Genomic DNA, 103,314 nt, shown 5'->3' with positions numbered 1-103,314 from the left:
GCAGAACCCTACTGAGACAACTCTGTAATTTTCTTGATCCGTGCTATTCAATTTGTGCAGTTAGAAAAATTAAAAAAAAAAAAGTTGTTTAATTGCAAAGCAGATTCAAACTTGTGACTTTGATATTATTTCATCTTTTAAGGAGTTATCTGTCAAACTACTGAAGCAGCCAGCTGCTTTTAAAAAAAAATCCTCTGGCTCATGTTTGAAAACTCTTCAGGCAAGAGGAATACTGGATGATAAGCCAAAACACACACCACAGTCACTTCTAAGCCTTTGAGCTCAGCCAGTTGTTTTCTAAGAAAGTTCTCTCCCCTTCCCCAGCCAATTTTAAAAGGCTCCCCTTTTCCCACCTTTACAGTTAAGATTTTAGGCCACAGACAAGGAGTACTACCCAATTTTGTCTAGGGGAAAAAAAGAAACCCTAAAACGTATTACTGGAATTACAGTGGTACTATCAATTAAAGTTTCAGTTCATTATTTTTAAATACTTTAACTCTACAAATTTATTATTTTAGAGGTGCCTGTCAGAAAAAGGTACCAACTGTAGCCCATTTTAAATTGTGTACAAATATATCCAAAAGAAAAATCAAAAAACAGATGTCACATTAACTTGGTGACTATCAGATGTTTAAATTGTTCAATTGCATACTACTTTTTTCTTCCCTGTAAACATAATTCTTGAATTACCACCTATTTTGTGACAAAACACTAACACTGATGAAAGTTTACATCATAGGACAGAGAAATGACACTCAGTCTCACTGGACAGATACAGATGGAATGAATTTTTTAAGATAATAAAAAAAAATTATTTCCTTTGGCTTTAATTTACAAATAGCATTTGTCAGTAGATCTTTATGAAACACATCAACTACAGATAGAACCTAACAAACCACATGAGTAAATAAAATGGAAACTAGCTGTGGAATTATTAAGTTATCCCTAAAAGTTTTGGCATCACTTAAATGTTTCCTTTACCTTGATGTTCATTTACCATATGCATTCAAAGATCCCAACTTAATTTCTAGCCAATACACCTCAAACTTGTCTTTGTAAAGATTAAAGAAAGGTCCTGTAAAAGGCAACCATCATTATCTGATCAATTTACTAGTGATAGATAAAAGAGGCCAACAGTACAAGGTATAATTCTTGCCTCTTCTGGCCAACACCAGGAAAAACCCCAGGTTGTCGTATAGTTGGTATACTTTAGAAACAGTGTATATGAGCATGGAAAAAGTCTAGTACTGCTCTGTATTAAAGAAGTCCTCCTTAGATACGATTTTTAACGAGGTGTTGCAAGTTGTATTTATTCCAATATAAGCTCAAAATATATATACAACACGGAAGAATGTCCTAAAAAGCTGCCATGTATTTCATACCAAAGATGACATCAAACCCAAGATGTTAGTCTGGTGATATTTAGACAAGATACAAGTATAATCAGTTTACTTACCTAAGTCCCCTGGCCATTATGTACCAGCAGCTCTACTAACACAAGATGGCTTTTGTTTGCTTCTAACAACATCTCTTCGTTCATTTCTACAGTTTTCAAATACCATCCTTACCCTTACTTAGAACTCTCCTGTCTCCATATTTATATTTTTATCTAGACAAACTTCTCTCATTATATCCGCTTTTCACTGTCCAGTGTTTCTTCCACATACATACACACACATGGATGTGCACATTCATTTACTTTTAACCTTTGAAACTATTTTGCTCGAAAAACACTTCCCACTCTGCTACACAGACTCTTCACCTTGCCACTCCCTCTTGGCTAAGAATCCACAAAGTACAGCTCATTTCCTGACAGCAATAGAGAGACATTGATGCTGCATGGTGGTTGGTTGGTTTGTTTGTTCATTTGTTCATTTTTTTCAAATTGGTTGCTGCAACTCCTGTGTCCATGACTACTAAAAAGACAAGGTGACTTCTTCTCACTGTTCTCATATGTTAGGCCTCAAAACAAAGAGAAAGTTGCTAAGACTTTGGAGCTTTTCCCATTACAGAAAACTTTGAGACACTACATATTTATTTTCATGCAACAGTATTACTTGTTTCCCACATGCTCATTACAGAAACCTGTTTCATATATTTTACAGAGGTTTTGCCTAGCAGAGGAGTTTGAGGAAAAACCTTAAGGTTAAGCAGCTTAGTCATATTACCACACCACAGCCTGATGCACAAAGAAACTATCAGTAATTGTTTCTATGAACACCATCAATTTTATTTACCCCTACAAGGAATAAAAAGAAATGGTAGATAAACTCATCAGTTTTGTGAGCATGAGAAGTAGCAGATCCTATGCTGCCCAAACTAGAAATCACTAACCCATTTTACATACTTTTTGCCATGACTGCACTCGTGGTCTCACTTGGGTGGTTTGTGTGTAAAAATCAGTTAGTTACTGCCTTCCGCAGCATGTTCACTCTCCACACAAAAGTGTCTGAAATAAGTGTGATTACAATGGGTATTACTCTGGTCGAGAGATACAACAATTTATTACCACCGCTGAAAAAGAAAAGCGAACAGCAAGATGAATAAAATCTCAAAGTAAGTATCAAATTAAATTAAAAGCTTGGCACAACAGCCTCTGTCCCTTCTTAGCCATTATTAGAAGGTGGATGGATAGCTGCAACACTCAGAAGAACCACTAATCCCCATCACCTTTAAAAAAAATAAACGCAACAAGAACGGACTCAAAAAGCCAAACCATACACCAGCCACTATCAAAGTGCTTTTCTGAATGGACAGTCAGCTGCCCTAAAATTAGGGCAGTTCTCTTGCGGAAAGGATGCAGCGGAAAGAGCAAGAAGGAACCAAAACATGTTCGCAGGGCGGTTTGACCTTGCGTGCCAGCCCACAAGGTGGTTACGCGTTTTCTCCGCATCTCCCTCCACGGACCCGCACCCGGCGGCCCGGGGGAAAGGCCGGGCTCTCTGGGGCCAGGAGCCAGGAGGGGCCGCGGAGCGAGGAAATGACACCAGCGGCCGAGCGGGGCCCCCGGCCCGGCGGGCGGCCGACGCCGGCGGGAGGAGAGACGGGACCCGCCCCCCGCCCCGCCCCGCCCCGCCCCGCCGTGCCCCCGGCCCAGGAGCCCCCACCGCGCCCGGGGCCGCCCGCCCCCGCCCCGCCGGGCCTGACCTCAGGAGCGCCAGGAAGGCGGCGGGCTCCACGTCGGGCAGCTCGATCTCGGCCGAGGTGGTGGCCATGCCGCCGTTAAACATCGCGTCGAAGACGGCGCTGCCGGCCGCCAGGACGAAGCGGTGGGCGGGGATGCGCTGCTGGCCAGGCCCGGGGGGCGCCCCCCCGCCCCCGCCGCGGGGGCCGCCCTTGCCCACCACGAAGTGCACGTCGCTCAGGAGCTCGTTGGAGAAGAGGAAGGCGAAGCGCTCCCGCAGCGAGCCCTTGGTGGCCTGCCAGTTGTACAGCGGCTCCCGCTGCAGCACCGCGCCGGCCTCGGCGGCGGCGGCGGCAGTGGCGGCGGCGGGCGTCTCCGCGGACGGACCCGAGCCGCCGCCGGCGGCCGCCATCGCCGCCCTGAGGGGCCGGGCCGCGCCGCTCCGTCCGCCGGCGGCACGCGAATCCCCGCCGTGCGCCCCGACGTCAGCCGCTCGCCACCCCCGCGCCGCGCATGCGCCTCTGCCTCGCGCAGGCTCGCGGGCGAAGCCGTTGCTGCCCGCGTGCCCGGCCCCAACGGCGGCGGGGGCGGCTGAGAGGGAGCGCGGCGGCCGGGCCCCGGCCGGGCTCTGCAGGCCGCGCCTGGGGCCTCTGGCGCTTGCGAGTTTTGTAAGGGCGTCCGGTGCCCGCCTGAGCAGCCGGCTGCGCCTGCAGAGCCGCGGACAGGTGAACACCAGGCGAGCAAAGCAGAGAGCGCTGCGGCAGGCGCCGACGTTTGTATCCTTACGTGTGAGAACGAATAAATCTTGCAGCTATTCTGTGTAGGCACGGGAAATGCAAGTCATTTTGGTGATACCTGATTCCTTACGATAACGGGCAAAACAAGGAGTGATCACCTATTTTAACTGTTTCTGAAATAACATTTTTGATTGTGGGCACGTGTACCTTACCATTCTTAAAAGATCCATTTACAATCTCTCGACGTTTCACGTTTTAAACTTCTGAGGAGAAAAAAACAAAGCAAAACTGGCAATAGTCAGTGTAGCAAAGAGGCGGTGCGGTTTTTGTGCCTAAATCAGCAGCCATCAAATTTAACGTCGTCGGACCAGGGAATGTGGGGTAATGAGTTAATTTGGCAAATTCTGACAAGCAAAACGGGATCATTTTTAGTGTACTGTCTTGGTGGCTTTTGGGAAAGAAAGGGGAAAGAAAAAAAACGTGTGTTTGCGTTTTCACAGTCCTGTCAAACCAGACGCTGGCAGTTGAAAAATAAGGTGGATCATTTTGCCATCTACTGGAGTTTTGCTGTAAATACAGCAACAATTTAAATTACGGAGCTGAAAGCTATTTATCATAGCTCCTGACTTGTCAGCGTTTATGGAAGCGTGTGGCTAAAAGAGGAATAGAGTATGTCACCACTCTGCATTTAGATTTATAATTAGGACAAAACTGAGACCAAATGTGGTCCGTATTGCAGAACAAGTTTTAGAGAACCTTCAGCAGGGTAAACTATAGTGGGAAAGGGCACAAGAAGGCATAGTATAACTACCAGAAAGCAGCAAGTAGCTTTGCACAGAGGCTATGTTTAAAAATAAAGTCCTACTGCTGACTTAGAAAAATGAAAGTACCACCTTTGGGCTTTTCTTGTCCCAAGGTGGGCAAAGAAGGGAAAGCAGGAGAAGCTCAGATTCCCTCTGATAGCTTAGGGATGGGAATGGAAAAAATCATGAGGGAAATGGTGACACCATGGACACAAAGAGTTTTCTGAGGATATTTTTTTCAGTCATGGGATGCTCTGGGTATTAATGAGCGTTTCCATCATTGAAGTCTTTCTGCTTTTACCTTTCTGTGCTCACTCACAGGTTAAGTCTGTCAGCTGAGTGCCAGCAGCCATGACTGCTCTGCTTATAGAGAACCGTGTTTGTAAAAAGTGAACCTATTGTCCATAACACACTAGGTGACGTTAACAAGGATGGAAGAGGGTTAAGGAAAAAAGAGGGAAAGGTATGCCAAAGAACTAAAAAGGAGGGTGGCTGGGGCAGACAGTATGTAAGATAGCTTCAGGGATGAGAAAACAATCATAAGAAGACAAAGCTGTGCAAGACAGAAAAAATGGGAAAGACCTATGAGATGGGCTGAGAGGAAAGCTGAGAGAGAAAATGAGGGAAAAGAAACAGGAAAAAAAAAATGAAAGAAACCAGAAGTAAAAAAAAAAGAACAGGAAAGGACACCAAAGAAGGGAGGCAAAGAAAAGGAGAAATGCGACTTGGATGCCCATCAGATCTGAAGCCAGATGCACTAATTTAAACAGTTTTGGAAGTGAGAGCTAAGAAAATATAAAGTAACAGGCTTCCTTTTGAAACTGGGCTTTTCTGCATGTAGACAATGAGCCTCAGACATTTGTTTCACCTTGTAATCTTCGTGCCAGCTTCCTTCTTTAAAAAAATCAGCCAGTTTTTCTTTGGCATTATCAGTAGGTGGATCATAGCCATTTTTAAATGTGATGTCATGGGATTGTATTCACCAGTCCTGATCAGAAATAACACACAATGCTTTGCCCAAAAGGGGCTGCACATGAATGTCACTAAAATGCCGTCCGGTTGTTTGCTTTCTTAGCATGTTCAGTTTTTGTCTAGGAAACATAGCAGAAATTAATACAGAGAAAAATATTTATATACCTAAGCAGTGCAGATTGGCCCAAGAAGAACTTTTTGTTTGATCTCATGTAACAGAATGGCTACAAATCAAGGGCTGCAGACAAAAGTTCAACAGTATTATATCATATAGCTGTGAAGGTTGTCCTGATCACTAGCCAGCAAAACAGAAGGTCAGGGAGTGTCTACACTTGAGCAACTCATTTTCAAGGTCTACATAATGGCCTGAGCAAGCTCATGCTGACCTGGTGCCTTTTTTCTGTGGAAATTCATGAAGGAAATACTCTCCGAGCTTTGAGGTTCCTTCAGCTGTCACAGGGAGAGAGAGGACACAGTGGGTTTATATGTACTGAAGAAGAACCGGAGAATGTCCTGATCAAGCTGCAGGGATTTCTGAGATATGTGTGATGCCAGGGATGTCCCAGAGACAGGAATGCCTGCCCAGCGGCCCTGGCCTTCCCTGCCAGTCAAACTGGGACAGTTCTGTGAGAGCCATCAAAAGGGTTTGAGTTACAAAACATATTGTTTTCAATCATTTGTTCCTGAAATTATTTAAATTCTCCTCCCTTTCCTTCTTTTCCCCACATGAACTCAGCTTTGTGTATGTTCTAAGGAGCTGTTTGTTATGATCAGAGTTTTTGAGCTGGCACATACTTTTACAGTGATTAGCGATTGTTCTCATAAGTGGGTAGCATCCTTTCTCTGCTTCAGGAGGGAAGAGAATAATTCAGAGTAAATCACAGATTTGTTTCTGATTAAACTTCCTGGTTGGGACCATTTGATGACATGTTTTCCTTTCCATGCTCAGATTCTTAAAATCCCCTAACATCTGATCCATGCCATTGCTGTCAATGACAGACATGCATATTACCATTGCTATGACTGAATTCCTAGTAGCATTAAAGTTCTTAAAATGTGTAAATTTGTAATAAAAATGCTTTCAAATATTAATTATAATAATAAAGTTATCTCCTTGGGCTTTTTATTGTGATTGTTACTGTTACTGTTCTCTCTGGTTTGCATTAATCTGTACTGTTGTGATACGGGGTCTGCAGGTAACGTAACCTTGCAGTTTTTGCAGCACTGGATCCGTGTGTGCACAGAAAACAAATTCGGAGTCTTAGATCTGAGGAACACTGAATGGCAGGGATTATGGATTTTTCTTACCTCTTGCAAAGTGCCCATATAATGTTGATTAAAAAGGCCAAAATAAGAGCAACTGGTATTTTTTCTGTTATAAGTTCAACTGTAATCTAAAACTGACCATAATAAGTATGCAACTTTCTCCAAATTTTTCAATTCATAATAATTTCTATAATTTCTACAAGTAATTCTTGTATGTGAGCACGTTATTGCACATTTTCAGCTGTGCTGGTTAGTTGTCCTGGAGAATTAAGGTTGTTATGTCTCTTGTGCCCTCAATTATATTGATATACTCTTCTGATTTTTAGTGCTAATACTCATAATTTCTACATTACTTTCTGTTAATATAGTGTTAATTATTGCTTACAGTACACTGTTGCCATAAACATTTTGATGCTAATCAAAGTATTTCTGTGAAAATTTTCAGAATCCTAATTTAGAGATGTGTACAACTGATAAAATATCACATGGAAATTTTTCATCGCTCCAGTTGGGGAGGTAGCTCTTTCATTTTTCATTCTGCACATTTATATATTTCAAAAATATACAACAAATGGCAACAGCAACATTCTTTACATCTTTTATCTGAAAGTAATTACAATCCAAAATCCATTAATTAATTAAGCCTTAGAAGAGTCTACTCACCACATACCTATTTTACATATAATTTCAAATACTGACACGGCTGGCTCTCTGAAAAATCTTATACTTTGACATATTTTTCAAAGACTGTTCTGTTACTGCATAGCTGGAGATGCAAAGGAGGGGAAGTTCTTTTATCATTACTAGCATATCTTTATGATTGAGCAGTGACTACTTTGTGAAGCTATTTACTTTTCAATCCCTGCTAAATGTGTTGAGGCACAGCAGCGTTCCAGACAGCGCACGTTTCCTCCATTTCTATCAGGGTATTGAGCTGGCAGTTCAATTTCCACACGATTAATAAGATTCTTACTGAGAAGCCATGCTCTTGCCATTTACAGTTTAAGTCAAATAGCACAATCGACAGACTTCCTTTTACTATAATGCCTATTAATTTTACTCTGACATGTCTCTTTCCCTCTTAAGATTATTCATTGGTGAATAGACAGGCTGTAGCACAAAAAGCAGCTCCATTTTTGAGGTACTGATATTAAATTTTGTAAGTGGAATGGACACTAATCACTAATTCCCCTTTGCACGCTTCTTTGGTGCTGCAATTGCTGCTGGAGAATCCCCCGAATCCTCAGCGGATCATTAGCGCACGGCCTCCTGACCCGCTGTGCATACTGTATGAACTACATTATATTGCCTCTGGTGCACCTTGCAGTCTGTGATTGACAATGCAGCATCATTTATTAGGTCTTATGCCCTCAACTAACAAGAAATTTAGAAATAGAATAGGTTGGATTCAAAGCTGTTGGAGGGTTGCAGTCATGTGTGGTCTAAGCTGCTCCCTCAGCAAATTAACAAATTAACAAAAGTCCCAAACGTGAAGCTTTTAATTCATCTTTTAATTCACCTTTTTAATCCACCTTTATCTGGACTATTGGTTACTGACTTCTCTCGCCTTAAAAACTCACTTGCAAATACAGGAAGCACACTCTCAAGAATGTATCAGCTTAGTTCAATAAAAATTGAATGACACGAGTTGTTTTGTACCAGGATGGTATTTTGTAGCTGTCATCATAATGCAATGAAAGCTTGCTGCTTGGCAGAGCCATATGCGAACACATGAGCAATGCTTCCATGAGCTATAAATAGCGTCTCTTAATCCTTGCATTGATCTTCACGTGCTTGCTTAAGGTTCACCTACCTATATTTGTATAGATTAGTGCCATTTCTCTGATTTAAAATAAAATCAGCTATGTCTCAGTATAATGTTAAGCCCTACAATTTGTTAGGCTTTAACAGGCAGTTACTAAAGATAAGAGCTGTTTCCCAGACTAAAAGTGGACACAAAGGCCTAATGGCCAGTTAGTCTCCTACTTTGAAGCCGACCATTAATAAATAAGCATTTTTATGTCCTCTACAGTATCCTTTTGCTGGCACACTTACAAATGCCTTCTTAGTCCTGACATCAAGACTGATCTGCTGCCATTTAGAAGAGAGAATGAAGAGAAACATCTGCCGTATTATAAATACTGATTATTGATCCAGTAATGGTCTAATCAAGAAGCTGGCAAACGTCATCCCAGGCGTAGTGCTTGTGAGTTAAGTATTGCCAGCCAAGGGGCCACACAAGCGTTTCTGGTTTGTTGCTGAGATCAGGATCCCCAGTGAGGAATCTGTCACTTGGCATAAGGCTGATACTTGTGATTTGAGAGAGAATTGGGCTACCTATTTAAAAAATTACCATTTAGACAGAAAGCGTCTAGTTTCTGACACAGGAATGTTACAGTGTGGTGAAGGACCATTGGTTTTGACACCGTGGTCCTGAAGGGGCTGTCTTTCAGATGAAATGTAAGATCAGAACTCTAGGAATCTCATGTTGTCAATAAATACGATTCTCTGACAATTTCTGCATGGGAAGGAGTCTTAATTTTTGTGTTTTCATTACTCCATTTTGCTTTCCTAAGCTTCACTGCAGTTTATGTAGGATATACGTGGTTTTTCTATCTTATCCTGACATCTAATATTGCTAAATAGTTAAATAGTTGTATGATTTTCTACAAGTGATGGCATCCATGTGCCTCATGATGATGTTACCATTTATAAAATTCAGGAAAAAGAAAGAAAAACTGCGTTTGCAACATCAGGAAATGAATGTAATTGAGTATGTGACAGGAAGCTGAGAGATTACCCTTATTCTAGTGACAGCAGCTTATCAACACCACTTTCATGTAACACTTTGATTAGCAATTATGTTGTTAAAGACACCCTATTCCTACCTTCATTTTTATATTGCCGTTCTGGTACATGTGACTAGAGGGTGGTGTTACGTACAGTTGAAGTCAAAGTTCTTTGCCCTTCCTCCCCCACAAGAACACTTAAAGCTTTCAAGAAATGTGTTAGTTTTTGAGGACTCCAGCTTTTAAACTGAGGGTGTTTGTTCAGTAAGGTAGTTTGCTGTTTGACTTAATCTCTGATTTAAAGCCCAGTTTTGAACTATTTGCTGTTGGGGAAGTTGATCAGTGGTTTTGGGCTGCATTAACTGAGCAAGTTTTCCTTTTTTCTCTAGAATTGGTGTCAACTAAATAAATAAGGCCAGCAAGAATGCTGGGGGTGTTATTTTCTTTATAAAGGCTGACATACAAGCCAGGATATTTTGGCACAGAAGGGAAGTTGGAATCAGAAGGATGCGTAGCTACTAGAACGGTAGGTTTCTGATATGGAAAGCGTGGAATACCAGAATCCACATGTTCAACACTATCATGGGTGGACTTGGGGTCTCCTCTGTCAGGAAGTGGAAAGGAACGATGGAGCTGGAAGGCTTGCTAGTGCTTCTTTCACAGGGTGAGAGATTGAAATAAAAAAGATGCCCTTTTGAACAAACACTTCAAACACCCCGTTTCAGGGGTCTTTTCTGCTACCAGGTGATTGTCATTATTTTTTTAATTAGAAGTTGATAAATCTCAACACAATAGACTCAAACAATACACCCCATACAAGTGAGTTGTTATGTGCCTACCACATGATGTGCCCTGACAGCGTCTACTCACAAGTTGAAATAGGACTTGATTAACAAGCCCGGTGCAAATCAGTGCTGCAATACGCTGGTGGAGTGGTAAGGAAGAAGTTTCCCATATAGCATTTGACTTTACGGACACAGGAACTAAGAAGCAAAGCTTGAGACATGAATCTTGAGACTGCGCTGCGGCAGCTGCATACAAATAAGCAGCCTATACATTTGGAAGCTTGAGAAGTAAACCGGCTGTGCATTGAAAGGTAGGCATTTGGAGGTGGTAAATTTAGCCCTGACTCATCCAATGGCAATTTTGACACTTGGGTGGACTAAATTACTTTTAGGAGTTGCATCATGTTTTTACCAGATAGTTTGATTGAGCATGGTTTAACCCATTCGTACACCTATGGCCAGATTCTAGACCTTCCTCACTTGAAATAACTATGCAAGAATTTGTTTGTATATAATTTGTATATAAGTTGTATATAATATATAGGACATTCTGGGTCATCAAGTTCCTTTCTTGCAATTGTATCGATTAGTCTATTGCTTAAACTTATCAAATAACATCTTAAAACTGGACTCTTTTTTTTTTTTTAAATTCACTGCTCTTACTGTAAAAGACTTAGAAGTCCCTTTACTGCTTATAGCTAAAAATCTGCTTCCAGAAACTACTGAAAGTTTCTTCACAGCTTTGTCCTTCAAACTGAAGAGTTCTTTCGTCTCCCTGGTGTTAACTCCTCAGGTATTTCTGGAGAGCACTCGTATGCCAAACTCTTCAGCCCCTTCCTACGGACAGGTGCCCCGTTTCCTCAGCCACCTTAGCAGTCCTCCTCTGTATCGTTTCAACACGAGGGCATCGGAATTGTGCACATTATTGCAGATGGGTGTGTTTACAGTGGCATTACTTCCTGGTCTCTACCAGAAAGACCTTGCCTGGCACGCTAGAAATGCAGTGGCTGTTTTTCCCCCAGCAACACAGGATGACCATTCTCTCTCGCAAATGTCCTGGACTGAAATGCTCAGCAACTTCTAGGCACGGCAGTTTTCATTTCTGTTTGCCTTGCACACAAGACGCGTTCTGCTTTTGTTTGCACGCTGACAGTTTAGCGTTGATACTCATGTATAAACAGAGTTTGAAAACAGAAAAAAAAATGCTGATGGATAAATTAAAACATATGCCTAATGTTTGTTATTTTTTTGACATTTAAAGGGAGAAGGTAAGTTCACCATTAAAACATTTTTAAAGTAAGAATGTCCTTGTTCTGAGCAACCCAGCTAAATTCTGATGCAAAAAGAGATGCATACATTTTTCTTACGGGGGTCTCAGAGAGAGCCCTGCGCTGGTCAGGTCAAGGGAACCTCTCTTCCACCTACCACCCTCCGCGGGTCGCTTCCGAGAGGGCACGGCGCCCGCCGCTGCACCCCCGTGCCGTTCGTTCGCGATGACCTCTGAAGCCTCCCTCACCACCCTCCGCCCGCCGCAGCATCCCCTCGGACGGCGGCGGCTGCCGGCGGAGCCCCCTTCCCCGCCGCCGCGGCGCGACGCCCCGCGGCCCCGCTCCCCCGCCGGCGGCCTGGCCCCCGGCACCGCGGCCGGGCGCCGCCTCGCCTTTCGGGCAGCGCCCCGCCCGAGGGGCGCCGGGCCGAGGGGCAGCGGGGCGAGGCGCAGCGGGGCCGGCGGAGCGCCCGGGGCCCTCCCCGAGCCGCGGGAGGCGCGGCGGGCGGCGCCGCTGCCTGAGGCGATCGGGCCTTGCCCGCGCGGGGCGGGAGGGGGCGGCCCGCCGCGGGGCGCGCGCCGGCGATGGGGCGGGCGGCGTGGCGGCGGGCAGGGGCCGGCGGGCAGAGGGCGGCGGGCAGGGGCCGGCGGGCGGGCGCCCCTCCGCGGGGCGTGAAGGGCTGAGGCGAGGCGGCGCCTCGGGCAAGGCGCGGCGCTCGCCTCGGAGCGCAGAGGGCGGCTGCCGCCTCCCGCCGCGGGGATGAGCGCCTCGGCGGCCACCGGCGTCTTCGTCCTCTCCCTCACCGCCATCCCCGTCACGTACCTCTTCAACTGCCTGGCGGCCAGCGGCAGGTGAGGCGGGCGAGGCCGGGCGGCTCCCGCCCTGCGGGGAGGGGAGCGGAGCGGAGCGGAGCGGAGCGGGCGGCCGGCGGGGCCCGGCGGGTATTTTTAGCGGCGGCGCAGGGAGAGGGCGGCTGCGGCCGCGGGGCTGAGCGGGACGGGGCGGGAGGCGGAGCGGGGCAGCGGAGGGCGCGGGTCGGGCCTCGCCGGGCGCCGGCGGGGAGCGGCTCGGGCGGGAGCGCGGCGGCCGGCGGGGAAGGAGCCCCGGGTCCTGCCCGCGTCCTCCCACGGAGCCGTGCCGGGATGCAGCCGGGGAGACACGAGGGGGGCTCCTGGCTCGGGAGCCCAGCCTGGCCGCTCACCCCAGGACCCTCAAAGCTGCCGGTTTCGCATCACCTGAAGCGTGTCCCGGTGTCCCCGGAGCTCGGGTCACCGCCCGTCCCGCCTCCGGCTCCCCGCCGGGGCCGGCTGGGCAAAGCAGCCCGGAAGGCACCGCCTGGCCCCGCAGGAGCTGCGCCCGCACCCTGCCTGCAACCCCGGCGCTCTGCGGCCTCCCTCCCGCTCCCCTTGAGAGGGGAGCATTCGCAAACAAAATCTAATTCTATTTAAAAACGAATGGAAGAGCTCAGCAGCCTCAGAAAGCTCCCGAGCCGCACGCTGCAGGCACCCCATAAGATGCGCGAGTTTGAAAATGTCCATATGCCCTCGCTCTGGCAAAACCCAGGATCTAGACTGCAGCTCTGGAAAAGAAAGGTCTTTTCTCATGGTAAACCCAACACACTTGAAGGTCCGTGTGGTATTTTGTGATCTCACGGCCTGGGGTGTTTTGCAACTTTACTGCGCAAGTATTTGGTGCGTGTTTCTAAGGCTTTGCTACATCTGTTCCTTCCTCGTTTTCCTCCTTCTGGCTGATAACTTAATTTTTTTGTTTCTTGCTGCTAGAGAAATGCTGAATAACACATGCTGACTTACTTGATTCATTGCCAATATTTATTTCAAATTGATAGACCGCAGTGAAAAGTCACTGCAATATTAACAGCTGTAATGGCATGAAGAAATTAATCACTGGGAACAGACTAGCAGAAGATTCAAACCATAAAATAAATCAACAAGATAGTACTGCTCATCCTGACTCAGAAAGTATGTGTGTATATATTCTGAAATACTTGATCTTGCAAATGTTTTGCAATACTTTTAAGTCAAGTTTCACTAAGGCTGAAATTGTCATAGTGTTATTTGTTTGTACACAATTTGTTTTCTTGACACACAGACTGGTATTACGTATAAAATCATGTACCAAATATTTTTAGCTTAGGCTCCTGGACTTCACCTAACTTTCCCCTCCTTTTTCTCCCGTACACAAGCACAAAAGTAAGACTGAGAAGGAGAGTCTGTCTTAAAGAGAACTAAATGCAATTTACACACCTAGAGCTGTAAGGAAATCAGTCTGAAATTGATTTAACTTAAGTTTTTTTGGGGAAAATTTGCTTTGTGCCAAAGATTTTTATGCTTTTCTCCACCACCACTTTACACGTGCTATCATTATAGCCCTGTCTTCAGAGAAAAGGTCTTCTCTGCTGAGCCCGCCTGTGTTGACTACTGAACGCCCCCCCCAAGCGATCCTGCCTTATAGGGCCAAGGAGACCTTTGGTAGCGCTTCCAAAACTGGAAATTAAACCTAGATCCATCATAGGGCTGCTCCACACTGCTACTCCTAGTCCATGGTTCTGATGTGTTTTATTTGTGAATATGTAATTTCCTGAGCAGGTAATTTATTGCTGAGGTTAGACTAACTGTCCCTAATGATCCTTTTTGGCCTTGAAATCTGTGTTTGTGACTTTCACCTCTCGTTGGCCTTTAAGTTTTCCATCATTTTTGTTTATTTTTGCAGATAGCAGCATGAAAACTGATTTTAGTCATTCAAATCAAGACTCCTGGATATGTTGTTTATCTAGCTATTTTCGTATTTTCTTTTTTTAGATGATCGCATGTGAAAAGACAGGCACATAAATTCTGCAAAACTATAAAATGAATACTATGACAGACTATGCGATGGACTTTAAACCAGCCTTTTAAAGTATTAAAAGTTACTTTAAGAGTATGTGCATTTGAGGATAGCTGGTAAGAAAAGCTGAAGAAGCAAAATTCTGTCTCTTTCTCTGTCTTACTTCTAAATTTTTTTCCTTTTTAATACTGTTACAGTTCCTGGGCAATCGTTGCAGCTGGATTGCTGGTTCTGGTTTTTATTGCTCTGTTGGCTCGTATTCTTGTCAAAAGAAAACCACCAAAAGACCCGCTGTTTTATGGTATGTCTTGGTAACAATGAAGCTAAAAGAAAGTGTTAATTTACATGAATGATGCTGTATGACAGTTATTTCAGATTGAACATTTAAGGCATGGCTTCACAACCCAGTCTGGTGAGGTGCTAAGGAGCCAAGACAGACAGACAGACTGGGGCAAAAGGAGGAGAAATAATGCTTCTTTTGAACCTTTTTTTAATTCTCAAATAGGAGATCCAGCTTAGGGACAAGCCAGACCTCCTATTTGGAAAGAACACTTGAGTTGGGCTCCAGAACTTGACCTGTGGAAGTGTTTGAAATAGTCCTACCTGCTCTGTTAAGATCCTCGTTGTAGCAGGACTTAGGCACCACAGTAGACTTCTCACACATATCTCATCCTGAGTGGACTCATTTGGGATTTTTTGATCTTTTGGATCAATGGGCTCCATGGCTTGGTTCTTCCTATGATCGAATTCCTTAATTCTCTAATTTTTAGTAGGCTTTTGTGTTAACTCACCTTCGTGATATACAAGAAAGTTCAAACCACCCCAACTCCTGGCTCAGACTGTCTGCAGACTCTGGCAAACATTTCTATAGTGATTCTTTGGCATAAAAGAGTAGAGATACCGATTACCTTTTAAAAGGAAACCTTAGATCTAGATTACCTTATAGCAAAAATCTAGAAGAAAAAACCCTGCTGGTTTTTTAAATTTTACAAGATGGGGCCATAGGCAAAGCAGGGTACGAACCACCTGTACTTGCCCTCCGTCTTCCTCCTCATTACAACTTGTAGGCGTCCGTCCGCAGTGTCCTGCAGGAGACCGGTAACTCTCAGTTCATACTGAAGTCGAAGGAAATAAATAACATAAACCTACTGCAAATAAATTTCCTGTCTCAAAGGAGTGACTCACTAACTTGCCAGAGAGGTCTCCTACGGACTGCTGTGGCTAATGCAGGTTGCCTTGCTCACCTCCAAAAATGGCAAGTCACATTTCCATCTCCACCTCCTTTTTGTTGTCCTTTCTCCTTTCCAAGAAATGACTACAGTCAAGGTTGTATACTTTGTGTGACCAAGATTTTTGAAAGGCTGCATGGTTCTTTCTGCGGACGCTGACTTTCCATGGAGGCTGTGCCTACAGCTCTACAGAATTTCACATTCCTAAGAAAAGTTTCCTAAGAACTTTGTTGACTGACCACTAATTAAAAAATACTAAGCTATGTGGGAAAGTCATATTGTATGTTAAACATCTGTGACCTCAAAGTAGATGCATCTAGTTCAATAGATCTCTGCCTGACTGAATTTATCGGACTGTGAAGCAACTCTGTGAATCCAAATCTTTACTAATTTATTTCTTTATCTTATTACAGTTTATGCTGTATTTGCCTTTACCAGTGTAGTGAATCTAATAATTGGACTGGAACAGGATGGAATTATTGATGGATTCATGACTCATTACTTGAGAGAGGTAAACAATTGTTTGGCTTACAAATGTAAATAAAATCTTGGCTATAAGTAACTTGGTATAGTATTTGTCACAGAAAAATAGCCACTTACACATTCAAAAGGGCCTTCTTGAATTTGGTCATTGACCTGTTTCATTATTGTTATGGACAAAACCTTCACTGATGTGAAATCACTGACTCATTTGGGAAAAATAGCATACCTTTCAAGCTCCAATGTTATTTCACTTAGTTTAAGTAGTACTGTTCTGTATTAACTTCTGTGGGAATTGAATAGACTGTACATGTTTGCAGAAAGCCATAGATACTCATCACTCAGGAGTGGATGAGTACTGCAGTACCTAAATTTGTTACCAAGAAGGAAGCGAAATTGCCCCTTTATTTTTGCCTAATCACTTTACTAAAATGAATTAAAGTAGAGTTGAAAAATGATGATGCCAGATACCTAGTCAGCAGAATCTGTTGGCTGCTGAATATCAACATCCACCAAAAATAGCTCAGTAAGAGCTTGATATGAAAGTCACTGAAGTAATTGAAAAGATTCCATGAACTTCAGCGTGAAATGAGTTAGACCTTACAAGGTTATACCTTGTCATCAATATATTCAATGCTGTTGTAGATCTCTAGGTTGCTAAATATATCTTTATTTGTTCCATGTTCAATGTATCTTTATTTTATAGCTTTTATCACTAAAATATGGAAAAGTAATATTTCCATAATGCAGCAGAACAATGCTGACAGTCATACATAGGAGTTTTCCCTTCCATCTTGCACCCTATTTTGCAACTATAGAACTGATTTAATTATACCTGATCCTACCTAAACCAGGTTTGTGCTTGGAAATGTGTATTGTCAGTGAAAAACTGTACCTCTGGATTGAAAGAACATCAGCTACTGTTCTGAAATTGTTTCCTCCTGTTCTTTATTAATTATTTGTTATCCTCCTTCTAATCACTGTATCTTTTTAAACATAAATGTACCCCAGGGTGAACCATACCTGAACACTGCATATGGCCATGTGATCTGCTATTGGGATGGCTCCGTTCATTATCTGATGTATCTGTTGATGGTGGCAGCTATTGCATGGGAGTAAGTCATTTTGATTTGTGTACTGTTTACTTTACTTGCATTCTTATATAACCTACACAGGGCTTTCTTTTCTATGCAGTATTTAGATTTTTCTTTCAGGACTGTTTCATGTCTTAGGCCAAAGCAACGCTATTGAAATTTCATTACTTTCAGGAATTGCACCCTCACAAAGTTACGCTTTCTCTCAGCTGAATAAGCCCAGCAAATGCACTGAGTTGTAGTCTGTCTTCTTCACTCTGCTGCGGAGAGCATAGCCCATCTGCATGCTTTCTGTTAGTTAAAAGGAAAGCTTAAAGATGATGCATGTTAAAACCATGTCTGAAAACCAATTTTTTTTTCATATAACGTATTTATGATATTGCTTAGCATGACCTCTCATCCATGTTAGAGAGTATCATGCGGTTTAAGAGAAAATTATTATTTCTGGAGATTTTTATGTTTCTTGCTGTTGAATAAAGAGTTTGAGAAAGTAAGTACTTAAATTCCAGAGGCTAATGTACCTGCTGGTAATAGAAGCATTAACAGAATGAAATTATTAATTCTTTTATAGTCTTGTACAACCTGCAGTCAGCCTTCAGATGAGTGAAACATAACAGTAAATAACTGAGTATGCACAAATCCTGTACTGTTCACGTGATAACCCTCTCACACAGGAATGTAGGATTTCTCCATATCCCCCTCTCAGAGGCAAGAATCCACTGTTGACTTGTGGTACAGATTTTAAACCCTTTACTTACTAAGATACAACCATGGCAATTAGTATAATATTTGAGAGTGATTTGGGGTAGGGAATTTATAGGGATGGTGCAATAATTATGTCTTGTTTTCTTTTTTAAACAGACAAAGCTATAGAACCATTGGCCTCTACTGGCTAGGTTCCATTATCATGAGCATCATTGTCTTTATGCCTGGAAACATTGTGGGTAAGGATGTAATTTATATGACTAACTTTTTCCTGTAAAACATTTTCTAAATTCAGCATTAGGTTATCTATATTTTACTGCAGTATTGGTTCCTTGCTGTAATAATATGAAAGAGGAACTTCAGGAATGTCAGTAAAGAGATGCAAGGTATTTTGAAATTTAAATATGAGGAAGGGAAGATGGACACCAGGATTAAAAAAAAACCCTTTCCATTTACATTGCTCTTAAGGAAAAAGAAAATGTATTGTATTTTGTTATACCCATAAGGCTTTCATCCAAACTAGGTTTAATTTAAGCAATGAGACAATAACTGTCTCTTAGTATCATAAAAATATAAATCTTATTTTGCATAAAATTTCCAATTTACTTAATAGTCTGACTTTGAAGCAGCTTACAAGAAGCATCCAAATCACCTTTAAAAGTGAAATCTGGAAATTACTCTATTTTCAAAATAAATTTAACATTCCTAGATTTCTAACATAAATCAGTGCATAGATGTGCTGCTAGAGGTTGAGAATTGTAATAAAAAATGTATATCATTATTACTGGCAGGTGGTCCTTTAAGAGTACCACCCCCCTCAACTGAAGATTTCCTTTTTAGCAAAACTTAAATTGATGCAAAGTTGACAAATGTTCAACAGAGAAAAATGTTCATGTGTCCAAATCCTGTGGTCAGCTTCACTATGGCCCCACTTTTTGTGACAGAGGAAGAATATTCATGGTGCAGCCTGGGGCCAGTCCAGTTCTCTCCTTTGTAGATACAGACACACCACAGACAAAACAGCCGATTTAATGTGACAATATCTCTTCCGCTTTCCTCTAGGGAAGAACAAGAAGCTTGTTTCTCAAGAGCGTGCCTTCTGCCTTCCTTTCTGACATAGAGAGTAGCCAGTGTAAAAGACAACAGTTTTTCCTGATTTACCTGGGCTGAGGATAGCTCTCTGAATTTATGTTTTGTCCTCAAATATTAGTACAGACCTGTAGGAGATCAGGACTTTGGAAGACAAATGCAATATCAGATCTTAAAAAATTGATACATTCCTTTTTTCCATTTTTTTGAAGAATGATGTCTCTATTTGAAGCAGTTTCCATTAAGATATTTCAAAGCTGTCCCATCCTGCAGGATTATCTAGTGCAGAGTGAGGAAGGTCGTTTCCTCTCCCCTCAAAAACCCCCTAATTTCCAAAATGGCTGATAGGCTCTGTGTCACCTGTGACTCTACCACTACTGAGCACAGGATTTTCAACAAGATTCATGTGTTGCTTTAACAGCTATTTCTAGTGTTTTATGTTTACATTACCATAGCTGGTTCAGGTTTGATAGTACATAGGATATTTTTTAACTCTTCTGCAACATAGCTTACAAATTCTCATACATCTTCTAATTGTTTTTTAACAGGCAAATATGGAACAAAAGTGTGTCCTGCTTTTTTCTTAAGTGTACCATATATTTGCCTTCCTATATGGGCTGGGTTCCGAATTTATAACCAACCTTCAGTGACTCATGACACTCCAGTCAAGGTAATATTATTGTGTTTAAGTGTTGGCTACTGTTAGGAAAACTGAAAAATGCTTGCTGTTTCTACTGAGTTTTATAGGTCCCTTGGTGAGTGTGGAATGCACTGTAACTGTTCACTGTTATGACAATTGCTGCCGGGCTGTGTAGACACTGTAAAAATATCTATACTGCAGGACCATTTCATTATGGTGGGATAAATAAAAAGCCAAAGAATCTCATGTTTAGAGTAAAGAACTCATTTTTAGGTGTAATTGTGTTACTGCCCTCTATCTATGCAGTTTCTGACTGGTTCAATTTCTTAGCTGATGAAAATATTGACATATACCAGCTTCATAAAGCACCACAAGATCCTTATAGAAGCTCTGCAGGAAAGTATTCTTCTGCAGATGATTTAGAGATTTGAAGTAATTTAATAATTTTTTGTATGTGCATTCTGCAATATTAGATTTTAGAGGTAAGACCTTGTACAATAATTGATATGAAAATTATTTACATACTTTTTACTTATAAACAAAAATCTGTAAAAATAATGTTTACTTAAAACTCCTTAGACCTTTGCCTTTGAATTTAATAGTTGGGCTGTAATAAGATTAACTGAGCAATCAAAAAATGCAGTAATATTTTATGCACTGTTTTATAAAAAAAAAAATCCCTGCAGTACAAAGCACAGAACAGATCTTTAACTCTGTTGCTATAAGCAAGCCAGTTTATTGCCACAGCGTACCATATCAGTTGTAAGTAATATAACCAATTAATATTTTTGCACCACAAGAGCTCCTGAGTCTTAGTCAGGTCCATTCTGTAACTGAAAACATAGACACAGATGAAGGAGTTAGTTCCTATTCCACAGCTAGTAGGCAGTCGGTGTGCAAGGAGCGTAGCCTATGGCATAGATTAACAGCAGATCATGCACTGACAGATTTTCCCAGAAATGTATGAAAGATAACATTCAGCCATCCATCCATGATTCTTCAGCAGGAAAGAGGGGTATAGACAGATGTTCATATCTCCTGAAGTTTGAAGAACCACTGCAGAATCACCACTTTTAGGGCAAATCCCTATGAAAGGCAAATTAGGGGAGACTTCAGGTGCCAAACCCTCTTCTACCCTCCTGCATAGGCTCATAGGAAACTACATGTCCCATCCCAAAGCAATTTGAGCTGATTTACTTAAAGGCATCACTAATTCTGGCCAGAAATACATTCTTTAGAGTCATCAGGGTAGAGAAGTTAAGTGTAGTTGAAGGTAGCAATGGTGATTTTTGCCATATATATTAGTGAGACCATCCTTTGCATGGTGGATGGATGAAGGTTTCAGTTTGTTTTCTTAGTACTGAGAACACCACAGAAATTGCTATTACAGAAACTATGTGATGGACTGCTTATTTGCTGAAATATAGCCGTGTCTCCTATGCTTATCAGGAGCTAAACTGCTTACCTAGGTTTGATATTTTACTTTGGTATATATTGCAGAGAAACTTAGTTTTTAAATTCTATTTTAAAAAGAGAGTGCATAAAAAGCTGGTGATCTGAAAATTTAACATTGCACTTCTTAGTGAATCCTTTCTTGTAAACCTAAACTTCCTTGCTCTGAAGGTCATAGAAAAAGCCCTGATTCCTTTCACTGGGGCCTCCTACCCTTCCTAAGTAATTTCTGTTTTAGAAGTTGTATTTTATCTTCACAGCTAATTTATGCTCCATATCTGAGCATAAATACTTGGGTTCAGTAACTGTATACCTTAAATGCTTTTAAACCTTAACATGACTACTCATGAATTTTTCCTATTTGTTATACAACTCTCTCAGTCCTAAATTAAGTATTGTTTCCAGGAAATAATTGTGTGTAATGCTACTAATCAGTTAGCTAATCATTGTAAGTCCTGAAAATATTTCATTTTCTTTCAATAGCTCATTTGCAATTAGCTGTAAAATTGAACTCTTTTTAGCTATCATTATTCAAGAGTTGGTATTAAAAGATTTAGGAAGAAAATATAATAATGCGTTTAAACATGATAGTGCAAGTATATAGAAAAATACCTACATGAAAGCAATGGGAGCAAGGTATATTCTGTTGGACAAGGTATTCATTGCTATAATATTATTATAAACCAGTTAGTTAAAAAAAAAAAAAATCAGTGTGGGGACAGAGAAGAGGTAATCAAGTATTGGGTTTTTTCTAATAGAGGTGGATGCGCGGGAGAGGAATGGAGTTATGCCCTCATTTAGAATCAAACCAAGCTGTGCTGCAGTATTTACAAAGCCCAGCAGATCTATCTACAAGTATTTCAGCTCAGAAAAGTTTAATGTAATTTAAAATTCATTAACAGAATTAATACACAGAAATTCAGATTTGCACATGAAGTCTGAAGGGACTGACTTCTATGGACAGCACACAAGATTATTCCGATTCCTTAAAACTGATCATGTAAGGAGACTCTCAGAAGTTATGGAAAATAGCTTTTTCCTGCAAGTGCCAGAAATTGCAAAGCATGCCTACACACTCCCTTGCTACACAAAAGAAACAGCAGGGTTGGTGAGATCTGTGCAGAGTTCAATGTTGTTTGCAATAAATGGGAAACCTGTGGCACGGCATCTCTACTCGGCCAGTGTACTTAACAAGTAATTAATTTTAGCATGTATTGGTGTGACTTTGCCGTGTAAAAGAAGGGTAAGGCAAAATTACTGTGTAGCTGAGGTCTGTCAGCAACGTGCATACTGTCTTTCAAATTCTTGCTTCTGGTTTTTTTTAAGCTTTGCATTTTCATTTTGTTTGCATAAATGTATGCATAGAGAAAAAAGGTGCGGGTTTTCTGTACCTTGGCAATTTCACAAACTCGTACTGCACCAAAGGTTGTTTCCGCTAGTACTGGCTTTGTCTCTAAAACCTCTAACTACAAAGTTCTATTGTGGCTTTGTGATCACAGTAAATATGCACATTCATTTAATATACCTTTTGAAAGGAGGAGTGATACTTACATATATAAGCTTCACACTTAGACAAAAGTGGAAAGAAAATATATCAACCCTCAAACTTTCCATTATCCTTAGGTAGTCTACATCTGAAAATGACTTGCAACTAAGCAGCTGTGGGAGGCCTTTGTCTTTCATAGGAATAAATATTAGAATATAGACATTATTTGCAGGTAATATTATAAACATTCCTACACTAGTACTTTAAATACTGTGAAGTGACACTATACTGCCAAAACAGACCTGTTATTTGTGTTTGAAAAACAAAGGTGTCACTTTTTTTTTTCTGAAAAAGATCCTTTAAAAGAAAAAAAAATAGATTTATGAAGGGGATGGCCTATGTGTTTAAAATAGCCTTATTTTTGTTAAACTACAATTCAGATCTTGCAGTTCTTACTCAGGAATCATGCTTGCAAGATCGGTTCTCTTGTTTCAGTAACTTTATCGTGAGTATCTTGATCCCAAGTGCTTTTAACTGTGCCTCTACATCCTAATTATTGTTTTGTGCTTTGGAGACAATTCCACAAGTGTATAACAGGAAGGAAATCAGGTTTTTCTTTTGCTGTCTGCATGCCAACACATGGCTAATAAAAAGGAAGAGGAAATGAGTAACACATATAAATGGGGAAGTTTTCTCTCTGAACTACAGAAAGATATTCTGATGTGCTTACAATTGTGTCTGTGACTACACAGCGCTGAAAGTGTACCTCAAATTATTTCCATGGGTCTTGTAAGCTTTACCGTGTAGGCAAAGAGATGACTTTGGTTCCTCCAAGCCATCTTCCATGTTAGATATCTCCATGGCCTTTGCCACTGTAGAGTGTGAACCCCTCACATCTGCCCATGCAGTGCAGTGGGGGGATTGCTGTTCTGAGGCTGAGGAAAGGAGGCACAGAACACATCAGATCCAGACACTGAGAAGTGCTTCAGCGCCCGTCAGAGGAATCCATAGCATACGGCAATAAAAGAATGAAAGGAGGATTTTCCACACGCTCCATACGCGCACACAAACATTTCATTCTCTATTTCTGCATTACATATTAAAATATGTTATTTGCTTACTGAACTCAGCAGAGAACTCAGCTGGCCATGGAAAAGCTTTTATGTTATGCCAGTGATACTGCATTTCAGTAGTGTCGCAGGCTGCTGAAAACCAGCATTCACTGTCAATAATGAGATGGACCCTCATTTTGCTGTACCCCAAAGAGTCCTTTTACAAAGTGTATTAGATTCAACTTCAAACGTTTGAGACAAACCTACATTTCCAAAGCTTTTCTACATAGGGACATTCAGGAAAATGAATTCATTCCAATTAACAAAAGATGCAACTTTGAAGAACTTAGTTACGCTGCTTAAAGCCTTATGTGATTGCAGAATTAGTGTTCATTTGATTTAGGTTGCTTTAGAAGTAAACTAATCTGTATTGAAACGGCTTTAGTTGGATCCATCCATTTCTAGAATTTATTCAGAATAACTTTCCTCACTGCATCCTATAAAGCCTGAAGTCACCTTTTTAGATATGGAAATCTTTGCTCTGAAATCAGTGGATAAAGAGGGTAATGTAACTAACTGCATCTATCGTAACGTTTCACCACTTCACTCTTCTTGTAGTGACTGATCCGGAGTTAAATACATGTCATGTGGAATCAGGATGTACTTACTGAACATGCTCTGTGTTGCAGGTGGTTCAGGAAGTCCAGAAGAAAGGACTTTTAAGACGACCAATAGATTTAATGTTAGCTGCATACCTCATTCTAGCAACGGGGTTTTGCATATTTAGGGGCATGGTAAGTTGAAGATGTTTTAATATTCTAGCCTCTAATTTTCAGTCAAATTTTAAATTTGAAATCATTGTGTCTGTGTGAAAAAGTTTTGGTTAAGGGAAATCCTGTGACTTTCAGGGTTGGAATAGGCATTAGAGATATAAAGGACAGTTGGATTATTTATGATAATTAGTGGTGCTTTGCTTCTCCATTTTGCCCTGTGTAAAGTATGTTTTTCAAAAGAAAGCAGGTGCACAATCACAAGAGTAAATAGCATCCCAAGTGTGACTCAACATGACCTAAAACTGTTTTCATTGGTCTGGTGTTACATTTATGTCCAAGAACATGGAGACAAACCAACTAAATTAAATCTATATTCATGTTTCTCATGTTTTTCTAAACAGAGATGCAGAGTTAAAATTGTATAGGAAGCCAAGTTAATTTACACTGCATGAGATAGAGGAGAACATTTCCACTGGGGGGGGTGGGGGGGGGGGAAGATTTATTCATGTTACCTGAACAACACATGTTGTTTCTACTTACCAAGAGCTGATTTTTTTAAAAATGTTTGCTTTTAAAGCATAGTTGATGGAATTAAAATTTCTGAGGGAATAAATGAGTACTGAAAATGCTTGAAGTAGATAAATCCAGTAGTAGGTAAATCTAGTCCTTTGTCAGCTCTAAAACATTTTCCGTCTTAAGCAGAAGGGAAGTTGTGTTATTGTTCAGTGAACAGAGCTCAAACGTTTAGGTGTCTTAGACAACTGCCTTCTTGCTTGATTTGTAGATCTGATCCTGTCTAGAATAATTGAAGTAAGAGGTGATAAGTACCCAAGCAACATTTTCATTTACCTAGCACAGATTGTCCTTTTGTAGTTCTGCTGCTCACATTACAGTCATCTTCTGCTGTTTCTCTGAAAACTTGCCTCTCAAAAGTATTTTTTTCTTCTAACTTGTCACAGACTGCTTCATTTCTTATAGATCATGCTACTTCAGAGCACCACTGATGCAGGTCAATCAGCTGTTTTACCTGTAATTTTGCTGTGGGAAATGTTAATCTCATGCTCCAGCATCTAACTTGGGTCTCCAATCCCACTTCTTCATTTCTCAGAGGAATTTTTTGTTGATCTTGAGAGTATGGTCATTTCCTTATGTATTTCCTTTACCAAACAGGAACTGCTTACTGGCCTTACTTATACATACAAAGATCAACTGAGCATCTCTGTTTAAGCTGTAGCAACCACGATTTTGTGAAAAAGCTTGTAAAACATAACCCATTAGAGCCCACCCAGACGTCCCTCTTGGATGCCCATGCTGGAAAAGAACAGGGAGGAATATCCACTGTTTGTAAATCTTTGCATTTCCCCCTCAAAGCCACACAACAAATACACATGAAATTGTTGTGCAAAACTTACTGTTTAGTCCTGTAACTTAGGCATTAACAATGCCTTGCCATAAAACACAGTGGCAGCTGTTGACGTGGATTGCTAACTCATTTTAGAGTAGTATTTTTTGTAGTAGTTTTAAGGGCTACTATGAAAAGGAACTACTTTTGCAGTTGGGTCTCTCTTCATGTTTATTGGGAACTTTGTTCTTTCTAAGGAATGTAAAATCCAGTAATCTCTTCTTTGCTACTCTCTTTTAAAAATTATTATTATTTTTTTAAGTAACACCTGCCTCTCTGCATTGCTCTCCACTGCTACCTTGCCACAATGCAACTCTTTTCTTGGACTACATCTATAGCTTGCTATCCTAAAATTGGGTGCTTAACCTGGAAGTTTCCACTGTTTGAGCAATTTTCCATTGGGAAGTTCATTTGCTGGCATCAAAGTCTGTTTATCAGAGCAAATCAATAGCAATTATACTTTTACTACAGCATAGCCAACTGACTGAATTCTCTTCCAGTCAAAAATCTTTAAAGCAGGCTGTCAGCATTTCCTCACAAACCCTCTGAGCAGAAGCTGAGAGGAGGCTGCATTTCAGCTTTTTAATTGGTGATCAAATGGATCACCTTTGCAATAGATTTTGAGCAAGCCTCCAGGGTAGCAGTGCTGCAGATCACTAGTGAATCTTTAGGGCTGGTAACAGGTATCAGGTTAGCTCATTTGAGAATAAATTCTTTGTTCATGGCAAGTTTTAAAAATTCTTCTTAGATTGCTCTGGATTGCCCTGCTGAACTCTGCCGGCTATATATTCAACTTCACGAGCCTTATATAAAAGATCCTGCCGCCTACCCTAAGCTTCAGGTAAAACATTGACTGTGGAGCATAGAGTGTTAAGAAGTGATTTGTTAACTGGCACAAAGATGAAGCCATGGGTTGCACAGATGACAAGATCAATAAGGGAAGTATTTGTTCATGGCAAGTTAAATGGTGTTTTGTATTTTCTACTACAGCCATTACAGGGTACTAACTCTTAGTTGTGATAAACTTAACTTAGATTCAGATCAGTTACCTAGAGTTACACATCCTAATTACTCAGGCTTCTTTCTGTCCATGAAACAGATCTGCATGCTTTTTATGATCATTCTCCTTCCTTACAAGGGCAAAATAGACTTTCAGTCTGGAATAACAGAACAAAAAGGGGTATAGTAGGACACACTCCTTGAAACATGACACTTTTTACAATTCCTATTTGCACAAGCATTGCAGAGGAGGGAATGTTTTGCTTTAGTTTTGTAGTATTTGCAAGGTTGCCATTCTTTTGCAACCCTGGCTGTTGCATAGGGGCAGGGCCTGAAGTGGTAAGAGGATTCACGAGTGAAGCAATGAGCAGAAACCAAAAATCTCTGCTGCACCTGTTCCTTCTGGGAAAGGGGTGGCTTGGGTAGATCTCACACCTTCCAGCTGAAAGTACAGTGGAGTTTGAGAAATGGGACACCCATGTTGTGTTGGGCACTGAGTTAGGTCAAGCCACGCCTATTGGCATGGTCTCAAGATGGCAGCGGGTAGGAAAACATGTCCTGAGATGAAGAGGATTTGTATGGGCCAAAGAGACAACAGCCATCAACATTAGTGGAGGCCTTAGGGTAGGTGGATCCAGTCAACAGCATCCAGGTGTGAAAGTCTTTTCTCAAATGAGTTATAGCTGCAAAAAGGCCTGGGAATCATTGCTGAAAGGAGCATGGTTTTGAATAGTCTCAACTCCACAGTCAGCAGCTGGCTAATTTTTAAATGCATCTCCCTCACACTGCAAAGCAACTAATATTTCTGTTTAAAATGCAGATGCTGGCATACATGTTCTACTCTGTGCCATACTATGTGATTGCTCTGTATGGCCTACTGGTGCCTGGTTGTTCCTGGATGCCCGATTTAACCCTTATACATGCTGGAGGACTAGCTCAGGTATTTCCTTGTAAAATGTTCACTCTTGAATTACAAATTAATAAGTAGAGAACTGTAGAATAAATAAGGGGCCCAGGGCTTGATCTTCCCATGTGGGTTTTATGCCACTGTAACTCAGATCCCCTTTTATATCTGTAAAAAACTAATTCAAGGGAGTGGAGAATCAAATCTATTATATGTCTCTAGTGATTGCATTCTTGCTTTAGTAGACTTCTCTCCTGCTGCAGAATCTTTTTATTTGGCTCATTTAGACCTTATTAAGCACCATCCACTCTTTAACTGAGACCACGAGGGAAGCCTATATTAAAGTTGCAACAGTTGACCATGTAAAAAAAAAAAAAACCCAAACACAACAAAACAGTAAAATACATTGTTTCCATAATATGTTTTGGCCAACTAGGTAGTCTGAAAAGGATAAATGGAAAAAAGTATCTACTAGTCACACAAAATGAACAATGTCAGTTGATGATGTTGATATAACACTGGGAACCTCCTGGGCCACAAACCACAGTAACACTAAGACACGCTCGTGTTGCCAAAGATAGACCAATGATTGTACTTTCTTAATTCATTCTGTTCTGATTCTCTTAAATACACAACTGTAGTTAATTGCTAGATGGTGCTGATGGTTATGAGAAGACTGGCCAGAACAAAAAAATTCAAAAGCCACTAGTAAATGACTTCTCATGACATACAGATGACAGTTTAACAGTTGAGACAGTGACAATTGGTTTGTACAGTATGTAGGAAATGTGCTCTGAGCATCCAGACAATGCAGAAAATATGCACATAATCCTGCAGCAGTAATGAGAACATAGGCACATGGCAATAAGTGTAATTCAGGTACCACTATTAGACAAACACAGACCAACACTTTGTTCCCCAGGACAGAGACAACAGTCATGGATACGAACTCAATCCAGCTTAACTGCCCAGTAAGGATGGGGGGGCGGTGTGACAGTTTCTTTTCTGTTTGTGAGCAACTATCACAGACAATAATTACTTTTTTTTTTAAAAAAAAAAAAGACAAAAACCACCAGTTTATAGAAAGTTTTGAAACACCAAATTATATCAAAACAGAATCTGGGGAACAAAAAAATGAGGAGGTTTAAATGCTCAAAAGGTATCATAAATATCATACAACCATGTTTGGCCCAAATCTAATCTAAAAAAAGCACAAGCTAGCTAAAGTAGGCAAGCCAGTGTCAGGAACCTCTCTCTACTGGCAGATTACTCAGGTTTCATGAATTCCCCAGGCAGTCAGGAAAGAAACCACTCCTTCAAACAGTATTTAGCACAAGGAAAAGTAAACCAGAAGTCAGAGTGTGCTGACTATCACAATCTTGCAAACTTACCAAAAAGCTCAGCCTCCCAGATTGGAGATGATTTTTGGTTGGTTGGTTTGGTTTTGGTTTGTTGGGGTTTGTTTATGTTTGGTGGGTTTGTTTGTTTTTTTTTTTCCCTTTTAAATGTTTCCCATAACACCTTCTTTTAATGGCACTTTGTACCTTTTAGCTCTATGATTAATACATGCAACATTTTGTTGCTGAAGTCTAAAACCCCTCTGTTGTCCCTTGTGGTTTGGCTTCAGGATAATGCTGATTTACACATTAGACAAGGAGAAGAAAAGCTACTGGTAACCCAATGTGAACACTCACAATTTCCCATTTTACTCTTGAAAGCTTCTCCTAAGCACAAACAAAAAACACAGAACTGAGTAAGAGAATGTATGTTGCTGCACGCTCCCCATATTTTATCCTGATTCAAAAAGCATTTCTTTATGTTTGGGAGGGGTTTTTTTTTTTTTTGGTAGTTTTTACTTTAAAGCACTGCAGAATGAACTTCAGTCATTTCACAACTGACCAGGATTTAACTGATTTGACTTGGTGAACTGTGAGCAACCTGGGATGAAAAATACGCGTGACAATCAGTTGAGGACTCCTTCTGTGTTATTTTTGGTTTTGATCATTTTGAGGCACAAAACACATTTCCAGGATTGTCTACTGTTTTCTCAAGTTAAACCATTGTAATTGATAAAAACATATATAGTTACTGAAACACATTTTTCTTTCTATTATGCATAAAGGTCAAAAAAAGGTAAATACCTAACAATGGAAACAGTGGGCATTGCCCCAGGAATGAACAATGCCCCTACGGATGGGGAATGTGGAGATTTTAATTTTTTTCTATCATTACAAAGTATGTACTTTTTACAGAAAGAAGTCTCAAAATACCATGTGATGCATCTAAACTAAGAACCTCTAGAAGTGCCTAGCCTTTCACACACAAAGAGAATTTCAGAATTCTGGCAGCTTGAATTAGTCTGTTACTAACATTCAGACTCCAAAACCAGGTTGTGACCCTTATTGGACTTTCTGAAGTTTCAGGAGGAGCTCTTTAAATGTCACACAACTGAAGTACCAGGAGCTTTGATTATACAAAAGGGTTGGAATAGCCTCTGTGTACTTGATAAATTGGTATTTCCCTATGCAAGTGAGCCACGAGAAGTGATGAAGAGCCATAGCCCTGCTACGCAAAACCATTCTGTCTCACCAGATCTCCATAGCCCACTTCCCTGCTCTCTCAGATGCATAAAGTTTTTCTCTACTCCTTCTCCATCTAAGTGTTTTCCTTAATCCTGCAATTTTTGGTGGCTAGTTTCTGCAGTGCCTCTTGTCTACAAGAGAACCTGAACCCAAGGAACATATTTTTCTAGGTTACTCTCCCCCCACTCTATTTGGTGGCTTTCCTTAGGCTCACAAGACCTGGTCCAAACCCCTCCAAAATCAGTTACAGTCTTTGTCTGATTTTAGTCAGTTTTAGAGAGAAGGCACAGAGTGAAGAAGGACTCCTAGCCTTTTTCCAGGCCCTTCTCTGTCCCTAGCTGGAGGCTTTCTTGACTGCAGCATAAGAAATATTCCAAATATTGCCTGTGATTAGGCTACAGGCAAAAAAAAACCCTCTAAAAAAACCCAAACCCAAACTATTTCATACAGAGAAGAAGCTTGATGAGTAGCAGGCATATGCAAATTGCAGTTGTCAAGTTGAGCAGTGCCATGTCCAGCACCAGGCAGCTTCCAATTGCTGTGGGATGGCCTGATCAGCAGACTGGCTGAGGCTTTGAGGTTAAAAAAGGCTGTATGTTAAACAGATAAGGCTACCTTAAAAGTTTATCTGCAGCATCTCATTTGGTTGATTTCTCAGCCAAGGTTTACAGGTTTGATCCTCAAAACTCCCCACTTAGAGAAGATTCAGTAACAGAAAGCACCAAGGAATGGCTTATTCTCTGAGCGGACCTGATCATGGCGAGGTAGCACAACAGACTCAATTTGCTCTCACTTACCACAATGCCAGCCTATTGCACAACAGGCCACAGGGCTGTGCAGTAATGAACAGCTCTTGTCTTACTGCCTAAAATGATGTATTTGGTGCAAGTCGGTCTGGTACTTGAAAGAAGAACAGGACTGGGCTGCTGGCAAGTGAGAGGTCTGCTTTTAAGAAACACCCCTTGCCCCAAGCGGGGGAAGAGGAAAACAAAAAAGCAGAAGCAGAGTACAGTCATAGAAAGGAAACACATGAGATTAAAGACATAACACAATTTCCACAGAAGCAGATCAAATTTAAAAAAAAAAAAAAAAAAAAGTGACTTTAACAGACCTAAATATCCTCCCTGGTAATGAAAGGAAAAAGCAATGTGTTATATTGAAAAAAGAAGTCTAATAAACAATAACTTCATTATATGGTGCATCATTAGCTAGTAAAAATCTTCATGGGCTACAAATAGAACAAAATGTTTCTGCTTTTTCTTTTCATAACGCTCAAGGCTCGCTTATATGCCACAACTCTTGTAAGAGACAAGACCACACAATAAGGCTTAGCTCTTCAGAGGCATCTAGGAGGCTGTGGGAGTCTGTCTCTCAGAAGCAGTCCCTTGCAGCTCTTTCTGACAGGCTTACTATGAACTTAGGAATTTACTATCAACTTACTATGATGCACAGCTGGCCAGTCTTGGAGACAGGCAGGCCTTGTAGTCCTCCACAGAGAAGTACACAGCTTAGCGTCTTGGTCACCCTGGAAGAGGCTCCAAAATACTACCAGGAGGCTGTTGGTGCCTAGGTAAACATCAGACAGCCCCAGGCCTCCTACCTGAAGCAGCCCAATGGCAGCTGGCTCCCTGCTTGGGAAATGGGGGCCTCGTGTAACGAGGTCTTTGCTGCACACCAGCGCCCCGGCTGCCTGGGCTGAGCTGGCTCTCGAGGCGAGGAAAGGCAGCAGGGACCTGAGCAAGAGCACCCAGGTGCCAAAGGCAGTTCCTGCCTGAGACAGGTGAGAACAAACGGGCTGCAAGAGACAGACTGAATTATGAGGCTGGTAGAAAAAGGCTGCCCATAGCGTGCCCCTGAACATCTGCTTACTGTGTAATAGCTATTTACAGAAACATGCTAAGTGGCACTCTGCTGAAGTGTGTTTGTATTTGATTTCTTTGATTACTCCATTTCCTGACTCAGGTTTGCTAGATCAGCTCTCCCTGTTAAGTGGAGGTGGCTAGAATCACCTGAAAACTGATTTCCTTTCCTGTTTTGATGTATGGTTTCAGCCTAACCTTTTGCGAGAGGGGTGTGTGTTAAAACACCCGCACCATCTTTCATTTTCTACTTCGCTAACCATGAACTGTATTCTTTGAGTCCAAAATAACTCCTGCTGAAGCCAGAACAGAGGACGTGATTTGGCCATAGTGTACTCCTCTGTGTTACGAAAATCCTGGTGTCCCTTTCTCCTGCTCTGCTTAAGATCAAACTGATGTTTACCTTCTCAGATCTCCTCCACTGCTAACTAAATAATAAAAAAAAAAAATTGGACACACAATAGTTAATGTGAATGAGCTGTGGCTTGAAATAGCAGGTAACAGATGGAGACAAAAGACAGCGACTATCCTGACGCTTCTATCTTTAAATGTTTGTTTATGCTAAAAATATGCTTCAGCCCGGCAAGCTTGTCTTTGCATATAACCTTCACTGTAAACTTAACCTGTACTTCAGAACCGCCCCCAGCCCAAAAGCCAAATACTGCAGACATCTTCTGAAATCATCAGGAGTTCTGGGATCAGAATCTGGAAGACTGGGCTTAAGATTTAAAAAAAAAACAAAACCCAACAAAACCCAAAACCAGAACTAACATAGCTTCCAAGATTTTGTTTTCTAACTTTATCCAGAGTGAGTGTCTGTCTGCTTCCCCTCGATGCCAAACGCAACGTTCCCAGGTAGGTGGGCGCGAGTCCCACCCCCGCTGCTGGGCTGAGGCTTAGGGGTGCAGATCTCTGCGGTGATGCACGCTTCAGTGGCCATTTGCCTGGGGCAGGATCATGGACTCTGTTGCATGAATCATCGCCCATAAGCCAAGGGCGAAATCCTACACCTGATGTAAAGATCGGTGCCACCATGTGCATAAAACAAACCTCCTACCGTGGTACTGACAGTTCCTCTTACGCCTCATACAGAGATATTAGTGACCTTAGTTTACACTTATTTTTATACCGCTGTGCAAAAGTATGATGGATAATTCTGGAATAAAAGGGCTGGCTTGGAAAATGTCACTGGAGATGCACACTTGCATGCAGATTATGCTGTCTTTCCAAAATATACATCAACTTTACCTTTTTTTAATATATACGTTATATACACACCACAGGCTCAATTTTCCCATATTGGTGCTTCTCTTCATGCTCGAACTCCTTACATCTACAGAGTCCCTGAAGAAGCAAAACAGTTTTTTCTGATATTGAACATAATGTATGGGATTCTTCCCCAGCTGTTGGCTTACAGGTGTGTCAACAAGCCAGAGTTTTTCATGAAAACAAAACAAGAAGAAAAAACGGAATAGCACAACTGTTTTCAGCTCCTCTTTTTGGCTATGTATATAATTGGGTTGGGAAGTAATTGAGCTGCTCAAATGGAACCCGAATGAAGCGTGTAAGATGTGTAAAATTGCACAACTGTGTAAAGTTGCACGGTCTGTTTTGTTTATCCTACTCAAAAAGGGAAAATAAAGACGGCTGCCTTCAGTACCACTTCTCAACATTTTGACTTTGCGCTGCAGTGGAGTTGCTGGTTCACATAGCTATTTTTAAGTAAGCTGCTTTGACAGTTTTAGAAATACTGCATGAAGTTAAATAATAATAATGATGTCAGTGTTTAGCCTCCACACACTGAAGAATATCAGTGGTAGCAATCCCTACACAGAGCTACTGTAGAACGTGAAGGTCAACATTTTGAAGTGTGAAAAAGTAACATACATAACTCTGTCACATGCACATGTTTTATTTGTCAAAAAGTATGTCTCGTGGGTCAGCCTTGTTAAAAATCCCAAGAAATCTTTTAAGAAGCAATCAACTCTTACGGTAAGACTCCATATATGATAAGCAAATCATATAGTTTCGTTAATTCTTTTAAGGATTCCCTTCTGCAAGGACTGCTCATCTGCTCGCAGTAAGCAGGTGCTTACTAGCCCTTCTGAGCTGGGCACGGAGGGCTCGTTACCTTGAACAGTCGGGCCTCGCACCGCAGCACGCGTTTTCAGAGAGGAGGGGGTTTGGGCTGTGTTCTTCTCTGCGGCTACTTTTGCTAATGCTGTTGGGTCATAAACAAGTCGTAGTAAATACAGCGACCGTGGCTTGTGTAGTTGATGCTTCTGTTTGCAATGACAACTATTTCTAGGACTTCTACCTGTATTTATACTAAAAGCAGTATATTTAGTGCCTTTCTCACAGATGAAATTAGCTGATACATTTTAACTGGAAACACTTTCTTTTGGGATGTTGGCTTTTGGCTGTTTTGATTTAGAGAATTTTAATTTTCTTTTTAAACCTAATCAGTAATGAGAAAGCACCAGCTCATGCGCATGCGTGTTGCACCCTGCACGAGGGGACTTTCAGAGCAGCAAGAAATTCGTGCTTTGACACTCTCCCGTTGAACACTGCGGTGTAGTTCGCAGCAGTGCTCAGGAGAGAGAACCCATGGTTTTATACCTCCAGCCAAAGGGGCAGGCCCAAAAGAGCCACAACACATCTCAGGCAATGCTTCTTGGCAAAAAGGAACTTAGCAATCATCTCCTCCAGCACCCAGCCTCCCTGGTGCGGGCTCCTTCCACGTACGCTAGCATTCGGGATAGCTCCATCCCAGTACGTCCTCCCAGGAAAATGGCCCCAGAGCTGTGGGGCTGCAAGAGGACATGCTGGCTCACAAACAGGCGTCTGAGCCTCCGATGTTACTGCTAATGTTTTTAAAGAAACTTTGAATACGTTCAAGGTGAATTTAATAACCTCCTGTTATCCAGAAAAGGCAAAGTACAGAAAAAATAAAGGTCTCACCTGCACTTGTATCTATTATGGTCAACTCATGTTAACAGAATGTTTTGCTTTAATACTTGACTTACATTAATACCTCACATTATTACACGTATGAAGCCAAATATGACGCTAACTTAGTTGCTTACAACCTCAAACCTTACTCCCAATACACATTCCAATAAATTTATTCTGTAAAAACAATACATTTTTTTGTTTTCTTTTTGTTTTGTTTTTTGTTTTTTTGTTGTGGTTTTTTTTTAGTTTTTTACAGTAAACTCGTCAACTACAAACCTTGAATACGCAAAAGATGTTCCAAGGACAAGCATAACAAGGATTGATAAAACCAGACTAAATATGTTTTCACAATAAAAGCTGGCATAAAAATAAATAAAAATCTCTATTATCACAATAGCAACAATAATGTACACAGAATAATGGATTTGGAATGCTTACTTACTAGTCTAGTTCTATTTCCAAAAGGAAAAAAAAGCCAGAATGACAGCATCCTTTTTTAAGCCTTTCATTATTTAAAATTGATGTTTTCTTTTGGTTTCCCATAGGGTTCTATATCACAGTAAGCTTAAAAATGGAAAGCATCCAAATGAATGATTTCAAATTGTGTTGGCATTGGAAAAAATCCTTGTATTAATCTAAAGAAACACAAAAAGACTTTCACTAACTCCACATATAGGAACTAAGTCAGATAGTGTACATTACATCATGATTTTGAGAAGTATTAAGAGTATAACTAGCTAGGTACTTCTAATAAGGAAAGGTATTTTATTACATTATTGAACTTGGCGGTGATCTCAACTGAAGAAGAATTTTTCTTTTATGTTGTAAACTGATCAAAAATCAAAGTATGGATATAGGGAAATTTAAAATTATGTTTGTACGTGGAAGATACTGTAGTATTGTATGGAGGGGACTCATTTCTAAGACTTACTTGGTTTTAAAAAAATGCTGATTTAGAATGATTTGGAGTTAACGCCTTTTCTATCTAGAAAAGGAATCTAAAACATGTTCAAGTACGCAGTATCTTCATAAACCTCAGCCACTGGTAAAGGGCAACTTCATGCAACCAAATAATAGGAAAATCAAAAGTAACCCTTAGAAAAAAGGGTAAAATGTCATTTCTGCAAACACAACAGATAGGAATGTGAATAATGTGCATACAAACTGGGATGCTGTTGATGATACTAATGAACAGATGTGGTGACTCATATCAAATCCAAGAATATTAGACAACCAAACATGTAACCTCCTTGTGTTTTCCCTTAATATTCAGCAGTCATTATGTTGGTTAAGTCTGAAAGAGAAAAAAAAAAAAAAAATCACATTTAATGTAAGAAAGACCATGCTGCAACACCCTTGATATAATTTATGCCGTATTCTCACGCTTCAAAGTCACAGGTACAAGTAACCACCTGGTCTGTTCAAACAGAAATTTTTTTCTAGAGAAAACTGCTTACATTGCATCAACTAGACATACCACTACAAAATATTAAAGAATACAGTTTAAAAGCAAACATTTAGGGCTTTATTCAAATAAGCAGCTTGAGTCATGTATGTGGGTTGTTTTTCATTTTCCCCAATTATTTAATTACGAATCTTGTAGTATACTTCACACACAACCAAATTTTGCATTTTTCCCCTAAACTAAATCACTATACGCTTCATGCAAACCTCAGACACTGCTGTATTCCTGAACGCCTTCCGATGAGAACACCCTTCTGTTCAAACAAAGGAACGCTTAGCAAGGATGAAGAAAGATAAAGAGTTTTCATAGATAACATCTCTGAGTGTTGCTTCTGAAAAGGAAACAGTTTGGCTTGGGGTTCACTGTAAGGAGATGACAGAAAAGGAAGAAACTCCCACTTCATGCCTGAGTCAAGGTCAGCTCTTGCTTCCACTGACATTAGTGGGAACAGGATCAGGCTGTCCTCACGTGATCACGGCAAGCGTCTCCAAGTCTCGGTTTCTTCATATTAAAACAGAGATAGCAAACCTCACCTACAGGCACAGGGACGAACTACTTTTGTCCATCAAGATGAAGACGTGCGACGCTACGTGACTACCTAACCCTGAGCAAGATGGCCCTTCTCCTTTGTAAAGAATTCAGAGCGTGAATGCTTGTCTACCCAACACCCTGATGGATGGAAAGAAACACAACACACAAGCAGGATGAAAGAATTAGTACCGTATTTGGTGTGATCATCCAAGAAAAAAATCAACATCGCAGAATAAGCGGGAGGGTACAGGTTAAACCCACTGGGGATGATGGAAGGATTTTTTACGCATGATCCGGAGGAGAATATGAAAAGAAGACATTTCAACATCCCTGCACTAGCAGTTTGCTGCCTAAGCTCTCTGGCCCATCATACCTGCTGGGTGGGATGCCACGGCTAGAGCAGACTGTGCTTCTCTATCCCAGAGGATAAGAGCCTGCAAGCGCCCACTTAGCAGCCTGGGATTCCAATCTGCTTGCTGCACCTCTGAACTAAGGGCTGTGTTTGTTCAGCGTGGCTCTTCTCTCCTACGACAAGGGGTTTGCAAACAGTAAGTAATGGAAACCTGCGCTTTCCGTGTGGGAGGTCCTGGTACGTCCTGACTAACGACACATGATAAGGGGTTATTATAAAATGCTCATGCATGTAATGACGCCTTACGGGAACTGCCGGAGCCCTGCCTCCCCCCCCCCAAAAGGTGCGACAATGCGCTGCTCATGCAGAGCACCGCACTTCCACTGACCTCTCTCCAGTTTAAGAGTCAAGGAGATTATACTTAGAGATGCTTTGGAGACGTAGCTTGGAGGGGTTGGCTGCCATTTCTTTCCCTTCAGAGGGAGTGCAGGAACCCATTAAAACAACTCCAAATGATCAGTCAATCAAACCGTGCCTTCTGCTGAAGTTCTTAACGACAGCTGCTACCCAGCACTGATAGGCGGGATGGGTGGTGAACCAGTCAGTCCCTACAGTATCGCTCTCAGATCCAGTAAGGAAAGCTGTCCTTTTGGAGTATGAAACCTTTGCGCTTATTAACAACAATTCCCCTCTGGGCTAAGGCCAGAAGATTGGGCAGGCACACTCCTCAGGTGGGGCACCGGGAATATTAATACTCGCGCTCCCCACTGTCTCACAGGCCCGCTGGGCCACAGTGTGGCACAGGAGGGACAACAAAGAGCCAGGTATGCAAATCATCCGCTAGGATTTTCACAGTTTCCAGTGCCATCTTCCAGCATGACACACATTTTGTCTCCCAGGCGCGCCCCCAGCTGCCCCAGAAGTCGGCAGTTCTCCTCTCTTCCCATGCCGGCAGCCCCCGGGGCCAGCGGGGCTGCACAGGGACTTCGGCTCCTTCCCCTAGCCAGGCAGCGCGTGCTGCCGGGCTCCCGCCGCAGCCGCTGAACAAGGATGTGGCAGAGCTGAGCGGTTTCCATGGTCTCCATGGTTTCATGCCTCTTCAGAAACAGATCAACTCGCATCATCTTTGTTTGAACAAGTCTCTCAGCTTTACTGTGAGATATGGTACAGCGTGTGCCACACTGACCAACGGTACTGCACGCAAAAGAAACAGCACAGCATCTTGACCGATTCTAGTGAAAAATCTCAGTCATCAATAAAATTGAAGGACAGAGAACACAGAGAGCAGGGAATAAAACTGAATCCACAAATTGCCTTATTTTTTCTGGCATTGAAAATTCCTTCCTCAACAGTATCTGGCAACTGACTCAGCCATCCTGTGCTTTAAAAGCTCTTGCTGGATGGGCAGGATAATTATTTACTTGCTCTGTACGATCACTGTTATTACGTGTTGGTTTGAGGTTGAAATGGTTAGAGGATTCAATGTACACAGAGATGCAGAGTATATTTCATCTGTACCGGCTGCTTTAATCTCAACTTGCATTCAGACATTTATGTTTCTCCTGAGTTATGCCCCATTGCCTTATTTAGCAGTGCTGTTCTCCTGAGCTATATGAAAACACACCTCTTTACACCAGAGAGTATGCCACTATTTGATTTTTACATAGAAATTTTTGCCGTGCAGTAGTTAAACATGTTTTTACAAATGTTATCTTTTTGGAGGAGTAGATTTTAACTTACCTCAAATTGCTGAAAAAAATTCAGACAGAAATACATACTCTGTTTTCATTTTCTGGAAAAATGCCCACATAAATGCTTTTATATTGAATAGAGCCCTAAATGCTACAGTTTTAATGTTGATAAAACCCCAAACCTGTATGCAGCGTAACCAATGTTATTCTTGAGAAGTAAAGAAGGAAGAGCAAAGGAACCAAACATCTCAAAACCACATCAGAAGGACACAATGAACCTGTGTTTCTCTGGCCAGTTTGGCCATAACACTTGTCTTTCACAGCAGTAACTGGAATTGTTGCTAGCCCACAAGAACATCACAACAAAAAATATGTCCTGGACACAGGCTGTTTTAAATATGTTCTCCCAATTGCAATAGTATCAGATGGCAGTAATTTTGGACCAGATTTTGATCCCCTTATTCATGCTGGCAAGCAGTCGCCTCCACAAATAGATCCACTGACTCCCATGTTAGTAACTGATTGTCAGTGTGAGTAAAAAGATCACAGTCCTTTACCCCACTTTAATATTCAGGCTGCACCAGCAGCAAAAAAAAAAATGTATTTCATTTCCAACAAAACTATTATTTTTCAAAGACTCAGTAAAATCATTCACATCCTGAAAGGCAACCACATGCATCTGTACACAAAGAGAACGCCTCATTTACCAACACAATGTCCGGACTGTAAAATAATGAATACCAAAGGAAAAACTTGCCACATACCCTGAGCGCTGACCTTAACATTCAAATACTCTCTAATAGGGCAGGGACTACAGCCAGCTTTCGAACGTCATTATACGGGTATCCAGAGAGTAGAAGTAAAAAGCCACTTAGGTGTTCAGTTATAAAGATTCAGAGTTGTGCCAGCCAAGAACCAAACACACACGTCACCGGAGATTTAAATGCGGAATATAAGTCTGCTGCCATGAATTCACTGATTTATGAGCTAATTTTGTACCATATAAAGTAAACAACACAGAGCCATGAACACCTTTCCACTGGAATATTCAGTTTATGTGGTATTTTGAGAAAGCCAAAATGATTTAGTATTTAACAGTAGAGGACTGTCATGGGGGGGGGGGGGGGGGGGGTGTCTGTGACTCTTGACTTGAGCAAACTCTGGGATGGACTGTCTTAGCTAATATATTATTAGTTAATTAATATTAGATAATAAAACCCCGAGGTTCAGGCTTTGCATCTTTCTGGGGAAGGAATCAGCCAAACAACAGCAGTGAGGGAAAGAGCTTGAGAAACAGGTAGTGGCAGGACACAATTATAAACTGTGGCTGAGTCTGAGTAAGCTAATGTCTCTTCTGTTGAGAGTGCCTGTAGTCCTCAAGAAGAGCTGAGAAACTAAGGGATGATGCTAAGAAAAGAAAGCAGCTTTGTCAACCCCAGGTATTAAAAAAAAAAAATAAATCACAAGTTGAGCCCTTGAAAAGTATGAAATTGGCTGAAAAAATATCGCCTTGGAAGTACTTTTATTTGCTCTGGGTTTTGAGCCTTTAGGAAGCCATCACTTCACATTTTCAAGCTTTCCTCTACCACCTGGAGGTTAGAAATTTCATTAAAAAAATACAGGTGAAGACGCTCCTGCAATCATTTGACTTCAGCTGTTAACCCTTCAAGAAGATCCCCATAATGCTGAGGGTAAGAATGTGGTTAAAAGGCAAGGTTCCCTCTGGTCTGAAGAGGGGAGAGGTGTTTCCAGCCTGTGCTCCAGGCACTGTCAAACACAACCACTACATCATCAGTATTAGTATTATTAAGAGAAAAGCTGCTTGTGTCCTTTAGGCAACTCTAGCATGGTCAGAGCCTGGGAGGTGCAGAGCGCAGGAGCCAAAGGCTCTCCGGGATGCACCCCGTGGGGAGCACTACAAGTGGGGCAGCTGAGCCCGCAGCCTTCTGCCCACCTGCCTTCCGCAGCCCTTCCCAGCCTCCACTACCGGGCACCTTTTCAGCAGCCGGTCACGGTGGCAAAAACAGGGGAACGAAACATGCTGATCCTCGAGATCAGGGCTCTGATTCTCTTGTTTTTCTTGTCTCTTTGCCTTCATGGTACCTTTCTACAAGTTATTTTGAAACAAAATCTTTTCTGGTGTGTCTCACGCAGCCCCCAGCACCCTACCTTCGGGGGAGGGAGCAGGTTTGCACCCAGTGTTCATTTTGGTATGCTCCTGGCGCCATCTCATGGCCACCCAGCCGTCCGGAGCTCGGCTGGCCTCACAGGAGGGTGAAGCGGTGGGTACGCAGCTCCTGTGCTGCACGCTCGGGGGGAGGATGCCCATCTTCTTCAGACTGCCTGTCGTTGCTGCAATGCTCTTCTCGCAAGCTACATGATTTTAGAGAGACCATAATCTCATCTATGATGGTGTCTTTTAGCAGACCTAGACGTTCTTCTGAATTCATGCGTGTGAACAAGACGACCATATCCCAACTCTGCAGGCACGTGTTGGTCTTTTTCGACCATCCTTTCTATAGAAGAAGTCCAAGTGCATGGGCTGGAGGAGCTCAATGCCTTCCAGCAGACTCCCAGTCTGGATGTCCAGCAGAATGCGGCTGCAGGACAGCCAGCCCTGTGCCCCAGGGAGGTCAATCCAGACACACGCTGTGTGACTGGCCATTTAACACCAACTGAAAAAAAAGTCTGATTACTCTTTCCCTGAGTGCCTTGTGTCTGATGAAGGCATACCATCTAAAAAGACATTTGCTCTGGCTATGAGGATGCAAGGAGATGGAGTGTCCCCTCCTGGTCCTAAAAGAGAATTGCACTACTGACAAAGTCACAAAAGAAATGTTGAAGAGGATTTACATGTGAAATGCTGATCCTGCAGCAGAAGTGCCCAAAGTAAAATATCTGGATCAGGACATGAATTTCTCCAAACTTGTCAGTGCTTTTATCTCAAGCTGCCCTTAAAACCATCCCTCCATCTCTCTTTAGTACATCCTCCTAAAACTCCACCTTTCCCATAATGTTAAAAGCATCCAAAGATGTAAAGACTGCTCATTCAAGCGTGAGGTCAAGTCCCAGTGCTGGAGTTGCAGAAGTCAGAGCAGAGCCAACTCCTCACATGGGTATGACAGTGTTGACGGTGAGTATTTCTGTGGAGTTGGTGCTGGCAGGAAGGACACAGAGACTGTCGATGGTATTTCAGCACAGGGGCTGAAATATCTGCAATCCTGAAAATGCTGCAGAGCACCATGACGTTCTAGCATGCTGGACTCTACCTCCCAGCGATTACAAGCATGTCACATACAGAAGGAAGAGCTATATGAACGTCACCAGCCACAAAGCCAACATCCTATGTGACTTTTTAGCCACTTAATCTATGACTGCCCTAACTCAGTAAGCATTTGGTCCTTATGTGGAGAACATGCCTGAAGTTCACAGATTCTATGATTCTATGATTCTATGACATATCCCCTGTCACTGCCCTCCTGAACCTCTTGCCACCTTGGATGGACCTTATGGCCAGTTTTCTCACTCAAATACCTATTTGAAGATATGAAAGTGTCACAGGGTTCATTAGCCAGAACGTGGGCAACACATGCACTATGCACTCACCACACTCATCAGCCCCAGGCTGAAATTACGTGGATGAGGCGCTGGGAAGGCGTGTCTCCTTGTGTGTCTCCGGCTGAAGCCAGCTGCGTGTTCAGAGTGAATGGGAGGAGGTCAGTGCATATCATCTTCCTGACCCCACGAGCCACATATCAAAGTCTTTATAAGGCCAAGAGCCACAAAACACATACACTGTACTACAGACAGACAAGGGGAAAAGAAGCTCTGGGAGAAGTCTTTAAGCGGGAGACGACAGCAGCTCCCCAGAGGTTGTGTTTTGTGAGAAAGGGTTGAGGCTGAGCAGCTGGGCACTAAGGCACCTCGGCAATGTCAGATGAGAGCCTGTGCTGGCTGGCTTCCTCTCACACCTGGGGATTCGTGTCACTCAGCAACTCCTGTGACAGCCCAGCCCCGCTGCTGGCCACGTGGCAGAGCCTTGGCATGGGAACTGCACTAGAACTGGTTCTGAGCCGGAGCTCTAAGTGCTGGAGCAGGGAGGCTTGTGCTGCTCCACAGGCTCAGAAATAGTAGCAGTTGTTAAAGGTGGCTGACAACTAACCAATTCCCATGCCAAATCCCCTGCTCAGCAGCCTTCCTTTCTGTTGTTGTGGTCACAACAAAATAATATCGATATGAACACACAACTGACACAAACATATAAGGAGACCGCATAAACATGCTCTGGAGCAGACTGTATATCCCCTCCTTGGAAGGTCATATCCCAAGCAGGATTTGCCCTAAAATCCTCACTATCCGGAGTCTGTAAAGTGCACATGAACCCTCATGAACTCCAAAGAAGTCAGTGGGACTGCACAAATTTTAAACGACTGTGAAAGGATAAGCAGGCTTCCACTGTTTAGTGAGCCAAAATGCATTACGCAGTCTGATTCTGCTCCCACATCAATTTTGCATCCTTCCAGCTCATGGTTTTCAGTAGCTCCTCTCAGCTGACATCCATGCAAGTGTTGGAACAAAAATAATGCTTATAGTATCTTTTCTCATTCAGTTGTTTCTCTAGAGCAAAATTTGTACCGGTGCAGGGCCCAGGCCCATGTTTCTGTTCTAGACACATTCTGAGCACTGAAATGCAATGTAAAAAGATTGCACGTGGTATGCACAGGTCACTGCAATGCAATGCCTTTCACCCCTAGCTCCAAAGCCCCCCAGTAGCAAACTGCATGGGAAGTGAATTATATTAACAGAAGATTACCCCTTCACTGGTTTTCTGCAAATCTGAAGAAGTGTTTCTTGTGTCATTGCCTGCGTCCCCAGCATCGGAGCTGCTCTTATTTTCTTCCTCTTTGCAGTCCTTATCATCTTCATCTCCAGGAGATTTCCGTGACTGCTTGGAGGATTTCTAAAATGATCAAAAACAAAGTTAAAAAGTAAAAACTGAGCTTCAGTCATAGAAAGATACTTTTGAAATGTATGCGGAATGCTGTCTGATCATGTGGTTCGCTGTTCAAGGTGAATATTGGGGAGGATATGTGGGGTGAAAAGAGTTTTTCAGGTGAAGTAGTGGGAGTTACTGCCATCAATGAAGCAAAAGGAGAAATTCTGTGTTCAACACAGGTTGGCAGCACAATTGACTGTAAGACAGACACAGTAATAGGAGATGGGTATTAGTGTTGGGTCACCTGTAGGTTTTGCTAGTTAATGAAACAGATGGTGCCAGCTTGACAAAAGTTTTGATTAAACACAGAGATGTAAAATGAGAATAACATTAGCAGAGCTGCTTTCCATACTTTTTTTAGCGCTGTCAGCTTTAATATATTAACATTGAAGCCATGTGGAACCAATACATCTTTTCTGCTCCCTTTACGTTATGCAACTCTACAGTACAAAAGGATAAATTGTGGCATTAAGCCACCATTTTCTTAATCCTCTCTTTGCCCAGAGTCTTCTGGAAAGAAGATGGTAGACCAGACCTGAATTTCTAATGTAAAACACACAAAGGGGGTGAAATTATTTAATACATTTTGTTCAGTGGATGAACCACAAACTCCCGCTGTCTCCCAAATTAAGCCCGGATCAGATTGTTTGCTTGCTTCTTTTCATTTCATTTAGTTTTCACTTTCAGAGAGGAATAACATGAATGTGAATTAACATGACTTTGCCACACTTTCCACAATTTTTTAAGCAAAGTACAGACCTGGAGGCACACACAGAACTGGAGGAAGTGACTGTAATGTTGCTCCCTTTCACCCAGGTGACAAGTGGAAAAGCGTATCTGAATCCAAAAGTTGTCACTACACAGGTGATTACATTCACCAGCCATTAATGAGGCAGTCTGAGACACATTACTCTTAGCTTCCTCATCTACGCCATTACTTAGATATTAACAGGCCAGGTAGGTACTACAATGCAGGTCTTTTATATACAAATTGAGTGCCCTACTCCCTGCTTAATGAATTAGTTCCTCCTCCCTCCCATTCTGTATCCTGTACTGAGGTATTTTACACTCAGCTATAACAGGAGCAGCTGAGCACATCTGACCCTACCATATCTTTTAGCATGGCATCTGGGGCACTCACACTGGAGACAGGAGAGGGAAGCTTGAATTCTACCAGACAGGAACCAAACCTGAACTCATGTCTTGCAGGAGGCACAATCCTAAGGCTTTTTTTTGCTCTTCATGGGGAAATACCTTCTAAGATGATCAAACCTATCAATCCATCTTTGCATGGGTTTTCTTTCCAGTCCTTCTGAACTCCTTCCCATACTTTCACCTCCTTCTCAAAGTGTGGATACTAGAACAGGGCAGAGTATTTCAGCTGCTCTCTCACCAAGGCTGTCTACAAAAGCAAGAGCACTTCCCTTTGCCTGTTTGAACACCACCATTATGGTTCTGGTTTCAAAACTCTGGAGAAGGAACAACAGATTGCCATGAAGTCAACAGTATTCTAGTTATAAATGCACATGGGTAACAATGGAAGAACTCAGACGATAACCTTTGAAGTGTAGGATTTTTTCCGTTTTGAGCCTGCTTTTTCATTCTTTCTTTTTCCTTTTCCATCCTCTTCTACCCGATCACCTTCCTCCTCACTGCTGGCATCTGCTGTATTTCCTCCTTCTCCTTCAGTTTCTGACGAGCTCTGTTGCTGAATTGCCTTTAAAATAACAATAACAACATAAACAACAAAAATATCACTAAAATCTATTACTTAATTTTTGTTCTGTATTGAAGACAGAAATACTGGTAACAGAGAGCTTAGGCTTTAATTGTGTCAGGAAGAGCTCAGGTTATTCTTGCAATTATCAAGAAAAAGGGCTGCAAAGGCAATTTTCTCAGTCACCACTTGAAAACAGTTATCAGATGCAGAATCTGGGATAGCATGTTCTGAAGGGTTTACACAGAAACAGAAGATCCAATAACAAAAATGTATTTGCCGGAGCACTAAGGGTTGCTCAGTGGAGAGACCTGGCATGTTCCACTTTGGGCAAAACTATGGAAACTTTTAGACTTTGGCTGCAATAGGAGAGACTTATTCAGGAGAGAAGATGGCTGTTACCAAATGCCCCAAAGGGCAAGATCTCTGTGTTAGGAAAACAAACACTGACCAGAAGGCTGAGAGCTCTTCGACAGTCTATCTCCCACAGACTATTCACTATATTTTTTTAAATCCCCAGGCGTATGCAAAACATCTGTAGGGCTGAAAATATGAAACAGGAACTGAGAGGGGCAGCAGCTTGTCTGCAGGTGGTCCATATCTCTGGTTTGTAAGGTTTTGTGCTAATAATGTAATAGGTGTTTGCCTTCTTTTGGAGGTGATTTCTGCCTTCAAAGGACCACATTTTTTTAATGAGAAAAGTTCTTTGGTTTTATACAGCCCACCAACTACTCTTCTCCCCCTCCAGCTTCACTGACTTTTTTGCTCTGGACATCCAACAGGGAGAGCTGTTGTACAGCAGCTACTATCTTGTAACAGCAACTTAAACCTCCACTTTCTCACCCCTCACAACTTTGGCAGTGGTGTCCTACGTGTTATACATTACCAATGTAAAAATCAAAAGTGCAGTGACCTTAAGGTCGGTGTAAAATACACTGAACCTGATATAAAAATAAACAACAGAAAGAAGAAGTCAGAAATTATTCATGTTTATACTGGAGTAAATAAAACCTTCCATTTTTAATTCAACTAAATCTGCTGCAGAATTTTCCACTTCACCACCCCAGAATATCACAGAAAGCAAAGGGCTCTGCAGTATGAATGAAGTTCAATTTGTTGCAGAGTGCAAGACCACAGTTGTCTTTACATGACGCAATTACAAAAGCTGTGAATCTTCCTAGCTCCGCCAAAACGAGGACCTTCCACATCATTCATACAATGTTTACATTGACAAAAAGTCTTCAAAGAAGAAAACAAGAAAGATAAGGAGGAATAGAAGTGAAAGTCATTTACCTGATATCCAGTAAACTTTACTCCAGGGTTGTTTTCTATTTCCCACAGGCCTTCATTAAATCCTTTTCGCTTGTTTGACTTCCCAAACTTATCTTTATATTCTTTATATGGGAAAAGGTCTTTGGGCCCCAGGAACGCACTGCATTTTAACACAGGTAACATTCAAAAAAGGACTTAAATTCCTCCTCTTCAAAAAAACCCCAACATTAACAGTGCAAACGTTTTCCATATTATTCTGCTTATTCCATCATTTCTTTTTCAGTTTTGTTTGTTTGTTTATTTAACACACTGGCTTTGAGTTACTGCTGTGAGTCTGATTTAATGGATTGTCTCACCATTCTGATGTTTGATGTTGCAAAATCATGCTGGGTCTCTCTAGAAACAACTAAAACGAGTCTCATTTATTATATTAACTACTGCTGGGAACTGGCACTTGAACAGTTTATGAAAGGGATTATATGACGTAATTGCCTGCGATAGCAAGGGACCAAAACTTCCAATCCTATGTGTTACGAATCCAGAAAGTCCTAAAAATACCATATGAAAAGTTAAAGCATGTAAGTAGATCTCCCTGGGGGAAGATCTGGTTGGGCTCTTTGGAGATGCACCTAGGGTCTTGGCCATGGCTCTGGTTTGGGGTTTTGTTGCTGAGGATGAGGTGTGTAGGGGTCTCAGTCTCCAACAGTGGCCATGGGAGCGTGGGGGTTTACCAACAGTGGAGCTGTGGCAGAGAAGGACAGGAGGAGCCCACCAAGAAGCCAGGCATCAGCCACCTCCTTTAGAGCAAACTGAAACCATCTCTGTTGATCTCGTTGAAGGTGTCCCTGCTCATTGCAGGGAGGTTGGACTAGATGACCTTTAAAGGTCCCTTCCAACCCAAACCATTCTATGATGACTCTAATGATGAGTGCCTAGAACCCATGAGCCAAAACTTATCTCTTGTACTACTGGACAGAAAAAGCAGTGGCATTTATTATTATCTATACTGCCAGTAAGCCTGGGAGCTTCTTTCTTGGAATAAGCCCCCCACATGCTAGACTCTGTGCAAACACAATAACAATGTTCTCTTTCCCAAAAATCTTATAATTTCATATAAGACAAGAAACAATGGGTGAATATAGGCAGATGAGTAATACAAGGAAACAATGAGACACACAGGGTGCTTGTGGCCAAATTGTTTTTTAGACAGCACAGCAAAGGAGGGATTTTGTGCTCTGCTGCTTCGTAAGTCAGCTACGCGCTGGGCCAACTAATTTCAGGCACAGGCAACACAATGCAGGGAAAAATAATAATAATAAAAAAAAGAAGAGTGGTGATTTATCCTGCTTTTTCTACATACTTTACAGCAAAATTCTAACTTCCTATATAAAACTGAAGAAAGCATAATTTGCTTTCCATTGGGTATCTATATCCAGTGTGTTTACTGTGCTCTGTATCATGGTACTGGGATGGCTAATCGTAAGTTAAATTAAGAACAGTGAAAGCACAAAAAAGTACTTCATTCCCACATGGAAGATTCTATGTCACCAATGACTGGAGCTGAGCAAGTCACAGTGTCCTTCACTATAATGACTGTCCTACTTTCCTGATGATCTTTGCAATTAACGTTAACTCTATGGTCTCCATTACCACGGGATCTTGGAGCTCCACCATTTACAACACATTTATTCTTGTAACATCGCCACGAGGCTGGGAAGTCGGCCTTTTTTGCAGACAGGTTTCTGAGGCACAGAGATTTGTCCAAGGTCAAACTCAAACTAATAGCAGAGGACAGAGGAAAACCCAACTGTCTTCAGTCTCAGTCTAATACCTTAATCAGAGGATCATACTTCTTCCTTGCTGTAAATATTATTTCAGATTAATACCTCATTTATGCCCTGATTCCTTCCAGCATTTATGAATGTGCAAAGTTTCATTCACTTAAATCATCCCACTGGCCAAGAAGTTTGCCAGTACAGAGCCAACTGCTGGCTAAAGGCATCAGATGCCAAGTCTCTGGGGAAAGGGCTTCCTTTTAACTACACAGGAGACAGAATGGTATCCACACTCAGTTGTCTCACTGAGAAATATCTCAATTATATAATTACAAAGCCAAGAATGCATTTCTACCTGAAAGCCAAACACTGATTTCCAAACTGACAGATGTCTCGTTAATATTAAAGGCTACAACAGAGCAAGAGATCTAAACAAGTTATTTTATCTCTGCTTTTGCTAGTACTAGGACATGTCTCCTTGTTGCCAAAAATACATACAAACTGTTCTAACACAAATAACAAAGCAAAATTGTATGAAACCTACCATGAGCTACCTTAATTTAGCTCAACAGTAATGTATGGAAATGTTTCTACAGCCTTTTATGTATAGTAAACACAGAAAAACGGTCTACATCTTTGTTTGAAATATGTTCATTGCCACTGGGAGAGTATAACAGTTTCCACTGCTCTGCTATAAAACTAAGAAGCTGCAATCTACAGTTCATTTTTAACAGTCATGCTTTTTAAATTATTGAGATAGTAACTACAAACTGTTTTCCTGTTTCAGATGTTGCAGTCAGATCATGGGCTAACAAAATCGAAAACAAAAGAGATTAGCAGTTTGGGATTCATTCATTTCAGAATAAAAGTAGTCAGATTTTTTTTCTCAAAATGTTTCTCAAGAAAAATGTTTCCATTAAAAAAAAAATGTTGGTTTCTGATTTTAAAGCATCCTAAGTATATTTGAATTTTAGTCTTTTTAGATTATTTTGCGACAGTAGTAGTAGATCACAATATATCAAAATATCAGGTTGTTTCAATACAGCAATAGGAAGAAATATTTTAACTAAACAGAGACTATTTTGATCTTTATTAAGCAGAAACTGCCTTTAAAGATTTTTAAAATAAAATGTGATGTATGAGCTATGGGGCTTATTATGTTCTGGAATAATGTTAGAATTCAAAAATAAACAATAATTTTTTAATAAAGCTTCAAACCTCCAAAATTGAATTTAAAATGTCATCAGATTTTCATTTTTTCATTTTTCCATTTATTAAGGAATTCTAGAAAACATGTTCCCTGCAAGTGGGGAAGGAAAAGTTTTAAAATGTAAACATTTCATGCAAAATGGAAACCACAATTTATTTTTTTTTAACTATCTCAGACATAGTTTAAAAGAGAGACATGTACATTATAAATTTGAAACTCTGTACTTTGTAGCAATTACTACAAGGCCTAAGTTACCCTTTCTGTTCCGATTCCTTTCTTTCCCTATGAGCTCAGCCAGCTCAGTTCTTTTGTAAGTTCTGAGAGCTCCACAATATCCCCAGCACAAATCTCAAAGGAATGCATATATTTTAAAGCTATGTGAGGACTGCGTGAGACGCTGGGGTCTGCTTCCTTTCATTTTACAAACTACCAAGCGAGTTCTCACACAGGACATGAACCCAAACGTGTCTAAATACAACAGCCTGATCTCTGCTATCATGTACATCCAAGTAAAAAATTTTTGCCCCTGCATCTGAGTTTAGATGACCTATTCATTTATGCCATCACTTTTGCTTTACGGGAAACACAGGCACTGGTTATTATTTGTGCTTAGGCCATGGTATACCATCTACACAGCAGCATTCCCACCTACTTTCAAGTTTCACTTCCACGTGTTAATACAAATGAGTTGGGCTCGTAGGGCCTATCTCTAGGCTCCCAATGGCTTCAGTCAGGATTTGTTCCAATAAAATCAGTGGAGATGACATTAGCTGCAGTGGAAGACGACATTTTCAAAGGAAAAGATCATGTTCATTCACTTACGTTTCATGAGTCCCGAAAAAGAAGATGGGGTATTTATTTGCTGGAGGCTTCACAGCTCCTTCAGGGAGTTCATCAATCTGTGAGACAGAAATGGAAAAAGGATTATTCCCAAATGTGATGTCCCTCATCCAAGAATCCCTACCAAGCCATGGAGGTGCTAGTGCAGGTATCCCACACCCCTGGGAGGTCCCACTGTGCGCTGGGGTGCAGAAGGGAAGACGGCTGCTGATTTTTCAGGCAGGCAGGCCATACAAAGTCAGCATATGACAGAAACACTACAGGGAGACGACAAGACCAAGGAGCAGGCAAAAAGTTTTAATGATTTCATGGGTATTATAATACATAAAGGCAATAAAATCAAGTCTGCTTAATTTAAGTGTTAACTTCAGATGCTGCCTCATCAAAGACACTGAAGCCCAGAGGGTAATCCCGTCTGTCTCACACAGCCACCTAAATAACTTCTACAACAAATGGGGAACAGATGGTATCTCTGAGACTCTGCAGCCGGAAAACCGGACAATCTCCCATCGGTGCTTCCTGGTGGTGATGGTGGTACCCGGTGTAAAATGCATAATGCATGCCAGGGAGGAGGGCCTGGGACTCTCCTTCCCCTGCAGCATCCTAATAACTGGTTTTGGTCACCGCTCCCCTCTGTACTCCATCTCTTCTTTCACATTTTATCCCTGGCCTCGTATTTCTCAAGATACAGCTGCAGAGCAGCTAAGGGAGGGATGGTGAGGGTGCTCTCCTGAGCTATAGCTGGGACTGGGACAAATCCCTCACACTGAGCAGTGCCTAGACCCCAACTTCCAATGTCTGAGTGAGAGCGTCGGCCACAAGGCAGGAGGTTAGGCACGTGCCATAGCCTTGTCCATATCCAATTTTTCAGTCCTCTCCAACAGAAGTAACAGAGTCCAGGTGCCTACCCACATAAACCAGAAACACAGCATAGCTTTAAATAAGATCTAAGTGCCTGCCTTCCCAGAAATGGCACTTTTGAGCATATGTGGGTGTCTAAAATTAAGTGTCCAGAGAACTCTCCAGCTAAGAGGGAGCCTAATGAATCTAGATACCTATAGGGCAACACCAGAGAGCAGGTGAATGGCTTGCTGCCTGGGTCCTAGGCAACTCAATCTCAACTTAAGCATACTGAATCCTGCCAAATGTCACGGGAACTGAGAGCAAAGTGCTGACATACCAATGCTATATGAAATCTGCTCCTCAGCAGAGCACGGGGATGGAACCTGCATGTTTTCACTCAGGAGGCCAGGCCCACATGTGCTTTCCTTCTCTTTTCCTGCTGAAGGACACCAAACACTGAATTCTTGTTGATTAATAAACACCAGATTGTTTTCAAAGGATGTTCTCTTTCACTGTAAAGCATCTGCTGGCTACGTAGCTCTCAAAGGAGTACAAGCTTTTATAAGAATTCAACTCCTTTTGGTCTTTCTGCAAGGACACCCATTGGGGAGAGAGAAACCAGAGCCACATGCAAAACTGTAACATCACAGGACTCCTTTCTGCAAAAGAAATGGGTGCCTATCTTTTAGGTCTAAGTGGAGCATTCTCTGAAGCTACGCAAAAATCAGGGGATATAAGAGCACTTGCAAGCCATTCCCTGTCTCTCTTCTGCAGCATGACTCAGGGATGTGGATGGTGGGGCTCTGGCACGCTGGGCCACGTTGTCAACGTGCACTCGCTGCCCAGCACGGTCTGCAGGAGACAATCCGTGATGGTCAGAGGTGTCACACGCCTTGTGGGCACAGCAATTACCCAACTTCTTTTACTTAACAAAGCTAATGAATTGACAAGTAAAAGGAGAATCTATTATTTAAATGCACACAGAAGGAAGACATACACTGGTGGAAGATGGAAGTGTGCATTCACTTTTAGCTCAGCTGTGTGTAAGAAGAACTGAAAGGACATGACAGGCTGTTCAGTGTCCTCATCATCAGGAATACACAGACGAAAGATGCCAAAGATTTTTTTCTAGAACTCATTATTTTCTGACACTATTTGTTTTTAAGTAAGTGCCCATAACGTGGCTATTTGCTCACTAATTAACGATTTAAATATAGGTATTAGACTATAACAGTGATAAAAAGACCGCGGGGAAAACCACCACAACTCACTTTACAAAACCGATAGCAAGTCAGGGAGATAGCATGTCCCACGCTGCACCATGTTTCATGCCTCCTTAAAGACGGAAGTATCTACGCGTCAGACCAAAAAAGGCTGTGCTGGCATTTTACCAAGTACAGGGGTAATACACCTCAACTGTCTGGATGCCATAGCTATCTTCCTCTTCATTACGACAAGTAAGACGTCCAGAGAGAGACTAGACCCCAGAAAAATGTGGACTCCCACGACTGAGACGAACTATGTCTGCTGGGACTTGAGTGTGCATCTCATCTGGCCGCTTGAAACGCGGCACCAGCTCTGGGCTGCATTACAGAACAGTGCAGTCCAGTTACTGTCTCAGCCCTTTAAGAATTTCTCATGAAATAAAGCGAACAGCTGTAAATGATCAGTAAAGTGGAGGAATGAAGACATGCTTAGTAGGGAATGCTGATCAGAAGGGAATGGGGATCTTACATCACACAACGTGCTATGCTCCAAAGCAGCGAGGATCTTCTAAGCAACATCCCAAGTGGAGTTAAGCCTCGTGTTGTATTCCCAGCACTTCATACCTTTAGCTAAGGAGCAGCACCAAATTGACAAAGGACAGCGCACACATCTGTCACGCAGCTCACCTGCTCCCCATTTCGTGGCATATTTCTTTACTCATCCGAGCATCCCCTCTGACTATGTATCATGACAGGAAACCATAAAAAAGCTTTTCATAGCTTTTGAAAGTTGGCATGCACATACAAACACATGCAGTATAAATCTGCACTAACCAGCTCAAGGATAGACTGTTAATGCTCCCACTCTAACATTTCACTGTGCAGCTGAGGTCAAGACTTTTCCTGCCTTCACTGATTTTGCTGTGAGCTCCCCAGCTCTCAGGCTTATGTCGCTAGTACTGTAAAGAGGTTGAATATGAAGTGACAGTGCTATCTTACGGCCATTTAACTCCGCGGCAAAAACTCCAGGGAATTCAGCGGAGGATGAGATCCTCTCTGCCATTAGGAAAAATCTCTTCCCTTTTTACCTGTTTCACATGAATCCCTGCATTAGAGACCGCAAGAGGAGAGCTTTGCACAAACCACCTTAGCCCTCTGTGAATGCTGAGCCCCTAAGAGCTTATTTAGCTGCAGAACAACCCCAGCGCTGCTCGACGATTGCTGCCGTTTTGTAGTAACAGAAAGCAAGCAGTGCAAGCAACCATACTGCAGCCCCCTGCTGCTGCACTCAGTCACAATTTATTCCCATCCTACGAGATGTTTTGGTTAAATATGCTGAAGATTTGGATCTGATATTTTTCCCCATATCAGCAAGATCAAAGACAGAGAGGGAGGGAGGGAGGGAGAGAAAGAGAGCGAGCGCGTGAGCACAAGAGCGAGAAAAGCATCACTGCTTCGAACCAGGAACAAAAGAGATAAGTGCACCCATACTAGGACACAGTGTTGTAGTCACAGAAACCTCACTAATGACTAAAGCATCTGTCTATCAGAGAGCCAGACCGCGATTGCATTTTGCTCCTGGAAGGAAACAAACAGATTCTAAAGTGCCCGTTATAACCTGCAATCAAACAGGAGATTCATCCCCTCCTGAACCAGAGCAGACAGTGAGCTGGAGCTTGCTGCCACAGAAATCAGTGAGAGCAGTGCATGGCGTGCAAATCTGATACATGCATCAGCAACATCATGGGCAGCCGCTTCAATTATGGCTGAAATTAAAGCAGGTGGTTTCAGATTTCGAGTTTTATCCCCTTTGCTCCCGTTGCTGTCATCTGCTTAATGAATAACAATTGCTTTCTTTTTGCACAACCTCAGCAGAGCTGCACTTCCCAGCATTTGTTTGCCAACCAAGCAGCAGAGCTTTAAAGACGTAACTGTGCTTTTTTTCAGTAAACAAATGCCAGGCTTCTAGGGTCAGGAACACTGAACAGAAAATTCAGCCTGGACCTCTCAAACCAGAGCAGGGCTTTATCAAATGGTGTTGCTAGGGACTACCGATGTGCAAGCAAGAAATCTGCCTCCTTGCATTGTAGTTTGCAGGCTGGGATGTATATGCAGCCCAAATATTTTGCTCTCTGGTGCTGAGTAATTGCTGACTTCTCAGGTAGCATTTCCAACTGGTTCTCACAGGCTGGGTCTGGCAGTACCCACACTGCAACACCTTCTTCCCAGTTGCCATGAGGTTAGGGACCCTGGGGAGGGAGGCACTGGCTGGGTGGCTTGGACTGGAGCTGCAGAGCCGTAGCCCTGTGATGAGCACAGTGCAGAGCTGCCCTCTGAGAACAGTGGCTCCCAGAAGCACAAATCATCCCTGTGCCTGCCTGTGGGATAACGTGGCATATTCCAGACAGGCGGAGGAGCTCCCTGGGAGGGCTGGTGCAGAACCAGAGGAAGCTGCACCCCCTCCTGGGTGTTCTGCTCCGCAGAGCTCTACATTCCCTGCAAAATGGGAAACATGTCTCTCTCACACAGAGAGAAAACGGCAAGCTTTGTCTCTCTGCTTGTCTGTGTAAAGCAGCTTTCTGTGGATGTTTACGTTATTGCAGCAGTCAAAAAAGGGGCAGTTCTGCCCATCAAGGCGGAAGGGCATCCCAGATGCGCCTTCTTCCACTTAGAGGGACAGCAGGTGTCATGTTGTATGGCTATCACAAAATCTCTGTGCTGTGGACAAGCTGCTGTTCAGAAGCAGGAATTCCAGGCTGCCGCGGTGGCTTTTGGACCAGACCCTGTTCCGTTACGTTCCAACAGAATTTTACACTGCAAAAAAAAAGGCATTGTGCAAAAATACCTATCAGGTCCACATGTACAGACAAGAAAGCTTTACTTCAGCATACAGAGATGCTTACGTGGGCACTGAAACCACAAGAACAAGTCCTTTTATTTTGCAAAAAGAGGGAATTAAAACTGCAGAGCAGTAATCACTGATTGTTTTGACATACTGTAAATGCCTTTGATTGGCAAAAGCACACAGAAGCATTGCAGAGATCAGTATCTCCCACTGAAATCCCTGGAGTCACTGCACAGCAGTCGAGCAAAGGCCTATAGTATTTTTGCTGGAAAGTGGTTCAAGTTGCTTATTATTGCCCAACACATGCAAGCAGCTTGATCTTTTGCAGTTAGCTTATTAGCAAAACTCTAGATGGATAAAAGCAATACTCTTCAAAATCCATTATTAAAATAGAATATTTTGCTTTTCTACAATGTTTTTATTCAGATGGATTTAAAATGTTTTTTAATAGCTAACGCTACTGGGAGTCAGCCGTACAGCATATCTTTTCTAAACCATTATTTAAAATACTGTTCTGTAAAACGTAAAATATTTTTTTCCCCCCAGAGGATCCTAAAATGGAGGGGGAAAAAAAAAAAATTCCAACCTCCTCCAAGCTAAAAACTGTGGCTCAAATTTTGTAGTACTTAAACTGAACAGCAATCCAACTAAAGCTGATTGGAGACTGCAGAATTTTCCTCTCATTTATCAGGACTATATGATATTTGAAGCAGAGCACAGCTCCTTCCCCAATGTACATCACATACTAGAACTCCTAGTGTGGAATGCTGGCATATGCACTTTTTCACCCATTAAAAAAGATAACCCTGTGAAGGGTGAGACTAGAAGCAGAATCCAACGTAAGAAGGTAGAATTGCAAAGCTACAAAAGTAAAAATTAAAAAAGTCTCTGGGCATGGAGGAGTGCCACCAGCAAAAACAAAAAGCAAAACAAGATTAAAAACAGCAGAGCATACTTCTGAGCACTGCTGAAAATGGCTGAAGGGTATCCTGCAGACAGCCAGAAATGACAATATAAAGACATCAATCCTCCTTTTTTTTCTGTGCATGCTCAGGACCTCGACAAGATAGAAGACAATGAAGGGTTAGTTGGAGTCCAAACAATGCTGGCAGGCAATGTCTTACTAGGAAAGATCAGCAGTCTTGCAGCTGAGTTCAGCCCCTTTACATCCCTAATTAGCAGCATATTTTTAAGACAGAAAGTTGAAATACACTTTCTGCAGAGCAGCTTTAATCTTCAGTATGAAAATGGGGCCAAAGCTGTGTGACTGGTATCTCTATGCATGGCTTTGTAGATAACAGATCTATTAATGTGACTGAAGTCCTCCGTGAGCGTTCATGGCTGGTGGACAGAAGACTGTCAGAGGAGGAGACTCGGGGGATACAAAGACTAGTCCTATCTCTGCCACTGGCCTCTGGGATGACCTTGGCCACATCACTGCCTCTCCTTCGGTCTCACTTTTACAAATGGGGCCTATGGTACTGTTCTCCGTATAAAGCACTTGAGGTCCACTGCTAAAATGCTAGGTATTACTAATAACAAATATTTCCAGCTCTGTCAGAGGAGGATTTCAGGTTACCAAACTGTGATCCTCCCAGTGAGCTCACCCCAAAGTTAGACTGCTGCAAAAATGCTCCATTTTCTCCAAATGAAGTGTTTCCCTGCCACTGTGAATGAAGCAATGGTGCTACCCCTAGGATTTCTTTTTCCCAGTCTGCTCCCTAAGGAAAGGAAAGGATGTGATCACACTATTTCCAGTCCGACTCTTACCTGCAATAATTCAGGGACACATCAGACAATTTTGCCAAACCAGACGAAAGGAGAAAGGCCACAGAGGTATTAAGTTTCCCCATGTTTTGTGATAAATAGGCTGTCCATCAGAAGATGGACAGAAAAATGGTCCATATGCTGAGAGACAGCTTGCAATGCAGGCTCAACCAAAACATCAGACAACAGGGAATCCACATAAAGGCAAGCCAGAGAAAAATAAACTTCTTAAGTTTCACTGCTCACAAAATTACTTTTTATCTGTGGATAGGTGGGGAGAGGTTGTTCATTTTCAACAAATATTGCCAGCTGAGGCATTTTGTGTTTACTTTTCTTCCCTTTAAGCATAGTGAAGCTTGATTCTCCTTTGTCCAAATTATTCCTCAGATATCAAAATATTGTGTAATGTACATCCACCTGAGCAAACCATAGTGAGCCCACTGACACCAAATGAAAGCAGGTTCCGATGACAAAATCCTACTTTGTCATCTTACTACAAATATTTTTGTCTTGAAATACAGAAGTGTACAAGAAATGCAGGTACAAAAATGTGTTTGGAAGACATACAGCAAATAAAAACTACTTAATCAGTCAAGACATCAACAAACAAGGGACTGCACATTCACAAACACCGTACTTCTCTCCTGCCACTCTCTTCCCATAAGCCAAAGGGACATGAAAAGTCATACCATCTTCCTCCCCAAAGTGCTCAGGCAAACACCTTCCATATCACATCTGCTAGAAAGAATGGATGAATAAGAACTCACTAGACTGAGGAATATTTTTTGGCCTTCCAGTATTTACACTAGAATTTTACTATTTCATTGATTTTGTTTGGTTTTAAGGAAAAATGTTATATTCATGAGAGAGGATTTTTTGGCCAGTCAACTTGATCAAAACCTTTTCAATCAGATGCAGCCTGCCTAGAGCATTGACATTTGGTCAAATATACACAACCAAATTCCATACTCGAGGCTCATCTGTTCCACATATCCAAAGCTGCATATTCCACTGTTCAAGTTATTAAAAGAAGTGTTGCTAGTCCTTATACTCATATTGGTACACTTAAAGCCAAAAGGTAAGCAAATTTCTGGAAAATTGCAGTCTCCTAGACTTGGCTGGCTTAATTTACTATTTCTTTTCCAATGTAATTTACTTCCCCAAAAAGTCAGTTAAAAAAATTGGATTGGCACAACATTTCCAGGCTGAAGAATCCCGAGCGTCCCTGTGCAATATTTGGTCCAGCTTCCCACAAAGTACACAAAACCCTGTTGACACTACAGCTTGCAGCTAAAATTGTTTTGAGTAAGGAAATGTGATCGATGGAGACTGCAGGTCCCAGAATACGAGCCTCCAGTCTGCGTCGGGGTGAGCACAAACATGCTAGAGACAAAGAAGGGAACAATCTGCTTCACTTGCTGCAGCCCGCAGGCTTCTGCTAGGGAGGATTGAAGCTTGACACTCTGGAGGTTGCAACTATCATCTGGGCCTTTGGGTACAGAAAACCTTCCTGTTTGTCTCCTCCGTGACCTGCTTTGTTACCGTCAGCTGCAGCTAAGTTGTATAGTAACAGGGGACTGAAACACTCCTTGTCACTGAACTGTGCCTGCATAAAAAAAATGCTTACTGTTACATGGGAAAAGAACACAAAATCTTTGTCCCTTAAAAGCACAGAACATTTTTAGTGTCCTGCAACCCTCTGAGGTTTGGGTGCAGCAGTAGAGATGAGATTACATGAGTGTCCTGACCAGTCTTCAGAGGGAATGGAGACACAGCTAAGCATCTATTTGTCTTCATTACGTTGCGCTCTGTGGACCCACAGACCATAAAGGCTTAAATACCTGAGTATTAGTGTTCACACCAGAATATCTATCTGCAGGATTTAAGCAACTGCTTCAAAACATAAACTTCTGTTTCACAGTACCTTAAACTAATTTGCCTATCACCTACCCACCTTTTTGCAGGCACAGGCAGCCTGCACCAGCTGAGCTGCATACACAGAGCAGAAGCCGCACGAACAGGTACCGTCTGCAGGCAGTGGCTGCGGTGGAGGTCCCTGAACAGACACTACACCCTGGCGCTGAGGGCTGCAGAAGCACAGGCAGGCTCAGAGCACCAAATCATGGCACTTACGGTGCTCACGTGAAGATGGTGGGCTGGGAGTCTTTGGCAGGGGTGAGGCCTCAGTATTGATTTTGGGGCTGTGGCATAAGTACAATCACCAAGCATCACCGGCACACAGGCCAACTATTTTGTTGTGATGCAAATAACATGTACAACAACACGTATGTGATCTGGGGGGAATGAGAAACAATGGAATCTAATCGCAAAGCCCATGAAATTGAGTGATTTGCAATAATTTTTCATTCACAGGCAGGTTTTCCTGTTTACTCTGCTGACAAACTGCAAACTCATACCTGCAGAAGAGCTCAGTGTCTGTAGAAAGCCTAGGGTCGCTATAAACCTAACAACTGTCTGTAAAGAATTGTTTCCATTACTCCCGCAGCCTTAGCCACCACCTATGGTACAAAACAACCAGTTAAACTGGCAGACTGTTTTGCTAAGATGGAACTTTTGCCTGTGTCGACTGGGTCACTAAAACTATGGAATGAAAAGAGATTCATGGAGTCACAGTGGTCTCTGTGCAGCACTCAGAACCAACTTTGGTATTTTTACTGGGTTTGCTTTCCATCTCTGCTCACATTTCCAGGAGCTGTCATTACAGTGTCAAATACCTTCTTTGCATAGTCCCTCAGTCTAGGCTAAACTCTTAGGAATTTTAATCTGTCTGCCTAAAGAGAGTCAGGAACGAGTTTTTCCAAGCCAAGTCATGCTCCTCCCCACCTGCCTGTTTTTCTGTTTCCAAAACCTCAGAATGAGTTTTCATTTAGTTTTGACCAAAAATGTAATGTTGCTTAAATTTACTAGATAGTTCCTAAAAGATTAACAAGCTTATTTATCAAAATGAACATTTTCCTAAAAAAAAACCCCAAACCAAAACCAAAACAAACCCTCAAGCAGCAGCTTACAGGAATGAAACTACATGAAAACATTCAAAGCACTGCATTATGTACACGCAGATCTATGAATTTAAATCCTAATAAGCCATGTTAGAAAAAAATTACTCGAAATAAAAAAACCATGAAAGACAAAAAGATGTATTTTTAGAGCTGCAAGTGGCATTAATGTCAGAGACAAGTTGAATACATCAATATGGTAGTGACCAGACTTGTAGTGTGGCATGCCCGTTATTCTAAAAAAGATAGTCTACATCACAAACACTGATTATGAGTTTTAAGCATATGAGTACTCTCTTTTAATTTACATGGATTAATCATGGGCTTGAAGTTGCCTACATGTTTATATACTTGTAGGATTAAGAGTGAGTTACTTTATAACATCCTTTCTTTCTATCCAGTAAGTTAACTTGAATTTGTGTATGAGGTACGTGTAAGCATTTTGTGTTGCTTTCAAATAACCTCTTAACTTCTGAGTACATGTTTCCATGAACACGAGTTATCTACAAAACCTAGTGACTCAGCTGCAGTTACATTACCAAAGTCACAAAGTTTACTCCACAATCTGCTTTCTTCCAAAAGTCTCTGATTTTCTCTAACTTTCCTTCTCCAAACAACAGCAAGGGCTTCTGGCCATCGCTCGCTCTCATTTCTATATCGGACTTGCAGGGGTAATCAGAAGATTAATTTTAAAGGAATTATGATTTTAAAAGGATACAGGCTGTCAAGGGACAAATTATACATGTAGAACTGTAATAGCTGTTTTCCCGCATACATTAATATTAAATTTTTAAAACACTCTTTACCTCTGAATCAGGAATGGTATCCATACTAAGCATGGGAGCTTAGCACTCTCCCTTGGTAGCTCAGTAAAAAAATATGTTCTAAATTAGGCTACCATTTTGTTTTAAAAAGCAGCTGTAAAGAAACAGCATATTATTCTGACTTGTATTGTGCAAATAACTGGGAAAAGGTAATTACACATAGAAGAGAGCTTGGTTAGTGAGACACAAATCTGGAACTAGGAAGGACATTAGGGAACGCTGCACACACAAATTTATCCTGGGATCCAGATACAGTTTACATACACCTCATACAAATCACAAAATCCAACCAAAAGCCTTTCAGTCAGTATTAAAAATTTTAATTCTAAGTGTCACTTGCCTTTATTTTTTAACACACCTGTGATGACACATGATGTGTCCAAACCATGCACCACAGTCAAAGAGTTTTAGCTCACACTGCTTTTAATCCTCAAGATCCCCAATTCAGTCTCACATGTAGCATTCATGATGGCAGTCCTTTTCAATAAATCTGCCTTGGAGACAACCCTGACACCCCTGTTATTATACCAGGTCAACTGTATTGCTGACATTTGACAAACAAGTAAATTAACACCTTCATCTAGCAGCAAATGTTTCAGAAAAAGTATAAGCTTCTCATTAAAAAATTGTTCCCCTTGCTCTCACATCTGCTAAAGAAGCTGGTGTTTCTTCTTAACATATTGCCACTAAAATCTTTATTATTATGGGCTTCTAGAAACTTAACAGCTAGAGGCTTGATCCTGCAAGCACAGCTGGGCATACAGTTTGGCAGCCATTGTCTTTGTAAGATCAGATCCCATCCAGCACAATAACATGGCAATTATATACGCAGGTGAATCTATTCATTTGTAAGGCAGGAGATGGCATAAAACATCTTCCAAAAGATAAGGAGAAAACATTCACAGCATTTTAATGCTGAAGAGCCCTGTCTGACAAACGTGTCTTCTCTAATCTGTTTTCATCTTCTAACAAGGAATTCTTGTCATTTTACCAGAAGTACCAATTAAAAAACCTGCTTAGAAAACTGACCCACTCCCTTAACAACAATAAAACCCTCCAAAGCAGAGTCTCTCAAATAAATGCAAAGAAAACAAAATAGAATAAGCTTATTACTGGTAATATATCTTTGCAGAAATTAAAATTCTAATCACAAGGCTTAATAAATTTATGCTACCTTCTTCTAAAAGCTGTGATAGAAATACTGTGACAAAGAAAAATAAAGTTTGCACAAGAGGAAGATTTTGAAAAAGAACTCCTGATAAAAAGCAGCAAAAAGGGGTACCTGAAAATGTGAACATATGTGAGTCGTCACCTGATACAGACACCATACGAAAAGAATTATCTGTTGAGTTTGCTGCACCACTAATATCTTTCAAAAGCCCTGGTATTTGGAGAGGCACTGCAGTAAGGAATGTCATCTTTTATTTTTTTTCTTTTTTAAGATGAACGTCTGCCTCCTCCCTTAGGCTGTGGTCCTACTTTATGTTTCTACAGGCACGGCAGCACACATGTAAGTCGTTTTATTGAAATCAAGGAATCTTTCCGCAGTCAAAACTCGTTCGCTGCCTTTGGGACATGGTCTTTAGAGAGCAAACTAATGGGCCAGGTATCATCTTCCTTCTGCTACTCTGTAACAATCAGGACAGCAAGCCTCCAGCCCTGCAGTGGATGTGCGCAGGGCTACTCCTAGAACACACGACATGCCTGAGTCCGCGCCTGCGGGACGATAATGAAACACACTGGTAATCGTACGCTTGTGCTAAGAACGCAGGAACCTCAATTCTGCAAACACTTCCACATGTGATTAATCCTGAATGAACGCTACCTAGTTGGATTCCAGATAATAGTGTCTGAAGAAATCCTTGCAGAAATACAAATTTACACTGGCTCAGATGGAAACAGTGACATCGGGGCTGAAAACCAACTAGCAACTAAATAGTTTAAGAAAAAGATGACAAAGGATGACACTTCAGTAGGGCAGAGTGCCCGGCATGAGATGCCTTGCTTAGGTGTATTCCTTGCCAGGATCTCCCTCAATTAACACCTTCTTCCGTGTTCTGGAAGAGGCATCTGAGACAGTAAGCTGGGAACCGTTGCAAATATTAAGACAAAGACAGTCTCTTATGCTCGTATGTACGTATGTATAAACATGTAGTCACTCCACTACACCCAGTGGCGGTAAAACCAATACGACAGCTGACTCACAGAGTCCTGGGTCTGTGAGAAATACGAGCTGCAAGTAACCCAAAATTTAGTTTGCAAAAGGAAAAAGCTAACACATCTGGGAAAAAGGATTGGCAATGTAATAGAGAGAAAGCTGGAAGCAGCAATACTACAGGAAGCCAATAGTGGACCACAAGTTACATTTGAACAACCAATGCGCTGCAAAGGTCAAAGCAATATGCAGAAATCCCCATATGCAAACACACATCCTGCCAGAGAGCTGGCAGACAACCCTCACGTGGTGTGACCGCACCCAGGAAAATCATTTCAGCCCTGTGCAGGACATCACTGTACAGGCTGGTAACAAGTTGAAGGAAGCTACAGAAAAATACACATATATATATTTATGCCAACGCACACACCAAAAAGCAATCAATGGGGCCGGAGGGACTGATTTACATACAGTGATGAATAACAAATTACATCCCAAGGAAGGAAGGCCACGCATGGATGGCCTCACTTCCCCTATGGGGTGCAAATCATGCCCCTCCGTGCCTGCTGGCTCTGGAGCCCCCCTCAGCGGTTGCGCTTGGGTGGTCTCCGCAAGAGCAGCAGGAAAGAGAAAGGCAAAACTCGAGAGAGGGAAGGACACAAACCTCCTTTTGAGGCACAGTCCTCTGCTTTCTGGCATCATCTTATGCTGTTTTGTCAGGATGGCCAACCTATGGCACATGCTAGTCTAAACGCCACTCAACCAGGGCTCTCCTCCCTTCCCCCTCACCCCACAGCTGCTGCAACGGGACAACTACATGCCACAGAAAAGGTGAACCGTAAGTGCCCTGCATGTAAAGTTTTCCCAAAGGATATGTGGAGGAGGAGCTGGAGGAACTGCCTCCTAGTTACCAAACAATAGGTTAGGGACTAGGGTAACAGCCAGGAACAGAAAGCTAGATCCTTGTTTTCCTCAAATGGAGGAGTCTCCAGCTGAGGAAGATACCCCGTCCTCCAGGAATTAAAAGAAGGGGTTCACAGTATCCCCGTCATGGAGGCTTGAACACTGTGAAACGTAAGATTTGTGGAGCTGAAGAAAAACTAGCAAAAAAGAGCTGCTTGCATCCAATGACCTTCTACGCAAAACACATAAACATACCAAGGGAAGGACAGTAACTCCAGAATTGTTCTTTGAACTATAGCATTTGCTCCTCTATCTGTACTTTCCTGCTTCTCCCACCTGGATTGCATCTCCAGACTGATGCTACAGCTCTCTGTAAGGTCACTCCCTATGTTGTTATTAAGTTTCAATATGTACTTATATTTAGTACATTTAGCAATCCAGTCTGATATGGGATTGATTCCCAGAAATGGTTTGCATTATTGTGCAATTGTGTCTCGAGCTCTCCCAGACTTAAAGTTTCTTCTATTCATTGCCTCAGCGTGGTTTTACTTTTGTGTTACAAGTAGCTTCACAGGTAGGTGCTTTCCAAGCCCAAGGAGTACGAAGTTACTGACTTTAAAGGCTGACACACTGTTTCCTAGTTGACATCGGTGACACCACAGTGATACCTTTCAGGTCCCTACAGTTTGGAATTCTTTCCTTCCTCCCCAGCCCTCCTTTGCTGTATGTAGGACAATTTATTAACTGATGGGCTTAAAGAAATTCTTTGGTCTATGATATTCCTTGCCCTGTTTTTCTTCTTTTGTTACATGATGTCTTCTATTCAAGAAGCCAAACTAGAGCTGGCAAACAGCCTCTCTCTAGGTTTTTTACACGTTGCTGCAAGGCAAAATAAACAGTTGTTTCCAGTTTGCATTTTCAGGGCTACAGATGTATGCTAATTATCCTTTCAGTCTGCTAATGGAAAACTGAAAGAGATTTAAATGTACTTTTCTAAGGCAGAGACCAAAGTCTATGGACACCTGTCCCTTCTAACTTTGGGCTACCCAGAGCACAGTACAATGTCATCCCCTCCCTTTACGTTGACTCTGAAGGTATTTTCAGATTTCAGCAGGGCTTTACAAAAGGCCAGGAGACAGAGATTAAATACTTCTGAAATTCAAGAACGTTATGTGGTTTTTTGGAGCAGCAGTGATGCCAAGGATAATATTTGGGTTGACCTGAGACCGTTTGAAGGATGGGGAACTTCGGAACAGGACAATAGAAACTACATTATAACATGGAAAGTTCATTGTTTTGTTAAGATGCTGTAGTATTTACTCAAATTTCTTACCTTCCTTCTGTTTTCTAGGACAAAAAATTAATATAAAACAACAACAACAAAAAACCCCACCAAAGCCAGGTCTCATATGTCCTTTAGGTAGAAGTAAGTATTATCAAGACTGTCGTGTCAAATAGTCTGAGTAGAAGAAAGGAAAACTGGAAATGAATCTGCAGTTTATTTCCAATTTCTGTATCAAGTTTAGAACTGGCTGTTACACAAATGAATGAAACGATCTCAGATGTGCAAAGCCAGTAACGCAGAAACCTTCCCAAGAGGAGGAAGCAAAGATCTGTTTCCTTCTTTAAGTCTTAGAAGCTTTACCTCATGATACTCACTTGTTTGCCAAATACATCTTGGAATCTTTCAAATAACTGTTTATTCTAGTTGCTCCTACTGTGCTTCAGCCAAACTACTGGGCCCTTCTCTGTTGATGCTGCCTCTGCTGGAGTCCAGAGTCAAGTGATGTGCTACCATGGCAATGTGCTACACCTATGTTTTAACCATCTATCTTTTCTACTGGGGTGTGTATATCTATGCACAGAATAGGTATGTGTATACGCACACGTGTCCATGGTATGTAGAGATCAGAGATACAGAGGACACAGGGGGAAGACTTGAAAAGTACAAAGGTACCTAAAGATACAGTGAAGTACTGATGTTCAGCTAATTCCTAACACCTTTAAAAAGCTGGCTCCACAACTTCTTCCTGCCTGCTCCACACAGGCTACTTTCCAGTGTTTGTTGCTATATTTATCACACGAATTACAGTATTACTAAGAGGCCTCAGGCAGACTCATTCTCCCTTATGCCTCTCAAGCATACAGTGGAAAAGGTCTTTACTGCTCAAACAACACCATTTCAAATGGTTAAAATGTCCAAGCTCTCTACGTTGTCATCACTTTTCCAGCATTATCAGGAAATCCTTTCATCTATCCACAAATGACAATTGTATATACTTACTGTCAGCAATCACTTGCTTACAAGTTTTTTATTACCCTAAATGCAGGAAGACTTGTTAATGCATTATTATGATGGGGAAATCAGGAAATGAGGAGTTAAGACTGAAAACTCAGCCTTCGTTTTGCTGTCTGTGCTTACAAAAAATTCATTCCAGTTGGGGGTCCTAAAAGGATCTTTACACAACAATAAAAAGTAGAGATCTGTCAATTAACGTATTGGAAACTAACATTTCTCATATCTTTTTGCAGTAAGAACATACAGATTGACTTGACAGGCTACAGACTTCACTGAAAGGGGCACCCTTCCTTCAGACAAAACATATATCCAATGATTTTCATGAGATTAGTTGATGAAAATTATTCAGCGGCTTCAAAATGACAAGGAAAAATATGTAAGAAAAAGCCTGTACAGTATGGGTATGAAAAACTTTAATTGCTTATTGCCTCAAAACTTCTGAGACAACTGTCTTCATTCTGGGTTAGCTTCATTTGGACTTAAAATCACGACACTGCAGGAGAAAATGTATTCATCTATTGTCATTTACACAAAAAGATCAGACTTGCACATTTGGGGCTAGTTATTTAAACTAATTAAAAGAGAGAGAGATTTAAAGAACTAAATTTTAAAGCCGTTTTCCCAGATATCCCTGTCTGTGCTAGCAACAAACATAGAAAATATCTTGGCCCCAATATGATTCGTTTGCCAAACAAGAGCAACTGGAAAGGTTTTACTGCATGGTTCAGCTTTATGTATAAAAATTACTCTGTTTGATGCTCCAATCCTCAGATGAAATCTGTTTTTAAGTCACACTTAAAGCAGAATGCAGGAGCATGGAGAAAGACCATCAGCTGCTGAGGTTCCCCACCTTCCAAACACTACGAGAATTCACACTTCACTCCTTGTTATTTTTGTTTTAGGAAATGAAGGAAACTACTCAATGAGCTGATGAAGTCACTGAAAAGGCACTCACACCTACTCTAAATATGACCAGATATCTGCAAATAAAAGTTTAAATGCTATCTAAGCAACATGTGTCAACCTGGTGCAGAAGGTTTAGGAAGTAAAAAACAGTTCCATAAAGGACTCACTGCCTTAAATACGCTCTTTTCAGATGCACTAGAGCAGAAGTCATGGAAGTGCCACCTGAAGAAGCCATGACTTCACCATTAGATCCTTGGTTAAGACAGACCTTTGCTGTGATCAGCAAATCATGTCTCATCTCAGAAAGGAACAAACAGAGACCCGCCATGAAAAATTGCTTGCAGATCTCCAAGGAGTGATGTATGAGTGAGGTACATAATTAAAGAGGGAGAGAGACAGAAGAAGCTCTGAGTTGGTAAAGGAGAAGTCACAGGAGACTCATATTTAGTAACACAGCAAAAGTGAGGTCATAAAACAGAGCAACCAAAAGGGAAAAAAGGAGAAAAGCACATGGTGAAGGACTGGACAGGTCCCAAATGGCCAAGGAGAAAAGCTCAAAAGACTGCAGACTGGGTTTTGGCAGAAAAACACAGAGAAAGATCTGTTGTCTATTTCTGATGGACCCTTTGAAGTTTTCTGGATCTAATCTGATTTTTGTCTGTCATTCTTTGCCAGAAAAGATAAACCCTGCCAGGGAAAACCTACCTTCCCTTATCCTTATACTAATAACAAAACAAATGGTCTGTTTTAAATATCAAACACTTAAAATGTAGAATCTTTCTTCTATGATGTGTTTGAGAATTTGATTCTTCCAAGCTGTCACACTTGCAATTATAACTGACCAAAGTTGTTCCTGGTTAAGTAGCTTGTATTTCACCAAACTATCTCAGAACATGGGCCTTGGTCCTACACCGAGAGCTTCACCGCAGTCAACCCACTAGTTCCATCCATACTTCACTGGACTGGAAGAGAGAGGTTTACTTAGTAAAATGCCTGCATATGGGTGTCCAAGCTATGTATTTTTTATTTTTTTTTACTGATAGTGAAAGTCTTCTGGAATTCTGTCATTCTGTAGTAGTAATTCCTTTTAATAGTCTCTAACATTATATTACACTATAATATTATAGTGTTATTAGCCTTATCTTTTTAGGTTCTAGCCCAACAAAGTCTTTAAGCATAAGCTTACCTTTAAGCCCTTCCCTTGGATTACTTTAGTTCATACTTTAAGGTGCCTTACTTTCATGCCTTGCTGGATGGGGGACATAGTCAACAATACTGAAAAAACGCACTCAGCTAAAAATTATCATGTAATCCTTACATTTATGATGCTCAGCCTGCCACAGACACTAGTTCCCATTAAAATGACAGCATTTACTATGTATTACTCTAAGAAATATACTGAAAATTTCACACCCATTTGCAACTCTAATACATTAAAGTGCCCCAAATACCATTTTGCCATTGCAGATGCTTTTTAATAGTGACATTCACATATGAGGATTGTCAGCTAACTAGCAAATCTGGAGTTCAAGTAGGTGTTAATTCAGAGTAGCAACAAAGGACCTGGACAAGACAAACAGGAGTCCAGAAAATAGGAAATTCACCTTCACAAGACAATAAATACACCTTTGTAATAGTTAGTGTGACACTGTCACTTTGAAGGGTGCATTCTCCTCCCAGCACAAAATGTTCTAAACAGCTCTAAACATCCATGTGTTTTACACTAAAATACACTGTCTTACCTGCTTGGATCTCTTTTGTATTGTCCCAAATCAACTTTACCATCCCTCCACAAGCTGCTTGTATTTACTCAAATAAGGTCTTGTCTCCCCAGCTGTATGATCCTAGATTTCTGTTCAATAATGGCATCAGCCATTTACTTGGGCACGGTCTTATTTTATTGAGGTCATTCCAGACTTTTTCCTCAGCTCTCTACAGTTGCATTAACAGCTTCCTTCCTATTTTTAAATCAGCAGCTAATTTCAGCAACAAAGTGCTTATTGTTTCTTCAGGGTCACTCATAAAACAAACACCATTATTGATCTTTCTGAATCTACCACTAGTTTTTCCGTTTTATCTCATCTGAGTGACTATTCAAGGGGCAATTTCTCAATAAACCAGGACATCTATCCTAGATAAACTAGGGTATCTGAAGAAAGAGATTTTTCTGTCTGTGTGTGCTAATACAGCTCCTATCACGGCAGTACCCAAGCAACTCATAAATGTTAGTGATTTTGTCTCCAGAACACCTTTTTAAAGGGAAAAGTGTTGTCAACTGTCTTTTACAAACAGGGAACTAAGACACAGTGCTTCAAAGGCAAAGACCACTCATGAAATGTAGAATGAATTGAAACCTTATTTCCTATATTTTAACCACTACAGCATCTTCCCTCTATTTTTGCATGCACCCTGGATACACAATTGCTTATTTGTTGGATTACAGCAACTGATGACCTGGCCAGTTGGTATTTATTCTGCATTTTTGATGAGCATCTCAAGACAACTGACATCACAGGCTAACATACAGTGTTAAACCAAACTCCTGCCAGTATTTTACCTACTGTTATTAATTAAGTTTCAATACAATTCTTGGGGCCTAAACCCTAAACTTATTCACTGTCCTCCAGTTAAGCTAAAGGAAATTTTGGCTTTGCCCAAGAAAACGCAATACCAAAATGCAAAGCAGCCCTTCCAGGTAGTAAGACCTAAGTGATGTCTTTCAGACACCAAGTATCTAAAAGCATCTTTTGAAGAGAGTGGTTTCATTCACCAATTCTATTTTAACAGGGTATGTAAAGATAAGATTTACTGGTCCTTGCCATTTTGGCTAAGTGTGGCAAGTTTGGTCCTTTTCAAATTGATTCTACACCAATCCACAAAGAAACTTTAAAAGCAGTTTGACTGCTATAAGGCACCATCAGTTAGTTATTAGACAAAATTTTTCAATGGTCCCTGGGCGAAACATCACTATCTGGCCACTTTCTTCAACGTTTCTCTCTTTACTCACAGTGATGAAAGTCAGGCTTGCCAGTCTTGTTCTTGCTGATCGCTAGATCAACATACCTCCAAAGAGAGGGGGTAGAAAGCTAATGATCTAGGACTAGAGATTGCTGCCTACGCTGGCTATGTCTGCAGTGTTGTGCCACATGGAGCTGGCTGAGCCCACAAGCATTACACCTAATGAGAGACAAGAGTAATGGAGCTAGGTACAGATCTGCACTACAGCAGCTGGACTGCTTCTGGGATCCGAGTTTGATTTTATGTACGACACTACCCATGCACACAAAAATACACGGTTGCTTCTGAGCCAGGTGAGTTACATCCGGGCGTTTGACTAAAGGGTAGGCAGAATCCCTCTGTCCTGCTTTAACACTTCTCAGGTTTATTAAACACAGTTTAAGAAGTTTGTCCCTAGACAAGAAATTCATGCCAAAGGTCTCAGAGATGCAGAACACATTTGGTAGGGGCAATAACACTGCCAGTTAAATGTATTGTTACTCATATTATTCAGCTAGTATATTAGCATGAAATACGTAAGATTTTCCATGAGAATACAAAGATCAAACACGCTAATTGCATAATGAATAAAGAAGTAGGTAGCAAACACTCAAGGATCTGGAAACAAGTGAATCCCCTGGATAAAAGGCATTCAGCTAACCAGAGTACCTGAGCTGCATCAACTCAAATACTTCTTTTCTTCTTATTTGTATATAATAATGTTTTCTGGGAAACAAAATAAAGACTAGTGTCCTCCTTAGGTTTTTCCTTCGCTTAAGGAAGTGTGCATCAGGCAAAACTTTTCAACCAAGATGAAGAAAAGCCCTAGTAAAGATGATATGAACTGTACTTTTCACGAGCAATACGTTAGGTTCAGGCAGACATCAGCCTGATCTAACACAAATTTGTATGTAACTGCATCACGTCTTACAGGAGCACGCTCTGTGCCTCTTGACACTCAGGTGAACTAAAGCCCAGCACTAATGCTCCCCTAGCCTGACTCCTCTCTTCCTACCCGATGGTAGACTCTGGGCTCTCTACAGTTTCTACCCCCGCTTGCTAAGTCACGTTAAAACCAGAGACTGCTTTGTCTGCACTTGAACTTTACATCCTGTTAGTTTGCACAAAGGAAGTAAGTTATGTTAACAGCACACCTATTTTTTCCTAGCAAAGATGTACTCTGTTGGATATTATTGCCATTCAGATACCTATTTAGACACCCAGTCAAAGGCTATGACCAGCTGCATAGCATATAATGATTTTTTTAAAGGGAGGAAAACGCCATTAAAACAAAAGGCCCTGTTCTGCTTCTGGGTAAACAAATGGAGTTTTACAAAGGCTCAAAAAGGAAAGGGATTAACATGCTTCAATGTGGTAGTGGTCTCCACTGTTCACATTAAAATTTTCACAGTAAATTAAACCATGACAGAGGTAGGAAAGAAGTCAATTTTCAGCAGATCATGCTGTTCTGCTGACATAAATTGCCATTTTTTAGGTAGTATATCCACCAACCTGTATAATGATAGAACAACAAAACCGCAACCCAGTGTTGATTAAGTTCAGCCTTTTGCATGCTACTTTTAGCCTGGTCTGCCAAAATAATTGAATGCACCACCTTATTTACATGCTTCTAGATATTTAGCACCCTCTCACTATTCTTCCTTCACCAGCCTCTGCTTAAGCCTCTGGTGTTGGCTTTTTCTCCTTGTACGGTGTCTGCTGTTCAACAGCACTTCTCCTGCCTCCTCAGTTCTACTCGGGACACCTTTTGATTCACTTTCCACCACTGACACCCATCCTTTTCCTGGGCTCTCTTGTCAAGGGTAATGCCAAATGTCAGTGCATCTTTATCCTGCCCATCTATGTTTTCCTGCACGTTGCATACAGCACTTGGTTATCTTCAGGCTCTTTACAAAGACCAGCAACTTCCCTTGACTAGAAAATGATGGCATGAAGTGCTACCCAATCGTCCTAGTAAGGCTGGAGAAGACAAGGAAATACAGACTCACTGGTTGATGCCCGCCAATGAGTTCACACAACACGCGTTACACAGTGGGTTTACACAACAGTGACCAAAAGGCAGGGAAGGGACAGGCTGTGTAAGCGTGCCACGGTACCAGACCTCCCCCGGAGAAAGCTCTGCTCTGCGTTACTGTAGAGGCATCAAAAATGGATGTTGAAATACAATGGGGCGCTTATCTAACTGCCAAATGCCCACGATGCCTTTCCACCTCAGTTATATCACGGCGGCGTAAAACAAAAAAATGACAAAGGACTATGAAAGAAAGTCAACACGGTGAAAGACAAAATAGAGCGGGAGGCCCGACACCCAAAACGCCCGCGCACGGAGGGGTGGCAGCCGAGCGGCAGGGATGCCAGCACCCCGCACGGACACCGCCACACCTCCGAGCCAGGCCCTGCCTCACCTCACCCAACCTCCCCGCGCCCAGGCACGGCTCCCGCTCCCACCGGCGCCCTCCCCGCCGGGCTCCCCGGGCACCCGCCGCCCCGGGGACAGCCGCAGCCCGGCGCCTCGGCCCCGGCCCCCTGCGGCCACCAGGCCTCGCCCCAGCCCCGCACGCCGCCTCCAGGCCCGGCCCTGCCCCAGGCCGTGCCCCTTCCCCACACGCATCCCCAGGCCCGGCCCGAGGCCTTGTCCCCCGCCCGGGCCCTGGGCCGCGGCGGGCCCGGGGGAGGCGGCCGCCCTGCGCTGCCCCAGGCGCCGGCCGCGGCGGAGGTGGGGGCCGCTCTGCCCCGCGGGGCAGCCGGGGGGCCGGGGCGAGGGAGGGCGTGTAACAAACAGCACCGTTGTCATGCGGGCAGGGCTGCCGGCTCCCCGCGCCTCCTCCCCGCGATAACAACCCAGGTACAGCCCGCGCTCGCCCCCCTCCCTCCCTCCTCCTCCTCCTCCTCCTCCTCCTCCTCCTCCCGGGGGGCCGGGGAGAAATCTGCGGATCAAAGAAAAGATGCACAATAATAACGGGGTGGGCGCGCACCGCGGCCCCCCGTCCGGCGGGGCCGGGGCCGGGGCCTCCGGCGGAGGCTCGCCGCGGCCCGGCGTGGAGGGCGAGGGGGGCGGCGGCGCGGGGCCGGGGCCGGGCGCCCCCGCCGCGGTACTCACCCGGGCCGGCCAGTGCGGGTACCCCTTCATTTTGGCGAACACCAGGTCTCCAGCCTTGTATTCTCGGGGCCGCGGACGAGCCATCGGGAGCCGCCGCGGGAGCTGCCGTGTGTCCCCCCGCCCTCCCACACCCCCCGCCCCGCACACGCCGCCCCGGGGGCAGCCGGGCGAGCCCCCGCGGGGTGCGATGCGCCCGGGCGCGGGGCGCAGCCGGGAGCGGGGCCGGGCCGCGGGCAATCCCCGATCTCTCTGGCGGCGGCGGCGGCGGCAGGAGGCGGTGGGGTGTGTGTGTGAGTGTGTGTGTGTGTGTCTGGGTGTGTGTGAGTGTGTACGCGGGGGAGGGGGAGGCCTTGGACACAACCCCAGCAGCCCCCGGTACCAGGGAGCCGGCTGGCGGCGGGGCGCCTGGCCGGGCGGGGGCGGCCGGGGAGCCCTCACCCCGCGGCGGCGGGCGGGCGCGGCGCTGCCCGCGGCCCCCCCGTGCGAGCTGGCTACGCCGCCCGCGCCGCCCGCTCCATCCCCGCCGCAGCCGCCGCGGCCCCGGGAATATGGAGCCGTCTCCTCCGAATTACTCCTCGGGCAGCGACCGAAAACAGGATCTTCTTATCCCCCCCGCCCGCGCCTCCCCCCGCGCTTTCCCGTCCTGTTATTTTCTAGGTACACAGATCGGTTTCTATGAAAATAGGAGAGCAGAGAGCGGCTCCAGTCCCTCCCGGCCCTTCCTTCCCAGCTGAAGCATGACATGGTTCTTTATGCGCGCCCGACATGGAGGCTGGGCGACGAGGAGCCGGCTCAGCCCGGCTGAATTTTGCAGCAGGGTCCCCGAGTTCCCCTGGCCGGAGGCTCCCAGCCCTTGGGCCTGGAGGGTGCCCTGTCCTGTCCCCCCCCCCCTTGTCAGGGAGGCCCAGGCCCCTGCGTGGATCAGCTCCCTGAGGTGCCTCGGCCCCCCCAGTGCCAGCGGCACCCACCCTGTCATCAGGCCTGCTCTGCACCAGGGCTGCCCCGGCCCTCCCCGTGTGGCCAACACCCAGCCCCAAGCAGGCCTCAGGCTGAAGGCCTGGCTCCAAGGCGCAGGGTTTTCCCAAATTCTGTACCCAGCCTCTTCCCCACCGCCAACCCCTCCACCTTCCCTCTCAGCCTAAAACTCAAAAAACCCCCACAGCCACAAAGATCTGGACCTGGCATCTGCCTAAATGCGCAACAAGGGCTTCCCCTCAGAGGGCGTTCGGGACCCAGCTCTTGCCAGGTGATGCCGGTTTTTACAGACATGCTCCTCTGTGGAAGGGAAGCACTGGGAGCTCACAAATCCACACCCCAGATATTGCTTGTTTCACCATATTGTTGCCACTTAAGTTGTAATGTTCAGAAACCAATTATTATTGACATTTCTTATACCAGAGTATTGTCTACAGGAGCAAAACTAGGAAGGCACCTGCAAGCTGGGCTACAAGCACAAAAGTTTAGAAAAGATTTTTTTGCAGGTTTGGCTGAGACTGTACCAGTGGGCTCCCCGACCATTCCCACATGCAAGACGGCAACTATCCCCTTTGGGTTTTGGGAGACAGCTCCGGCTGTGTGCTTCTCTGAGTCCCAAGGAAAGCACCTGGCTGCAGGCAGTTCCTGCTGGCGCAGAAGGAAATAGATGGCTGAAGGCCGAAGGGTCACATTTCTGGGAGTAGGTGGACCATAGAGAGCGCTACCAGTCTGTAAGGGCCCGTAACGGCAGAGAAAGAGGAGAAAGATGCCTCTTCTAGCACCTGTTCCTGGGCTGGAACAGGACCAAGAAGACTTACTGTTTATGGTGTCCCCAGATGTGGCTGTCGTACCCAAACGCTGCTGTTGGGAGTACATGAGTCAATAAAGTTTGTCACTCTGTGTCATAAAATAGGATAAGGACTTCTCTGCTGGGGGAAGCACTGCTGTAAAATCATTAGCTCAGGTATCAGTAGCAGACTAACAATGGGGAAAAAAAAAAAAACACAAACCAAGAAGCTGGATAAACATTCAGATGATCAGCCTGCACTGTCCTCAATGCTGTTTTCTGTTCCTGAAGTACCGAGATCAGTGATAGGGTTGCCAACGCAGCCACCTTCAGTATAGACATGTGGCTAAACAGCTCACTTTCACTTTCACATCAGAGAGGATTTTGCATCCTTTTAAATTGATACCTCATTTCAGTTTAAATTCCTTTCAGAAAAATGTAATATAAAATCTCTGAGTACAGGAGCTGTGGACTCTGATCCGAGTCTGTCCAAAATAATCCTGTGTGTTGTGTCTTACCTCCCATACCTCTATTATCTCCCCAAACCAGCCTTATCTCCAGAATACTTACTAGAGAGGTGGAGCTGCTTTTTTTTTTAAATGCATTATTTGCTTTTCATCTCAGATATTAGTAGCTCTTTCTAGTAATTGATTTAGCGACCTTAAATCAGAAGGGAGCAGGATGTACACCAATTTCTTCCAAAAGGAAACTGTACACATAATATACGCATCCGTGTAACAATGTATTGCTAATGTCAGAATAGCAAAATTCAAAGTGACTAGATACTGAACTGAAACATCTCTTTGGAATGTCCAGTTTTTTACTTCCTTTTGTCCCAGCATTGGTGTCTGCAGAGGATGCAGTGAATGAATAATGTTTCTAGTCTGCAGTGAAGATAATCACATACTAGAGCTCCACAGAAAACTCATCCCATGGACATGCAAGGATGCAGCTCTCTTTTTCTCTTGTGTATAGGCTGCAAAGAATAAATGAGTTGCCAAGGTAAGAACTCCGCTCAGATTTGACCAGCTGCAAACTCTTAAATACACTTTGCAGACAGTTCCTCCATCAAGCGTGGTTAAGATGCTGGGAAAGGATGGGGAAGAAAAAGCAAACTTCTCTGCTGATAAATGAAAAACCAAATCAAATGTTCCACACATTAACAGCACAGAAAACCACCTCAGCACAAACAGCAAAGGAGTTTCTTAGTGTGTATAACCCCGTCAGCCACTCATCACAGCATACAAAGGCTGAGATCTTCTGCTATGTCACCTGTATTCTGTTCCTTTCTCTTCAGTTACAAAGGGGAGTTCATCTACCCCTTCTACACAGAAGTGGGAAAGAGGAGTGAAGAGAGTTTCTTCCAAACACTTCAAGAGCAGTTTCAGATCATAAGCGTGAATGGAGGGGTGCGGGAGCTTGTGAATATATATGCTATATGTATATAGGCTAGGTCCTAAGTCTACAGAAGTCAACAGCCGAGTCTGCTCTGGGCACAACAGCAGCACATCACAGAGGCAGCAACACCATGTCTTTACTGAGCAAGGGAGACCTACGGCAGGGATGGCGCTCTCCTTCCCCCTAAACTCCCCAAAATGACAAGACCGAGTTCCCTCTCACTTCTCATCCTGCCAGAGCAGAGCAGTATATACAAATACGAGCAGGGGAAGGGAATAAAGGCAGTGGCCCAGCAGGACCATGCAGAGAGGTGGCAGGGCCAGGAGCGTGGTCAGTAGTGAACCCATGAGTCACCCAGGACAGATGGTGTCTGAGGTAACACTTTCGAAGCCACTACCACACTACTGAATTTTGCTTTCCCAGGAATTCCCAGGAAACGTTGTTCTTAAGCTATTGAGAAGCTTTAAGCCTGCCTTGATCATTTCTCCCTTATTCATATGAGGAGAAAAATAGCTACATTCCTAGTTGAAAATTTTCATAGAGAATTCCATTGATTCAAAAGCGCGGATCGATCTTTAAGAAAAGAGCATGTGGACATACAAGGCCTAATTTCAAAAGCACCCTCCCAAGTCATGAATAAATTTTTAAACATATGTAAGTTTTGCATGAAGTACTCATGATCATAGTTTTGCACACATATATTGGACATTTGTATGCGAACTGTCTTGTATATGGACCCCGTTCACGCTGCTACCTTGCACTTGCCGTTTTGGGAGATGCTGCCTATATTGTGCCTGTAGAAGCCACACAGATATTTGCCTCTGAAATTCTGTCCCTGGCCACCTTACAATTTTTGCTTTCCCTGCTCAAATCCCTTCTGACATCAGACTATAAATGCTCTGCAGCATAGCCACTTGTATAACCAAGTTTACTGTAAGATACTGAAATAACGTTACTTCTTTTTACTTAATCTATCCATAGCTGATATAATTTTATTTCCTTCTGCATTTCCTTTTCCTGTATGTAAAAATGTGTCAGCCATGTTTACGATGATTAGTGTTTTGCTTATGTCCACAGTAAGCTAGTGCTTTTCTGTTAAGTATTTTAATGGGAAATTCTTCTGAGTCACAACTGAGCCACTCCCCTGTGCAAGACGTGTCTGAGCGCACTGTCTGCAATACAGAGCTACTTCATGTGAGGCAGAAAGAGGCCATGATGTTATATGTCCATCCCAACATGCACAGAAAGGCACTTACCATGCCCATTAGGATATTCTTAATTACTGGAGATAAGAAGCTCACCAGGGGATCTCAAGCCTTCTCTGTAATAAGCTTAGAAGGGAGAAGGGTGTGTATCAGCTGGAGCATGTTATCTATACTCAGGTGCATGAATCTTCTTATGTTACTGGAGCAATCTCCTAATTATATTAAATTAGACAATCTTTAAGGTGGTTGCTTTGCATGTTGCAGAGGTGTGAACGCGTATCCTAGAGGCAGAGAAGATCGGAGCACTGCAGTTAAAATTAACTTCCTCTCTGGTTGGGAGCCTTCCCCTATTAGCTGGAAAGGTTTGTATGGGGTGGAAATGTTATTAGCAAGTATGCATTGCTGCCATTCCTTGTTCTCTACAGGCGTTTCAACTAAAGCTACAGCAGACAAAAGATGCCTACAGTTAATGCTGCTTAACAATTTCCAATTCAAATCTTTGTTTTCAGTTTCTTGTATATTTTTCATAATTTAACCATTAGAATTTAAATTTTCCATGATGATTGTGTGGCTAAAAATCAGAACTCTTCCGACAATGACAGTAGAAGAAATAACTGTAAAATTACCAAACTGCCAGGTAACTTCTGTTTTCCTAAGAATATCCATAAAAATGTAGCCAAGTTGCAAGACTCTGAAGAGCATTCATAGGCGCTCAATAGAGGTTGGTAAACAAGTCTCAGATGTTCTGTCTGGACTAAACATACTCTAGGCTAAAGTGAATGTGATTCAGCTCATGACTGGAGATGACTGTGGAAGCAAAGCTCATGAGAGGAAAACATGGCTGTCTCCCTACAAGTACCTAGGTGGTATACCAGAGTGGAGTGACTAGACCCGCATGCAGAGAGGACTGGGAAAAGCTGGAAGGGGAACAGGAGGTACAGCCTGGGAAAGGCATGAGAAAAGTCGAAAGGGATTAGGATACAGAGGTGAAAGCAGCCACGAGTATAAGAACACAAAGATTTCAGAATATCTTAGAATACATCAAGAAAATCCACATTATCTAACAAAATTCTGTGGCCCAGTACATCTCATTCTCTGCTGGTAACTTCTCCATGCAAAGACTAATGATCTGTTACTGTGCCGCAAGTTAACTCATCAGCTTATGTGGAAATCTTCACATTGCACTCAAAGGTATTGGACTCTGTGACCTACTAGAGCCTCTAAGAGGTAACCAGCCTGAGATTTTCTATGAGGGGAAAAAGCCAAACCAATCAACCCAGAAACAGATTATTAAAGATTGTATCACAAACCTCTCACGAAGACAGCAGAATTACAGTTGCACTGCAACCTGAGCCCAAGTATTTCCCAACATTTGACTACCTGACTTTGCAACTTCACTGCTCTTTGAATTTTCTCTTGTGGCATGTGAGATGCTTTAGCAGCCATTTGTTGGGAAAAACTGATCAAAATCTAGTACTTCCATTAATATGCAGTAAACATTATCCATGATATGAAGATTATCTTGTTGGACAGAAGTTGCACAGTCTACTTTGCTGTTCCCATAATTTTAAGTGTTTGGTGGAGATGTAATTCATTACAATGAAACTAATGACTTCTCATCTCCATTTGATATACTAATCTATAAAAAGCCTCTTGAAGTGGCCAGGTGAGAAACTCCATCTCTAAAGCTATAAAGCCATAATACCTAGGAAAGAAAACCTGCAACAGACATTTCTCCTCTGGAGAAATATTTTAAATGTGTCATCTAAAGCCTGAGAAATTTATTGGGTGAGAAATATGTTGAGAGTTGACAGGAACAATAAATTTAGTGCCAGATTCATGACACTTACCCCATTGTAGTTTCCCCTCATAAATACTGGACAAAAGGCTTTCTCTCACATGTCCTCTGGTACATTCACCAAAGCGCCTTCTGGAATGTGACTTAATGAATAATTACGTCCTGACATGGACAACAGAACATATTTATTTAAGGAGCTTTGTAACTTCACTTTTGTGTCACCTGAATGACAGTGCCAGAAGCCGTGGAACAGAAAGAAATAATGTGGCTAGCATGCAACCTCTTGAGATTGTGACTATTTTGTACCATAAAACCCCTCTCAGGGGCAGTGGTTTGATGTTGGGATGTACCTATGGCTCTAGAATTCACAGCTCCAGAATGCAAGCTCTGAATCTCATCTGTTGTAATGCAGTGTGATGCATAGGTGTTATCACAGGAAAAACACGGAATTAATTAATAATTTGCTCAGGAGTTTCTTCCTGGATAGCTTGGCATCAACAAGAGTTTAACAGAATCCAAACTGAATGACTGGAATGTCATCCCAACTCTGTTGAAATCAGTAGAAAAACTCTCAGCATTTTTCCCATGATGTCACCTCTCAAGCTTTCTTCAGATCATCCTCCTCTATTCCCATGGTCAACATCACCAAGCTCTCAGTGACTCAAAACTATAAAATGGGTCTTATCTCCTCTTTTACCTAGGCCACATCCAAATGTTACTATCTTTCTTTTTCCATGAGGGTTTTTCTTCTCTGTGAAGGCACTTTTCTCCAGATATCACCACTACACATTCTTTCTTGCCCTCTCCCATCCACATACCCTCTTTCTCCAGTCCATGTGAAGCTGTGCCTTTGAGGATATGGCAATTCTTTATAATCACTTTGCTTTTCTCAAGAGTCACTTGGAAACTTCTGCTTCCTGCCATACCTATGTTATACACATTGGCTTCACTGGACTGAGCATCCTGCTGCTTCTTGGCTGTGGGTTAACCCCAGTAGGCAGCTAAGTCCCACACAGCCACTTGCTCCCCCGCCACAGTGGGATGGGAAAGAGAATCGTAAGCGTAAAAGTGAAAATTTGTGGGTTGAGATACAGACAGTTTAATAAGTAAAGCAAAAGCTGTGTGTGCAAGAAAAGTAAAATAAGGAACTCATTCACCACTTCCCATCAGCAGGCGGATGTTTAGCCATCTCCAGGACAGGAGGGCTCCATCATCATAGTGATTACTTGGGAAAACACATGCCATAACTCCAAACCTTCCCCCTTCCTTCTTCTTCCCCCAGTTTTATATGCTGAGCATGACATCATATGGTACGGGATATCCCTTTGGTCAGCTGGGGGTCAGCTGTCCCAGCTGTGTCGCCTCCCAGCTTCTTGCGCACCCCCAGCCTACTCGCTAGCAGGGCAGTGTGAGAAACAGAAAAGACCTCGATGCTGCATAAGCACTGTTCAGCAATAATGAAAATATCCCTGTGTTATCAACAGTCTTTTGGTCACAAATCCAAAACATAGCACCATATGAGCTACTATGAAGAAAATTAACTCTATCCCAGCCCAAACCAGTACACTTTTGCTCACCTTCCCACCCTCATCCTGCCCAGACCTGCTGCCTCACCCCTCCTGGCTCCTGGATGATGCTAGTGCTCAAAGGGACTTGGGGGTAAGGACTGAGATATTACTGGGGTAGAAGGCATTGAGGAGAGTCATCAGAGGCTGTATGGCCATGGTGATGCTGAGGGTGATGACCATGATGGGTGCCAGGGTGAAAATGGGCATGAGGAAGTGCTTGGGGAAGTGGATATAGATGATACTGTGCCTGATGGTTGCAGGGGAAGTAAGTCATCACTGGCCAGGCAGAAAATGTGGCAAGTTGTTTTTTCTCCCTCCCTCATTCCCAACAAAGAAGAACCCAGCTCTCTGGGCAGCCACTCCTTTCCTCTCCCAGGAGTGAAGGCAAGCTGGAAGGGAGGGACTGAAGCTGCCGAATGCACCACCACCACACTTGGTCTGAAATGCTATCACTTAAGCCTTCTGGTGTACTCTGAAAGACCAGCACACCACCCTGTGCAATGCAAGAACTGGTTCCAGCTGGCTCCCGTGAGAACTTCTTAAAAGCACATTTCTTCACACATTCCACATACCCACTACCTCCAGATCATGTTTCTTGCGATTGCCTGCAAGACTGCCCCTTCCTACTTACGTCTTGTCATGTGGCAGCCACATGTCGATTGTTTCCCCATGCCGAACCTAATACCCTGCTCACCTATTTGTCTCTCAGAGATCTCCAGCCTGTACTCCCTGCTCGTGACTTGTCCTTCATATCCTGCTTCTCAAGAATCACAACGTCATTTCTTTTGAATTCCTTCCCCAAAACTCCATCCCTCCCAGACACCCAGGACAGCTGATTAGGTCTACCACATCTCTAATGAGCAAGGGTTAGCATAGGAATGTAAAAAGCCTGGAGTTCAAGTGGTATATAGGATGAGCAGAAAAGCTCACGAGTAGGATCTGGAGGAAAGGAAGTTAGCATGCTTAATAACAATTAAGATTATAACTTGTAATTAACATTACCTTGCCCGGCACTTCAGTGATCCCTTTGTCGTATAATGTATCCCTTTCCCCATAGTCTGACTTTGTTTTCCTCAACACTGCCCTCTTCAAAGGCGGCATGGTTTTCTTCTTCTGAGTTTGGAAAGTTATATGTTTATAAATAATAAATATAATAATAATAAATCAGGGCTACTGCACTTGCTAGCAAACACCCAATATGCACTAGGTCTCTTAGAAGTCAAAGGGTCTGTTTCTGCCACTGTTTATGCCACTTCATCTGCTTTAGATACAGTGAAGTTGCTCCTGATTCATCTCACTGAGAAACTAAGTTGCTAAAATGTAAAATCTCAATAAGATACAAAGACAACAGAAGTATTACAAAATAATACACATCCTAACAGATTTGTGGAGAAATTATTATAAGCCAGGAAATGTACATATTTCTAGAGAAGTGACAACATTAGTGTTTAATTAGAACATAGTGGCTTGGTAAGGAAATGGCTTGCTTCTGACCCCTTGTTTATTTTCTTCTTTAGCTGTCACTTATGTTTAAGGGAATGCTATCTTATCAAATATCAATACTAGTTCAAACCTTCCCACTGTAGTTCAGAGAACTACAATGTTTCAGAATAAACAGAAAAATTATACCTATCTTCACTGAGTAGCAGCAAGGGGCTTAGTATATTGCTGGAAGACAAGCATAAAATATTTAGGCTGGTTAGTATTAAGAAAGTCAAAGAGACTATTATGAGATGAAGCAGCCAAACAGAATTGGCAATGATAGTCTTATAATGGACAGGTATTTATAGACTGTTACTCCCACTGGACATGATGGTCCTGTCTTACTCAGGCAAATCTCCCACTGAAACTTTCAAAAGGCACGTTTAGAGATGAGCAGGGACTTTGGGACCGAAAGCAACATCCAAATCTTCTGTCCATTCATGTAATGCCTGTATTAATTGCTTGTATTGCTTCCTCCCTCCGCAATTTCATGGGGTCTGAGAGCTTGCCGTACGGGGCAGATGCTGGCCCTATGAAGATCAAAGACAGTCTTTGTTGCCATGTGGCCCATGGTGCCCAAAGAGGAGAAATAGTTTGAACACTCACAGCTGCTTTTTGTCATCCAGTGATCAACAGTGAATTTCTGGAGCATGGCTAGCAGCGGAGCAGTAGAAAGGCAAAAACTGGTACATCTGGGTAGGCACCACAGACCTTTAGTTAAATTGTGCTGCTCTGCAAGCCTCAGTTTAAGCAGAGAGCTTAAACTGAGGTCTAGCTCTGGACCTGCGTGTCATTTTGGACCCTGCCAACAGGAAAAGGTCCACTTGTCCATACATCTGTGTGAAGGACAAGTCTCAGGCAGCAATGGCATGAAATCGAAATGACCTGCAGTTTGCTTTCCCGTGCAGTGTCCTCCTCTGCCCACTGCCTGTCTTCCAGGACAGTTTTTACCTTACAATGGTAGCTCAGGGAACTCATAGCATGTAGACTTCAGCATCCAATATAGAAGGATTCAAACCAATATAAACTATTTACCTGCATATCAGTAACATCCACATAACATAAAATTAACATTGTTAACAAGGGATATGAACAATCGAGATTCAGGGCAGTAATATAAACCAGTAATATAAACCAGTAACAGCAGGCTATTCTATAACTGAAAACCATAAGCTGTTTTACATCTAGTACTGGCCTTTATATAGACTTCGTGCAATTTGTCTGTTTGTTTCAGCAATGGGACTTTAAATGAACAGGCAAAAGATGGTTCCATTTTGTGTCCATTTCCCAAAGTTAATAAAGTGACAACAGGTATACAAATTAAAGTGAGGAATTAATGTCTCAGCAAATATGTAGTTCACAATAATTGTAATTGTAACAAAGGTCAATAGGCCAAATGCTCTTGGCACAGCTTTGCTGACACCAGTACAAGGAATAATTTGACCAGTGTGTACCCAGTGTACCCAGTCCTCTGCTGCACAACGCAATGAAAGGAAGCACACTCACGCAAGCCTGCCGAGTGTAAAATTCCCATTAATTCTGACCGCCCACTTCCACGACCAGCAAGATTCTGCATTTGAGTACTCCAGACAGAATTTCAGTCTTATAAATACTTCGTAGTTCTGCACACTTACAGACTACTAATGAAAAACTGGAAGATTAAATTTATACTAAACGTTACTTAAACTGTATGCATATATCACGTAAAATTGTATTCAGTGAAGTATACACACACAAAGCTGATGTAAACCTTCAGACATCAGGAATGTTATATACACATTCCTTTATTTCATTGAATACGAACTCGTTCTTTCTCTCACACGCACGTTCTCATACACACACACACTATAACGAACCTGCTGGTTCTTACTGACCCTGAGAATCCCTGAAGGGCTGGGCGGAGGTCCAAACAGCCGTCTCATAGTAGATCACTCTGCCATATGTTTGCCTTTCTACACAAACATTTGCCAGGAAATCTATCACCGTCAATGCAGCACCATCATGTGACATGATAATAAAAATGTTTATGTGCAGTCTCTCTCAGCATTTTGCAGAGGGAAGTATCAGTAGGAATGAGGATACTGGTGCACCCTCTCTTTTAACTACCACATTTTTTTTTGGTGACACCTTTGATCCTCTCAGTGTCCTTTTTCTGTCAGTAACCACTCTGGTTTAGATTAAGGATGAATGCTCCATTTCTCTCATTTTTCTTAGTGAAGTGCCCCGCAAGCTCCTTTATTTGAAGTTTGTGCTTCAAACACTTAAAAACTAGGGCTTTGAGCACCTAGATGCTTGTCTCCAGATTCCTGGGATGTAGATCATTGCCAGACATGTCAAAGGCTGCTGCCCCACCACACAGCACGCTCAGCTCCAGTTGTCCACTGAATGGGCAGTAGCATCCGGAGCTGCTGCTACAGTAATGAGCACAAGCCAAGTCAGAACATGTACAGTTGTTATTGCCGCAGTTGATGGGAATCTGGGTTATGTTGTGATGCTCCTAAGACCTGGAGCTTTATTGTTACTGTCTGTCCATATACTGACTGAATCACTCAGACATCCTACAAAAAACTCCAAGAATAAATGACTGAATAGAATGAATGTTGTTGTAGAGGTACCTGCATATGAAAAATCCTACAGAGGCAAACTAAAGATTATTACTTGAAAAGACTGAAGATGTTATCTCTTGACAGTGTGTCACCCTGCATTGGAATATGCCTGTGCAATGTCAACAGCTGAATCTCTACTGGATTCAGTGGAGCCTTCCCTTTCTTGGCTAACAACTCTGCTGGGGATGGATTTGCTTTTAAAATGTTAATTTATTCCATCTTTAAGGCTGATTAGTCCCAATGCTGGGCTTTTGTTTTCTGGTTGGTCTGAATTCTTCATCTAGGAGAAGGTATCAATATGGTGACAAAACTGATTTAACTTCTAAGCTGTAAAATGTACACAAATCACACAACTCCGTTCTATATTATAGCATACACACATGCACTCTTGACACATGGCTCTTGCTATTGAGAGGGAAAGCTTTTTTCCTACATTTTGGTGGGTTTTGCACTAGAAGTCAGGGAGGCCCAGCTGGGGGCTCCTGCACTATTTAAAAGGATACCGCAGGGCTGTTTTAGTGTAAAAGTAAAAACAGATGACACTATGAGAAAAGGGCTTCTCACTTGCTTGCCAAAACCTCTACAATGTCAAAATTCATCTATGCATTTTTTCATATTCATTTCTGTGATCATTTATAACATACAAATGCTTTTAAAGTGGCCTCCAAAGCAGACTTTCTAAACACTCCTGCTTTCCGTCGTACTTCTAGTCATCTTATTTGTAGTGTAAAAGCAAGATAACGTTGGCTTTCTCTAAAATTAGCTTCCTTTCAGAAATACCTGTACTACGACTCCTGCTTTCCTTACAACGCTGATGACGTGCATAACAGGTAAAAACAGTGATAGAAACAACATGCATTTTTAAGGATTTGATGGGCTACATGTTCCTTCCAGCTGCAATCTCAATTATTTTATCAGGGTTGAGCACAATAATGTAAGTAAACTTTTGCCCAGTGTTTGATCCTCTGTGAAATAATGGAGTCAATTTGCAGCTTTGTACTGACTGTCCTAAGCTGGCCATGAACATTGCTTGTACTGCCAATTTCTATCAAAAACTGTTCAAATTATTTTCAGTTTGGATCACTAGACCTTTTAGAGTATTTTTGAGGATGACATGGAAGCCAAGCACTCAGAATGCCTTACTTGTATTCATTTTTCTCCTTCGACACTAAAATGGCCACCAGAGTGCTTAAGTAACCTAAAATGTCAGTGTAGATTAGCATGTTCACAGGGATAAGCAATACAAAACTAAGTTCAGGCACAGTGTTTGGGAATGTTATGGTGGAGTGTATAGAAAAATCAGGAGCTTTTCCTTTGCTCTGCCCATGTTTAGCACCTAGCCCAGTAGACCCTATATCTGTGACAAATGTTTGCACAAAACCTAGATACAGACAGATTACAAAAACTGCATACATCTGGAGAAATAAACAGCATGCAGGCCCAATATCATAGCAAGGGTTATGACAATGTGGATTTTATTTACGATCAGTAGTAAACAGTGTAAAATATATTTGAATGATTTGTTCTGGCATGTCAGGGAAGCTAATCTGTATGAATGCAACTCTCTATTTAAGGTAATATATTCTGTGTATTTTAAATATTCCAAGGCCACATATTCTGTTTACCACAAAAAAAGATATTGTTAGCATAGATCAAAAGAGTCAAACAAGGTGTTAGGAAGGAGGTATCAGAGGATCCTCTGCCTCTTAAACATCACTGAAATGGGTAGGTCAATGGGGTCTTTGTGTAAGACAAAGGTCGTAAGACACATGGCTTCTTCTAAAAATCAAAAGCCAAGCAGCCCAGGAATTCCTAAGATATATTTAGGATTGGTGTGAGAAGTGGTTTGTCAAAGGAAAAGAGACAGGGCCAAATAAGAAGAGGTAGAACATGAAAACTCACTGAGAAGGAATTTTGAACAAGCAGTTACATATAGAGGCTGGACTTCAGGGTGGTGTGCTGGATGAAAGAGCTTTAGGCCAAGATTATCTGATTCCTTCTTTAATCAGAAAAATCTGTGACTCTGGATATTCTTTCAAATAAAGAGATGTGTGTGAACTGAAGTAGTCCACAAGTATTCAGTAGTGGCTATTTGGGTCAACAGGAGCAGGAATGTGTTTGCATGAAAATTAACTGAAAGAAACATCAGCAGACAGAACCATGAAATACTACAAAGCTAGGATTTCTAAACTGGGCTTTGGTCTGAGGATAAACCAAGAAAGTTTTGGCAAATTTTTCTAAGAAAAATGGGAGGTCCACTGGGAAGCTTTAGTTTAAACGTTAGTATCCCGACCCCTCCAAGAAGTCTGTCAGACTGTCACTCACACTGAAAACTTTACTACCATTCCTTGTACACATGGCTACCAGCTACACTCTGCTTAGTTTAAAACAGAGAAAGCTGCAGTTGTAAATAGCCAGGGAAACTGTTAAAATGTGATCTACTATATATGCATATTATGTAGCTGGTGGAGACGATATGTTTGAGCACAATCAAAAACTTGAAGTCAGTAGCGATCTTTCCATTAACTAATAAACTTCGTATGAGGGCCATTTTATAGCATAATTTACTCCAAATTGCATTGATTGTACTGTTTGTAACTCTGTACCATGCTCGACCAATGGACTGACTGATCAACTCCAAAAAATCCAGATGCTTCTAGACATTTTATTGTGACTTTTTATGGATGTGGGGAGAAAACAACAGCACATGCTTATGAGTTGCAATTTCCATGAGAAGTGTTCTTTTATTTTTGAGCTTGAATCCTATTGTCAGGAGACAAACTTGGGACTCTTCAGAATTATGCCTGGTGGACACTCGTTGAATCTCAGGAGCTTTGGCAGTTTGCTGTTTCTGGTGCTGTCCAGAGCAAAACCGGTTTCCTTTTCAGAAATGGGAAGCCAATGCTTCTGACAGCTACCAAATTTTGCAACCTACTGGGAAAAACTGTTGGGTCAGTCCTGCTTTAGCTTTATACAACCTGCCCTGAGATGAGAAACTGGCCACATACTGCTAGCTGTACCATCGTGTCCAAAAGCACGGCAAATATTAATGAAAGAAAATATAAACGACGAAGCTTCTGCAGGACAGACTAGCACAGGGATTGTGGCTTCAACATTTTGCTGATGCATTTTGTTGATGCATTTTATTGATGCAGTTAATGGTTCTCTCTGAAGCTACTTAGCACATGATGGCGCTACTACCATGGTGTACTTGCCCGAAGAACTTGTTCTGCTGGGCTTTCTCTTCTCCCTGGGGTCCCCTGCGTTAGCCAAAGGTGCATCTCCTGCACGGCTGTTGCCAACACCATGGACATACTGCTGTCTGCCAAGACACTGCTGGGTCAAATGGACTGCTTTTTCACAGAGGCAGTCCGAAAGTGTTGCCATTGCTGTACTTGCATATGGATCCAAGTTAGATCATTTATTTTCTTTAAAAAGAGCCATTCAGCTCTCACAGGAAGGACAGAGAGAAAGGCCACATAAAGAATATCTATGCTGCCATTGATGTAGTGCTTCCCAGGCCTCTGACCTTTCTCACCAGGAGGGCTTTCCAAGCTTTGTCTAAGCGTTAACAGAAATCTGTGTTTCCCTGAAGTACTGAACAATCTCCAGCAGAGGTCTCTGCCTACTAATAATTAAAGTTTGGCTGGACTGCTTACACACCACAAGGGTCAAAAATCATTGTTAGGCTTTGTCCCTTCACAGGATTAAGAAGCAAAACCAAGACTTCACGAATCTGAGTGCCTGAGAAATCACGATCTACTTCACAGGACAGTAATGCCCATCTAGTACATACACAGAGATGCTCAAGAAAGGTTTCGTTATGTAAGATATTTTAAATAACTCTGTTGAGGTTTGCACAGCACATGTAGCCTATCTACCAAAACCAACATGTTTCAAAGAATTAAGAGCCCTTCATTGTTAAATACATCAGAATTATTAAACTGTAAATATCACACTTCTTCTGGATGCAAAACAGACAAGTTCATTTCAAGGGAAGAAAAGAAACTTCTATTTTCTTCTCAGAGTGTACTGTGATCCCTGAGTTGAGATCTAACTACGGTCAAGGGGAGCTGCTCCAAGAGACATTTAGCTTTCAGGCTACGATCCCTTTGCTTCTTATCTGGCTCTACTAAAAGCGTACCGTCTGCTTATGAGAAAATGCTTTATTTTTATGCCTACATTTCCCTGTCTTTCATTTTATTTACTAATCTACTTCACTGAGTGGGATGCACTCATAAAATGCAAGGTGATAAAAATAAGGATTAAACATTTCTACCTTTAGGTCTGGTCTCTAATTTCTCTGTGCAGCATCTCAATTTACCAAGAAACTTTAAGAAGTCTCAAACAGAGGCTCTTTTGAAGCTCAAACAGTATCATCGAGGTGGGGCAAGTTCCCTTCCCTCACCTCAGGAAAAAACTTTACCTGCCTCTGTGCCAAGCCATTTGCTGGTGTGTACATTTTGTTATGGCAGAGAACAGTGTGACGTGAGAGTCTTGCAGCAGAATCGCCATGATTTCCCCAGCTCATAGTATAATTGCAACACCTTCTTGTGTGTGAACATTACGATAACTGTGGTACAACAACAAAATACTGCTAATCACCCTGAAAGCTTCTCGATAAACATGTCCTGGCAGTGTCTTTCAACTGTGATGTGAAAGGTCCACATTCCCTTCATCTCCAGCTTTCCAAAAATCACAGTTCCGTATTTCAAATTGAAACAAGGCCAGTGCCCAGTCTAGCACATCTGTGTCACCACCACACAGCTTTCGTAAAGAGAAGGACACTGGACAAATACCACTGGAGTGTATGCAAGGAAGGTCTGATCCTACCAATCTCAGTGGGGCGATTCACAGCAGTAGGTTTTCTGGGGAATGCCTGAAGAATAGCAAGCCAATTTCTTAATAGCTCTTACTCATGTCATAAAATCTAGCATTATTACATGGCAACTCTACATATATACATGCTCTTGCTCACTCACTTCATTCCACAAAATAACACAAGTTGGGGCATTGAAGCAGTACTGGAAGCTGCATGTATAGCACTGAGAACAATACTGAAAACAAATTCAGCCTTAAAACACAAAAAACAACAATTGCAAAATGAGAGAAGGTATTATGCTCTTTGCAGCACATAACACAAGACCTACAACTTACCTTAGCACAGGAGAACAATTTACTTTGACCTACACCAATGCAATCATACTGGAGTTAAGGTAGCATTATATGGATGTGATTGCAGGCCAAATTCCAACAGCACCGTAATTCTTTGTTCAGCTTTGACTCAATCCCTCCTATTCACGCACAGCTAGCATAAGGTGTATGTATTAAACAAATAGACTGATAACGTGCTCACTTGCTCAGTGTCCCCCGCTATAGCGAGCCCTTTGGGACAAAGTGAAAGAGAGGAACTGCTTGTCGTTTAGCACAAGGAATTTTAATCAAACAGCAAAAAGTTCCACTGTGTCTCAAACTGAATGTTTTAGTCAAATCAGTGCCTATACCTGTCTTCTGCTTGTAATTCACCCTGAGACAGAAGTCCCTTGGTACTCTAGTAGATATTTTTACAGTCCTTTGAAAAAACTCACTTGCAGCTCAGTAGTTCTTTGATTTGCAAACTCTGGGTAGAATTTGATTCATGTTTCACTCCCTCTTTCCCAATAAATACCTGCATTCCAGCTAAAGCTGATCCTTGTTTTGTTAGTATCGTCTCTGATTTAAGATGGTGTGTTAACTTTTTGGGCAACTCACCATAATCCAATCTGTCCTGCTACCTTGCATTTAGCTGAAAAAATGTACTGTGATTATGATAACGTGGAGATGAGAGGCAGACCTGCTTAACCTCTGGATATCAGGGTTCAATTCCAGTTCTGATACTTTGCAGTTAGATGCCTTCTTCCCACATAGCTGCTGCAAGTCTGGATGACACGGTAGATAAAACTCCCTCCTCTTTCTACCCTGCTGGATAATCTTATAACTGAAAGACCCTGGAAGAAGCTACAATGGGAGGCAAGATTGCCTGGGAACGACACAAAGGTTTAATTTGGAGTTATGGATGTTCAGGACCTCTGAAAATTACCTAAAAGTCATACCAATATCAGAGACTACATCTGAGGAGACTGTCCTTCCTTTTCTCTAAAGCCAAGGACAGCAATATTTTCCTTTATCCCAAGAACGATAAAGACTGTTTTATTAACACCTCTGCAGCTACCACACAAGTATCACTGTGGTCTGGGACAGTAAGTACAATTGACCATATCCCTCCTTCTTACTGCTTTTTTCTTAGTTTTCCATAAACATTCTATATTGTCCAAAATGTTTACATGAGCCAAGATCTTCAGACCAAGGCTATTCAAGAAGCTTACATCAGGAAGAAATCAAATGAATGGCAAGGAAAATGAACTTAGGCTACAAGTTCAAAGGCACATTTATCATGTTTTGCACCTGAAGAAGCTCAAAGTGAGTCTATTCAATTTAAAGCTCACCCAAATATCACAGATTAAAGGTCTGCCTTGAGCTCAACTATTAACTGGATTTTGATCCATATGAAGGACCAGGATACAGAAGAAAAGTAGCAAGTAAAGAAAATATGAGCAATAGAGAAAGAAGAGAGAAGACGCATTGGCCCTGTTTTATGTCCAAAAGTGGCTCTTACTTTCATTTCACATGAAAGAAGCAGAGAGACTGAGGAACTTTCTGTCCTTGTTTAGGCCCCTAAACAAGAGTTAGGTCCCTCCTTTCTTGCTGCTCCAAAATTTAAGGCCTTTCAGTAAGCTATAGCTACCTTCAAGAAACGAAAATAGGGTAAGAATGGATCATGAACCCAGCAGAAGGTGATGAATTATCCAACCAGTAAAGAGGGTTTGTGGGTCTTTTTTCTTGGTATGTGTTCTTTGTAAAAAATTCCAGCAGAGAGGTTGAAAGCCATTGTACCACACACCTTCCCCCAACATCTATCCTTCTGCTTTACACCTGCTACAGCAAAACATTTAAAGGCATCCTTCTATTGATGAAGCTCACCATTGGCCTGGAAAAAAATTTTTTCCCCCTACATATGGACTTCAGCAGAGATACAGGTTTACTATGTGTGAGCAGAATCTGTGAATAAGAGAAGACAGAAGCAGAAGTGCACAAATTATACAAGATCCTCACTTTTAAACTTGGAACGTGGTCCAGCTTTTAACACAGCACAAGAAAACAACAGAAAAAGTGCTCAACAACAGAAAAAAACATTGCTGAACAATGTGGAGAAAGGAGCAAGTCATGAGATTACAATTCTTTACTCTCAGTTTTTGGAGCCATGAACATTAATATCTCAGCAATATTTCAACACTTACAGAAGAAGAGAACTCATATGTATTCCACCTGTCAGATATTCCGCATAATACTGCCATTATTTAGCTGTTTTACAAAACCGAGTGCTATTAATTCAGTTACCTGCCGGTGTGAATTCAAGGCTTTCAACAGATTAGATACTGTAATTCCAACAGCCACTGTCAATTTCATGCATGATAAAGTTGCACAGACAGTATTCATTTTTAAAAATTAAAAAAGAATATACTCCTGCTGTGTACTGCTACTCAAAGTTAGAACTTTAAAATGAGAGTCACCTTTTCAGGGCAAAAGGCCTGAGGAAATACGTAGGAAGGCCATGATTTGATCATGTGAATAATCTTTCCTTATATCACAGTCCACATAAGAAAGATCTCTTAACACAGTCCTTGAGTAAGGATGCAACATTGGGCTTGGTTTTCACGCTGTAAACAACAGATAAAAATGGAATATTAACAACACTTGGAATTATAATGTATTACATTTTGGGCTGGCTGGAGGAATACAGTGCTGAATATCTGAGCGTTCCCAAACTACATTTACTGTAACATGCCAATGATACTAATTTCTCTATGCTTGGGTCCTTTTCCTCACATTTCTAATTCTCACTTAGCTTTAGATTCTGTAAGAATTCTCAGAACTGAGAATAAAAATACATTTGTTTTTTCCCTTCATTTAATCAAATTATATTTCTGAAGTTTTACATTGGTGCAAAAAAGCCACCTGGCTGCTAAGCAGAGTGTAGCACTTGGTGCCAGCACCCTAGGTTGGCAAAGTGGGATGAAAAAAGTCAATCATTGTGTTACACAGAAAAAAGCTCAAAGCACACCCAACCCAACTATCCTCTTCCGACACATTTTAAGCCATACAGTTTGCAATGGAAATAACCCTAGGTGCATGCCCTTGTATGCCTTAGGGCACTAGTCCTTAAGACACAAGAAGACTCTAGGTTGATTCTTGCACCAGGATGGACACAGGGTCACGCACCCAGATCCAGAAACTTGGACTATCCTCCAGCTTAGACATAGCTTCTATAAAGCATACAATGGTCTTGAATATCCAACTACCCCTAGCTTTTGCTTCCACAGAGTAACCTTCTTCCACTAACACAGCAGCATATAATTATTTAAGACAAGAAGAACAACAACAAATAAAGCATTCAAATTCTACTTGTGACTCAGTCTCAGACCTGGGACTTCAGAGAGGCTGCAAGGCCAAAACGCTGGGGAGGGAGCTTTCTCTTTCCAATGTATGTTTCACTTGAAAGTATTTTCTGTACACAGAATTAAACATTTTTATCTTTGTTTGAAACGCCCTGAGACTCTCCTTTGATGTTAAGTTAGGAAAGGGGTACACTCTTTGCTGTTCACAGAATTTGTGCAATTTTGGGATTTTCAAAGGCACTGTATTAATTTTCCACTTACATCCATGTGAAAGCACAGGAGAAATACATCTAAGAAAGAACTGTGATTTAATATAAAGATAGAAACTATAAATACAAAAGAAGAAATCGGAAATCAGAAAGATATCTCCTCCCTTTCTAGAAGAGCATCACTGCTTCATCAGGTATTCTAAATTTCAGGACCAGGACACCAAGTAGGGTGATATTTCTGCTCTGCTCTGCTAAACCATGTTCTGCAGAGATTTCTCGGATAAAGTGTGCTCACTTTAGTTTGCAGGATTCTTTGTGGTATTTATATTAGGGAAAAAGTTGTTGATGTAATGTCATGATGGAGGTCTTCTACCCAAATCCAACATGTAATTAGCGTGATGAAAAACACAACTTTTCAAAGGAACTTTGGCATGCTTTTATAAAAGGGTATGCAGACTTCTTGAGTTTGCAGTACATATCTGAACGCAAATACACATGCTTGATTTCCCCTGAGTATTGTGTGAACAGTTATTATTACCGACCTGGAAATTATTCTACTCTCCCTGTTTGACTATTGTTTTTGTCTGGGTTATATGCATCCCTGAAACCAGATGTGTAACACTTGATATATTTCCATTACTTAACATGATCATGTGTATTTATTATCTCGAAGTTTGAAGCAGTAACAGTTGGTTTGTGCTGTACACTTCATGATCTTGGTCTGTTACAATGACCAAAAGGCCTCGTAAGACAAAATACAGTGTGTTGTAAGGAATCTATGTCAAGTTAGGCATTGCCTGCGATATTACTGCTATGAACCTCTTGAAACAAGAGAGAAGAAAATTTAGATTTTTTTTTTTTTCTCCTAAAGCATACCTGCGTAGATTTTACACAGGCATCTACTATGTGTCAGAACCAGAACCGACTCCCCTTGGTAGCAATGAAAAGGCCGGCCTGGCCAGTTCTAATTCCATCCAGAAGAGTGCAGCAGAACATACCCATGCTGAACATGTCCTCACAGGACACACTCAGAAAATGGCCAAAAAAAAAATATCACCCACTCCTTGCAATAATAGCCTGACATGTAAAACAAAATAAATGCCAGTTTAACAACAAATTGATTTCTTTCAGTCACACAGAAGGGTAATAGAAAGGGGATGGGAGTTAACATCAAAAAGTGGCTATTGCTCTTCAGCTCTGAGAACAGAATAATTTACTTTTTATTACCATTTTGCTGTAAACAAAAAGACTGGTGATGGAGGAACTGATTGCTTATGAAAACTGAAGACTTTTTTTAAAATAAGGAATTAAAGGGTGGGGGAGTATAATGTGATCCAAAAACTACCTTTGCAATAATCTTCCATAGGGACACAAAAAGGATTTTATAGAACCGGATTCTTACATGTTATGCAATATCACAGCATACATCCAAGCCTTTATGAGCTCAATTACTCTCACAATTTTCGTATGAGGTCGGAAACTACTATTTTGACTGAGGCATAAAATGCCTTTGCAGATCTTTGCTTAAAATCAAACAGAAAGTTAGAGTTGTGGCTGGAGTTTTCATGCAGGTCTCCTGAGCTCCAAACCAGCTCCGATACATGTAGATAGCCCTTCCCCTCCTCGGCACGAAGAATGCACGTACCAGGCTCACATTACATCTGCTCAAGGGCACTAGCAAGAGAGCAAAGAGTGTGTAATGCAGTGCTGGCAGCCCAGTGTGAGAGGAGGCACCATTTTTGGTTTTTTCCTTACAGCTGAACTGCATGGTCTGAGTGAGGGGAAAACCCCCTTCCCTTTACCGTAAAGTGTTGCAAAGATACAGGTGAGAAATTGAGACTGCTTTCCAACTGGCCCCCTTACAAGATTTTTTTCTTCTATCATGACAGTATACAGGAAAAAAGAGAGAGTATCCTTCTCAAATGCAACAGGGAAAAGAGTAGGAACAGAGAAAGTGAATCAGAGAATACAGAATTTTTCCCTTTCATCTTTAACATGCAGATCTTTCTCCATTCCTGCTTCATCTCCCACAATATCATCACCTGCTCACTGGCAGTGGCTGTTCATGCCCATGTAGCTTCAAGAATGGGTTCTCCTCCATTCAGTTCCTACTGTTTTCTTCAACAAAGAAAGATCTCCTCCTTTTCTGCCCCAAATAATACTCTAGAAGGAACCCCTCATTAAAGATTCTCTCTCTGCGAATGGTGATAACACACAAAGGTAGACAAATGTCACCCGCATTAGTAACTACATTAGTAACTATGTGCTCCATGCACTCCTTCACCCTTTGGAACCACCCTGTGGTTACTCTCCAAATTACAGCCCCGTTTCATTCCCAGCTACTGCTGCTCTTTTTGTTTGTGCAAGATAAAGCTGAGAAAAAGCAAACGGAGTCTGGAGGTTTTTGTTAAACCCCACAGCAGTGAGAGAAACCTAGGTGCCTGCCCCCCCCCTTCCCTGGAAAGGAAGCAGATGAAGAAATAGCTGAAGGGTAAGGTTGGGCACAGCAGAAGCTCTAGCTGCTGCATCCTTTGTATAGAGAGGGTAAAGACATGTTTTTTTGCTAAAGCAGGGGGAGGCAGAGTGCTGGAAAAGCAAGCTAAGTAGATGATTTCACTCCAATGATATTTTCCTGCATATGCCTAGGAAGGCAGAGAGGCTCACAGTCTACAGGACATCAGTGAAGGCTGGAAGCTCAGCACAGTGACTTTCTGAAGGGAGATAAGCCCTCATTTTTGTAGGTATTATTAACAAGCCTTGCATTACTGTGCATATGGTCGTATTAGGCAAGTTGTTAGTTTGGAGCACGCTCTATTCAAGCTGTTCACAGCCTGAGAAGCCGGCATATACCTCTCACTTGCACATGGCCTCTCTGTGCTCAGGAATCCAACGTAAGGTTTATATCATCCCACACAGAGGTGCAGATGTTGGCTTCCCAGAGCAGCAATAACGTGTCTCCTCTCTAGTAAGTTATGTTGTTTTCCTAGCGTCTCCTCTGAAGTCACTCTGACGGCTCCTGGTTCTTCCACATCTCTATACGCAATACACTCACACATTTTATTCTCTTTGAGAATTTTTGGCTGGAGACTGTCTGAATGTCATAAGGTGTATCTGTCCAGATTTTGAACTTGCCTAAACTGGCAGAGCTCACTCAGAGTTAGTGTCTTACATGTACATGGGATCTGTCTCATGCTATCTTACCAGCAAAGATAACATTTTCCATAGTACAGTTGTTACATTGGTCATGTAGAAATATAGCTGCAAACTAGTCATTTATAGGGAGATAGGGGCATAGAAATTAGTAAAACTTATTTGTTCTTTCAAAGTATTATATTTTGACCTGCTCCAGTGAGCTAGGAATTACAAAGCAGTGTAAGCAGCCAACATGAGCCTATGTATTCACACATGTAACTTATGATCCTTGTTGAGACATGACTCCAGTACTATATGCCCTGTTCTACTGAATTCATTGAAATTACTCCCAACTTATATTACCATAAATGAGAATGGAATTAGGTTTAACATGAATATGCAGCCCTATGCATATGCAATTGTACTATGTATTGATATATGTGTGCATAAATTACCTATGCATGGAGTGTCATTCTTATAAATCAGCAGATTCAGATAAGATAAATATTCTAGAAAAGGGCTTGTATAATGACTATAATTAAAAATAATAATTTTGGAATTAAAATGAGAACTCGGATTTAATTCTTTTTGTCTGCTCAGTTTTACTGCAGTGTAAATTGCTCAGTACAGACCTTAATAATAAAATAACAATAATGTTACTTGCAACTCAAGGATCCTCTTTTAAAAGAGGATTTTTTTATTTAAAAAAAAAATTAAAAAAAATTAGGAAGCCATTGCAGTTTGCTGCTGTGACTGAACAAATGTTAGGGCTAGCTGTTTCTGAATTTGAACGGATACAAAGAGGAGGTGAAAAAAATCCACTATGTTCAGTTCACCCCTAACAGTCACCTCAGTGGTAGCTGGGTTTATGGCTTTAGGCTTCAATGAGAAGGGCAGGCTGGGCTTCTGGACTTGAGAAATGCTAGTCTGTGGTAGGAGATGTGCAGACAGGGAATGAGTAGGAAATGTGTTACACATCTTAAGAAACTTACAGTTTGACTCAAAACCTCAAAAAGTCAACAGGGAAGCTTCAAAAGTACTGAATTCGCTCACTCATATCATCATATGACAGGGAAGGCTTGGGCTTTTTCTAGCACATGGTGCTCCTAGGACCTCTTTTCAAGTAGCACATCAACATGCTTTCCCAGAAAGTGGTAACTAATTTCCACAGTACAACCCTGACAGTTTCTCGGACTTGCAACTACCCACTAAGTGCACAGTCTTCAACGATTGCCTCTACTTAAATTTGTAAATTTCAAGAGCGGTAGAGGTGGGAACTAACGGTAACAGTAATACGAGGACACATTATGGAAATCCCTACACTGAATTAGCAGGAACTATAGAGTAAGAAGATTAGTGACCAAAGGCTTAAAAGATTGAAGCAAAGAATCAGCTCACACTTAAGACCTGTTTGGATTGGCCTTAATTTATTGAAAAGAAAAAGCAGTTTCAAAAAATTGTAGAAGGCTGCTGATGTACGGTACCCCTTACAGTTCAAACTGATGAGAGTTTTGCTAGAGACTTTGGCAAGCGTAAGTTTGACAAACTCCTTTAGCACTGCACTCAGGAGTTAAAAGCAACTGCTCTGCTTATTAAACACATACATCTGCAGGCAATAATGGCAAGTAATTCACAGTCAGTTTTACCAGTTTAGGACAGGAGCTACAGAGACACAATACAAAGGGCTACAAGGACTTCTGTGAAGCTCTAAACCGGTGCAGAATTAGATGAAGTGCTCACCAGAGAGGGACTGTCACTTCACGGCATTACTTTTCCTTTACCTGTTTATAGAACACACATGAAAGCTGAAGGGTGCTCACAGGGAATGAAGCCGACAGGGCTAGAGCTTAACAGAGTGATGTTTCAACAGTACATTTGCAAGTTAGCAACTTCGCGTAATCCAAGGAGTGCCAAAAGGCACAGGGAGCTGGGGGGGTGGGGGGTGATGGCAAGGGGAAATTAAAAGGCAGTCTACCTTCAGAAACATGCTTGCTAAGGTTACGTGGAAATCTCACTAGCCAGCAAACTGTTCAAAAGAGTTTTCCAAAAGTTTTCCAAGTAATTCAAACCTGACTTGATCATGCTATGTATACTTAATCCAACTTTAAAGCTTACCTTTTATACATTGTCTTGCCCTCCCCTCAAATGGGGAGGACTGGCAGTAAACGCTGCTCTGAACAAAACCTGTAGCCTGGCTTTCTCTACAAAACCTCTTTGATCCAGCCTTCCTTCTCTAATTGCATTGTTGTCTCCTTCCCAATTCAGAGCCAAACTCTCATTTCAGTTTGGAAATGAACGCTCACTTGCAGGCTGAATGGAATCCTTATGGGCTGTATCTCAAACTCTAAAGGTGTTTTTAGTTTAGCTGCATTTCTTAAACCTATGCTTGCTGATTAATCAGAAGCTGCTTGTGAACCCTTTTCAAGGAGGACCTGGCACCCTATTTAAAAATACCTGGACTAAGTCCAAGCAGTTTAGCTGTTTTTTAGGCTTTCCTATCCAATGCAGGGCATCAGACAGGTATTTGCAGAACTTGCTTCTCCACTCTGCTGGGTTTTACAGTGTATAACTTCACTAAAGATTCATCAGAAACGACAGCCTCTGGTTTTGCCACAGTTCTTTTCAAAGTACTTAGAAAACTGGAGCTATAAAAACAGATCCCTTATACTCCATTCAAAATGGATTTTTGCAAATACTCCTGTAAGCACTAGGACACTCGTTGTTCCAGAGCGATATAGGCGTGCTATCAAGAACTATTTCAAATACCTGTATTCTGAGAAATCGGATGCTCAAACGTACAGAGTGGCTACCCCGCAGTGTGCATCTGTGCCTTCTCCTTTGGAATCACAGAAAGATGGCAGGATCTAGTTTTTGAGGCTCTTGTTTTCTAAGGGGAAAAAAAAAAAGATACAAATAAAAAAATGGAGCAACATACTTGGGTAGCAAGGGTGGACACATCCAGGCCCAGTTCAAATCTCATGTAAAGATTTGAGCCTCCAACTGTACATACTTGCAGCATCACAGATGTAAACATCTCTGGAACTGAGGCTCAGACAGTGGAAGCTGCTTCAGCTTTCCAGACCGACTCTGAAAAGCTCAAAAAATAATGGTACTACTATTCTGAAGTGAGGTTACTTCCTTCAACATCTGTGGTGAATATGCAATACAGGCTTCCATAAGCATCACACATATTTAAAACTAACAGGAGATGTTAAGGCTTGGTCCAGCCACATTGTGGTCATTAGGAGGAGGGAGCTACACAAATGCTTCATGAGATACACATGCTGTACTAGGGGTACTAAGGACTTAGCCTATTCTGATAAACCTCCCATCCTATCCAGATTTTGGAGAAATAACAAAAAAACCTTTCCAAAATATAAGTATAAATAGGGCCCAAAATACCTATCTTTTAACACAGTTCTCAGTGATGAGATATTTACCTTCTGTTTAGCTGATGGCATTTAAACTAATCTCTACCCTTGCCTACCGCACAAAGAAAAGGGGCAGGGGGGGGCGGGGAGGATCAATAAAATATCTGGCAACATTTATTACATTATTTCTAATGGCTCGTTAAAATAATGACACTTCCTTATTATGGAATAAGTTAGTACGATTGTCAAAACAGTGCTTTCTACAGATGGAATGTGTTTTCAGAATTTTTTTTAAAATAAAAATTAAGAATGGTAGTTTTGTCAGTCACAAAAGCCTACTTTTCTGAATCAACCAGAGGCATTATTATTTGTTTTTATTAACACATACAAAATTATTAGGGTATACAAATGTGTTTCCTTTTTGGACACAGTGAAAGCTAAATTAATGGGCATTACAACATTAGTTTACATCACAATTTGTTTCAAAAAAACACCGTTTATGATTAAACAAATAGGGTTTTTTATATATATATATATATATATATATATATATATAAAGAGCTTGAAATAGCTGGATAACAAATCATTGATTCATACTATCAAAAGGCTGGGAGCAATTGTGTCTCCTATGCTTGTGCCCTTAGCTTTCAAGCCCTGATCTCCACTGATATGAGTTCCCATTTTAAAAAAGAAAAAAAAAAACCACAAAACAAAAAAACCCCACAAAACAAAACCCCACCAAACAAAAAAACCAAACGCCACCCAGCTCCCCCCCCAAAACCCCAGAACACTAACCCCTCCCCGAAACACAAAAACTCAAAGCAACGGCACAACTTTCCCCAGGCTAGTAATTTTTCCTGACAGCTTCAAGCACAAATGGATTATTTTAAATATCACATAAACCTACTGTAAATTAAAAAAATAGAAGATTACTTTACACAATGCATGGAAACCATTTCTAGTGAGCACAAACATTTACAACTGTGTTGTGTTTTTTCCTTGCATAACCCATACTCACACACAAACCAGTTTTCAAAAGAATTAGTGAAATATTCAGTCCGCTTTTGTTTCTTTTATACAATATGAAATGGTTACAATACCATAGTATTTTTTAGAATAAGTTAAACATCAAGACATATGGCGATAGCATTGTACTATTCTTTCTACATACATATGAAATCCAGAAATTCAATCTATTTTTATTCAGTCACAAAAATGAGTAAGTACTAACATCCAGTTATACTGGAAAACTAGACTAGTCCTAGAAACCACAAATACTGTAAGCACTTTGGTATAATATGTACAGATTGTGCTGTCAATATCATGCTTGCATACTAGAATTGATCAGATTTCAACTGGTGAATTAAAGTAAAAAAAAAAAAGGTACTGTAAGACTTGCTTTCTTTTTTCTTTTTCTCTTTGGAAATGATTCAGTCAAAGAAGATGCACCACAAGTACACACACAGCATTTGTATGATGTGACTACAAATTAAATATTAAAGTGTTTTTTAAATACAATGCAAGACCAGTCTTCTTAAGTGCCTAGAACACAATGCAGAATACTGTTAATTACAGGGACAAGTACAAAGATATTAAGCATTTTAACAGATATTGAACAATGTTCTCATAAAAAAAAAAGCTGTGAATGAGAATAAGCATTCATCTATTGTTACAAAGATCAACATGTCTTTTTCCCCCACCGGTAAGAGAAACAATAACTGTGAATCATGAAAGATACCTACTGCATCCATTTTATCTCTGTCTCTCAAAGGCTTAGAACTGCACCTTCAAACTCTTAAGCAGTTTGGATATTTGGCTGGGTTTTTTTTCTCCTTTTTTTTTTTTCTTTCCCTATTTTTAACAAAAACTTTTCTCTTCCTGAAAGTGGAACGCAAAAAGTGCATTTTAAATTAAAGGGTTTATTTTTTCCCCCTATTTTATGGATGCATTTGCTGCAATTTAGAAAGTTTTGCTTAACCTATTCATTCTTTCTATCACTACAATTTAATAGAATGTCTCAGATTTATTTAGGCAACCCTGCCAAGTTACGTAGCCCCTCCTTTTGCAAAGCAAATGGTATTAAATTTTAAGAAAGCCAAAATACTGCAGTCTTTATTGAAGTGAAATGCCAACTTAAATAGTAAGGACTGCAGAATTTTCAGAAGATTTGAACTGTATGCAAAGTCTTCCCAAATTGTTATTTTATCTTTTGGATTTTGCGATATAGTAAACTGCAAATACCACGTTCAACTAATACTGCGAGTCAGC

At 42.0% G+C, this 103,314-nt stretch overlaps 3 protein-coding genes across 5 annotated transcripts in view; 1 reads left to right on the top strand and 2 right to left on the bottom strand.

Annotated features, from left to right (window-relative positions):
• The window catches only part of BTBD1 (BTB domain containing 1), a 16,226-nt gene extending 12,690 nt beyond the window's left edge, over positions 1–3,536 (bottom strand). The window contains exon 1 of the mRNA XM_075714140.1: positions 3,148–3,536. Coding sequence (XP_075570255.1) covers positions 3,148–3,536 — 389 coding nt within the window. The remainder of the gene's footprint in view (positions 1–3,147) is intronic.
• An 8,967-nt stretch (positions 3,537–12,503) lies between these two features.
• On the top strand, positions 12,504–33,928 carry TM6SF1 (transmembrane 6 superfamily member 1). Of its 3 annotated transcripts, none has more exons than XM_075714101.1 (10): positions 12,504–12,595; positions 14,786–14,889; positions 16,231–16,328; positions 17,309–17,412; positions 18,253–18,335; positions 19,734–19,855; positions 24,505–24,609; positions 26,739–26,831; positions 27,810–27,929; positions 33,618–33,928. In XM_075714101.1, exons 1-10 carry the CDS (start codon positions 12,504–12,506, stop codon positions 33,807–33,809), a joined length of 1,113 nt encoding a protein of 370 aa, XP_075570216.1. In that variant the 3' UTR covers positions 33,810–33,928. The 3 variants fall into 3 exon arrangements, with proteins under 3 accessions (XP_075570216.1, XP_075570217.1, XP_075570219.1); XM_075714104.1 differs by lacking the exon at positions 12,504–12,595 and adding an exon at positions 20,851–20,868 and having other exon boundaries at positions 14,823–14,889; positions 19,734–19,849; XM_075714102.1 differs by lacking the exon at positions 26,739–26,831.
• Positions 33,929–36,363: 2,435 nt separating this feature from the next.
• HDGFL3 (HDGF like 3) lies at positions 36,364–74,104 on the bottom strand. Its single transcript, XM_075714303.1, has 6 exons — positions 74,021–74,104; positions 51,121–51,197; positions 47,335–47,473; positions 45,883–46,041; positions 44,142–44,288; positions 36,364–36,583 (listed from the first exon to the last, which is right to left on the bottom strand). Exons 1-6 carry the CDS (start codon positions 74,102–74,104, stop codon positions 36,578–36,580), a joined length of 612 nt encoding a protein of 203 aa, XP_075570418.1. The 3' UTR covers positions 36,364–36,577.
• Between the last annotated feature and the right edge of the window lie 29,210 nt (positions 74,105–103,314).

This window comes from Pelecanus crispus, chromosome 7 (genome assembly GCF_030463565.1).
Source record: "Pelecanus crispus isolate bPelCri1 chromosome 7, bPelCri1.pri, whole genome shotgun sequence".
Classification (NCBI taxonomy): domain Eukaryota; kingdom Metazoa; phylum Chordata; class Aves; order Pelecaniformes; family Pelecanidae; genus Pelecanus; species Pelecanus crispus.
The sequence above is the reverse complement of the archived record's forward strand: the minus strand, read 5'-3'. Positions and strand labels throughout refer to the sequence as shown.

Excerpts from the sequence above, each read along its gene's own strand:
- TM6SF1 (XM_075714101.1), top strand. The coding sequence starts at position 12,504 with ATGAGCGCCTCGGCGGCCACCGGCGTCTTCGTCCTCTCCCTCACCGCC. Across the intron at positions 14,890-16,230 it reads AAAAGACCCGCTGTTTTATG|TTTATGCTGTATTTGCCTTT; the intron begins GTATGTCTTGGT and ends ATCTTATTACAG. Across the intron at positions 24,610-26,738 it reads TTTGCATATTTAGGGGCATG|ATTGCTCTGGATTGCCCTGC; the intron begins GTAAGTTGAAGA and ends AATTCTTCTTAG.
- HDGFL3 (XM_075714303.1), bottom strand. The coding sequence starts at position 74,104 with ATGGCTCGTCCGCGGCCCCGAGAATACAAGGCTGGAGACCTGGTGTTC. Across the intron at positions 51,198-74,020 it reads ACCCGCACTGGCCGGCCCGG|ATTGATGAACTCCCTGAAGG; the intron begins GTGAGTACCGCG and ends TCTGTCTCACAG. Across the intron at positions 44,289-45,882 it reads AAAAATCCTACACTTCAAAG|AAATCCTCCAAGCAGTCACG; the intron begins GTTATCGTCTGA and ends TGATCATTTTAG.